Below are 144,179 nucleotides of genomic sequence, written 5' to 3'. Positions count from 1 at the left end.
AGGCGGGGTGGGGGGAGTTGGGGACACGGAGGGGTCCAAACCACATCAGAGTTGGACCGGAGGGAATGCTGGTGGAGGAGCAGGGGGAAACAAAATGCAACAGATGCCAAACAGCCAGCCGGGCTCAATCAAAGGCCCGCAGGCACCACTGCAACAGCAACAATCACAGCCCCGCAATCAGCAGCAAATGCCAGACCAAGGGGCTATGCAAGGGAGCTGGGGACGGCAGCAGCCTGTCTCCCAAGCCCAGAATCAGAACCAAAGCTCAGGCTGGACTTCGGGGCCTGTCCCCGGAGGAGGAGGGGGAGGTGGTGGTGGTTGTAGCGGATCAGAGGCGAGTGGTTGGGAAGAACCCTCACCGCAGTCCATAAGCAGAAAGAACGAGATTGATGATGGAACGTCGGCGTGGGGAGACCCGACTAATTACAACAACAAGCAGGTGAACCTGTGGGATAAGAACAGCGCACCCGCCGGCCAACAGACGCCAGCACACAGCCAGCAAGGACAGGTACCACCACCACCACCGCAGCAACAGCAGCAGCAGCAGCATCAACAGCAGCAGCAGCATCAACAGCAGCAGCATCAACAGCAGCAGCAGCAGCACCAACAACAGCAGCAGCACCACCAACAGCAGCAGCAGCACCAACAACAGCAGCAGCAGCAGCAGCACCACCAACAGCAGGGGCCTCCAGTTCAACAACAGCCCAGTAGACAGTCCTCAGTTCTTGTGGGTAACAGGGACATCAACACTGCGAAAGCATCAGCTATGGGTAAGAGAAAAGAAGAGTTTTTGTGTGTACAAATAATTTTATCTTCAAACTTCATATTTTAGAGCAGCTAAAGGCGAGTAGTCATATGAGTATGTAAATGTAGTTAAATTGAGAAATAACCTTTTGTGTTCTTAAAGGGAGCAATTTTCACCTAGAAGAAAGTATTCCTTTGCTCTTTTACCATGTACAACGCAACATGCCATCCGTCCTTTCTTTTCTATGGCCATTTGAACTGCCGTGGTCATATGCCACAAAGCTGTAAATATGATTCTGGAACATGCAAGTAACACAAAAAAAGAAGGCAGTGGCAAACGCATGGTTCCTTGTGGAAACGCAACCCAGTCTACATTCTCCATGTTTACCTGCAGGTCCATCTGGCTGGGGCGAGACCTCTCCCACCAGTCCCACCAACACTATGGTGGACAACGGCACAGCAGCCTGGGGAAAGTCCACCGAGACGTCTACCGGCTGGAGCGCAGGAGACCCTGATGAAGCTGCAGGGAAGCAGCCCTCAGGTTGGGGGAACCCTTCTCCCAATCCCATAAAATCTGGTGAGAATTTGTAGGTTGAGTATTTCCTTTGTAGGACCCACTTTTGTTTTATCGCTGAGAGCTGAAGATTCTGTGAAAATAACCGATCTGCAAGGTCACAATTCGTCGCATCATGCTGTGAGTGGGCCGTGTGGGCCTAGTATAGAGCCCGGGGGGACTGGGCAACTAAGTATAGGGTTTTAGGGTTTACGTTGTTAAACATATTAATTAATTCTAAAAGAAAACTAAACTAAAACACATGAATCAGAACTGAATTACATATTGCTTGTCCCCAGCAAGATTGGTGTATTAACCAGTGTTTTCCTCCTATAGGTACAAAGTCTATGCAAGATGGCTGGGGTGAGAATGACTCCTCCATGGCTGCCTCCCGCCACTCGAGCTGGGAGGAGGAGGAGGAAGGAGGTGGGATGTGGAACAGTGCTGGGTCCCAGGGAAGCAGCTCGTCTTGGGGTCAGGGCAGCAACGGAGGCTGGGGACCGGGCCATGTTGGGAAGAAGACCAGCAACAAGGTGGGTGACATCTGGGAGATGACATGGAACGTTTTACATGGTCACTAAATACTCTGATTACTGGATGAAATCACTTTATAGCTATAATTCGATTGAAGAATCTACATGCATAGCTTAAAGCTTTAGTAGTGAAATGATGGCAGTAACAAGGGTTTACAGTTTTAAAAGTAGGGTTTCACGTGTGTCTACTTCTTATATTATAAGTTAGTACATCACGGTTTTGCGGCTATATTCAGACGTGAACATTGAGCTCTAAATAAGTCGTACAAAGCATGTACATCACCAAATAAAGATAACATTTAAATCTTAACTTTAGGCAGTAATTCAGACCCTTCTTCTTAGGTCATGGCGATATCTATCACAATGTTGGCATTTTAAATAGTATTTTATCAACCTGGAGTTAGCTTAGCATTAGTTAATTCCCACACATCAGGATTTGGGATGTATGCTGATTATCGTCAAAGGTGGATCATTACATCGGCCTATCAAACAGGCGTTTTTCCTATTCTTGCTTACCTTACCTGTTTTAGCCATTGGCTGTTACTATTCTTTATGTTATTCTATGATTTTGTTTGTATCCTTTGAAGGGCAGGTTAAATATATATTAATAATAATAATAATACATTGAAGAAGTGTATAGCCGGAGTATTACTGTGCCAAATTCATACAGGTGAGATTTCTTAAAAATATCTTACCTTGCAACATACCTCACTTTCTGTCAGGGTCTTCCAAAGCCTGGTGGAGGAGACTCTTGGATGAATCCCATCAACAGACAGTTTTCCAACATGGGGCTACTGGTAAGACTTCTCACCAAGGTTGACTTAAAAGTCAAATGTATACTATACCTTTGGCCATGTCGTCCTAATTTTTACTATGAATAGTTGAGGTGATTCTCATTTTAGCCTTTTGCGTTGGACAGGGGGAAGATTCCAGCAGCAGGAACATGGACATGGCCCCGGGTCTCCAGGATAAGAAGATGGAGGGAGATAAGAGAGGGATGGGCATGAATGACTACAACGGAGACATGAGAAAAGGGGGGAGAGGAGGAAGCTTGCCCTATCGGTCGCCTGGTTCCAAAGAGGCGGGGCCTGGGGACGCTGCGTCTTACTATGACAAGGTACTGTCCGGCTACCATATATGGGGACTCCTTCCTGTCTGTTATGTTACTCTCTCTCTTGTCTACTTAACTCTGTTGTCTTCTATCTCCCTTTCCTTTTCATTTCTCCTACTTTTGCCTTTGTTTTCCTTCTTGGTCGACCCCATGTGTCCTCTCCACATCTCCCCTCCCTTCTCCCCCCTTTACATTGGGCAAATGCCATTGCCTGTTGGCGTGGACAGACCTTGTCTTTCACCAATCAGGATGGGTGCTTTGGGGAGGAGGGTCCGTCCTCTCTGTACTCTCCACCCACTCTCTACAAGTCCCACCCCCTCTTCAACCACACTATCCCCTTTAGACAAGTAAGATGTTGCTCGTTTGTCACTCCACCGCTAACCCCACTAGAAAACGCATTGGAGATCTCAATCTTTGTCTCATGATGTCATACATACTGTACGTACTTCCTGTGTCAACATGTCTATATGTTGTAACTGTGTATGTATGCTTTGCATGTCTCTTTGTATTCTGTTACTCTTTCGCTACTTAAAGTGTCGTCTTCCCCCTACCTCTGATTTCAGGGCGGTCACAACTTGTTTGGAAGCGGCAGCGGGATGGCCCAGTCAAGACACCAGCCAACTGTTCCACCCATAAACCCTTCCCCAGGGATACGAGCGCAAGTGCCTCATCAGTTCCTGTCACCACAGGTGAGGTGCCAAAACTATCGCGTTCTTTCTTCCGATTGTCCTACTGCGTTCCTCCAATTAAGGTCATGGGTATGGTCAGAATCACCTACTATTATTATTATACTATAATTCACAGAATCTGTGTGTATGTGTCACTCACTCTGGGTGTGATTTTATTAGTTTTTTGCCACCTTGTTCAAAATAAAGATTATCAAATCAAATGAAAGGAATAACTTGCATCGTTCCTGACATAAGCCGTCCTAGTTATGAGGGTAGCACCCACTGCACTGCCAAACACTGTTATACTCTATTTTTTGTTTATCACATTACCCTTCCTAAAGTAAGACAGTTCTGTGAAACACATGTTGTTTTCAGGGATGGGATCCATTTCACTCACTCACCCCACTACAACAGCCGGACAGCCAGTTGTTAATGTCAGCTAACACAGTTGATTGAAATAAGCACCCTCCACTATGGAGAGGAAATCAAAGGGAATCAATAAAGCGCTTTGTGAGACAGATTCATGCTGTCGCGTTCCCTGCGGTTACAGCAGAGGTATTCTGTGTTCCCATAGTGGTGGGCGTGTGCCACCATTTGTTGTACAGAATATTGCTGTCAAAATCGCAATATTAACTAGTGTAGTGTATATTTAGCAGGAGGCTGAATGTTTTTTGAATGAGAATATTCGCCACTGCACCTAATTTCAGGCCTGAGGAAATCGTGCATTGTATGCAGACTGAGCCAGTTACAACTGGTACCATCACCCCTTCCCCAGAGTTTTTGGGCAATAGGATTATTTTGTGTGTGTGTGTTCAGGTGCCAGGGTCCATGCTGAAGCAGATGCCCCCTCCCAGCGGGAGCGTGGGGAGCGTCGGGGGAGTGGGCGGGGTGGCGGGGGTGGGAGGAGGTGTGTTCCCCCCGCAGCTGTCCCCCCAGCACATTGCTATGCTCAGCAGCATCTATCCGCCGCACATCCAGTTCCAGCTGGTGAGTCGCTGCCTGGGAATTTCACCAGCACTCGCTATCTGTTAGCCGCTCGCTTTATTTATTTCTTTTCCCACGCCTGCCCTGGAAAAAATGAGGGAAAGTCAAGTTCACCCCTGGAGATAAATATTTTAGTTGGTTAGAATCTATCCTTATACCGTTTATACTTTGTTTTTCCTCCCTTTTATTAACATCACATAATCCTATGGACTATTATTCAAAGCGTGTCTGCTTCTGGTGAGCATAAAAGTCATTGTCCTCTGTCACTGTCTCCCTTTCTTTCCTTTTTCCTCCTTCCTTCTCTCTTCTTCGTTCCTTCTTTCCTTCCTTCCCTCTCTCCTTCTCTTTAGGCATGTCAGCTCCTACTCCAGCAGCAGCAGCAGCAGCAGCCTCAAACGCAGCAGCAGCAGCTGCTGCAGAACCAGAGGAAGTTCACCCCCAATGTACGCCAGCAGGCTGACCCACAGCAGGTACACATGCGTACCCCTCACTCACACACACACACTAGGGATGGGACGATACGCGATATTATCGTTTATCGTGATAAAAAACACTCACGATAATTGTATTGTGGAAATTGTATTTATCGCGATATCGTCCTCCGCCATGCACTGGGATCTTTTATTTGCCGAGCTGCATATCTCGTAACGCTTAAACCCTCTAGAATTGGTAAAAGGTCTTATAATATATACGTACTTGATTCAGTCTTTTTTTCACTCTATCAAATGTCTTTGCCAAAAACAAAGCCGATCTACAAGCTCACAACACATCGTGTTGCGGCGTGTTATGAGCTTGTAGATCTGCTATTTTTTGGCAAATGTTCCGCCCCAGGAAAAAGGATTTTAAATAGCGCGGTATCGTAAATCATGATTTCTTTTATCAGAATAATCGTTATATGAAATGAAATCGTCCCATCCCTAACACACACACACACACACCATACTGTACTGCACACGCATGCAGTAAGGGAACGCAATTACAATTTACCAAGCACTTCTCTTAAAATTGTTGCAGCAGCTGCACTAGTCCAGTATTACAATTTAGGCACTTGGCAGACGATCTTAATCCAGAGCGATTTACAATAAGCAAGTTAATACAACTAGGGATGGTCCGATCAGGTTTTTTGGAACCGATCAGCGAGCACCGCTCACAAAAGTTTGATCACCCGATACCGATCAATCCCCGATCCGATCAAGTTATTATTTATATTTTCTAAATGTTAATGTTTTAACTTTAATTAATTCATTCACTCATGAATTCATTTATATATTTGCCATATAGTTATTTACCAGCATTACTATGTATTTATTATCATAGCAGTAACTAATTATTCCTTCAGCACTGTGGAAATCAATACCCCAAAATGGCCTCAAGTGGGCATACTGAACGGTGGTTGATCGGATGCACCGATCCGATCGGTGAATTTACCTTTTGATCTAAACCACCGATTATCGCCGATCACGCTTTGATCGGCCCGATCCGATCCATTGCCGATTGATCGGTAACATCACTAACAACAATACATCAACAAGAATACATTGAATGCATACATCAAATGCATAGATCTAGTAATCTAAGAAAAATGTAGGTATACCAAGCACCTATTCAGTAAAAACAAAAACTAAATTCTATCTAAATTACATGTATGGTCATTGAGGGTAGGCAAGTACTATGAGTCAATATCAGTATCAAGTATAAAAAAAATCTCTGCGTGTGTATTATTGCAAAAAAACAACGCTGTGAAGTGTGAATGATCCTATGACTTGATAGTTTGTGATTGTCATTGTGGTCTTTTCATGTCCTTAGCTGGCCAGGATCATGGCAGTACTCCAGCAGCAGAGGCAGCAGCAGCAGTTGGGAGGTGTCGGAGGAGGAGCGGGGGGTATCGGAGGAGGCTCTAAACTCTCCCCGTCCCACCTGGGTGGAGGAGTCGGGGTACCAAAACTGCCCGGGGCCGACTCCCTGCCCCACCCCGGCCTGGGGAGCTCCGTGGCTGACCTGCACCAGAAAACACAGTTGGGCTACTCTGGTGAGTCTTAAGAACACCAGGTCCAGTTGGGTTCCATGACTAAATACAAGATTTCCTTAGTTTCTCAGTATGCCAGTATAAGCTTCACAAAGTGCTTGAAAGTAGACTATTCAATTGGGATTTTAATTTTAGCCAGGTTCTAAAGTACAATACTACTTTTCGTTCCATCTGCCCAGGTTTTAATACTGGAGGCAGCCTGTCAGGTCTGGACCTCGGGGGCCTGAAGGACCTGGGAGGCCAGCAGTCTCGCTTCAAATGGATGATGGAGGCACACTCGCCACCTGACCCTCCCACGCCGGACAATGTTATCCACAAAAATGGTGAGTGAAAGCAGTTGTTTTATAACAACTTGTTTCCTACAATAGGTTCACACTCTCCCTCCCTCTTTCTCCCCCTCTCTTTCCCTCCCTCTCTGGCCAAATTGTCATACTCATTTTTCTGCCTCCTCAGTCCTCCACTATGGCAGTTTTTGGGTGAAATTCACATCTTGTGGAATTCACTTGATGTCAATGTCCGAATGTTAATCACTTGTTTATTAAAAGAGTTAAACCTAGTGCCATTTAGGTCACATGAGTACTAGTAGCAGTGACTTAAATGCAGACCCTGATGTTTTGTGAAGTTCACAAGATAGTCGAGGTGTTCCTCTCTCCTTCCCACTCTCTCCCTCCCTGCGCTTGCATTTGCTGCATTAGCATCGTTGGCCAGGTGATTGGGCAACCAGCTGTTGCCTACAAACACAGATTTACTTTGTCGGGCATGTCCAGTCCAGATACCGTATGGCCGGGGTCTTCAACCTTTTCATAGATTCCATATAGTTTCATCGTTTGACAGCACAATCACCAGTGTATTTTGGATTCATGTCGATTTGTTTCAGATATTTAACCACTTGAGCTGTCATTACCTAATGAACTTGACCTTTTACTCTGTACTTAGTCGGCTCTATTTCCCCTCTACACCAAACCTCTTTGCCGAAAATAGCCAATCTACAAGCTCACAACGCCTCGCAGTGTGAGGCGTTGTGAGCTTGTAGATCTGCTATTTTTGGCTACAGTTCTCAGAATATGGACACTATGGTTCAAGTTATATAATATTTAAAATATATAATATATAAAAGAATTGGAAGATTTGGAGGACCCCCTGTAGTAACTCTGAGGACCCCCTATGGGTCCCGGACCCCCCTGCTGTATGGGCATATTATATGGCAATTTACATTGACATCGATCATGTCCAGTCAATGTGTGCATATTTGCGTGCATATTGACAGAAAAGTACTTTGGAGACTGAATAGTATGTCATGTACAGTAACACGTGTATCTTTCTCAGGTCCCATCACCCCTATGAAGATGCCCGGGGGCTCTCCGTACTCCCAGTATGACATGGTGGGAGCAGAGGGCCTGGGAGACAACTGGCACCGCACCCCTGGCAACAAGATGGCTTCCAAGACCACTGTTGCTGCTCCCAGCTGGCCCCCTGGTAAGCGTGACGTTCAGGATAACGTTTCGGACATCTTATGTCGACCTGAGCCCAGCACCAGCACTTGGAAAGGATGTGTGCATCACCTTGTTCTTTTAACTAGTTCAGGATAACTCACTCACAAGAAAGGGACAGTTCAATTTGAATTTGAGTCTTACAGTATCTAACTATACAAGCGGGAAAGAAGTTCTTTTCACTATGTTGCCATTAAACTACTATGTTGCCATTAAACTACAAGAGTTGGGATTAAAGTGTGTGTGTGTGTGTGTGTGTGTGTGTGTGTGTGTGTGTGTGTGTGTGTGTGTGTGTGTGTGTGTGTGTGTGTGTGTGTGTGTGTGTGTGTGTGTGTGTGTGTGTGTGTGTGTGTGTGTGTGTGTGTGTGTGTGTCATAAATACAAACAAACCATGATGAGTGAATATAATTGAATATGTACAGTATGCAAAGCTTTTATTTACCATCTGTTTCTCTCCGCCGGCAGAGTTCCAGCCTGGCGTGCCCTGGAAGGGAATCGATCGTGTTGACCCAGAGTCCGACCCCTACATGACCCCGGGCAGTATGATGGGAAACTCTGGCTCGCCCAGCCTCAATGACACTGAGCACCAGTTGCTAAGAGATAACACTGGTAAGCCTCGCAGAGACAAACACACACTGGCTGTGTTGGTGCACAGGTGCAGTGCCTTGTCTCTCATTTCTTGTGAACGGAACACCCTGCATTGGTAACCGAATATACTGAGACACCTGCACCCAGAAATAGCGTAGCGGTTAAGTCCCCTGTATCTGGAACCACACGTAGCCCTGCTGGTCTAGAATATCATCCAACTAAAACCATTACCCCCATGCTGTCTTCTACTCACATTTTATCCCATATGTTGAGGGCTGTTTATTTATTTTATGTATTGTCTGTAGTATATAGTGTATAATTCTCCAAATTCTGTATCAGTAAAAATAGGATCACACTTCATAGCACTGGATATGGAATTTGACCTAATTCGCTTTTTGGACGCTTGATGGCGCTGATCGCTAACCTGTGAGTCAACACCTGAATGTTTTCTTTTGTGCCTCCTACTTGCACTTTCTTTTAGAAGAGAGTATTTCCTTAGCCAGGGTTGTATAAAGGCTGTAGTGCTTGTACCAAATATCCGTGTTGTGTTTTGGTATGTGTGTTGCAGATTCCACCCCTCCCCTGAACACCTTGCTGCCTTCACCTGGTGCCTGGCCTTACAGTGCCTCAGACAGCCCCCTCAGCAATGCACACAACTCAGGTAAGACAGACACTCACACACGTGCATTACTGGCCTCAGACTTGGCAATGATTTCCACTGACTACTTTCCTCCTTCCAACACCTTAACCAGTTACATGCCTAACCTCAAACTAACCCAAATTCTAATGCTAAGCCTAAGGCTAAAAAATGTCTGTAGGAGAAGTCACTCGCTGAATCGTATACGTCTGAATGTGCCGCCCACCTCTGCAGCAATAAGCCAGGTGTAATGCTGCATTGGGGGGGGGGGGGCTGGGAACTGGAAGATGCTGCGATATTCTCCTTGAATATTTTCTCACAACTGCTTCTGGCATATTGCAGGCTAGACAGCAGGGAACTATTGTATGCTTTGGGACGTGGGGAAAGAGCTGCAGGTACTAAACATTTATGTGGGGCTATCATGGTTACAGCGTTGTTCCAATATTTTAGAATGTTTGATATTTCTAGAATGTTTGTCTTCCCGTCCGTCTTAGCGTTCATCCCTCCACCCATCCATTCATGGCTAATCTCGCAAACCACTATACCAAGCAAACCACTACACCAATTAGCAATCAGTGTCACATTTCCTGCCAGTAGGCAGTCAATCCCTGGGTGAAATATTTTCACATTTCTGAAATAAAATAGTAATAGTGAATATTTTTCCCATTTTGTGAAGTCATAAGCTCAGATCCGTCCCGCCGTCCCTCTAAATTTATGCAATACTGCACTCACAACATGACATCAGAGATCCACAGGGAAGCCACACCGTTATAAGATCCCATCTTGTTGTTTTGTGTGCGGAACTCCGGATATCCCTCCATTTTCTTAATGCTGCTTTATGCTGCTCCTGAACCCAATTTTGTATCTTGTGTATCAGCAAAGTACACAGAGTACAAGAACAGCTGGCCTCCCGAGCCCATCGGACACAACAAGCCCTGGAAAGCCAGCCGTGGCATTAGCCAAAACCAACTGACCCGCCCGCCTCCGGGACTAGCCAGTCACAAACAGCCGTCTCCTTCCCCTTGGAACAGCGGAGCCCCGCGAATGTCTTCTCGGGGCTGGGGAGGAGGGGGAGGAGGAGGGGGCAGCAGCTCCTCGGGAGCGACCGGTAATGTACCATCATATTACTTGTTCACCGTTGAAGAGAGCTTGTTTCCTTTTACTAGTGCATCTGTACTGTGTGATGATGTGATGAAATATTTAGGTGAAATGTTCAAGGAGATGGAAGTGTTGTGATTGCTGGGATGGAATGTTGGGTGATGTTTAGAGCTATCAGTCCAGTTCTCTTTAGCAACCATCCAAATGGAGGTTATTCATCTTTCATTAGGTTTTGAGAGGCTGTAGGCAGAGATGAGGGGAGAAGAAATATCAGAAAGCAATCCTTGTGTTTGCTGTCTCTCTACAGGCACTACATGGAGTGACGGCAGCTCCCGTGGAAGCTGCTGGTTGGTGCTCAGCAATCTCACGCCACAGGTAACACACACTACAAGATTACATCATCCAGATTTGGGGTCGGCATTCTTTCCAGTGCTCCAATTGATACCACACAGCAGTGGTTCTTAACTCCCAAGACCTCTTCCCCACACTAGTTAACACTATTTAACTAGTATTTAACCAGCAAGTTAATTGTATTCACCTGATGTTGCTGCTCTAAACACAGATTAAAATGAAAATAGTCTGTAATAAAGGTCTGAGGACGACCTAGAGAGATTAACTAATTGTAAAATATCATCAGTAGATAAAAGCTGGGATTTTTTTTTTTTTTTGCCTTACTGTTTCTGATTCCAGCGGGCATGCATATATTTCTGGACCCTTTTGTCCCTCTAACCCCACTGTCATCCATCTTGTGCATCCCACAGATTGATGGCTCCACCCTGAGGACCATCTGCATGCAACACGGCCCTCTACTGACCTTTCACCTCGGCCTGACCCATGGCAGTGCTCTGATTCGCTACAGCACCAAACAGGAAGCAGCCAAGGCCCAGAGTGCCCTGCACATGTAAGACACAATCATGTCTATCAATCTCTTGTCTCTGTCTCCTGTTTCTCTCCCCCTCCTATCTTTTTTTCCTATATTCTATTCATTTGACTGGTGATTCACCCAGTGACTGACCGTGTTCTCTGTACCAGGTGCGTTCTGGGAAACACTACCATCTTGGCTGAGTTTGTGAGTGAGGAGGAGGTGGCTCGCTACATCGCACATTCCCAGAGCGGAGCCGGAGGAGGAGGGGGGAACGCCGGGACGGCTGCCGGCTCGCCAGGCTCCGCACCCCCTGGCGCCGCCCCGGTGGGGGCCAACGGCAGCGGAGGGAGCGAGAGGGTGGTGGGCGGAGAGGGAGGATCCAATGCCGCAGTAGGCACGGGAAACGGAGCGGTGGGGAGCTCCGGTGGCGGCTGGCAGAGCCTCGACGGTACGGGCAGCTCCTCGGACCCGTCCGCCGGCCAAGGGCACGGCCTGGGGGTCTTCAACCAGTGGAGCAACAACGGGGCCGGGGTCGGCGGTGGGATGGGAGGCGGGATGGGCGGAGGAGGCGTGGAGGTCAGTAGGCAGGGATTGTGGGGAGGGATGGGCGGGATGGGGGGCATGGGGTACCACAGTAGCAGCCTCTGGGGGTCCCCAGTGATGGAGGACCGCCACCAGATGGGAAGTCCTGCCGCGCTGCTGCCAGGGGACCTGCTAGGGGGAGGGGCAGACTCCATCTGACAAGCCTTACTGGCTGGCTTACTGACTCTGTCACTCACACACACACACACACACACACACACACACAAATACAGGTCAAACCTATATTGTAATACTTATTTTCAGTCTGTATTTATTGACAAAAAATTACAGAAGTTGTGACTACAGTGGTCACTATTGTATACAACGGTCCATTACTGTATCACTAACTCTCTCTCTCTCACACACACACACACACACACACACACACACTTTCACCAACATACAGTATACACACATATTTCAGTATATGCTCCACTTTATTTACACACACACACACACACACACACACACTTTAACTTGTTTTACCTTTAAATGAAGACATCAACAGCAAAACTTGAACCTGTTAGAAAAAAAAAGGTGAAGTCCATCGGACTCTTAGGACTCAACTGGACTGCTCTTATATCTTTTTACTCCGAAATCACACCATTTCCCATTCTGACCCCCCCACACCCTTCTCACTCAGGCATGCACTGGACACAGACCCAGCCAGGGTCGTGACACAAAGATCGTCGTACAAGTTTAGCTATTGCCCTTTTAAGTTCCCCACAGATATTATTTTTACCCCCCTCTGTTTTTTTTTGTATCACTTATGTAATTTTTGTTATCTTAGTTAAACTTGCAGACTGAGCCCCTCACAGACCTGGCTGACATACTTTAGAGTTCTCAAGTTTTGTAAACGCAAAGAGCAGTTGGGAGGAGGGCCGAGTTGCGGAAAACACATCAGCGAGTGAGAAACCATGAGATGTACAAAGGGCGAGCATTTTATTTTATTTTTTTCCTAGGTACCAACATGTCTGCTGTGGTAGAAATAAAGGCACCAAAATGGCATCCAGGGTAAAAAAAAACATAAAAAACAAGCAACATTAGCCAAACTTGCACTATATATGGCTCTGGGTTTTGGTGACGCAACCAACGAATCCTGCCCAATTTCCTTGACAGAAGTCCATCATGTGACGCTACAACACAAAACCCCTCGCAGGATGATGTCGATGTCAACAGCAGCCGTGGCCTTAGTTTGGTTTACACTTTCACTGGCTGCCCCGCTACACACACGTCACAGCCATACCATTTTACACAGTTAAACCATTTTACAGTTAACACACGGCTCTTGTATTTGACATGCGGAAATTGTATCCTCGCCTATACGTACAGTACATCGGCTGTGTATTCTTTTTACATAAAAATCAAAAACAAAAGGCATACACCGAAAAGTGCGGAATATTGTGAAAATCTAGATGTCTTTTTTTATTTTTTATTTTTTTCTTCCCTTAAAACACTGACCTCGTTATTGTATTATTTTTCGTACTTACTCAAGAAATCAAGTTGGTTATTATTGTTGTTATATATTGTCAAGGCAGTAAATAATGAGACTATGATCACCTGTTGACAAGCTGTTCAAGATGCCCTCCTGGCTGTGGGAGTGTGAAAAGAGTGTGACCGTATGATGGCGGATGAATATGTGACAAAGATGACGGTGATGATGATATTAGAAGTGTCTGTTATTGCTACAATGGTGAATGTTTTTTTTTTTTTTTCTTGTGTGTTTTTGTTTGTTTTTGTCTTTTCCATGAGAGATTCATGAGTAACAAGTGTTGCCTGCGTGTGTGCATACATGTATGCTTGCTTTTTGAACACTTATCTGTCCCAATCAGGGAAGTGAATAAATGTTAGGCTGTCAGCTTGCATTAAAGTGTGATTGACTGTGAGAGTGCGAGAGTGCGTGCTCATTTGTGTGGGTGTGTGTCCACTTTTGTGTCTGGACTAGATGGAGAAAAAAAAAGTTCAACATTGGCACTAATGCATTACGTCTCATATGTTGGTTTTTTTAGCAGCATATTGTTCCTGTTTTATATATATATTTTTTGTCCAAATGCAATAAGTGAATGATTCGTTTTTTTCCTTGTTTTGTTTTAAGAAGCAAACAACTGAAGGCATTTTGTACTGAGATGCCAAATCAACCCAAACCAAGCTGAGCTGGAAACGATGTATTTTTTTCTTTTCTTTTTGCAGATACGTTAAGACGTTACCTGTTGTATTTGTTTTCTTTTGTTTGACAACATTTTTTTTCCTCATTTGTTTCAGTTGATATGTATTCATTTAAATTAAGTCGGTCTTTATTATCACTCCTGTTCAGGATCTTTTGTTTTATTTCAATATTTCAAATGTTACAAAAAGGAGAGGAAATTAATTTAAAGCAGAAGAGAACAACTTAATAAAGGTTGAATTGAAGTCCATTGCTGTGGGATTTTCATTATTTCAGATTACATGCATGGTGGTTTTGTTTTGTTTATAAATGTATTTCTTAATGCATGCTCTATTTGATAGTCGAGAAGAAAAGTTCTAAACAGCCTAATTGTTGTTTAATGATGAGGGGCCCCAAGATCGTAAACTGAGGATCCATCATTTCTAAGCAGCTCTTGCCTGCAGGTTAGTTTGTGGATTTTGTTGGTATACTGCACCTTTTCTATTGCTGATTATTCTTGGTTAGCCTTAAATACCTCTCTTGTAGCATATTTCAGGGAGGCTTTCAACCTCAACTAGAAGGCGATGTTGGACATGAACACCATTTTGTGACAAGAGTGTCAATTATTTAGTTCCCTGCATCACACTCGATACATGATGCTTCTCACATCTGGGAACTGCCACTCCAGCAATTGAGGGTAAAATGCCTTGCTCAAAAGGCACATCAACTGATGATGACAATCTGATATTTCTATGTATTGTGCCAGGAATTCAAATTAACAAAACCAACATGCACATTTATATTAATTTTAGTCTGCCAAATATTAAACCATTAACATCTGAGAGATTTTCAATATAAAGAATTCAACAGTTTAAATGTCCACTATACATCAAATGGCCAGGGGGCTTATGAAATACATCAGTGTGTGTGTGTATTCTGGTGATGTTTTTGTCCTTTGGACCGTGTGAGTGAGGGCCGCCCGTCCCGTATCCATTCATGTCAGTGAAAGTAACCTGTGACATAAGGACGTTACTGAACGGTTAAATGGGTAGACACAATTAACACCATCACGCCCGGGGCAAAAGACTACATGTGCTACACTGGACTGTTGTACGTCATTCATAGCGCGGTGCCTTTAAGGTTATTCTACAGTCTCTCGCTCCCATAATCGGTAGGGACGGTTTGTCACGCTGTGATTGGCTTGTTGGTTGTCAGGCGACCGCTTGGCCAACGTCATAGCATAGCATAGCCCAGAGCGATATATAAGAGAGTGGCGTCACGCTTTGAACTCGCCGCAGACCGGAAGTGGCTTCGCATGGAGCCGTTCTCATTCCTAGCGAGCCAATGCCCCGTCCGCCCCCCATTCTAGCCGAGTCATTTAAACTCGCTGGAAGTAGACCAAATCACGTCTTTTTCACCATTGTAACGCATTCACGGGCCTCTCTAAGGTAGATACCATTTTTAAAAGAGTGAAAAAGACGTGATTTAGTCTACTTACCAGCGAGTGAAAAATGAATGGGGGCGGACGGGGCAGAGGCTCGCTAGGAATGAGAACAGGCTCCAGTAAGCTAGGCTAAGTTAGCTTCCCACCATAGAGTAAATAGGCTTTTCACGCTTACTATGGGAGTCGACGTAAGTGACGTAACTCTCTCTTCTACAACTCTGAGCATAGCATAGCACGCGCACGCACGCACTCACACACGCACGCAAATAGCTATTAAACTAGAGTATACAAGCTATAAAATGAACCATGTTGGAGATATACTTCATCTAATAAGTGTCTAAGATCTCCTATAAGCTGGCTTGTTTTATACTACCTAGATTAGGGTGACCAGACGTCCCAGTTTACCCGGGACAGTCCCGTTTTCAAGCTGCGTGTCCCAGTGTCCCGACAAATATCTCTAAAACACTAATATGTCCCGGTTTTCAACATTCACTGCAAAATTGTCCCGGTTTTCGGCAGAATTTAAATAATAGTAGCCGTTTTCAGTGGTTGCATAGACATTTATCATGTTCTTTTCATGAAAACATGCTCACTTAACCAATCAGAAAAAATGAACAAATTCATTTGTGTGTCTGAATTCAACGCTGAGTCTGTTTGTCAATTACTCACTGCCTGTTTGCAACCCTGCGGTGCATGTGTGCGCGTGCACGAACGTTAGAGAATGGGCACACGCGTGCGCGTTAACGTGCAAATTGCTTTTAGGGTCCCGGTTTTAGGCAACAGTGTTGCGCGTCCCGGTTTGAGTGGCTGAAAATATGGTCACCCTAACCTAGATATCCTGAAAATCTGCCTCCTCGAGATGTTTGATAGTAGCCTAGTAGCCCACAACATTTATCATTAATTTAAACGATTAAATTATCAGCGGTTGCCATGCAACCAGCTAGCCAACCACAACACGAAGGTTCATTCGGAATATGGGATCTAGATCTAGCTACGGTGATCCGGGCATCTGTGGGAGTCTGCGGATGACATCATTGATATTGTCAATGGTGTAAACGGAGAAGGAGGGGGAGAGAGAGAGGGACACCGAATATAGAACAGAACGGACTGGATGTCACAGTTTCTTCTTCCTAAAATTGTGTCGTTTGGACAACGGATCCTCCTTCCTGAGTCGCTTTCCAGGCTGTATATTTGGGTGTAAAAAAAAAGACACGCCAAGGCATGAGCCGTCAAAAGCCGTGTGCGTCGGTCGCTGTCCATGGTCCTGCGTGAGCGGAGTCTTCTTCCACCGAGGCCAGCGGCCCCCGAGGAGCCTGACATACCCGGGTGAGGAGGAGACAGAAGGGGATGCTGGTCCTGGTCCCCCCCACCCCCACCCCCCTGGGACTGATGGGGGTCGTATGGGGTAGTGTGGTAGTCAGTGGGCTGCAGGCAGGCAGACAGACAACAAGCTCGCATGATAAGAGTCAGGGGTCGTGGAATGAAAATGGGTGCTTTGCATATTATAAGAGAGATGTCCTACAGAGGGTGCGGTTATGGAAATATTAAGGACTATTTACAAGCGAGGGCTGCTGGCACATGATGTGGTGGATGCCGCACTTTTCCTTTTACAGCAGGCTGCTCCTCGTCTTTCAGCAGCAGTCCGAATTGATGCAAATGTAGCGATTGCAGTTGTGGATCTGCATGGTCTCTGAGAATATGATGGCTTGCCTGTCGTTGCTTTTGCAGCCCTGACAAGTGACAATAGTGTGAGTCAGTTTTGTAACAGTAGACAGACTACTGTCCAGTGTCCACTATAGTGTCCAGCTGCCAGTCAGCCACCCGTGATGTTGGTGGGCCCCGTTTGGCCCTGTTTGGCTTTTATGTCACATGATCATCTGTGTAGGGACCAGGGTGCAGTCCGTGATGGGACGATGTAGGCTACTTGTGAAGTGTATGGTACAATATCAAATAAACATAGCCTACTTTAAAGTAAGCGTTTAATACCTCCTCAACTTGTGTTTTCAAGGCCCAAAGCCTCAACCATTTCCCTTATTACTATTACCCTTATTATTATTATTACCCTTATTATTAATGTGAATATGGATAGCAGTATATGGATAGCAAGTGACTACAAACATTCTTAGGAAGGAGGATTTGGTCAAATTGCGTAACGGGACAGAAATTAGTTGAAAGGCTCCAGCATCTTTTGAAGTGGGTTATTGAAGCAGTGCTTGAAATGCTGAACCAATCCCCTTTGCAGCCCTAAATAAATCATATCCTGCATCCACGCTGTGCCTTTATCTTGCAGTCACCCTTCTCCCTATAAACACTTTATTAATTTAGCCTGCCCTGTGTTATTTATTACCCTCTGGGACATTATGAGTTACTTTTAGCATTCAAGGTCTGACAACAATTCAACATTTGTGGTGTGAGAATGTTGCAAAGTTAAATCAGATTTGAGTAGGTTATAAAGAATACAATGATAATAAATACACTTAATTTATTTTAAGGTTTAAATTCTGTATACAAATACATTTATTGTTCCAACAGTTAAGAAAAAAGGAAATGATTGTTATACATTTAAAACAATTAAAAACATAAGGCAAGAATTGGTAAATGTCACACTAGCCTTAATTGTGGTCAATAACTCACTTCCTGTATGGGAAATAAAGAGCCTTTATCTCCCCCAGCACTCATGGACTACAGTAGCCTACAGTAGCAGGTTATAGCTCTTAGCTAGTTAGCTGAACAAACTAGCTGTTAGTCACTAGCCACTAAGTTTGTAGTGACTAACAGTCACTTCAAACATATTTGACGCCCTCTCTAAATGCCCTGTGCCATGTGTGCAAAGCATCACTCCAGTTTGTGTTTTGTTGTCCCTTCTCAGCTCAGATGTCTGCTTTGGGTTGTGAATAGGACAGCACTGCAGCACAGTGTCCTTCTCTTCCCTATTGATTTTTTCCGCGATTGATGACAGCTTGTGTGTGCACATGAATCTGTGTGTGTGTGTGTGTGTGTGTGTGTGTGTGTGTGTGTGCGTGCTTTCAGCTGCAGATGCTGACATGGCTGTACGTGTGTGTGTGTGTGTGTGTGTGTGTGTGTGTGTGTGTGTGTGTGTGTGTGTGTGTGTGTGTGTGTGTGTGTGTGTGTGTGTGTGTTTATTATGTTTGTGCATTTCTGTAAATAAATGTGTTAATGTGCATATAATCTGTTTATAATTTGTGCATGTATGTATGCGTGTGTGCGTGTGTGCGTGCGTGCGTGCGTGCGTGCGTTTGTGCGTGCGTGCGTGCGTGCGTGCGTGCGTGCGTGTGTGTGTGTGTGTGTGTGTGTGTGTGTGTTTTCCCCTTCAGTGCGTTGAAACGGCCACAACCATGGAGCTAAGGGTGGGAAACAAGTACCGCCTCGGGAGGAAGATAGGAAGTGGATCCTTTGGAGATATTTACCTTGGTGAGTCTGGGGTCTGTTTGGAGATATTTACCTTGGTGAGTCTGGGGTCTGTTTCGCTGCTTGTCAGTGGTGTAGTAGAGGTTAAGGACCCTCACCTCTTGAACCACATTGACCCTTGCTGGCTTAGGATGCAGCCAGGGAGAGACGTCCTCTAGTGCCTCCACCCCTATGCTGTCTCTCCCTCTCAGAAGTCCTGCACTGCAAAGCCCTGAAGCCTAATTTAAATTCCGTAGTACAACTTTGTCCCCTGCTGAAAAGAACAGTTATTTTAGGCAAGCGTTCGTGCACTGGAGTATAAATTAAGCTTGAATGTCAGTCGATTCAACTCCAAAAGTGTAATCGACACTCAGGATTTAGTTGTGTACAGAGGGGAGTCGACTGCGCACTCGCTTTTTAAAAACAACTACGAATTTGATTCTGATGTGTGTCCTGAAATCATTGAACAGTGGACCAAATGCAACTCTGAAACTTAAAATAGCCCAGCTTGAATTTCAGAACATTATATTCCAGTCCATTATATTCCATATTAGTTTGATTTGATAATTCTTCAGCTTTGCTTTGATAAATGTGCATAGTGTATTTTGAAACATGTATACATATTATTATACACGCACGCACGCACGCACGCACGCACGCACGCACGCACGCACACACACACACACACACACACACACATACGGTACACACTGTATACTATACACCAGTAAGACTTAAGGGAAACAAGCGACCTCGCCCTAAATGGTCCCACCATGTCTTGGCCATCTGGCCAGTGATGTACAGTATATCGGACCAGTTACCCATATATGGAGACCCCTGGTACCCATATATGGAGATATGCTGTGAGACCCCAAACACGCTTACTCAGTTATTTGCTATGTGAAAGTCCTATGACGACATCTGACATAATACATACGATCCCTTATATGCCCATATATGGAGATCCCTGTCTGTAGAACCAGCCACACAGATAGGCTGTCTTGGCCATCTGTCTTGGCCATATATGGATTCTGTTAGTGTGGTATGTGGCCGATGTGGCCTCCATATATGGGCATTCCCATATGAAGTCCTGTTAGATATGGGCTTAGTATTGATGACATCAGGGATCTCCAAATATGGGCATAAAAGGGATTCTGTTAATGTAGTTCCCCTGACATGCCAGTGATGTCAGAGCGTGATGTCAGAGCGGCAAACCCATAGACCGTAAGAAAATGTACACGCACGGACGGAGACATGAACAACAGAAGAAGCAATCCTGATGTACAGTATATCTTTCTCTTTGGGCTTCAGGTGCTAATATTGCTACAGGAGAGGAAGTGGCTATCAAACTGGAATGTGTGAAGACCAAACACCCGCAGCTCCACATCGAGAGCAAGTTCTACAAGATGATGCAGGGTGGAGGTGAGAGGGGGGAGCTACATGCACATACAACTATACCTGTACATGCAGGTGTACAGTAAATGCATTGTTATCAGCGGTGGACAAGTAAAAGTATCAATACTGCACTAGAAATAGTCTGTTACAAGTAAAAGTCCGGAATTCAACATTCACTTAAATGTACTTAAAGTACCAAAAGTAGAAAGCAATCATTATGCAGAATGTTCCATTTCACAAGTTTTCAAATGTATAAAATGTCTAAAAATATTTTGAAAATAGCAGATCTACGAGCTCACAATGCCTCGCATTGAGACGCATTGTGAGCCTGTAGATCGGCTTTTTACAAATGGCTGAAAGGTATGGGGCTGTTAAGTATGACATCATTTTGTAGGCAGAGGAGAATTTCTGCCCCCAGTTTCCGTGAATCTTTTTACTATTTTTACTATTTACACATTTTTCTTCTCTTTGTTGTTGAAAGGAAAGTGTTAGAATTATACTTTAGTCGTTATTTTTGTCTCGGATCTGTTGAAATAGCGGGGGACAGAAAATGCTCTGGGGGCAGAGTTCTCCTCTGCCTACAAAATGATGTCACGGCTTAAAAGCCCCAGTATACGTAGGACTGAAGTGGTTAATACTGTATATGTTTTGTAATAATATTCTAAATCTACAAAGTAACTTGTAACTAAAGTTTTCAAATAATTGTATTGGAGTTAAAGTATTATTTGCCTCTGAGATGTAGTGGAGTAGAAGTAAAAGTGCTGAAAATTGTACATAAGTACAGCACTTAAACACGTAAATGTACTTAGTCAGGGGTCTTCAACGTTTTCAGGCCAAGGACCCCTTAGCTGAGAGAGAGATGAAGCACATATTGTATAAATGTGAAAAAACATAGAAACATAGACTTGTTTGACAGCACTATCATCAGTCTATGTTGGATTTGTGTTTTTAGTTAACTAGACCTTTCACTCTGTACTTGGTCTGCTCTTTTTACCGCTACACCAAACCTATTTGACAAAACTAGCCTACAAGCCCTCAGCGCCTTGCAGCGCGAGCCGTTGAGAGCTTGTAGATCTGCTATTTTTGGCTAAACCCCATAGGGGTCCCGGACCCTCTGTTGAAGACCCCTGTGCTTAATTACTTTCCTGGAGTGTCATGTCACGTTTGTGCCGCTTAGCCAGTGTCCCTGATTGTCCAAACCCGACCCGCGACTTAACTGCTTGGCCGAGCTCGTGTAACGTTTCTGCTGCATAGCCAATATAAGTGAGAGCGTTTGCAATGGATAGAAAAGGAGGCCATAAAATGGAAGCATGTTGGGATGGAGGAGGAGAAGGAAGGCATATTTATCAAATTCAAAGAAAAGTGGGTGAGAACAAAAGGTAAGAGAGAGGGGTTAATTCAAGTTAAAAGGACAACTTTAGTTTTTTACAACAAAGGTTCATATTTTAGATTGTAATTAAAGAATATATAAGATGAGTGTTAAAATGATTTCATTTACTTCTTTCTATTGTTTTAGAGATTCCTATTTCAGTGGTTGGGGGCATGCGTACAAGTGGCTAAATATGTCATTTTACACAGAATAAGCCCATTCCCCCTTTCATGGTTGGATGTGACTTATGGGGGCTAGAAGTGTTACTGTAAATAGCAATAAAGAAACTGCTGGCTTATTGTGTCTAAAAAGACATATTTAGCCACTTGTACGCATGCCCCACATTTTAGCACAGTAAACGCGATAAAATAATAGAACGAAGCAAATGAAAACATTTTTACACTCACCTTTTCTTTTCTGTAATTACAATCTAAAATATGAACCCTTGTTGTAAAAAAACAAAGTTGTCCTTTAAAGTCAATAATAGATTTCACAAAGCAGTTAAAATATATGGTCAATAAGGCAAGCGATATTCTTATAGAGATGTGGTCTGAGTGCTGTTATCAGGATATATTGGCACTCATTTAATACTTCTCAGCCAATCACAATACAAGATTGGCATTAAGTGTGGTATAGTGAAGAACCGGTCAGGAAAGATAATGTGGAACTTGTTATTGATCCAAACCTTGACCCACATCAGCTGCACATGGTTACTGAAGTTGCTCTCTTTTCCCCACGCATCCCTAATGAGCCACATGCACAAGACGTCTTCTACACGTAGACGTACATTTCATCAGAGGCCGTTTGGTAACAATGAGCGATTCATTGAAAATGTTAACACACTGATCAGTTCACAAAGTAGTGTGCCTTTGAAGTAGTTAACTGGATTAAGAACACACACGAGCACACAGACACACACACAGTCACACACACGCGCGCATGTATGCACACAAACAAGCACGCACACACAGTCACACACACACGCACGCGCACACACACTCAAACACGGCCTCGCGTGCACACACACACACACACACACACACACACACACACACACACACACACACACACACTCTGTTTTTCACTACAGGTCTGACCCCGTTTCTCTCCCGTTCTCTTTCTCTCTGTCTGTTTTTGTGTCTTGCTCTGCAGTGGGCATCCCATCTATAAAGTGGTGTGGAGCAGAGGGAGACTACAATGTGATGGTGATGGAGCTGTTGGGACCCAGTCTGGAGGACTTGTTCAACTTCTGCTCCCGCAAATTCAGCCTTAAGACTGTCCTGCTTCTAGCTGACCAGATGGTAAGACTGGCTGATAGATTTTTGAGCGGTAGTACACCATCTACTTAGGGTGGCTTCGTGTGTAGGTTAGTTTGTATCATGAGAGTGTGTGTGTTTGTAGGTAGCATGGCAATACCCCTGGTGACCAGGTGACCAATTGGCGCTATTGCACAGGCCAGGCAGGCAGGCAGGCAGGCAAACACACACACACACGCACGCACGCACGCACGCACGCACGCACGCACGCACGCACGCACGCACGCGCACGCACACACACACACACACACACACACACACACACACACACACACTCACACACACACACACACACGCACCACCGCTCACTTCAAACTTGGTTTGATTTGTATAACTCACACAACTGCAAAAACCAAATCAAGCCATTCAAGGGATTCTGTTATGCTTTGGTTCCCCATGAGAAAACAATCACATTAAAGACTTCCTTGAGAATAGAGAAAAGACGCTGGCAATGACCCAACCGTTGTGTACTTGATAATTGCACAGTAAACATTTTATTGGAGCTATGGCTCTGTGCGGACGTCTCTCCCCATCCTCTACCACAGTGGTTCTCAACCTGTGGGTCAGGACCCCCAGGGTCCTCAAATTATTTTGTGGGGGTCCCCAGATGATTAACTTAATGTGCAACATTGTTTTCTCACTCAACAGTAAACAAACCAACATAAAGTTTAAGCGTACAGAGGGTATCTGCACATTTACAGTATGGTACCTCTAAAATGACAAATTAAACATTGGCCAAAATGTCAAATATTAGAGGCAGAAATTGTGAAAATAGCAGAGCTACATGCTCACAACGCCTCGCATGAACCTTGCACGAAAATGTAATGCCTCAACTCTTAGTGTTCGTCAGGGAGGGGGGTCCCCAGTTAAAATATGATTATTTTGGTGGTCGCGGCCTGAAAAGGTTGAGAACCACTGCTCTACCACAACGTTACTTTAGCCAGCAGACAGATGAAATGAACTACTCGCCTATGCTGCGGGGGTTCCAAGAGTTTCAATTACATACCGCCAAAGTGTGTACATTGTTTAAGTCACAGATGAATGTTTTTCATGAACTTTGGCTAAAATCCTGTGTTTAATCCACGTGCATCATTTGCGTTAGACTAGAGTTTCAACTCGGCAACTTGTCATGGCAGCTTGCTTACGACAGAAACAGAATCAAAATCAAAAATCTAAATAATAGTCACATAGTAATGATTAGTCACACCAGTTTTATGTCTAAGTCTATTTACAGGAAGTACATACAGTACTTGACACCAGAGTCTGAGAAAAAGTTGGTACCAGGTGACAGTGCACAAGAGCGCACTTGTGTACCAGCTTTGTGCACCCCTCCGGTAGAGGGAGCCAGCTTTCGGCTTCACACACACAAGCGAAATTTGTAAAAAAAATCCTTTTTTGCTGATTGCTTCTGCAATCTTGCTGTAAAAGCAAGCATGACAGCCAAGTCACCACATCATTTACAGTACATACCCACATAGTTAATTAATCATTGCCAGCCAAATTTAAATATGAATGTGCGCTTATAACGCCAGGAAATAGCTATATTTAATCATCATAATCACATCAATTTACCAAGCCACGTTGAAATACCATACCACAAAATGACCACTAGAGTGAGCCATAGACCATAGACTGTGGAAGCCCCCATGTTAACCCATGTTAAAACCAAGGTTCACAACATTCAAGGATGGGACGATGACGTCGATCCCCATTGACATGAATGGGAGACCCTCGGGCCGCCATCTGAGCTCAATACTGTTCAATTTGTGCTTGATCGTCTAAAACCACCATCAGTATGGGCACCGGAACGTATACAGATGCCACACAGAAAGTTTCCGAATCAAAATCCGACCTAGTGAAGCTGCGTGAGGGTCGGATGGTTTGCATTGAGCCTAGCGGCTAGCAGAGGCCTACGTAAACAGGAAGCTATGGCTTAAAGGTGACGTCATAATCGTATCCTTTTTTTTCACGGTTTACGTCTGTATACTAGCCGAAGGTAAGCTAACCGTTCCACTCCGTCTATTAACCCAAATTAAAAGCTTAAACAATGCTTTTATATAAAAGTCGATTTAAGTCGCTTGGCAGGGAACTCCATAATGAGATAGTCGATCTAAAAGTCGACCGGCCCTGACTGAGTTAATGCATCGATACTGTACATTCACCTCATGAATTAAAATAATTTGAGAAATAATAGCAAAGCATACAGATGATGCACAGTCGGTCTGCCAGCTACTGAGCTACAGCACTACAGCAGCCACACATATCATCAAATCAAATCACAACAACACCAGTCAACGTGCTTCTGAACCCATATAACAGCAACCAATGGTGGCCATATCTCAACTTAAATGATAATAACATTAATTGGCACAGTGGCCAGGCAGGTATACTGTATATAGAAGATTAGGCTGGCTCATAATTTATCATCAGTCACCACAACAGTCACGTCGCCACAATGTCCAAACAATATCATAATCCACTTTATTCATTGTCCCGAGTTTTTAATTAGTTGTAATTAGAGCCATGCAAACTTTAAATTATGTGTAAATTACAAATTGTGTCCTAAAGTTGGTCTGTCCCCCTTTATACCAGTAAGACGCGACAAGCAATCGAGGTTGCGCCATGTCTTGACCATCTGGCCAGTGATGTATATCGGACCAGTTACCCATACTAGTCCTTACCCGTTCAAAGATATGAGCTCCGAAATGATGTGCAGTGTGTGGGTTATGGGGTGTGCACTGTGCACACAGTATATGAGGGATGGAAAGTAACTTTCTGGTGCTTGCATGATAATATGTAGGAGCATCAATGTAAGAAATACCCGTTTCGTTTAAAGGCTACAGAGATACTGTGTACCGATCTACATGACAACATCTGAAAGAGGGCCAGCCAACACCCCCCCCCCCCCCCCCCCCCCGCCCACCCACACCCACACACACACACGCACACGCACACGCACACACACACAGAGCTGGTTAAACATGTTGCCCCATGCTAGATGCAGAATAGATATGCCTCATGCTAGATGCAGAATAGATAGTAGTTACACCATAAAAATGCTAATATACAGCATATGATTTGTGAAAGTGACAAACGGGCTTCACAGTTATGTCAGGTGTGTTCATATGCTAATGGTGATGCGATTTCAGATCAATTGCTCAGGCCACTGAGGAGAAACGCTGGGACAGACAGACAGACATTCGCAAAATTATATGTTAGATATGGAGACCCCTGGTACCCATATATGGAGGTCCGATTGTCAGAGGTTGGATTGTGTGTTTTGTCTGTGTTGTGTGTGGGGGGGGGGCTATAATAGTCAATTTGATTTACTCCCATTGTTAAAACACGCATGCATGCACAACAATCACTCCTGCTGCAAACAGCCAGCAATGTGCCAGTATCCTATTTCTTCATTCTGCTTTCCTGGCAAATTCAACACCAAATGTTTGCATCTCCATTATCCCTCAATGAGCGATGTGCAGACATTTCATATTTTACAGGGCGAGTTCATTCAAATCAAATGGCCTATCAAGTAACTGGACACACAGTTGCCAAGCTTTTATAACAGACAACAGAGACAGTGGCCAGGGCTTTCAAATGTGCTCATTTAATTTGATGTCATCATTTGTTTGATGTCATCAAACAAATGTTTGATCAGTATCCTATCCGATTACGTCCAAAAAGCAGCATTATTTAACTAATAATGTTCAAGCTTCACTCACACTCTCTCACTGTATTTTAGTATATCTGGGTAGTAAAAGAAACCTCAACTTCCAGTTCAAAACAGAGATTTAAGAGGGATGTACAAAGAATCTTGGCCTTTGGCTATTGTCTAGAACAGGTTGTATTCATGTACATATATGCAGGCAGGGCTTTAGCCCCTGCCCTTTTATCCGTCTGTAGAAAAGTGCCCTCTCCAGACCATGAATGCAGTTTTTACTATGGTGAAGGAAATGCAAATTCCCCTCTTTCCATGCCATACCTGCAGGCAGCATCCAAGAGAATTGCCTTGTCCAAACTCTCCTGAACTTGAAAGCAGCATCTTATGTTGAAAGAATTGTCCTCTCTGCGTAGAAGCCAAGCATCGAAAATAGCCAACCTTCAAACTCACAACGCGTCGCACTGCAACGCGTTGTGAGCTTGGAGGTCTGCTATTTTCAATATTTTCACCGAAAGGGCCCTTTTAGAAATGTCAGCCCCTGCCTCTCTAACATTCCCTGCACGTCCCTGCGTATATTATATGTATTATATAAGTCCCCTCAAAAGTGGACCAATCAGCTCATATCACATGCATGATGCAGTATGAACAGTGCACAATTAGTGCACTCCCCCTGCCCTCTTTTCCACTTCCTCCACTGGCTCCCGTTTGTGGCAACCCCGAGTACAAAACACTGATGTTAGCCTACAAGGCAACCAAAGGCATGTCACCCCATATCTTCAAAGCCTGATCCAACCCTACAACCCCTCTCACTCACTGGAGCAGTTGGGCACATAGTGCCTTGCTCAAGGGATCTTCAGCTGTGTGTAAGTGGTGGCCCTTCACTTCGCATTTTTTTTGTCTGTCCGGGGGATCGAATCGGGAACCTGCCGGATACATCTAACCCAGTGGTTCTCAAACTTAGGGTCGGGACGCCAAGTGGGGTGCCCCAGATGATTGTGTGAGGTCCCCAGATGTGTGAGGTCCCCAGATGATGCTTAGTGTGTACAGGGTACCTGCACATTTATAAAGTGACAATTTAAGGACTTTCAAGACCTTTTTAATACCAAACTGGCAAATATTAAGTAAGAAAGAACATTGTGAAAATAGCTGATCCACAAGCTCACAACGCCTCGCAGTGCTTGTAGTTCGGCTATTTTCACGATATTTATCTATGGAACCGAGTAACGCTAAATGTAATACCTCCAATTCCAAGTGCTAGTCAGGGTGGGGGTCCCCAGTTCAATTATGTTTATTTTGGGGGTCACAGCCTAAGAATTTTGAGAACCACTGATCTAACCTTTACGCCACCGCTGCCCCGCTGCCCCGCTGCCCCCAACTTCATGTCTTGTTTGGACTATCGCACTATTATTGTCATGTTCCATCTTGATGCTGTAATGCTCCCTGGTGTCATAGTGACCCTAATCTTTGGACCCACATGAGCTTTAAGATCAAATCCTACAGTACATTAGCCCTTTTCCCTTTACCCTGTCCCAGCTTTTCTCCTATTTTTGCAAAAAAATTGTTAAAAAAAGATTCTTAGATTACACTTATTTGATGACGCTGACTCACATGTGCGTTGATGTTTCTATTCTACTCTGCTTGATCAATACCCGATTGAATAAAATTACGTTATCCTCACAATCATATACTATTGACCAAGCAGTGTTCTGTTGGAGACAGCTTTGTAGGTGATATGCTGATAATTCATAATTTTCTGTTCTCAACACAGTGATTGAATAGAAGTCGGTTTTGCTCTACATACAGTAGATGAGTGCACTTCCATTTTAACACAGTCTGTAAGGTGATACCTTATACTGCAGCCGTCCAGTACAGCTAAACCTCAGCCTAAGTAGACGGATGCAGATCTTTTTATGTTGTACCTTTGCTCGCTCTGAAATCAAATGATGCCACCTTGGGAATTTGTACTGACTTCAATGAATGGCCGACAGCTATTTTTAGAGCAGAACTAAGCATATTATCATTTGAAAAACGGAGGCTCAATCTTCCCCTTACCCTCTGAAGTCTTTTTGTTTCCTGAAAGCAGACAACCCTCCCACCCTGGTACCCTGGTATTCAGTCAATCATAAAATCTCAACTCCATAAAGTCATAATTTGTAATCTAGGACATGGCTCTGCAAGACAACCCAATGCCTGTCGGAGAGACCATGAGACACAGTGTTTTTTCGTGAGTCTCTGTAATCCCTTGTGTCATATTCCGCTGTCTTGTCTCTAGGGATGGGACGATACGTGATATTATCGTTTATCGTGATAATCGTATCATGGAGATTTAATGTATCGTGATATTGTCCTCCGTCATGCACTGGGATCAATTGCATATCCGGTACCATTGAAACCCGCTATATTGGTAAAAGGTACTGATAATATACTTGATATTCTTTTTTTCACTCTCTATCAAATGTGTTTGCCAAAAAGGATAATGGATTTTGATTATCGCGATAATATCGTAAATCGTCACAATAATCGTTATATGACATTTTCATATCGTCCCATCCCTACTCGTCTCCTCTCCTCTCCTCTCTTCTCCCCTCCTCATTTTCTCCTCATCTAATCCCTCTCCATGTCTCTTTCTCCCTCTTGCAGATCAGCCGTATTGAGTACATCCACTCTAAGAACTTCATCCACAGAGACGTGAAGCCAGACAACTTCCTGATGGGCCTGGGCAAGAAGGGAAACCTGGTGTACATCATTGACTTTGGCCTGGCCAAGAAGTACCGTGACGCACGCACACACCAGCACATCCCCTACCGCGAGAACAAGAACCTCACGGGCACCGCCCGCTACGCCTCCATCAACACACACCTGGGCATAGGTAGGTGGGGCATGTGCCACGTGCACATGTGGACAAGCCTCAGCATACTTATGTGTGTAGTGCAGGGGTCTTCAACAGGGGGTCCGGGAACCTTAGGGGATCCTCAGAGTTACTACATGGGGTCCTCCAAATCTTTGTGTGATAGAAACTTTTTTTCTCCCTTTTTTATATTAACCACTTGATCCCTAGTGTTCATATTCGGAGAATTTTTGCCAAAACATATCAGATCTACAAGCTCACAACGCCTCGCAGATCGCCTATTTTCGGCAAAGAGCTTTGGTGTAGAGGGGAAAAAGAGCAGACTAAGTACAGAGTAAAAGGTCAAGTTTTACAAGTATTGACAGTTCAAGTGGTTAAATATCTGAAAACAAATTGACATGAATCCAAAATACGCTGATGATTGTGCTGTCAAACAATGAAACTACTGTATATGGAATCTGTGAACAGGTTGTGGGGGTCCCTGCTTCATCTCTCTATTAACTAAGGGGTCCTTGGCCTGAAAACATTGGAAGACCCCTGGTGTAGTGCATTGTCGGGGAGCCACAGGTCCAAAAGCTCAAAGAATAGGGTGTTACCTGTGACGTCTTGACATACTTTTTATTTTTGTTTTTTCTATTCATTTGGTCATTAATGTATACAGAATGAGAGGCCTGCTCTGCCGGAAACATTGCGAAAAAAAAGTTATGGCCATTTGTATATTCTGTCCCGTCAACTTCACTATACAGGAAAAGAATACAAAAAATAAATCTGCTTTAAGTGGCGTGTGAGATGTCAAACTAGGGGTTCTTCATGATTCTGAATCCATCGCAAACATTTGTTTTGCATGAAAAACAGATTTATTTTTGTATTCTTTTCCTGTATAGTGAGGTCGATGGGACTTTTTTTTTGCAATGTTTCCGGCAGAGCAGGCCTCTCATTCTGTGTACCTTATTGACCAAATTAATAGAAAAAAACTAAAATAAAAAGTATGTTATGACATCACAGGTCCTCTCAAATTTTGGGCCTGTGGCTCCCCGGCTGTATGTTTATGCACCCAGCCACCCACTCTCACACAGACACACACACACGCACGCGTGCGCATAGCCTTAGCTTTTACCAAGATATCTTGAGACACAACATTTTCAAATGCTTCTGCCAAAAGGCTGCATCATACTCTGCCCAATGCCGTTATGAAGGAAAAAAACATTTCATCCTAATGTCAATTCTGAGTTCTGAACGCTAGACCCAGCCCATTCAGTAATCTGACTAGCAACACCGTGGCTCACTCTGTCGCTCAAGACACCGAAGCATTGTGTACAGCACTGGAACCGGTGGTTTTACCAGGATCTTCTTCCGATGCAGTGTGGCAAAATCACAGAGGTTTGGCAATTCTTTGCAACATGTTGTGTTTGTGTGGTCACTCAGAGAGGGTTTACCAAGGTGTTTGTACCCCCTAAAGGTTGACTCACAAGACAAGTACCTCCTAACCTCCGCAGCCAACGTCTCTTAAAAATGAATCAAGCTATAGACAAAATGCGTAAACAAAACAAAATTACACCCGCCTTCAACTTCTGACCAATCACACGTGATCTTTGGCTCGTTGGAAAATGTTGGAGGTGCAAGAACTACTGAAAAGGCACTGCTGAAGTTCTTTGTAGTCGTGTAAATAAGTCCTATCGGAAACCAGGTTAGTCAAAGCGTATATAGCTAGCAGCTTAGAAGAATTGGAAATTCAAAAAGATTTCTCAAAGATATTTTAAAATACATTTTTGTGAACATAAATGATAAACATACTGTACATGATGTATGTTTTATGTACACACTACACACTGTGTGCGTGCGTGCGTGCGTGCGTGCGTGCGTGCGTGCGTGCGTGCGTGCGTGCGTGTGAAATAGATCTTTGTGTCTGCATTGATTAGGACTGGCTTCTCAGAATTACTGCAGCAGTGCAGCAGGACAGTATTGACTCACCTCTCCTATCTCCAAGAAAAGCTAAGTTTAATTAGCTTTGAGTTGTGTGATAACAGTTGCCCATTTTATCCCCTCCCACAGAACAGTCTCGGCGTGATGACCTGGAGTCTCTGGGCTACGTCCTCATGTACTTCAACCTGGGCTCTCTGCCCTGGCAGGGCCTCAAGGCTGCCACCAAGAGGCAGAAGTATGAACGCATCAGTGAGAAGAAAATGTCCACCCCCATCGAGGTGCTCTGCAAGGGATACCCCTGTGAGTGAAATTTGACTTATGCAAACTTGTTGTTTGTTGTCTCAAACCTTTTAATGTCAAGGACCCCTATATGTATTTGGCCGCCGACCCCCATCTCAAAATATTATGTATCAGGGACCCCCCAGAAGCAAATATTTCAGTTACAAATGTTTCCAAAAAGAAATAGCAGATCTACAAGCTCGCAGCGCAGCACTCGGTGCCGCGCTGTGAGCTTGTATATCTGCTATCTTTTTTATAGTTAAAGGTTAAATTAATAATGCATATGGCTTAACAGCAGACATTATGATGGCTAAACACAGCTTAAAGTAAACATATTCACTTTGTTCGATTAGATAATTCCTGCACAGTTATAAAACACATCTGCGATTAACAGCACCTTCGGATGTGTGTCAGAATGTCAGCAGTGAAAATGCTCTGTTGTGGGCATCAACGATTGTCACCCTTACTCATTTCAAAGACGCCCGGTTTACTATGCAATACTATGCATTAGTATTGCTAACTACTTAAGCTTTGAATTGCAGCTTTTTGAAGTTAATTTGTCTAGTACTCCCTTACTTTGTGCTTTGATTTATCGGCCACCCAAAACCAAGAACTTCATTTCTGATTTTGGTGATTTTTTATCAAGTATCATGATTAAATACGAAAACATATTGCTCTGTGGCGATCTAAATATTCATATCTGCTGTAAAACACGCCCCATGGTTAAGGATTTCCTAAGCCTTTTGGAATCCTTTAACCTTTCCCTGTCCTCAACCGGCCCAACCCATAACAAGGGTCATATACTTGACCTTGTTATGACCTCGGTTTCAACAGTATCCGTTCTTGATGTCTTTGCCATTCCCCATATCTCTGACCACTTCCCTATTGTTTTTAATACTACAACTCCCGGTGCCTTGTCACAGGCCGCCCCCCCAACTCGTCTCTCACGTGCCATAACCCCATTAACTGCTTCTCAGTTCTCCATGTCATTTATTCAATCCCCTCCTGCCCTGGACACACCTAGTGCTCTCAGTACAGAGGCTCTTTTATCTACATTTAATACAAGATGTACTAATATTCTGGACTTAGTTGCCCCTCTTAGATTGAAACGCACAAAGAAACTCTATGAGCCGTGGCTGAATGACGCGACTCGGGCCCTAAGATGCACGTGTAGACGCGCTGAGAGAAGATGGCGCAAAGATAAACTCCATGTTTCTTTGGATATTCTACGCTCCTCGCTTACTGCATATCACAGAGGAGTAAAAGCCGCTAAAACAGAATACATCTCCAATCTGGTCACGCAAAATAGTAATAAACCCCAGGTCCTTTTCAACATTTTTAATTCACTCACTAATCCTCGTGAAGCCCCCCCTGTTACCCCATCACTCTCACTCTGCACTAAGTTTCAAACATTTTTTATTAATAAAATCTCTGATCTCAGGACAGGGCACCCCATTAGAACTACCCTCCCAGTCTCAGACGCTCCTCTGCCCCTGCCCACCACCACTTTCTCTCACTTCAAACCGGTCACTCTGCCCGCTCTTACTGAAGTGGCTATGCACCTGCGGCCCACAAATTGCCAGTTAGATTCCATTCCCTCCCAGCTCTTTAAAGACGTTTTTGATATAATAGGCCCTAGTGTCCTCCAAATAATCAATTCATCCCTTCTCTCCGGCTCAGTCCCAGTCACTCTCAAGCATGCCATTGTTCATCCTCTCCTTAAAAAGAAAAACCTAGATGCTGCCACCCTATCTAACTTCAGACCCATATCACTACTTCCGTTTCTGTCCAAAATTCTGGAGAAAGTTATTTACACACAATTACAATCATTTTTAGTCAAATACGACCTTCATGAAAAGTTTCAGTCAGGATTTAAACCAGGGCATAGTACAGAATCAGCCCTCCTGCGTGTTTTTAATGATTTACTTTTAGCAGCTGACATTGGCAAATCCTCCGTACTGGTTCTTCTTGACCTATCGGCCGCTTTTGATACTGTCCACCATGAAACTCTCCTGTCCCGTTTGGAACATCATGTAGGAATCACAGGCCTCGCATTAGCCTGGCTCCAGTCCTACCTCGCTGATAGATCTTTTTCCGTCCAGCTAGGTGTTTTCACATCAGCCCCAGCCCCTCTCACGTCTGGAGTTCCCCAAGGTTCTATCTTGGGTCCGATCCTCTTTCTGCTGTATATGCTTCCCCTGGGTGCCATTTTTGCCAAGTACAATATTTCATTCCATTGCTATGCAGATGATGTCCAAATCTACCTTCCCCTCACAACCAACGCAAATGACTCTCTTCTCCCACTACTCAACTGTCTTAGTGAAGTTAAAACCTGGATGGCTACCAACTTCTTAAATCTCAATGACAGTAAAACAGAAATAATATTTTTTGGTCAAAACGCAGTCCCAAACACTAACGTCCTCGGTTCCCTCAATGCCAACATCTGTCCGTCAGTCAAAAATCTAGGTGTTTTTCTGGATAGCAATTTCTCACTTAATAAACAAATCAGCTCTGTAGTTAAAACCAGTTTTTTCCAGCTCAGACTACTAGCCAAAGTTAAACCATACCTCCCCCCCAAACAACTGGAAATGGCCATACACGCATTCATATCATCAAGACTCGATTACTGCAATTCATTATACATAGGTATTGATCAATCAGCTCTCAGACGCCTGCAGTTAGTGCAAAATGCGGCTGCCCGCCTCCTCACAGGCACAAAAAAGAGGGAGCACATTACGCCGGTCCTGGCTGCTCTCCACTGGCTCCCTGTTCAGTTCAGAATTCATTTTAAAATTCTTTTATTTGCTTTTAAATCTGTACACGGATTGGCCCCTCCCTACATAGCCGAATTGATTAGTCGCTACTCCCCAGCGAGGGCTCTGAGGTCTGCAGACCAATCGCTCCTGGAGGTTCGCCCAGCAAACCTTAGGTCCAGGGGTGACCGGGCTTTCGCTGCGGCTGCCCCTACTCTTTGGAATAACCTCCCTTTAAATATTCGATGTGCCCAGTCAATTGGTGTTTTTAAATCTCTTTTAAAGACACATCTTTTCTCTGTTGCTTTTAATGTTGTTTAATTTTTTATTTGCTGCTCCTATGTTCTGCCCTGTGAGTGTGACACAGGTTTGTTTTTCTTTTGTTGTGCATTGATGCATACTTGTTCAGCACTTTGGGCAATTTTATTGTTGTAAATGTGCTCTATAAATAAAATTTGATTTGATTTGATTTGATTAGGCCTTGGACTCCCATGACTCTTACGGTTGCCAGTCATTTAGCTGGAGGTTCACCAAAGGTAGAAGGTAGTATTGGGCAGCTCTTTGGCTCTGTAGGAAAATCTATTTGTTTCTCAAATCTGATCTTTAGGACTGACTGTCCAGTGTCCACACTGTTATTTGCAAGTGATCCGATTTTTGTATGTGGACATTTTTGACCTCTCTGCATTGGTTGCTGTGATAACGACAGAACAACATAGACGCAAGTAACTTATGCTCTGTTGTTTGCGTTTCAAACCACCTAGGAATGTGGTTGGGAACATCTGTTTCCATATGTTGTTGTTTTTTTTTGTTTTTTTTGCTCTTCAGACTTGATAAAAGAAAATATCTTCAGACTTGATAAAAACCAATCTGATTCCAAACTGGATTGGCAAAAAAAATCGAATGAATCCGATTTGGGCTGCGAGTCTGATCATTGTCTTAGGTGTGACTGAGGCTGTGTAGTGCTGTCAAAGAGCATCCATTCTCAGTCAGTGTTTTACTCTTAAGCATGTAGTTTACAATTACTGTTACTGTAAGAGCCATTTGAGCTGCTGCTGAACTATATTGGAGGATTGGACATCAGTTTCTTCACATCACACGTCAGGACTTAAAGCCCTTTAGTCGGCAACCATAGGTAGTGCTCCAGGTATTGGACTTGGGCACTACAGTTATTGGGGAATATAAGGAGCCCGTTTCTACTACCGCAACGTGAGGCGGGACTACGGCTGCTATGACGCAATCGCAATTAAATAGCCCACTATCTGTAAGCAAGGAAGTCGGGCTTGTATCAAATACAATTGATGAAAATGGATGCCAGGCAAAATCTGGAAGTAACCTATAGTACTTAAAAAGACTGAAATCTCACTGGGTCAATCCTCGCAAATGGCAAATAATATGTCCATTGTTTTTTTTGTATTTCTTTTATATATAACCCTATTATTATTGGTACAGGATTATAGTATCACCGATATATTGTAGGCCTGAAATGACAAATTCAGAATGCCTGCATTATATGTGTCTCTCAGCGGAATTCTCCACCTACCTGAACTTCTGCCGCTCCCTGAGGTTTGACGATAAGCCCGACTACTCCTACCTGAGACAGCTGTTCAGGAACCTGTTTCACCGTCAGGGATTCTCCTATGACTATGTCTTTGACTGGAACATGCTCAAGTTTGTAAGTTCCTCCCATGTCTGTACTGTTTTTGGCAACGCAACACATGCTTTAGAAGACTATTACAAGCATGTGTGTCTCAGAACGACTGGTATAGAAATCATTCAACCCTATGTGTATGAACATATATTATCATATATCTTATTTATGTATAAAGTGACACTTGTGCCCGGACCGCTATTTAGATGTAGATTTGTATTTTTGCATGACACCATTGTAAAACAAATTATAAAATAGGGCTCAAGTGGTTAATCAGACCAAGTGATTTTGTCCATTTATGAAAAATCAATTTTGCATTGTTTCGTTGATATAATATTTATTTTATTCTAATATTCGATAAATCTGAAAAGTAATTGATAGAATACTCACTGAGAAAAGGATTAATAGTGGTGGCCCTATGAAGTACATAGAAATACATGCAATACATGCAATACACTTATGTGCTGCTATTGAACTTACCTTATAATGACTTAAATAGTTGCCAGGCTTAAGAACCTTTATAGCCTATAAATTATAAACCAAAACACTGCATCGTCCTCTGGGCTTCTTCTTGTTTCAGGGGGCCAGTAGGACAACAGAGGAAGCAGAGAGAGAAAGACGGGAGGTGAAAGAGGGGGAAGAGAGAACAGGAGGAGTACAAAGAGGGGGCGGGGGCGGAGGAGGTGGTGGTGGAGGAGGAGGTGGAGGAGGAGGAGGAGGAGGAGGAGGCCGCGCCTTGCCGCCCGGCCCAATCCCTTCGGCGGCCAACCGTGTTCGGAACGGACCCGACGCGACGCCCCCTAACCAGCCCTCGCGTGGGGTCCAGCCGGCAGGTAAGAGCGCTGTCCAGGCAGTCACACGGTGACAGCTAAGTGGATACTAGTGCACTCACCAGTGCATTTTCCTAGCTTTATATGCTTGAATAATACAATATATATTCCAATACGTACTAGGGGTGTAACGATATAGTAACTATATCGATATGCAAAAGCAAATATCATACCGTTCGGCTCTGTATATCGTATCATATCGTTTTACAATGCAAATAATCAGTATTGAATCGTTTTGCAATCTAAATAATCGATTGTATGGAAACTAAGTATGTGTGCCTCACTGCCTTGTATTTAACAATTTTACGAGGGAAAATGAAAAAGAGTGTGTGTAATCTCTGTGTTCATGTCAAGGTATGCTTTGTCCATATGTGTTGTAATATAATGTCCATATATTTGCTAAAGAATCACAGTGTTTACTTATTAATATCCATAATAATATATTTTTACTTTTTTTACTATTTTTACTTACTAAACGTGCTCTATTTACACGTTTCACACAGATTTAATGGCTTTGCTAAATAGTTACTATATCAATTTTAAATCATTGAATCGAATCGTATCATATCGCCATGAATGAACCAATATCGTCCATGTATTGTATCGTCAACCATGTATCGTGATGCATATCGTATCATTGTTCAAATGTATCGTTGATTCGTTACACAACTAATACGTACCATTACTCCAGACTAGAGTGATTGTTCAGTAACAGGGGTCTGAAAATACATTTTCAGGCCGTACTACAAATTGTATCCGATCAGGAACGTGAACCTCACAAAGACCATTTATCACCTTCAATTTGATTGTGTTCCAGTTCCAATTTTATCTGCTGAGTTTTGAGCACCTTTTGGTCATTTGGGCCCTTCCAACCTGAAAGCCCCCCCATACCCCTCAACCCCCAATCTAGCAAGCATTTCCTACCCCCAAATTCGACTATTAGGACGGTAGCAAGCAATGTTTGTTTATCGTGTGGGGGTGTGCGTGTTTGTGTGTGTATACTGTTTGTGTACAGGTAATCGGTCTCCCCAGGCAGTTTCTCGTGCTGAGAGAGAGAGGAAAGTTGCTATGAGGCTCCACCGCGGGGCCCCTGCTAATGTCTCCTCCTCTGACATCACCGCACGACTTGACCAGTCACGCATCACCGCATCACAGGTAGGCCACCTAGGTCGTCCTCACTACAAACAAGTGCGATTTCTTTTACTTATCCAAAACGTTTTCTTATCTGTTTTAGGGTTTTTCGATTAATCGATTTTTAATCGAAACCCGGGTTTTTTCCTTTGGACGATTTAAAAAAAGGAGAAATCGTAAAATCGATTTTCACTTTAATTAGGGTAATTCTTACTCATTGGAGCCTTGCACGGGGCAAAAAGTACACAGCCCGGTCCTCCTAAAGCAGGACGACAAGGTCTGACACCAAATTAATACCTACTTTCTCTCTGATGTGTCATTTCTTTGATGCGCGTGCAGCGCAAGTCAAACGGGGCAGAGCTCACCACAGCACTGCATGCACTCACTCGCGCTGGTACAGTAGCCTACATGCAGGCAGCAAACAGAACAAAAAGCTGCTGAGCTGGTACACTTAATAGGTCTACTTGTTGTTGTAGTTTGAAAGAAGCTTATTAATTCTGTGTTACCCATCCACTGTCTGTCTGTAGTCTACTCCTACTGTCCCTGTCACTGTGTTAATTTTGTGTCGGGAAGCGAAGCGCTTCGCCTCCGTGCATGAGCAGTGCAGGGGCGGCCTTAGCTATTTTTTCACCCGTTTCACCAGCCTCCAAGAGCTGGCTTGTTTTGGCTGTTTTGTCACTCACTATTGATAATGAAACACTAAGGACGCTAAGTGATTGTTGCGCAACTAAAGTTATTATTATTAATACCCTTATTGTTTTATTGCATTTTGCTATTTGGCTATATAAAAAAAAAATTAAACAATAATGAAAAGAAAATCATTTCCTTGCATTTTTTAAATGAAAACAAAATAGTTGAAACAATGTATTATTCTTTTAACAAAAAATCGAATCGAAAATCGAGATTTCAGAGAAAATAATCGAGATTTTATTTTTTGGCCATATCGAACAACCCTAATCTGTTTACAGGGGGGGGTGGCAGCGTAGGGTGCGTGACTGCGTGTTATACAGAATTTTTATTATTATCTTATTTCTTTCGGGAAACAGCAGTATACTTTTCCTTGAAGAATGTTTCCTTCACACACTTAATCGCCTCCTCTTTTCTTCATTTGTATCCTCTCGCTTTTGTTTCACTCGCTCCTATTCAGGTGAGTGTGCCATTTGAACATCTGGCAAAGTGAGCGTCCTTCAGACTGACCTGCTGGTCACTGGCAGGTATGGACATGTCTGACAGTCACACAACACACACCAGGCACGTGCACACATAGACATCAAAGGGGGCTTGCCTTGAGCCCCTGCCCTTTTATCCATCTGTAAAAAGTGCCCTCTTTCCATGCCTTACCTGAAGGCAGCATTAAAGAGACTTGCCTTGTCCAAACTCTCCTAAACTTGAATGCAGCATCTTATGTTGAAATCAAGAAATGTGTAGAAATCAAGCATCGAAAATAGCCGACCTCCAAGCTCTCAACGCGTCACGCTGCGACGCCTTGTGAGCTTGGAGGTCTGCTATTTTTTATTGCCACCAAAAGGCCCTTTTAGAAATGTCAGCCCCTGCCTCTCTAACATTCTCTGCACGTCCCTGACACACACAAACACTTTACCCTCTGACCTTACAGAGCACTATTCTCCTTCTTTGAGTTATTTAACCACTTTCAACCCGACGTCCCTGTTTTGAAGTTATAGGCATTTTAAAGTCATTTGTGAAAAGAGCAGATCTACAATGCATTGCGAGCTTGTACTGTAGATATTTTTGAAACTTTGTTGAAAAAACGACATCCTATTTTTTTATTTAAGATAATTTCTGTTTATTTTGTATTTATTTTTCTAGTATTGTGGTAGAATAGGTTAATGATCTGAGATATTTACTTGCTATGCATAAAAACTGACCCGCAACCAAAAGATTAGTCCTGACCCTATGTCTGGGAAATACTGACCCAATCTATAGTATACTTTACCATCTGAATGTGTGTTTATTTAATGTCTTATGCTGGCGACCTAACGGTCGCTTATCTCCCAATTAGGGAGTCTTACTGGTTTAAAGGAGTAGTTCACCCCCAAAATGACTTTTTTTTCTATTGATTAGTCACGCCATGGAGAGTAGAGTTCAATAATATCTTTTGGTTTTTGTCACATTCCTAAGACAAAAATTTGATTCGAGTAAATTTACCCCCATTGATTCCGGATGGGGACCCGTTTCGAAACGGGTCCCCATCCGGAATGAATGGGGGTAAATTTATTGTTATCACATTTTTGTCTTAACTAAAAATATTATTGAACTCTAGTCTCCATGGCGTGACTAATCAATAGAAAAAAAGTCATTTTGGGGGTGAACTACTCCTTTAATGTCTTATGCTGTTTTGTCACAACTGTGACAAAGAAAATGATTTGTATGAACCTCATTCTGTGCAATATTCTGATATCTGTCTCTGAAAGGTTTTGTTTAGTTTTGTTTTATTTTGTGAGAAGTAATATGTTCTCTCCCTTCTTCCCAATGGGTTTGCCAGCAGCTGCAGGGTATCAAATACCCCCTAACCTTTCAAATCGTTGGATGAAAACATGAAGGAATGAATGGAGCAACAGAAAGTGGAACAGGAAAATAACGAAAGCTGGAGACCTTGTGAAAAGGAGTGAACATTGTACGCGTGCCTGTCAGTACACCGTGTGGACATTTCACCGACCAGACGAAGGCAAAGGAAAGATTAAAGATGAAGAGATGGGATGGATACCAGAGGGGAATAAATGAGAAATTCTTGCCTGTGACTTGTTGATAATGCTTTTTCAGACAATTGAGGGGTGTTTAGTGGCGGAGATAAGACTTTAGATCCTGCCCTCTTTCACTCATTCACGTGGCCATCTTCTCAGAGGCTCAACTTGCAAAAAAGAAAAAGAAAATAGAAAAAAAAGATAAAAGCACTTTAAAGTGCAAAAAACTAAAGGACTTACTGGTTATTCTATCGCTGGTTAATAAGGCTAAGGTGACTCTAGTCTGGATTCACGTGTTTTGACAACTGCTATGTTTTTAAAAAAATACAAGTTTCATCTGTCCACCTGCTACGGTTCAAGAGTTCCATCCGCTGCTTACAGTGTCCTTGATTTATCAATGAATACGTAAAACAACTACGGAATATTACACTGAGGTGTTCATAGGAGATAGTGAAAATAATAGAAGAAGCTTTCATTGTGTTCAGGTCTAAAGAGATGAGTTGTGGACAAAACGGAGGGGGTGGGATGGAGTGTATCCATGCTGGGAAATGCGTTAAGGGAGGAGAAGGAGAGACTGAATGTGAGAAAGAAACCTCTCGCTGGAGAGGTGAGGCTGCTGCATTTTTGTCAATATTCGTTGATGTTCGTCGATGTCTTGTTGTCACTAACATTAGTTTGCCCTTGCCCGTTGTTTTACCGATAGAAAGTGGGGAGGATGTGTAGACATTATGCCTGATTTATACTTTGTTGCGCATCTTGTCATACACTGAAAATAGCCCATCTACTAAAAGCTCACAACCTGCAGCGCACCTCAGTATAAATCATCCTTTAGGACAGGGGTCTTCGACAGGGGGTCCAGGACCCCTAGGGGGTCCTCAGAGTCACCACAGAAGGGCCACCAAATCCTTGTGTGAATGGGATAATTATTTTAAATTAACAACTTGAACCCTCGCATCCCTGTTCCAAGGAGAACTTTAGCCAAAAATAGCAGATCTACATGCTCTCAGCGCGTTGAGAGCTTGTAGATCGGCTATTTTCGGCAAATAGGTTTGGTGTAGAGGTAAAAAAAAGAGCAGACCAAGTACAGAGTGAAAGATCAAGTTTACAAAATATCGACGATTTAAGTGGTTAAATGTCTGACACGAATCCAACATAGACTGATGACAGTGCTGTCATGAAAATCTGCGTCGCACATTTATACAATATGTAGAGGGGGTCCCTGCTTCATCTCTCTCTCAGCTAAGGGGTCCTTGGCCTGAAAACGTTGAAGACCCCTGCTTTAGGAGAGTGTGAGTGATGGAGATGGAGGGATGGAGCTGGGAGCAGATTGCTGGGGGGATTACAGAGATGGGCTGTCAACATTCTTTTTAGCTGTCCAGACAGATTTGTCCCTGACAAAATATCAATGGCCATTCAATTAAGGTTACATTTTATTATTATTGTTCTCAGTTAACTCTTCAGCTTTATGAATCTGTCATCATCAATGTTACTTAACCATGGAACATATTCATATTTTTAACGATGCTATCATATCATTTGAGCACATCAGGTATTTTATCAATGTTAACTGGATAAGACATTCCCTATACGGATGACCAATGAGAATGGTATAAATAACTATAAGCTGTAAGCTGTTTACTACTTTACTAGCTGACCATTGTTTTGATGAACTCCATACAACACAAGGTTTGTTTGATTTAATCAAACTCGAAATAAATTATAAATAAACGTGTAACTTCAGCCATGTGAAGGAGGATTTAGAGACATTGTCATAATGTCTCAGAGAGCTAAACAAGTCTTATTCAGTTTGTTAAACGGTTTGTAACTTTATTTCTGTCTTTTTTTAGTTTGTTTGCTTATTTTTATATGTAATATCTGTAAATACCTTTTTCCGTGCAAAGCCAAAATGTAATAGATTGTTTGAAGATGTCAGTGTGGTAGGACATGTACTACTTAAGCCTGATTTATATTTCGCTGTACACCAAACATAGCCGATCTACAAGCTCACAGCTTGTCACATCCGCAACGCATTATGAGCTTGTAGATCAGCTATTTTGTTGTGTAATGATGGAGCATAAATGTGGCATTACCTCTTGAGGGCAAGGGCTTTGTGGGTGGGGGCCAAAGGTGTTCATCATTATCAGGCCTGGGTCAAAGTAATGTAAAACAAACTTAACTACTTTGTTTTTTCTATTCTCTTACAAAATCATCAATAGCATGGAAAACAGATTATGAGATACTGCAAAAGCCAGGAGCTGTTTCAAGATATTTGCTGATAACATGGTTATGCTTATTTGTGGTGGAATCATGTCGACTGTATGTTCTTGAAGAAATATTGACTGTTGGAATGCTGACAATATTGTTGAAAAGATATGCACAAAATTGGTATTAAAGTAGCAGCATATTTGGATGAAACCTTTCATATGGAGCATGTACACTAATCATACTAAATAAAACAATCCGGTCATTTTAATACATAGGTGCTGACAACAACAAGTATAAATACAATGTAAGAACAAACACTTGTGGTTCACACCATTTTCAGTTGAATGCATAGGGCCTACTAGTCTACATAATAGATATAAGATAAGCAAAAAGAGGGAAATGTTTTAAAAAGAAAATATGTTTTACCCCATTGCTGACTAGTATTACTGACCTTCCTCTGCGGTGGAAAGTCTGGTGATGCGAGGTTTTTACTGACCCAGGCCTGTTTAGTGCATAGAGTTATTAGTGGATGGATCATGGAATAGGGCTGTCTGTGACTCTGTGGACAATGATGACTTGTACATTTCTTTACCATGCTTACACTTTATTACTATGACATTTGTGTATATTTTATGAATCAATAAAGATATGCACAACTTACCTACTCTGTCAGTGTGTGTGTGTGTGTGTGTGTGTGTGTGTGTGTGTGTGTGTGTGTGTTACCACCAGCAAGGACTCATGTGTCATGTCATGTGTGAATCATGTTTTGTTATTGTGTGGGTGCGAGTCTTGTGTTGTCAAATCATTGATTGATTGATTGACTGATTGATTAATTGATTGATCTATCTGGTTGGTTGGTTCAGTTCAGGTCGGTTGGTTGATTTGATTGATTTATACATGAGAAAGGGTCGGCGTGAAACCTATATTATAAACCTTGGTCCAGGTATTATAAAACAAACAAACAATTCAAATAGCCTACTTTAGCCATAGCAGGCTACTTAATCACATACATGGCCGTGTGAGCGAGCGTTTTTCTGACCTCAGCTCAGAGTCAGACCACAGTGAGCAGTAGAGTGGACCCGAAATAGATCAGCGCATGCTTGGTTGTGCGCACCTTTCCGGAGCCCCGCCCACTTCCTGGTGTTTAATTGTGCTCAGCGGTGATTGGCTGAGCCTCTCAAGCCCTCCCACAACGCTCGCACAGTCACCACTCCCCCCGAAAATAGCAGACCTACAAGCCCACAATGCGTCCTGGACGCAACGCGTTGTGGGCTTGTAGGTCTGCTATTTTCCACGCTCGACACCGTCGCGCGGAGAAGCACAACAACGGGGCCACGGGAGTGTCGAGTGGCAGCTGATCCACTGTAGTGTGTTCTGTTCTAATCCGGAGGGGATTGAGTGCGTTGTTGGTGCGAAAGAAAGAAAGCAAGCAAGCAGACTGAGGGCATATAATGACGGACCGCGGGCTCATTCGTTTCTGTGCAACTTTCACCTCAAAGTAACATCGCCAAAGAGTTTCTTCTCAGCGCAGCGGCAGATCTAGATGTACAGTTCATTTTCAAACCGAGAGAGACAAAGTTTAGGAGGACAGTTTCTCCCTTGGAGCAAAAAAAAGACACTGAGATGTTGTGTTGCAGTCAGAGCGTCGGTGCTAAACATGGATGTGAGTGTTAACGCTGGTCATTAAAGGCCGGTTGCTGCCTGGTATTTGTGGATGTGGCGGTGCAGATCTCTGCTCTGACTGAAGAGACACGGCATCCACACTAGTCTGCACAGTCTGCACGCAGGTGACGAGGTGAGGCTTTTTTTCAGGGGTGGTGGTGGGAAATGTACACACACACATACATGTAGGCTATACTGCAATATAGTATTAGAAATACTCGTTTCAAAATGTGCTTGAGTTACTCAAGCACAACATTGAGTAAAAGTATAAAAGTATTGGCATCAAAATGTAGACCTACTTAAAGTACCCAAAGTGGAAAGTACTCATTGTGCAGAAATGTCCTGTTTTACAAGTGTTCAAATGTATACAAATATTTTGACTTCAAATTCAAATGGCTATGACTATTTTTGGCTGAAGTGGTAAATGTATGTTTTGTAAGTAAAATAAAAATGTACAAAGTAACTAGTAATGAAAGTTTTAAAATAATTGTAGTGGAGTGTCCATTGTATTTGTTTGTGTGTGTTTGTTGTGTTTAAAACCTGGAAAATGTATAAAGTACAAATCATAAAATAGTAGAAGTAAACGTATTGGAAATTGGAAATACAATTCAGTTACTTTCCAGCACAAAAACGTCAATCAACAATGCATCGTTGTAGTTAAACGTTGTGTGTGTGTGTGTGTGTGTGTGTGTGTGTGTGTGTGTGTGTGTGTGTGTGTGTGTGTGTGTGTGTGTGTGTGTGTGTGTGTGTGTGTGTGTGTGTGTGTGTGTGTGTGTGTGTGTTTTGCAGGGTCGAATTTAATCTTCATTTTCAAGTGGGATCAGTTTAAGGTGAGTCTATACAAACAACAACAAATAACAGTCTCCTATATAGGCCTAATAACATCTATTGAAACACCCTTATCTCTTAGTAGATGTTTTGCCACGTTCAAATGTTATTTTATTAACCAAGGTTTAATGTAGCATTCTGACAGACAGTTGAGTTTCACTTCCATATTAGTAACTAGACAAAACGACACCACACCAATACAACTCTGTTTTATATGGACCGTTGCAGTGGTCTGGGTTGACCAGTTGCAGACCGGTGTCATTTGGAGATAATGGAATTGAATGAAATGAAATGAATAGCAAGGAGTTGCATTGATTGTTGCGGATTGGCATTTAAACACAGAATTAGTAGTAGTAATACTATTACTACTAGTTGTAATACTAGTTGTACTAGAAGTAGTAATACTGCTACTGCTACTACTATTACTACAACAAGTGCTAATATTGTATTGGATACACCAACCACTATCCAATAGAATAATCCAGTCTGGTTGTTACTTATTAGAAGATCATTTATCATGAGCTACGCACTGTGTCTGCCCCACCCCCCTTTCTACCCCTTAACATCTGTTGCTTTATCCCCCCCAATTATACCATTACATCCAGACCGGCCTTTATACACACACGTCTCTCTCCCTGGGCACAACTAAATGTTTCTTTTGTCATACTTGTCTCCACCAGGCCTGCAGACCTGGGGCCGTAGTATAATCTTGTAAACTACTACACCGATCATCAGCGCTAGATTAGGCCATGGAACTCGATTCCCCAAATATTTTTAAAAAACATCGAGTTAGCCATTTTCGCTCCTTCCTTTGACTGAAACTGTGCAGCTAATTGCCCCCATAGTTGATCATCTGTGCATGTAAATTGAAAAAAAAAAGAAAATAAATCTCTTCAGTTACAACATCATTTTGGTGAAGTAGTGTTGGTCCCATTGGTCAAGTTTGTAAAAATCACTAAAATTTCTAAAAGGTGCATTGATATGGCACCTTTCTCCAAATTGCTTTACATTCATGTTCACACTCTCGGCAAAAGCAACCGTGCACGGTACCAACCTGCACATCAGGAGCAGTTAGGGGTTCAGTGTCTTGCTCAATGTCTTGCTCAAGGACACAAAGCCAGGAGAAGCTGGGGGTCAGACTGGGAATCTTCTGATTTCCAAGCGGCCGCTCTAGCCACCTACACCACTCTGTCTCTTACACACAGTGCAGCACACACCTGTGATGTATGTGCATGTGCAACGCACACAGACCGAGACACACACAGAAATACCACTGCGCAGTGTGCACGTGCATGTGATTGCAAACGGGAGAGAGACGCAGTTCAGTTAAAGCCAGTTAATGTGATTAACACCAACATATTATACATTACAAAATACTATGTGCATCTATGATGTGTGCGCATCATAGGCTGAGATTTTTGTGCTCCACTGATGTGCCTGTTCTAATTTTCTTTGTTTTCGTGTCCGTCCACGTGTGTGCATTCGTGTGTGTGTGTGTGTGTGTGTGTGTGTGTGTGTGTGTGTGTGTGTGTGTGTGTGTGTGTGTGTGTGTGTGTGTGTGTGTGTGTGTGTGTGTGTGTGTGTGTGTGTGTGTGTGTGTGTGTGTGTGTGTGTGTGTGTGTGTGTGTGTGTGTGTGTGTTTTAGTATCTGCATTGCTGATGCATTCATTTCAGCTACATTCCTGTGTTGAATTGCTGATCCTATGCAAACCAATACAAATGACCTACCAAGAACGCACAAAAGAAAGCATGTCACTCAGCCTCTTGGTCAATGTAAATATAGTCAACCTAAAATCATAGAGGCAGCCTCACACACTTGATCAAAGCACCTATTAAATCACTCAAGTTTAATTTCATTTATCTCATAAAAGGTTTATACACCAACATGAGTTGCATGTATCCATATCATGTATGGGGGAATTACTTCAGTCATTCATTACCACACAGTAAAATATTCCTTTGTAATTCTGAGTGTAGGCCGACATAACATAACATTTGTACACTCTGAGTATAATGATTTTACTTTGTGTCTTCGGTGTCACTATGCATAATAATGGTTTGTTGTCTATGCTTCTCTGGCAGGCCAGACATGATGAAACATGTCCCTCATCGCTCTCTGTCTCACATGCTTCTTTTCATCCTTTTGTCTCTGTCTGTTTCTGTCCGTCTTTCTCACTCTCTTTCACCCCTTCCCTCCTATCTCCCCTTATCACCCTTTCTCTCATTGTCTCCGTCTCTATCTTTTTGGCCTCTCTCCCGTGGCACTCTCTCTCCATCTCTGCCCTATTTTAGTCTGTCTTTCGATCTCGTGATTTTGCTTCTGAATGAAAGAACTGGTCATTGTGTACACCTATCCATCACATATGTCTTTATTTGTGTGTGAGGATTGTGTGTTGGTTTTGTTATCTCCCATGCCGCCTATCCTACCCACCCAGTAATGTCAAATACTCCCCAGAGCTTCATCATACATGACCCGTGTCATTTGGCACTCGAGAACAAGCACGCCCTGACAATGTGATTCTGTGAGATTGGGGACTGTAGTGAAGAGAATGTCAAGCTGGTATTTACATAAGGTTTCTCTCTGGCACCTCTAGTCCAGTTCATCATCTTCTACAGATGGAATAATTTAAAAGTCTCTTGGAGTTATGTCTCCATGTCCTTCATTTGTCTCGGCTCATGCTAGAAGCTGGTGAGGGGTTTATTTGTTCAATTATTTAGTCAAAGTTATTCACTTAACGACAAGGACTTTAGAAATACTGAGGTTATGTGTTCTGGCACACTCCCACCATAAGAACATTTACCTGACTACTGTAAATCTATGCATTTTGATGCACCAATAATCACTGTGTCCAGTCAGGGTGTGGTCTAGAAAAGAAAAGAAACAAACAAGAGGCTGACCCTCCTCGCTACTCCTACCCACCTATGAGCACTCGGTTCATAGTGGAATAACTAATAACTAATGTTATTCCACTTTGTTAAGTCAAAGTGACTTCACCATTAGTTAATGGTGAGGACCAGCAATGAATGAGTTAATTAATGTATAGCCATAGTCATTCATTAAGTATTAATTATGCATATGAATAGCATGCTCAAATAAAGTGTGACCCATTAACCACTTAGACCAATTATTCATTTAGTTGACTGGAGTCCCCAGGACTATTCTAGATCCACTACATAACCTAGTTTGGGTCCTGCATGAATTGTACTAACCAGAATCTACAAGCTCACGTGTTGTAATTTCTCTTATTTTGCAAGTGTTAGTTGCTTGTAATAATGGATACGCAATCCATCTTAATGCCTAAATTGTTACTGCAATAATTAGAACCAGCACCATTTGATAAAGCCTTTTAAAAATATGTATCTCGCATCTGAGAGTGTTAGTGTTAGTGATGTGATCCAGACAAGATGGCGTAATGATGACTCTTTGACTGTTTACCCATCTGGTGATGTAATTGTGACGCTTTTACATTCATTCATAACCTGCACCAATACATGCCTAACCCTAACCTAACACTGAACCTAAACCTAAACCAGCAGCTCATTCTCAATTTGAGGGATTTCCTAATCTCTCTATGGAAAGGACATTTAGAACTCACAAGGATAGAAGAACAGGAACACACAAACACACACACACCTTTTTGACTCATCCTCATCTGTTTATTCACAGCATTCCTCTGTCTCTCTATAATCTCTCTTATCGACATAGATCACGCGATCAATATCCTGGTTGATGATTTCTGGGTGGACTATGAACCAGTGAAGTCATTGTCATGAGATCTGTGAGGCAACAGTCTCAGTTGGTTCCACACAGTACTGATTGAACGACAGACTTGACCTCGTACTGTAACATTAAAATGTGCAGTCTCTGTGGCTACTCACAAAAGAAAAGTGGAATTTGACAACCCAGTATTTTTTTTTGTCACACTTCTAGTGTTGTTCTTCGGGCTGAATATGTAATCCAACAAGCTATTTAGATTTTCCTCTTGATCATAGGCTTTTCTTAGTCTCTCCACCCATCAGGTAGAGAAATGTTTTTCTCAGACATCCACCGCACACAATTATCAAAGTTAAATTGTACAATAGTTGATAATCTGTATGTAAAGAATGTATCATGTTTCAGCTAATTTCTTAGTTACACACCAAATATTGTTCTTGTGAAGCAGTTTGTAATTATTGGTGAATATCATAAAGGTCACTATGCATTACTGGTATTTCCCAGCCAGTTTAGCCAGTTGCCTTGAATTACCTCACACCTCAATTCCACTGGTCATGGAAGCACAGCGGAATGTAAACGGTGCAGTAGCCGCTTCGGTCTACTTCTGTACCGTGTCCACTCTAGACAATGCTTGTGATTCCACCAGGAGTGCTTTTTACGGGTCCCAGAAGCTAGAAATATACCACATAGTTCCATCTTTTTTCTGCTTGCTATTTGGCACACAGAACGCAGCCAAATAAACAGTGAAAGTGTGTCATATAATATTGACATCATATTATCATTAATTACATAATCGTTTACTTTTCACGATTGTTTCAATACCTCTGTATCAACAGAATATAGTGGCATTTTAGTTTTTTACCCCCATTCCTATTTCCTAATTCGAACTATATATTATTTTTTAATGTTGTTCTGGTTGCTTTCAGCCTCATATGAGCCAAGTAGGAGCTGCTTAAAATAAGGGAAAATATGGAGCTGGACAACGCTATGCCGATCTGACATTCCAAATCGCATCATTTACGTGACTTGCTTGTTAGAGGCCTGGTGGAATTGAGGTGTCACAGGCAAATAGCAGTCTTGTTCTCAACTTCCTAATGATGCTCAGTGTATGAGTTGGACCTGTTACTCAAGACACAGGTGCTAAAAGTGTTTAACTTTCCTTGTCATCTGTGATTCTCTATGCTACAGTCGTACAAGGGAATGAGACTACTTCAAGCACTCGATTGTCTAACTAAGAGAACGGAACCCCATGTATGCATGACTACCGTGGACAAACTCATTGCCTTTTTACGTACTAATCTCTTCTAGCTTGCCATTCCTTAACTGACACATTGTATTCATTTAAAAGATGCCAGTTAATTTATCTATGCTAAGAATTGTTTTGTCGCATGTCTTCCAGATGTCAAGGCTGTGGAGGCGAGACATGTCTCTGTCAGAGCGACTAGGGGATGGCTCTCCTCTGGGCATGGCACCCGGCCCTCCGCCCACCATTGCCCCAACCGGTCCTAACCACTCCTGGCTCCCTGGGGCCCCCCTGCTGACGCCCGACCAGCCTACTTTCCTGATGACCACCACCGCGCAGGCTGTTTCTGGGTTCTTTGTCTGGACTGCACTCATCCTCACCTGCCACCAGGTAACTGCCTAAAGGTTATTGACACACACAGTTCATGTCAACACAGTTGCTAATGGGAAAACTTGCCTTGCACAGTACTACAGGATCACAACAAATAAAACAGTCAAAATAGCTATTGACTCTAATGGTTGCGCCCTATTGCCCAGGGCAAGTAAAAATATTCAGGTAATTGGAGTGGAGTCTTTCTCGTTGCCTGAACAGACAAGTGGGTTTTTGTTTGGGGTGAGGAGGGGGTCTTTCTTTCTTTTTTATGTTTTCAGTGACAGGGAAGCAACCTTCATTTGTTTGCTATTCACACAACATGAGATATATCTGTCTCTCTCTGTCTCTCTCACTCTCAGTCTCTCCCTTTTTCCCTCTCACTCTCTCTCTCTCTCTCTCTTTGAGACACGCAAACATGCACCAGCTGCCCAAACATCCACTGTCAGAAGAGATGGCAAAATCGGTGTAATGTTAAGTGTTAAGTCACTTCAGCTGATTAAGTACAACCTGTCTTTCATATGATCATTTATAACATTCAAGTACAATGACATTTCCTCTTTCTTTTTCGGGTCTTACAGAAAAGAAGTCCAGTATGAGTGAAGAGTTGCTATGGAGATTAGAGAAACATATTTAACTATATCTAAAATGTTAGTTGTTGTATGGGAAATGTCTCCCAGCATGGTGAAAGTAGACAAGTGACAATTGTGTAGTGGAGGGTATATTCCACTTCCACGTATGTCCAATTGTCCGTGTGTGTGCAGTGTGTATTCATGTGTGCATCTGTTTTTCTATCTGCATTGCTGATGCATTCACTTGAGCTCCATTTCCGAGGATTTGCTGATCCTACGCAAACCAATACAAATGACCTACGAAGACAATCAATCATGTCACTCAGGCTCTAGTAAATCTAAATCTAGTTTATCTAAAAGCATAGAGGCCTCATGCACTTGATCAAAACACAGAATTAAAATGCTTTGAGTTTGAATCTTATAAAGGGCCTATCTAATCAAAGGTGGACATTGATTGCGTACTTTCACACTTCTGTTCAGCACATATTCATTCTGAATATTTGAAACTGTTTCAGTACTAATTTTCTGGCCTATCAATACCCGGTGGAAAAGTCAATTAAACAACCTGCATTTTTCTGTCTCCACAGTGACACACACAAACGCACACACTGTTGCCTACATGACACTCCCCCACCTCAGTCACAGTGCTGCACTAAGCTCTCTCATTAGACTCACCTTGTTTGTTTCACTTTCCGCCACAGTCATTTGGTGTTTAAGTGTTTTTCCGATGAATGGATGTTTTAAACGTCCAAACCATCCATGTCACCTTTGTGTGTGTGCGTAGTTCAGACAGCAAGCTTCTGATTGGTCTTCTCATTTGTCTCGCCGTAAACCTCAATGTAAAAAGTTGAACTGTGCTTTTTTTGGACCACTTTTTGCTGTCTCTGGCTCCTATCTTAATTAATCGCTCGTTGCCATGCATGGAACAGTGCTGCACGTGGAAGCGGTATGGTGTGAGCTACTAGGCATTACAGTTGACGGTGTTAGCTTGCTAAATATGACATGTGCAGCACAAAGCCTCTGTAAATGGTTTTCAGTTAGAAATATGAGGCGCTCTGGACAAAAGTCAGATATTTCTTTATACTCTTCCGTTCTCTCCCGAGCATGATTTGGCTTAACATTTGTTCATAACAGCTAGAGAACATTACAGTGATAACCAAGTACACATTTAAAAGAAACATGCAAGACACTTTAGCAAATATTATGGAAGTGGTTGCAGTGTAAGAGGTTTTACATCCTGATGGATGTGAAGGCGAGGAGCTCATTCGGCTTGATTTTCTTGCAGGTGGGATTTATGGCTCTTTGAAGTGAGCCGAGCGGGATCTCTGCGATCCGTTCCTTTTCAAAGAGCCGTTCAAAATACTGTCTCATTTTAGTTACTTTTAGTTATTTTGTTACTTTCTAGATTTTGATTATAATTACAAATCACTTCAACCCTATATAGGCCTACATTTTGGCCATATACATTTCCGCCATTTGAAAATATTTGCCGATCTACAAGCTCACAATGTGTCACGTTGCGACACATTGTGAGCTTGTAGATCTGCTATTTTCAAATGATTTTTCCAAATGTTATTAATTGGAAAACCTGTGAAATGTGACGTTCTGCATATTGAGTACTCATATGGGGCTAAATGTACTATAATCATATTTTTGTCTTAGGAATGCGACAAATAGTCTACAACACATTATTGAACTCAAGTCTCCATGGCACGAGTAATCAATAGAAAAAAATCACACCCGTGTGAAGTGGAGCTGTGTGTGTGTGTGTGTGTGTGTGTGTGTGTGTGTGTGTGTGTGTGTGTGTGTGTGTGTGTGTGTGTGTGTGTGTGTGTGTGTGTGTGTGTGTGTGTGTGTGTGTGTGTGTGTGTGTGTGTGTGTGTGTGTGTGGATCATGTGTACCGATTTTTGTGACATTTGAAGAAAATATGTAGGAGAAGGAGCAAAAAGTGTGTTTTGGAGAAAATTCAAGATGGCGGAAAATCTATCATGGCGCAAATGGGCGTGGCCTATATGGGGAGATGCGTCATGACCCAAGGAATCCAGGGAAAAAATATTTTTAATTTTCCGACCTACGGTTCAAGAGTTACAGGCCAAAACGTAAAGTGGGGTGTTATGGCGCCACCATGCGGCCAAATGACACAATTATTTTTTATTTAATCCTTGAAATCATTATGAACCTCCTCTCCAAGTCTTGAAACTCTAGCCCCTATGGTTTGCGAGAGACAAATAATTGAATGTGAGTTTTTGCGATTCCCATTATAAGTCAATGGGGAAAATTAATTCACTAATAAATTAATATCAATTAAACTATTGAACCTTTCTCTTAGCAAGTTACTAGCCCACGATTCCCGAGTAAGCCGGTCGATTTGACATATGGCGCGAGTGTGTGGTGGCTAAACTGTGGGACTAGTAGCGTGCCGAAGTTTAGGAAGTTCAGACTACATACACACAGACACACACACAGACACACAGACACACAGACCCACACGGCCACGTAAAGGGAGCCTGTGCTTCACACAGCTCCAAAAAGTCATTTTGGGGTGTGAACTACTCAGTGCATTTTGATACCAATACTTTAGTGCTTTTACTCAAGTACATTTTAATTACACTTCTACTTGTGTATTTTGTACATTGTAGTAAAGAATGTTTGTACTTTTTACATGTAGTATTTTGAACGGCTCTTTGAAAAGGAACGGATCGCAGAGATCCGGCTCGGCTCACTTCAAAGAGCCATAAATCCCACCTGCAAGAAAATCAAGCCGAATGAACTCCTCGCGATGTGAAGCTCTATGCACACTCGAGAGGTTGACTTCCTGTGTGTGTGTGTGTGTGTGTGTGTGTGTGTGTGTGTGTGTGTGTGTGTGTGTGTGTGTGTGTGTGTGTGTGTGTGTGTGTGTGTGTGTGTGTGTGTGTGTGTGTGTGTGTGTGTGTGTGTGTGTGTGTGTGTGTGTGTGTGTGTGTGTGTGTGTGTGTGTGTACTGACATCTGCTCAATCTGTGAGGAGAGCAGGGGTTGCTTGGCAACATCACTCAGGTGTTTGTGTTACAGGACATGAGCACACACACACACACACACACACACACACACACACACACACACACACACACAGAGAATGTGAAAGGTGAAATGTAATCTCAGGTGATGAAGGGTGTGTTTAATGCAGGCTGGGACAACAATAATGGAAGGCGTCCCTGAAAAGTTTGCAGGGCTGCCAGGGGACTGATGGGGGCCAGGATGGTGCATGGTTCTCTCTCATGGTGGTTGCACTTTCATTCATTCCTATGAGATCATCTTGGGCAATGACATATTGATTACTGTTATCTGGTAAAGATACAGGAATACGCATTGTCTCATACTGGCCATTTTGTAGATGATTTCCAGTATATCCTGGAATCGCTATTGATCGTCTCTTAACCATTGAATGACTGATAAGCCACATGGCCTGAAGTTCATTTTGGGAGAATTCCCTATATATGCTTCACATAGGGGGGATTTATACACTTTGTCACTCAGTATTTTAATATTACATATTAAAGCCATACTGTGTAAGATGCCCAACTAGTGGTCATTAGCCCTATAGCAAACCGCGGTCGCGTCCGCGTCTTTCGGACGTTTTTCGTACCTTCAGACCCCCGCGTCTGCCTCCACCTCGCTGAGATCTATCTTTTAAGGGGTCCCTTGTTCCTGTGCGTTCAGTAATTCCAGAGATACGGACTCCTTCACCCTGCCTGGTAGGCGAAATTACCTAGAGAAGGGATGGTACAAACGGGCGACAACAAATATGGCTGCCATAGCGACCCCACTTCAAGATGCGCTGTGATTGGCCGGCAGTTGTATAACCCTCGCTGTGATTGGCCGGTAGTGTGATGACGCAATTTTGGCGCGAGATCCGGTCCACGGCAAGGATCTCAGTTTACATACAGAGAAGGCTTTACAGGCTGAAATTCACGGCGCGGATCTTCTAAAACTTTTGTGATTTAATAGTTAGGAGAATTTTAAGATTTGTTTTATAAAAAAAGTTACATAGTACAACTTTAAGCTTAACCTAACTATTAGGTCTGACCTTTTTCAGATTGCACTTTGTTGTTCTCCAAGAGTGTGTGTGTGTGTGTGTGTGTGTGTGTGTGTGTGTGTGTGTGTGTGTGTGTGTGTGTGTGTGTGTGTGTGTGTGTGTGTGTGTGTGTGTGTGTGTGTGTGTGTGTGTGTGTGTGTGTGTGTGTGTGAGCAAGAGTGTGAGGTGGACTGAACTGTAGTAGCCAACAGTTTAAATATTGATTTTAACTCATAAGAATTAGTTAGGTATGTCTTCTGTATGAATGTCTGTGCCTACTGTACATGTCTCCAACTGTAACTGTTTTATGACCTAGCACTACTTTTTGCAAAGTCAGAATACACAAAAAAATATAATATACATTTAACAGAAACCTTGACAGATGGGAACTAGGCAGACATAACCATGTGGAAGGGGAAAGAATGAAAGAGACAGAACAGAGAGATTTGTATCAGTATTTATTGATCTGGAGTTTATTACAGCGCAGGATTCCCTTCAGATGGTGTATTTACGTTTTAAGCCTGATTTATAATTCATCGTACAATGATGTCACACCAAAAACGCCGATCTACAAGCTCATAACGCCTCACTATAGAGCACCAAGGTTGGTGGACGACACTGCCCTACGACAAAAAAACATTGCCAGCTGAGAGGGAAATGGGAGGGAGAGGCGATGGAGAGATGCATGGGGTCCGTCGATACAGTGGCAGCCAGTACTGAATCCCACACTCACGTTCTCTCATTATAGAGATCTTAATAGCATCACTGTAAATTTGTGCGAGAATGTCTGCATTATAAGTGTTATTATATAGTGTGTGGGAATCAATTAAAGTATGCACAATTCTTGCAAGTTAACGCTGAAATTCAGGCCTTTCTTCATTCTTTCCCACCATCCATACCTAGGACCACAATGGAAACAAGACCGCAATAATTATTTTGGTGTATCCTTTTAGACTAAGTGTTTTGACTGTACTCGTGCTGTTTTACATTTCTGTCTAATAAAATATTCAATCAATCATTCCTTATTTTCTTCTTGAATTCCTTTGCTTCTTTACTTGATTCCTCCTTCCCTGGTGTTTCCTACCCTCCTTCCTGACTCTCTCTCTCTCCTGTCAGATCTACATGCACCTGAGGTTCTACAACTCTCCCAAGGAGCAGCGTCACATCGTGAGGATCCTCTTCATCGTACCCATCTACGCCTTTGACTCCTGGCTCAGCCTGCTGTTCTTCACCAATGACCAGTACTATGTGTACTTTGACACCGTGCGGGACTGCTACGAAGGTGAGACAAGAGTCTGCCAGTTGATTGGTCTGTTCTACTTGGTTCTGTCCTCTTTTCAGCACCAATGAAACTAACTAAACTCAACGGTTTTTCAGCCCAATTTATACTTCATACAATGGTGTTGTGTGCCAAAAATGTTGTACGGTCGGTACAACGGAGCATACAGTAAGGGTATGCTTTAGAACATAGTGGTTTTCTCTCTTTCCCTGTGTTTTCTGGTCGTCTCTTCTCTGTGTGCATAGTGTCTGTTTTCTAAGTACTTTAGCTATACGAATAAATGAAAATATAAAAATAAATTAACACAAGTAAAAAGTAAGATTGACTCATTGGCACCCAGTCCTAAAGCAGACACGAGGAGAGTATTCTGTCCTTTAAAATAGGGATCAGATTGGGACTGTGATTGTGTCACATGACTATTGGCTACAATAATCTACTTAATCTACTTAAATTCAGACCTCCCAGAGTCCTTGATTTCCACCTAAACAATTACTTTTGGTTTCCAGATGGATATAAATAGGTTTGGCACAGTGTGCAGCCCATGACATCATTGACATCACTTCCTTTTTAAGTGTGTCACTTGCCTCCCAACTCGGTTGGTTGCTGATGTCAGGCTCTTACCAGGCTGTTTTTAGTATGAGAGATACATGGATGGCTTTGTTTTGTGTAAGTGTGTGTGTGTGTGGGGGGGGGGGAGGGGTGTTGTCACAGATGTCTCTTGTCCACCACGTTGCATCCGGCTTTGTCGAGTGTCTATACAAACACATTTCGCCCGTGTTCGGGGGAGGGAATCCGGGCGGAGAGGATGATATTTGTCATTGCACGTACTCCTATGTGCCGGGGCGGCACCTGTCAGCCGCCCCCAGAGTTGTTGGGCGGGAGGAATAGGACGAACGCTCCCCATGTCCTCATGGTGGGGGCTCCTCACTGGCAGGTCAGTCGTTAGGGTACAACAGCAGTGACAAAACACACAGAAATGTGTGTGGGAAAGAATTAATTGGTATAACGACTATTATACCAATTGGAGAGAAACAAAGGGATAAAAAAGAAAAGATGTCTCTTGTCTCCCTCCCCTCTTGACCTCTGATGTTCTATACTAATTGTCCACTCCCCCCAACTCTTTATTATTAGTCCTTTACCGCTTCCAGTCTGCTCCTCCCACTTCCTCTATAAGCTTCTCCTCCTAATGTTTCACCTCCTTGTTTTTCTTCTGTCTTGCTCCCACTCCTCCTCCTCTACCTCTCTCGTCATTGTCTTGTCACTTCCTCCCACTTTCTCATCTCTCTCCTCCTGTCTTCTTACTTGTTTCTCTCCTCTCCCCTGCCCTTTCTCTCATCCTCTGTCTCACCCCATCTCTCTCTGACTTTTTGGCTCTCTGCCACCTCCTCGCCCACCTCGCCACTGCTCTCTCCTCCTCAGCTTCTGTCCCTCCCACCTTTCCAAATTCATGGCTTTCATTTGTAGTCCTACACGGCCATGTTGAGAGATTGGCATAGAACTAATGTTCCACGCCAGTGTTTCTCAATCTTTTTTGGCTTGAGTATCCCCTTTCCCTGATGTTTGAATCCAAGTACCCCCTTTACCCGACAACATTTTCCTTATAAAACTGCAAATAAATAAGTGGTATATGATGCTATTATAACCACCCCTTTTCAAGAATTTAACATCACAAAAAATAAGAAAGGGTGTGAGTATCAAACGGTGCCTCCTGAAACAGATTTATTTTCAACACTGTGGCCGTAACATTTCAATCCAGTTTTTTGGCCAATAACTTACATTCAAACAAAATTCAAACACATCCCAGTTGACTGGTACCATGTATTTTAGGTTAGCAACTATCAGGCTCCCAACAAGCTTCTCCAAGTGTTATCATTAAACATATTTTTTCTCCTTATAATTCAATTGTAGTTAATTCAATTGTAGTTATTTATTTAACTAAGAATAATATTATCATGATGTATACTTTACTTTTTAGGAGGCATTTTCTCGAGTACCCCCTGCAGTACCCCATTTGAGAAACACTGTTCTACGCCAATCAGAACACCTGTGTTGGTCCTCAACATGGCCGGTGTAGGACTACAAATGAAATCCCATGAATATCCTTGGCTGGAAGGACCTGTTGCATAGCAACCACACTTAATCACTGTCCTCCCAGTGTCCTCCCACCCAGGCAACCAAACATGCTGGTGGATGTAAAAGAATGACTCCTGTCTCTCAACCAAACTTGTATGTACTGTATGCAGCCAGCAGTGTAGATGTACTGTATCTACTGTCACCATAGCAACGGCTGCTGAGTGAGATCTCAGGAGGAAGTGAGCATAAGCTGATACACACACACATACACACAAAATATACTGCATATACTGTACATGTGTATGTGTATATATATATATTACAATACATACATAGTCATACAAACTAAAGTTTGTACACACAAAAGTAAATTGCGCGCACACCCACTCACATGCAGATAACCTCAGACCAGGACAACCAGTATTCCACATGGGTCTGTATGTTTGTTTGTATATAGGCAGACAGACAGTGGACTGGTATGAATAGCATGGAGCTCTGAGGGTATGAAAGACGGAATCATTATGCAAGGGTAACTAAAAAGGTCACTCGAGGGAGGGATGGAGGGGTGGGACAGGGTGCATTGTAAAACTCTTTGACTCTTGAGTGTTAGAATGAAACCCACTTATCAGCGTGGGTAGTGTCTCAAGCAGCACTGGAATGTCATCTTTTTAGGGGCAAGGCCACTTGGCCTTTGGTCTTGTAAATGATTTTAGGGCACAAAAGCCAAATGCCAGGACAGCAAGGACATCAAATAAAACAATGCTATGAAGTCCACTGAATGAATTAACTGGATGTAAGGGTTAAGAATGAATTTGTATTTCTAGGTGGGGTTGGCAAAAGGGCCTTTCTGTGTGGAGTTTGCATGTTCTCCCCGTGTCTCCTAGGGTTGATACCCTCACAAAAACATGCAGTAATCCTGGTCTCTATAATCATAATGCCTCCCCCAAAACCAAATTGACAGTGAAATAGATTTAACTGTCTCTGTCTGATGACCTTATGTGCTGTAACTGTTGGCCCAACAGCGTGTGCACGATTAGTGCATGTTCTGTTTGTCACGTACACTCACTGTGTCTCAGAAGTCGCATAGACTAAGCTTTAACATAACTGTTTTTGATCATCCTTTTTGTCTCCCCTTCTGTCACCTTTTCAGCAGTCTACGCTCTTGTAAGTGCCTATTTCAGTCTATGTGTCCTTCTCTGACCACAAACGGGTCACATCCTGTTCTGCAGAAGCAGGGTGTGAGGATGCAACACTTGATGAACTTGTTTTAGGTCTGCTGTTCTCAGCGCACGACACCATCGCGCGACAAAGTATGAATCTGCTTTAAGCTGAAGCGTTTGACAATTGTGTGAGCCAACAGTCTACAGTGTGTGGACAACACAAGGAGAAACACAGTAAGAAGTGGGAAGGAAGATGGACTTGTCTTACAGACATCAAGCAGAGACATGGATGACACACACACACACACACACACACACACACACACACACACACACACACACACACACACACTCACTCACTCACTCACTCACTCACTCACTCACTCACTCACTCACTCACTCACTCACTCTCTCTGCTGGGAATGTATTGGTGACAGAGAGCTAACATAACAGGTGCTGCTGCCAGTGGTTCAGCCGACACATGGGAACTCTTGCGCTCTCTCACAGAACCCCCACAGGCGTGGGTGTGTACTGTACTGTATACATTACAAACAAACAGATACGTAGCCTTTGAATGAATGCACTGATGCATTGAAAGGCTCATGTAACAGATCTGTTACTTTCACACTCACCTGGTTTAACTCTCTCTTTCTATCTCTCTCTCTCTCTCTCTCTCTCTCCCTCCCTCCCTCCCTCCCTCCCCCACACATACACACAGAAAGTGTGAATTAGTCCCCAGGGACAGTGTATAGTGTATCTAGGTTGAGTCCTCTTATTGAAAATGGCATTGAGCGGTGAGATGATTGGCTTGTCCCAGGAGGGACTCTTGTGACAGGAAGACATGTGAACGTCATGTGGATGGCTGTCACACAGCAAGGAGCAGATAAACACGTGTGTGCTTGCGCGCGCACATGCTCGCTGGGTTTCTTTCCCAGTGAGATTATGGCTTTGAGCCCCTCTAGGTAGATGGACTCCCTGGTGTACTGAGCTGACACTGCTGCAGCTCATCACAATCACTGAAGGGCACACGCACTCTGCAACTCAATTGCTTCTCGTTAAAGGTAGGGTACCGTACCCGTACTACCTTTAGAAGAAATTGAGTTGCACTTGTAAATCACTCTGTCAGCTTAGTGCTTAAAGGGGCCCCACAATGAATTTAAAATGTTTCATTTTTTTCTTGGTCTTCCCAGTGTCTCTTCCAGACCCCCAAAAAAACATTCATTAACTCTAAGCCTTGCCTTTCATTTCAGTGATTTTCTGAATGGGCGTGTCTGAACGGTACTCTTTTTGAAATCTTCCCACAGCCTAGGTAGGCAGTGGGATAATTTCCTATTGGATACAGAGAAGATTACGATGGACTCTATATGGTTCTCATCGTGGTTCTCTAATAATCTCTGTATCGTTCCAATTTTAGCCCAAAGACAGCGCCCCGTTGCCAACAAAGGGCATTTTGGTATTGCATCTGAAACGGCTTGGAATTAGAGACTGACAGAACATGAAATTTAAATATTCGAGTGGTTGTTTAGGCTAAAACCTGTATAAAACCGTATTATATATAAAATATATATTTTGAAAAGCATGATGGGACCACACCGCTGGAGGACTAGGTTGAAACGTTCCTGGTTCAATTCCGGCCAGAGACCTGTGTTGTATGTCTTTGCTCTCTCTACCTTCGCCGTCTTTTTACGGTCTCCTATCCACCTGTTTCCGCAAACATTTACTGGAGCATTATGTGTAGGACACTTCCGGTAAACAGCAGACATACAAGCTCACGTCGCGTTGCAGATGCAACCGTTGTGAGCTTGTAGATCACACTCGGCTGCGGCGCCGGAAGCTGCGTGCAACTTCTGCGCAATGCACGATGGGATGTTGGAAAGTTGTGGATACATAAAATTAAAAATGACCACAGAAAATTGTTGACCATATCGACATCAATAGATCTGCTCATTTTGTAGGACCACATTAGAAACTATACATTTTTCAAATACATACAACTATATCTATTCATAGCTCGTACATAAACAATGACCATTTCACTATTGATGGATTTATTCACATTTGTTTACAATTTGTCCAAAGTCTTTGAAATGTTACCAAACTTAAAATTTATAATGTCTTATCTCCACGGAATATTTCCAGCTAGACTTGACTGAGTAAAAGTGCATTAAGACACAATGAAATTGAAAACACTGTTTTGATTTAAGAAAAAAAAAAGAATCCAATCCAATGAAGTTCAAACAAACTACTGCTATGCAGTAGTAGAGCACCACACCAGCCCACTGTAGTTACACACACACACTGCCACCTGCTGCACCCTAACCTCTATAAAGTCATGACATTTAGTAGTGTCATAACTGTACTGTAGCTCCTCTTTTCAGGAGATTAACTGTCCCTTCTGTTCCAATATGCGATCCTCTGAGCTTACGCAAGTTCTACATTAATGTGGGGTTTTATAATTATAATTAGTTTTTTGTGTGTTTTTGTGTTATTCATAGATTATAAGCTTGTTAAAGTTATAATGCGTATTTGTCTGGAATTTGTAACATAATGTCAAATGGCCACCATTCCAAATCCAAGCATGACAAATCTAAGGAAGGAAAATGATGGGTAGAGGCAAATCTATGCGAGGCCAGGCGTTGCAGAGCGAGAGTGAACTCAGAGCTGAGTTACCGGTAGTACTCCTTCTGGAGTTGTGTTTCTGGGCTGCTGTGAGCAAATGAATGATTGTAGAAGCACAAAGAATAAGAATTGCAAAGAGCTAGTTTAATGACACATGCACTTTTTTTTTTAGACCTGAGGTCATTCATACTCCCAGTCCCCACCTACAATCAGGCTACTCCTACAAATATGTGAGTGGGTGTGGATGATTGTTACACCTGGATGTCTGACATAGCTGTGCTGTGTGCTCGGTATGAAATCAGTGTGATGCACGGTATGTGTGGTCCACTGTTATGTGTTTTTATTTGAGCTATGTTTCTAACTAGGCCTGTTACAATTTATTATATAATCACAACGCATCGCAACACAACACATTGTGAGCTTGCTGATCAATTTTTCCCTTTATTTTGAACTTATAAAGTTATTAGATACAGTAAGTCTGTAATTTCTTTGGAAAAAGTAGTGTTCTGAACACCTTTTTGGACAATTTCACAAAAGGCAGATTCTTCTATATTTAGGAACAATGTTATTGGGTGATTTTATGCTGTGTTTTCAACCTCATCTGTTTCAACTTGGAACATACTCTTAAAGCTCCCAGTCCAGTTACAGTATCATAGGAAGAATGGCTTTTACTGTCATTGTTTGGGTATAAAGACTGCATTGTTGCAAGGATATTATGCCCACCCACACATAACCACCAGCCTTGTCACTCGACCAACAGGCCAACTCTCAACAAATATTCTTTTGCTGTTTTTATGTCCCCAGCGTTTGTCATCTACAACTTCCTGAGTCTGTGTTACGAATACCTCGGAGGAGAGAGCGCGATTATGGCTGAGATCAGAGGGAAGCCCATTGAGTAAGCACCTGATGTATTTCTTTGTTTATACAATAATTCAAATTGTTATGATGCATCTGGTATGCATTTCCTGCAAAGTTGCCATACAATTCAAATTAGACATTTTTGTGTTCTCTTTTGTGTTCTCTTTTATATTACGTTTACTATTATTATGTTTTCGTGTCAAGGACCCCCCAATTAAGTATTTGGCCGCAGACCCCCATCTGAAAATATTTTGTGCCAGGGACCCCCAAACAAGATTTATGTTGTTAAAATGTTTTTAAAATGAATCTTTCAATTTCTTTCAAGAGTTTTGTAAAAACGAATTGCTGATGGCCCGGGCAGCTGTGGTAGCGGTCCGGGCACCGTGTCGTGGGTTCAACTCCCGATACCAACTACCTTTGCGGGAAAATCTCGATAGTCCGATGTCCCATTAGTCCGACTAAGGTTTAAGGTTAGATTTAAGGTTAGGTTTAGGGTTAAGGTTTGAGAATCACTGAAACAGAACACACAAAGCAACCCTGTTTTCCCCTGCTCCATGCAGGTCCAGCTGCTTGTACGGTACATGCTGTCTGTGGGGGAGATCCTACTCCATTGGCTTCCTTCGCTTCTGCAAGCAGGCAACGCTGCAGTTCTGTGTGGTCAAACCGCTCATGGCCGCCATCACCGTGATCCTGCAGGCCTACGGCAAATACAAAGATGGAGACTTCAAGTAAGTGCTGCACCGTGTACAAGTTTAAAGTACTGTACATTGTATTCACTGCACCAACCACTGCAGTCAAACTCCAAAAAGATATACAGTACATGTAAGTTACTTGGTGAGGGATAAAACCATGACTGTCGTCAGAATTCTGAAATATTCCAATATCATATTGGAATATTTCAGTATTCTGACGACACCTTGAACAGTCATGGTTTTGTCATGGATCCTCCTTGACCCTGTTTGTTTTTTGATTAGATTAGTGCAGTGGTTCTCAACCTGTGGGTTGTTATTTTGATGGGTCCCCAGATGATTAGCTTAATGTGCAACATTGTTTTCTCACTCAACAGTATAGAGGGTATCTGCACATTTCTAAAGTGACAATTTAAGGACTTTTTAATACCTCTAAAATGACAAATTAAACTTTGGCCAAATATTAGAGGCGTAAATTGTGAGAATAGCCGATCTACATGCTCACAACGCCTCGCAACGCGGGGCGTTGTGAGCATGTAGAACCGTCTTATAAAAAATGTCAACTGTTAGTGCTCGTCAGAGGGGTCCCCAGTTAAAATATGATTATTTGGGGGGGTTGCGGCCTGAAAAGGTTGAGAACCACTGGAGTAATACAGGTCACACACATAAAAAGTAGTAATTGGAATGACAATTCTCTCTCTCTCTCTCTCTCCAGTGTTGCCCGCGGTTACCTGTATGTGACCATCATCAACAACGTGTCGGTCAGCCTGGCCCTGTATGCACTCTTCCTCTTCTACTTTGCCACCAGGACGCTACTCAGCCCCTACAGCCCCATGCTCAAGTTCCTTATGGTCAAGTCCATCATCTTCCTCTCTTTCTGGCAGGGTGAGGAGGAACACACATACACGCACACACACGCACACGCACGCACACACGCGCGCACACAGCTTAAAGTATCTATTACGTTTTCAAATCTGGCGATTTAATGTTCCATCAGGCATGTTGCTGGCCATCCTTGAGAAGTGCGGGGCCATCCCACAGATTAACTCTGAGGAAGTGACGGTTGGGGAAGGGACGGTCGCCGCTGGCTACCAGAACTTCATCATCTGCATAGAGATGTTCTTCGCCGCCCTGGGCCTGCACCTCGCCTTCACATACAATGTCTACATGGACAAGCAGCTGGACTCCCAGGGTAAGTAATGGGGAAAGGGGGGGAAAATACAGAAATAATACAGGGTAGCCTTTAAGTTGGATGCACAAGGTATGAATGAGTGTTTTACGCAGCACCAAATATCCAGTATCAAATAGATTCCCTGCTTTTATTCAGACAGTGATATGTGTGCAGACTGCAAAGTGCTCCTCTTTGTTGTGGCCATACATTAGAATAAGAAAGAAAGCTTTCAGTCTACCTTCCCCGTTATCGCAAAAGGTACTGAATTACTGTAAGTACAATTCCCCCATAAAAGGCCCTGATACAACGAAAGCACCACTGTTTCTTGACCATTGTTTTTGGAGCGGTGCAAGTGCTCCCAATGCTTGACTGAGTGTGTATGTTGTACTGTATGTATGTATGTATGTATGTCTCTTTGTATGAGTATACTCATACGCTGCAATACTGCTGGGTAACCATTGGCAGGCCTGGGTGACCCAAGTAATTGTGGTGCAATTATGGTGAATACGTGGCCTCCCATTGACACTTTCTATCTCTTAGGCCCAAGATACTAGTATGTGTACAGAATGATTTATTTAGCTGAAAATATGTATTTGATCAGAGTACTCTAATAAAACTACCATATAAATTGATTGGTGACTCTGCCGTGTTGTAAAAAGTGTCTGACCAGCTGTTTATCCTTTTGAAAGAATTTATTGCGTAGCATCGTTATGGGAGCATTAGTTTCCATGGATTTTTTACATTTTGTCCTTCCTTCTTCACTTTCCATCTCGCAAAAAGCCTTGGCAGCTAATCTACATTAGTTACACTATGGCAGTCTAGTAAAGGGCCGTTTATAGTTACGTATGCTTGATTTTGTGTACGTTTTGGGTGAAAACGTACAGTAAATCCGTCGACATGCATAGTTCCTCTACGGTATACATCACGTTACATCGTGGTAAATGTAACTCCACGAGGGTACAGATTTAACCACATGGATCCGGACCCAGTATCCTCTCGCTCCCGGAGTAATTATAACAAAACACACCCGCTCATATTGAACATAATTCCCAAGTATGAGCCGCTGAGCTATGTGTGTGTGTGTGCGTGTGTGCGTGTGTGCATGTGTGCGTGCGTGCGTGCGTGCGTGCGTGCGGACAAATCATGTATGTTCAGTTGGGAGCTGTACGTAATGGTCTGTGTATGGACCTAAATCATACGGACAATAAAGGACTGGGAGAAAGACGTACATGAAACGGATCAAACGGACCAAATCTCTCTCACCCTCCATTTCTTGTGTATTCCTGCGGTCCTTATTACTATGCATGGTACTTTAGTGTCAATGTCCCAAATTTCTCACATCCTCCCTTTCAGTTTCTTTTTTTTTTTATCATGGAAGCAAATCCTCCTACACTTGGAATTCACAATGTCACCCATGACTCATCACTTGTCCTTTCTTTTGTTTCTGGGACTTTTACACACACTGTTCAATTTTCCCCCTTTCTCGACTGGGTCACTTTTTCTTTTCCAGTTTCTACTTATTCACTTCCTCCCTCTTTCTCTCTCTTGGTATTTTTCTCTCTGCTGCAATACAAAGGAACCCTTCCTACATATGGAGAGTTTGGTAGGTCAAACACCAGTTCTCTTTCCACCAAAGTACCCTCTTCTTCCCAGTTCCTTTTTTATGTGTTTGTCTTTATTTCTACTTGCTGTTCCTGGCTGTGTTTGGCTGATCCGCATCTGTGTTTTGTCAACCTGCTGCGTTTGTTTCTTTGCTTGTGAATCAGATTTGAGTTCGGTGAATTTAGCTGTAAATGCTGGGTGTTTGTTTATTTCCTTGTTTGTTGTGCTGCTGTAATTAGCCAGTAGCTATGCCCCTCCCAAAAAGCTTTTGTCCAATGCTAGCTTAGAATAACTTCCTGCTTGCCTTGGCAACAGCCTTGGCAAGCTGCCGGTTGCTAAGCTAGCATTGGACAAAAGCTTTTAGGGGAGGGGCATAGCTACAGGCTAATTATCACATTCTACACACGTTTTAGAACTTCTTTTTCTTCTTCCCACCCTCCCCCTCTCTCCAGGACGCAGTGCTCCCATGAAGAGCATCTCCAGCAGCTTGAAGGAGACCATGAACCCCGGGGACATGGTCCAAGACGCCATCATTAACTTCTCCCCGGCCTACCAGCAGTACACCCAGCAGTCCACGCGCGAGCAGGGCACCAAGCGGCCCTCGCCCGTTGCCCGCACCAACAGCACCGTGGGCTCCAGAGCAGGCGTGGGGGCCTGCACTGGAGCAGACACAGAGAAAACCTTTCTCCTCAGCTCTGATGACGAGTTTTAGAGAGAGAGAAGACTCAACTTGAACTTCTGCAACTTCATCTTCACTCGGCATAGAGTAATTATGGCAGACCTACAGTACTATGGTGGTTTGGATGACTTCCTTAGAGACATTGAAGGTGGGGGTATGGTAGCCTATTGGCTGATCTGATGCCTGCTTTACTGAACTTAAATTAGAGGATCTTGACAAGAAAATGCTGGACAAGCATGCATAAACATACAGAAACACACACACGCACTATATTACACATTAGGAACTCTTGTGTCAGATTTAGCAGGGACATTTTAAGTAACATTTTTAAATCGCTGAAGCCAGTGTCTTCAAAATGCTGTGGTCATAGAAAGGTTATTTTATCTGTCTGAATTGTAAAGTTTTTATACAGTACTTGACTTTTGAGTTGAAAGCCCTCCATTTCATTATTTGATGGATGCTTCATTTTACATTATGTCTATTTTTTTACCTCCATATTCACACATTGCTCTACTGTCCTTCAGACAATTAGCCCTGCTTGTTTTTATGGCCTAATATATAATGGGCTTTCAGATTGGTCACAAAGACATTAGGAGTCTGAAGATAATGAGCAATGTACATTGCTTTCAGGTAATATAATTGAGAGCAGTTATCCCCCCAGACAATGCATATATATGACAATATATATGGATGTATATAATATATCCACATCTGTGTGCTTCTCTATTTTAACAGACACGTGTCTGGTGATTTCAGTGAGATGGGCTTTAAATTTCTCCCTTAAACTGGGTCAGCTTTACAGACACTGCATCATCTCCTGGGTCTTGGAGATGGAGAGCATGCACTGCATATCTTCTGGTCTGGACTTTCGGTGACATAAATCGCCTTGAGATCTGCGATGTGTTTTACAGAAAAGTCCTCTTTCTTCACAGAGATCCAGCAGGTCGTTTGATCTGTGTTGAGTCCAGGGATTGTTGCTGTCCGAATGTCAATCCAAAGCTGTTGTAATGAGCAATTTGTGGAGTTATCCATAATTTGTAAAAGATAGCCTATATTTTACTCCAATAACGTATTTAAAAACAGTTCTCTAATCTGCTAAATTATGAGGTAACCAGAGGTTCCAAACACACGTAAGACAAACAATTGACCATATTATTTTGCTGTCCGGATTCTCTTTTTTTGACTTTTGCCTTCCATTGTGTATTTTCAGATCTCCCAACATGACAAGTGTTTATAATTGGACTTGTAAAAGGGACGCTGTTTGTAGCAGGGTGGAATATAAAGTTGCTACTGTGGCCAGTGAATTGTATGCTGTAGGATTGTCTTACTTTTATATCTGGAGGCTTTGGGGAGAAATGGGAACAGTGGTGGGAGAGGCCATCTGACCATACTGGATCAGATTACTCTGAAAGACTAAGTGCTAGCATAGTGGCATAGTAGTAGCCAGTGTGCTGGAGACACCAGCGCTACTGGAGATTACGCCGATGTAATTGGGGCATTATTCGTATATGCTGGGGGATTAAGGCACATGTTGGTTCACTCAGGGCACCCTGCCAATGTAGGTTAACAGGATCTTGGGGAAAATAACAACATAGTCTAAACGTTACTCTATTTACAGGCCAGTTGAGGAATATGGGTTAAAGCTGCATTTTGATACATTTTATGTTGTAGCCTACCTACGCTTGTTCTCAAAATACTGTACTTATACCAAATACATTTACAACGCAACAGATTTTCAAGATGGCTGTTTAAAGAAATGAACAGCTGAACTAATGACACACGGCTAACCATTTTGCTCTTGCATCATTGGTGGGGCTTCCGTGAGAATAGAGTCAATGTAGCTGTTGTGCAGAAGATATTTTCATTAGTCAGAGCTGGTTATTTCATTACATATAATTTGGGTTCTTAGGTCATCTGCGTGACTCATACTTACAGAGAACCTGACATTAACTTTTACTGTAACACGCCAAGCACTGAGTCACCACTCTGTGATTGCTGTGTTCGAACAGTAGAGGGCACAATTCACACACACACACACACACACACACACACACACACACACACACACACACACACACACACACACACACACTTACCTATAAAACTCTGGCAGGCAAGGCCCTTATCACACTTTATGCTCTGTACACACGTAACAGAAGAAGAATGCTTTGTCTTCAGCACCAGTATGCAGCCTCTGCCCTACAAAGCTCTCCTCTTCGCTGTGTTTGTGTTAGCGTGCGTGTGCACATGCATGTGTGTTTGTAAGAGAACAGAAGCATGCCCTCCTCCCTGTAGGGTTTCTCACACAATGGTCTCAGCTCTTTTTCACATTTCCTGGCTAGTATTTTTGTGTTCAGAACAGGAGCATTTGCAGAATAGATGCAACATTAGCACCCCAAGAGCATTAAGCGGCTTCGCTTGTGACTTTTGTCTGTTTTAAGTGGGTCATTGTGTTTTGACAAAAAGCATCTTGTGTTTTATAATTATGGACAGTTTATGGCGCATCCTCAATCTTTTAGTTTTAAAAAGGCAACTCGTGTTACATTTGCTTTTATTTTCTTCTTTTCATTTTATCTTGCAATCTTGGGACACATGTCCTTGCACATCATTTCTTTTCCTTTTTTGTAAGCCAATCAAAGTATTTTATTGCTTATACATATGAAGAACTCAACTGATCAAACTCTAAACCGGATAGAAGCACTGTGTATGGATCAGAGCCCCCCCCCACACACACACAGTCTAGCCATTAGCCACTTAAACCCTATATTCTGAGTTGGCTGGGGTTCCCAGATTTGGTCCCTTCCTTTTCGTCCCTTTACACCAATGTCTTTGCTGAAAAGGGTGCATCTACAAGCTCACAATAAGTTGTGACACGCTTGTAGATATGCCAGATGTTCCAGAATAGGGACGCCCGGGTGCATGTGGTTAAATAGTTAGTAAATAAAATAAGGATTACTCATAAAATGACCAAACATCGAATTTCTAAGTAGAAATTGACATATTACAAAAAAAAAGTATAATAGAAACAATTTCTGTAGGATTTTGAAGTAACTTTTTTACAGTTTTGTTTTTTGGTTATTTCGTTTTTAATGGATTTCCATTGGATTATCCAAGCTTGAAAGCAGTGTTTGTTTTTTGCCCAAGATGAAAGACACCTGCATCACTGCATCACAATTAAAACACCTGTGAAGTGTGATCTTAAAACTTATGGTTGTTTCCAGAACATTACATTTCAATTCAGGCAATAACAGTTGATGTCCCACTCTTGATCCTGGCCTGCTACTTGAGAAAGACTGTTCTACATGAACTTGCAAGCAGTGAGTCAATTAATTTTCCCAAACTGACTCCATCCAATGTGTTAGCCACAGGGAAGCCTCCCATGTTTTTGTAGTTTCCCCCCCCCCCCCCCCCTTTTTTTTTGTAAGGGGCAACATAACTCACATTCATGTTGATTACATTATAAACAATTAGACAATATTTTGATGTAAGTCTCGAGAGAATGAGAGCAACCGCATATTTCTGTCATCTCTTGCTATTGTTTCGCATGTACTTTCAACCTGTTCCAAACATCAACATCACCAAATATGTATTTGGTGATGTCTACAAACTTTGCTGGCAGAACATAGGATTTATGTTGTAAATAAGGTTTTGAGAGTTTAGTCATGTATGCTGTAATATTAATGTATGCCATAAGCTTGAGTGAATGGATAAAAAAAACTTAGTTTTGTACCATTACTATAAAACCTTTTTATCATTTCAATGATGTATTCATTGTTTCCACTTTTGTTATTATACTTACATTATTGTTACAAAGCTGCTCTTATGAATATGATGCTTGTATTTTATGTCAAAATGTTGAACTCAAATAGAAACTATCTGCTGAAAGAATAAAGATATTTAGTTTTGTTGTAAAGATTAAATGACTAACTTTCTCTGTTTTAATTCATTTCAATTAGGTCTTGGGCACACATTCATGTGGAGGAAAAACAAGTGCAATTCTGTTTTAGTTTTCTTCAGTGAGTCAGATTTGGACATTTCCATGCAATGAATCAGACCACAGTCAACAGTTAACGAAACACAATGTAAGGTTGGGTGCTGCCTTTTTCTCAAACACTGCACCATGCATGTACAGTATACAGTATACAGTTTGACCATGGGTATTCACACAGATCAGGCCAACTACTGTATCTTGATCACTCAGCATTGGTGCGAACATCCTACCCATGTGCTTCTCTCTCTTTCACCGTTTCATAGTTCTTCTTTCTGGTTCCTCATATGAAACCCACTAGCGGGAAAACAGTTTACCATAACCGTATGAATTTCTGACATAGCTTGCTTTTGTATTAAGACAATGGCCACTTCCTCTTTTTAAGTTTGCAAAGCAATTAAAGTTACATTGTAGATCAAAGGATGAATAAACAATAGTGGCTCTTGTATAAGAATATACTATGTATATTTTGACATTTTAGTTATTTTTAGCTGAAGCTGTAATAGATGCAGTGACTAAAGCCTGATTTTTACTTTGTCATGAAATGGTGTTGCACAGCAGGAATTGCTCATCTACAGGCTCAAAATGCATTAGATCACAATGCAGATTTTGACATTTTGGAAAGTTTTGGTCTATAATGACATGCCCAATATAGGGACACCAGATTGACAGTGGTTAAAGGGCAGTCACAAGGCCACCACCGAAAGTTGTGGGAGGCCAGCTCATGTCATATGAGTCAGTCAACGGAAACCAAATCTAGCCCACAAGAGAAAGTGGAAACTGAATTTATATTTTTGTCATACAACAAAGTAGAGGCTAAATGAGCTAAACAGCATATCATATGAAGATGCTGAGGATGTTGGATTATTAACTTCACATTCACGTTGTAGGAAGAAGTCATTTTTCGTGTGAACTTGTAGCAATAGCGGCTATGTCTTGTGTAAAACATGGGGGAAGTTTGCGACATATTTCAGGGTTATCTTAGATATAGAGATATTTCCTAAGTAAAAAAATAAGTCTTAAGCTTTTTCCCCAATTGTTAGCTTAAAACTCAACCGACATCCCAGTACACTTAACATGATTCAGCACATCTAATGACAAGCACACCATTTTATGTACAATATATACAACATTTATTTTAATCATTAATATATATAAAATAGACAATGTACTTAAATTTTCACCATAGAAAAAATACAATAAATACAAAGACCATTTGTTTTGTAGTAGTACAAAACATCCAGCACAAAGTCGACAGATCTGAGACGTTAAAATATTACTGAATAAATGCTATGCAACATTGAATTGATACTGATATAGCTAAATATAGTAACCCTATGATATCTCAAGGAGTATTTATCAACACAATATAATGTGTTATAATGCCTGCTTAAAAAAATCATATTGCTATTTGAGGTCTGGTTCCCCCCACTGAAACCCAGCATACTGAAGTCTAGTTAGCATAGTTTGCATGAAATTACAGTTTTAAGGTTTTTAAGTTAATCACACGCCGCATCAACTCGTCCCACCCTCTTCACTCACAGAACCCTCAAATGCACTTCCTTTAACCATCGTTCACCAACAACTACCTGTACTTTCTTCCATTCTTATTCCATCTTTTCTCTTCCTGTTCCAGTCAATTCTTGTGACCTCTCTTATGCCAATTCTGAAATAACCTTGATTTTTTTTTATTACCATAAATAAACTCACACCATCACCTTGGTACTTCATAGAAAAATAAGAATATCCCTACAAGCCACTAAGAAATTAGTACAAACAAGGCAAAACACGCATACGGAAAATCATCATACAGCAATATGGCCATTGAATTTAGCATATTTCTAAAACAGCTCATAACGACAGTTAACATTTTTTCAAAATAATAATCGTCACTCAAGTACAATAATTAGACGTGGGAATAACCCCAAAACTAGTCATATACACAAGTACTTTTTGGAAAAAGAAAACCAAACCAAAAAACATAACATAACATCACAGCACTCGTTAGCTTTCTTTTCGTAATATCTATCTTTAAATACAAATAAAATATAGAATATAGCTCTGATAAATGTCACTCAACATTTTCGTCTTTCATCGTACGTACAAACATTACAAAAGACAACAGATAAAAAGGAATGTATGAATAGAATTTGCATTGACGGAGCATAATTCCTACCAGATGTAGTCCTGTGGTTTTTTTTTAACGTTCCAGCAAAATGACCAACATCTGTCGTTGGGGAGTCTAGTAGATATACAAAGCTTTGCTCTTTTTTAATACAAAATCACAACAGACTAACACATTAAAGCACAGTAATATCTACGGACAATGAAAATAGCTTGGCGAATTATTGATCCGACGAGGATTTCGTAATTAATTGTGTAATTGCATACAGCAATTGAGCATCTACAATTAATCGTGGTATATTTGGTTCACCGCAACATAGACACCAATAATCAGATCACGTCTCCGAAAATAATTTAGAATTACAACTTAGCTATAGTTGTGCAGCCCTACATTCAGACAATGCTATCCTCTTGTAATATAAAACTAACAAAAGAATGTGTGCCCATAAATTCTAAGGAGCTGTAGCATTCCACTGTTTAACCTTTCCCCACCAAAGTAAGTATTCTTTCACTCCCCTCATACACTTAAAAGGCATTGAGTTAATGTAAGAGAGTCTTACGCCAGCCCTACACCTCTAAAATCCATTCACAAGGAGCGAACAAAGATACTCTAGGTGGAAAGATAGAAAACATAGGCCTGTGTTTTCTAAAAGAAAAACACTAGTTGCTAACACAGTACATGGTTGGTTGGTTTCAATTTACAGTTTCCTTAAGACGAGACACGACTGATTAACCAAAACATATTGCTTGAAATTGAAAATCCTATTAAACCAAACGGGTGAAGAAAACAAAACCAACACACGGAGACGCGTTGCTCCTTCAAAGCAGAGCCAAACGAGAAAATGATCTTCAGACTACCGTTGTGTACTGCGAGAGGAATGCAGACATTGTTGAGTTGGAGGAAGCCGAACATACTGTATATGACTGGTCCAACTTTGGAATTTTGCAGTTGGTCAGGTGCCATGTTACTGGAGCAGAGTCATTAGCAGAGTCAGAGAGCGCCAGCTGTACAGCTGGCTTTGTCAATGGTCGGCCTTGAGGATCGCCGGTCACTTTGCGCTTCAGTCAGATTCTTCAGTCAGCCACTGTCCATGTCCTCTGTGTTTGTGTGTGTGAAGAGTATGAATGTGTGAGTTTGGTGCGTACGTCTGTTGTGGTCAGGTGTGTCGAGCAGGCCTGAAAAGTATTGTGACCAACTCTGAACTCATCAGTCTTGTGTGCGTTCATGCGCGCGCGTGTGTGTGTGTGTGTGTGTGTAACACAGATGAGCATTTAGTAAGTGCCTATGCCTATAGAGCTCAACAGTGACTGCTCACGTTTTCTAACAGCTCCATTTCCTGGAGTCAATCTCATAAATTTACTCAATGGACGTTTCAGGAAATCCTCACGATCATGACCATAAAACATTTAATTTGGTGCAACAACAAAAAAAGGTTAATGGTCAACGGTACTAAACTAAATACATTTTAGAGTGAAGGAACTACTTATCCCATAAATCACTGTGAATAATACATTTCCAACAATATTTCATTGACACGGTACAGTGCTTTGTTTACTAATCTATAAATCCTCCACTCCACATTGGATTTTCACTTCCGGAACGTCACTGTTGAGCTCTGCATATTATGTTCCTTGTCCTACTCTCCTGTGCGTGCATGTGGCATGTGTATGTATGTTTGCATTGCAGGTCATGTGTCCCACCCCAGTCCAGATATCCCCTCTGTTCTCCTAGGAGTTGGATCCCTGGTCTCTCTGTGGCTGCGGCTGTGAGGGAGTCTTGACAATGGTGATGACCGAGGCGGTGTTGAGACGGGGGGCCGTGGCCAGGAGGCTGCCTCCTCCGGACTCGAGGCCCCGGGCGAACCTCTGCAGGGCGGCCAGGCGGGCCCCGAGGCCCTCCAGCTCCCTCCGCATGCCGGCGTTCTCCACGCCCAGCCTCTCCACCTCGCGCTGGAGCTCCTTCTTCTGCTGTTCGAGGGCCTCGCGCTGCGACACTCGCTTGACGCGGCAGCTGGCGGCGTAGCCCCGGTTCTTCAGCGTGCGCCGGCGTTGCTTCAGCTTCTGCACCTCCTCGCGGGAGAGGCCCCGCAGGTGCAGGTTGAGCTCGCGCACCGACAGCGACATGAGCTCGCTGTCCGACAGGATGGGCACGTTCTCGCCGCACTCCCTCTTCACCTGACAGGACGTAAAAAGGATCTGTTTAGCTTTGCTCACTTGCACGTCGGTTGTTAATGCAAAAATAAGATACAGTAATTCAAAGGGAGAAATAAAAATAGAAACAAGGCTCATTAAAAAACAATATTGGAGAGTTGGGGAAAAGGAAGGGAGGTAATGGAATAGAAGGAAATGAAAGAAGAAAGGGAAGAGAGGGCAAGCATGGTAGAAGCCAACATCAGACTGGATACGAAAAAAGAATAGTCAACAATGGGAGCCTGGGAGGACATTAAAAATTTGTATCGATGCTGACGTCTTTCCTTCTACAGAAATAGTTGAGGCTGCTAACATAAGTCATTGTTGTGGAAATAATAAACGTGTCTTACCTTCAGGGCTTTGCTGTTTCTTTCTGATGTCATGGTCCGACTTTATTGTTCGTTCTTCTTCCCCAGGCACCAGGCAACACAGATTTAGACACTCTGGAAGAATAGACCAAAGAACATACAGTAAATTGGGGATGAAAAGTAAACTATTCTGCAAAACACTCTTTTAAAGATGCCATCTGGGACCACTGGGGGGGAAAAAAAGCCTTTTGTCATTTGAAAATTTAAGTAATCCATTTTTGTTATGATTAATACTCTGTGTCCCCACCCCAAAAAAAAGCATTATCACATGTGATTCAGAACATCATGCTGTTTTGTTCTCCATTTAGTCTGACATTCACAATGTGCTCACAAGATGGCAGGTCATGTGCGAGTCAAAGAAAAAGGAGAAGCCACAGTCTTCCAAGCTTTTCCAAATGTTGCCTTTCATTTTAATCAGTGGTTTGATATGAAAAGAGAAGGGATTCAAAGTGGTGTGCGTTCTCTGTTGACTGGAACAGTGTAGGGGGGGTCATGTGTCCACCCCCTCCTTGCTCAAAGCAGGTGTCTCCGAGTCTAACCAAATCCCACAACACTTCCCCTTACCAACCGTCACAGGGGCCGGACAGAAGTTTCAATGTAAAAAAAAAAAAAAAAAAAAACGGTTTTGCTTGTTGCCTAAATGTTCTCGCTCCCATTAAGGCAGTAATAGTGACTCGGATTAGTATTATACTGCAGTACTACTTTTTTAAATCTATACATACACATGTATGTGTATATACATACACGTGTGTGTGTGTGTGTGTGTGTGTGTGTGTGTGTGTGTGTATATATATAGAGCCTATATATATACATTATTTAAAATAACAACACAACTTAAACAGAAATCACCAACAAGTATTGACTACCCTGACGTGACAAGACAGTGTCAATGAAAGCAATTTAGCCTACATTTCAGCTTGTGCTAATCCTGCTTTCACGTTCACATAGATACATCATTCCAATGCTCCTCATACATGTGTGGAAATGAAACCTATCCTTAAATACCAGGCCTGGTTTGATTGCATTTCCCGTACAGCGTGGGAAGGTTTGGTTGTGTGTGTGTGTTGAACCACCAGACGTGACCGTTTCATAAAGTCAGGGTGATTCAGCAAGAAACTGCCTTGCCTGGCTAGTCCACTGTCCACAGCTCCACCAACACACACACACACACACACACACACACACACACACACACACACACACACACACACACACACACACACACACACACACACACACACACACACACACACACACACACACTAAACAACACCAGCATATATGGTCACATGGGTAGATCTCCACACACACATCAAGGCATAGTGCTGGGAGTATTTCCGAATATAATGTTACATAGGTCAGTGGTCCTCAAAGTGGATTTCAAGGACTCTATGTGCCTTTATGGTGGTCTAACCTGACCCTTACAAGTCTAACTTTGACAGTGTACAAATGGAACGCTAACGGGTCCATTTGTACACTGTCAAAGTTAAGGGGAGACCTTCACATTTCAAAGTGAGAACCACTGACATAGATTATGGTATTTTCAATGACGACTATCCCAAATCTTGCGTGTCTTGCAAACCACAACACGTTAACCCTTTAAGTGGCCGTTATTAAACAGGCAAAGGGATGATGACATAGTCATAAGATGAGTTAAATTCCACATTCCACTCATGAAACGGGGTCGTATCCCCCCACCCCACAACAATCCTCCCATATCATATGCATGCAGACGTTGCTGCTGGCATGGTGCTAAAACGCAGCCTGCTCTAGTAAACAGCCATCACAAGTGCGCACGCCATCCATCTTAGCAAGGCTTTAAATGCTACACAAAAGGCTTTAAACGTTGAAGGTGCTTGAATACGTGTCCAAAACACTGTCCCCGGCGACGTCGTGCGTGTCCACCGCCACACATCGAGACCGATCAGGCCTCAACGATCCGTTAGAAATCGAAGCGTTTTGCGCTTCGGGGTGGCTCGAAAACATGGCTAGCAGCACGTTAGCATGGAGGGCTAAACGAAGCACATTAAAAGCAAACAGCTGCCTACTCACTTGTCCTTGGTGTGTCTGTCAGATCGCGGTGGAAAACCAGTCCTCGTCGGTCGGCGCGATCGGCGATAGCAGTGAACGGAACGTCCTCGCGGGTGAAGAAACGGCGGATTCTTATGTGATCTGCTCTCTCGGTCGGTCGAGGGAGAGGCGAGGAGAGTGTGTCTGGCGACAAAATGTCAGTCCGCCTTTTCCCGGAATTACTCTCTGCTGTTTGAGGTTGGATTCTTTCATTCATAAAAAACACACCAACAATGACGTCAGGCCAGAGGAATGAGGGCGGAGCCTCCCCCCGCCCCCACAGCGTACTCTGAAAGATGTAAACAACAAGGGAAAAGGAAAGCCTGCATCCCCAACTTTTCCATCGCCCTGTGTTCCCTGGATTTCTCCTGGCATTTTCTTTATTGTCTTTCAATAAACAGACTAAAATAAATGATACATTACACACGCGCGCACGCGCACGCACACACACACACACACACACACACACACACACACACACACACACACACACACACACACACACACACACACACACACACACACACAAACACACACCAAGGTTTTTTTAACCCCCAAAAACATTCGATATCTTCAACTAACTATGGATTAAAACGTCCATATTCATGCGTGAGGCAGGTTAGGCCTTTATGCTGTGCAAAATACCATTTACGGTAACTCAGAGTGGAACTGGGGTCCATTAGTTTCAAATGGATAAATTAACACAATGATTGATTGATTGATTGATTGATTGATTGATTGGTTGATTGATTGATTGATTGATTGATTAATTGATTGATTCTAGACTTTATTAGAGGTTTGCAGAGGAAAAGGTACAGTTTCATGACAGTACAGTTCACTGGTATACAAGGTCAACTAAAGGATACACCCAAAAAGCCTATGGCTTGTTTCAATTGAGATTCTTTTTTTTTTAAACTCATATAAAATTGAATGACAGACTGGATGGAATGGATTTGAATGTATTATAAGATTGCATCACATCCCCCTTAATTACAACACATTTCTTGGCAGTATTATTCTGTAGGTCGCAGTTTAGTATGTGAACGGTCACAGCTTGTCCGTATCTTAGTCCATGGGCCATACGAGATGCATTTTTTCCTGTAAAGTTAATGCGACACCAACTCTAGCGGCTGATAACACCAATTTAGCTGTGTCTCAGAAAGGTTAAATCATACCAAAATATAATCTAGATATAGAGCTTTTCAAAAATGCAAAAAATGCATAGGCCTAGTAACCTTTGCCACCTTTCGAAGAGTGACATCTCGTACGGCCCATGGAATATCTCTGTCTATAACGCCTGACACTGTGGTTCCCCTGACACATCAGGTGACAAAAAAAAAAAAAAAAAAAAAAGTTATATGGGAATGCACATATATGAAGGAAGACAGCCCATATCTGTGGATATGTAGGCCTATCTAACAGGATGTCATCATGGGAACCACTCTAACAGAATCCCTTTTATGCCCATATATGGAGATCCCTGATGTCATCAATATTAAGCCCATATCTAACGGGAGTTCATATGGGAATGCCCATATCTGTGTGGCTGTTTCAGACAGGATCTCCATGTATAGACCTATATTCCACCTATCATTCATCATTTGATTGATTTATTGAAATAATGACCCTTGATCAGTAGTTTGTAGGACAGGTGACACACTGATTGACCGGTTTGAAGTTCTCTCTTTAATTTAGTTGTCAATGTCATTGTCATCACCACCATCCAGCTGTATTTTTACACACGCTCGTGGTGTTGACAACACAAAACCTGCCGTTAGACCGTCCGGACGACAGGGGGAGACCGTTCATTCGAGCGAGCCAGCTAATCCAGGAAGTGACCCCCTTTTCCCGTCATCCAACGCGCACATGCACGCTTTGCTGAATGACCTCAGACTGTCGCAGGACCGGTGCTGCACTCTCATCGTCTGCCTAAAAACATCCACGCAAGCCACTGGGAGAGAGAAATATAACATTCTCCCCCCTTCTCTGTAAATAGCGACCAAGACGCTGTTTGCGTTGCTGATTCGATCAGACTGTCAACAAGACGGGCTTGTAAATAGAACACCATGTCCGGAATTGAAGAGCTGCCCCCCGCTGCGGGCCCTGTCTCTGTCCGGCCCCCTGAAGACGAGATTGAAGATGATGACGATGATGATGATGAAGAGGTATGGTTTAATCGCATTAAGTCATTTACAATCACACTGCAGCCTTGTCTAGTGTTAAACTCCAGCTAGCTTCTGAACATACAGATCCTAGCTTGCTACGTAAGATCATTCGAGTTCGCTCTGGTCTGGATCAATGCTGGCAGTCGTTAGGTAATTTGACATTTAGAGAGTTGTTATTTAGTGTTTTCTTACTCTTAATCGCACTATAGCACAATCATCATGGACATGGAAGGTGAACTTTGGACCATCATTTCCAACTCTAGTATTTACTGTAGTTACTGACGACTTTAACACTAGTCGTTTTTAGTGACTGTTCGGTCCTACAGTGAAGAAACACTAGCTAGTTGAGCCATCTTTTGTAACTGAAGCACTTGATCCACAAGATCAAGTAGACCTGCTCAGAATTGTTATACATGCCACAGAGCATGGTAGGATATCATGCAGTACACCTGTATGCAATATATGTTTATGGAAGATTTGTTATGTTTATCCATTCCTTTATTTAGGGGTTTCCTTTAATTGTCACATGTGTTTGTGTATTATGCACTGTTGATATTGTGTGAATAGTCCAGTGCAGTCAGTCGTCAGTGCACACCATAGAACAATTTTTATTTGAAGACTTGAAGCTGTGAACAATGTGTTTTTTGTTTTGATTTCTGTCTGTCAGTTGGATGAGACATTGATGGAAAGGCTCTGGGGTTTGACAGAGATGTTCCCTGACACGGTTCGCAGCGCTGCAGAGGTGTCCGCACAATGTTCTGTCTCTCTTGCCAAGAACTTCTACAGGTACATTACTTCCATTATGTCTCTTCCACATTGGGAGATCCACAGTCCACACTGCCCTGAAAGATTGCAAGGAGTTGTTGCTGAAAAGATGTATAGTTGTTCTTATGTATCGTGATGGTGTAGGTGAGTGAGGTGTACTGTTAAATGATACAATTCAAGCCCTGTTCATAACCTTTTCTGGCTTGTAAAATGTTGCTAGCTAGTTACTGTGTTTGCTTTGCAGGGCAGTGGACTTCTGACACTTTTGATGTTTTGTGACCACACATCACATAGTCATAAATTAATGAATGTATGCAACAAGGTATACAATATATATTTTATAGCAGTAATGTCCCTCTAGTTTTAAAAGGACTTGCCCATGCCCACATGCTTGTATTGTTTACCCCTTAAAGCTATCTATTAATTGTCGTTGCTGTTTATCTTAGACATTTCATTCCTCTAATCTTTTCCTTGCTATTTTTGTGTGTGTTTTTATGTATGTGCAATGCAGTTTCTCTCGTGCCGCACTCTGGGTGGGCACCACTTCCTTCATGATCCTGGTGCTTCCTGTAGTGTTTGAGACAGAAAGACTACAACTGGAGCAGCAGCAGTTAATACAGCAGAGACAGGTGTGTGTGTGTGTGTGTGTGTGTGTGTGTGTGTGTGTGTGTGTGTGTGTGTGTGTGTGTGTGTGTGTGTGTGTCTGTGTGTGTCTGTCAGTGTGTGTTTGTGTGTCAGTCACGTTAGTATAAGTATAGTATTATTTCTGCACAGACTACAGCTTTAAGTAAAATCTTATAGCTTGTTTCACATTTTGTCTTTGTTCTTTAAAACTTTTGTCATACTTTACTTAACACTTGTGACTGGCAATCCTGTTCATTTCAGTGAACAAATCATTTTGTTCATGTTCACGGTAATGATCCGTTCAAATGATTCGTTCACGTTCACCGTTTATAGCACGATTGTCCCGTGAAAAACAGTTTTCGCAGGAGCGTTTTTATAACGTCGCGCGTACAGCCCGCCCTCCCATCCTGTCTGCTGGGGGCTATTAGGGGGAGCCCACCAGCCCGTATCTAAGCAACGGACAGCCACTGTAACAATATTTCCTTTTCCGCGTGAAAGAAAACGTCTTGATCGATATGACAACATAATTTCCGCAACATGGACACGATCGTGGCTTCCGTGGGTCTTCAAAATAAATGTCTATGGCGGCACACGGTATCTAAATAATTATTAATTATATACAAAGCATAGAAAGTGTTACAGTTAATGCATCAATACATACATTAATGCATGTTTTAGGGCTATGGGGATACCCAGCACAGGTGAAGACTGATCATATCCTCCCCTCCCTTTAGATCCTTCTTGGTCCCAACACTGGCATGTCTGGAGGGATGCCTGGCATGATGCCACCCGCACCTGGCAAAATGTGACGAAAATGTCCCTGCACAAATGTGAGACCTGCCGCTAGTAGCGGAGAGGGACAGCCCAGAAAAGAGGCGGTGAAGAAGATGATGACCAGAAGAAATGATGGAACTGTGAAAGCTTTATCCAGACGATGCTTATTTCAACATCCAGGACTGGCCAATCGGCCATTGAAGAGGAGGAGGTTTTCATGATTGCCATTTCCTGGGTGTTGCAGTCTAATGCGTCCCCCTCTCTCACTGTCTCTCTTTTCTCAAACACCTCACAGAGACTGACTTCATGGGGCAATGTCTGTCTATTTTGTTTTTATACATACAGTATATATATAATGTACTTCTAGTGATTTAAGTGAGGTATGTTCCCTACGGACAACAGGTGAAGGTGGTTAATTACAAAAAACAAAGGGTGTGTGTGAAAGATCCAAAGTACTTCTAGAGCTGTGTTAACTGGTGGGTTTTGTTCAAACTAACTGAAACATGAAACACTGGCATAATGTGATGGACCAAGAACAGAGACAAGAGAACATTCTGTTATTGATTATATTTGGTCGTGGAGGGGTCATAGAGAAGGTAATATTTGGCTCCTCCTGAGTAAAGCCAGCTGAGAGCCATTGTTCTACAGGACACCAATTGTACGTCTGTGTGTTTTCAGTCTGAGCATTGTCCATGTGGGCGTGATACTTGTAATGACATTCTGCCCTTTGAAGCGATTGAAAACGTCTGTATGGTATTTGATATATTTATTGGTTCCATCTGTATGTGGAGAATCAATGGTAGTACATGCTGACTAAAACCAATGCTGCACAACGAGTGCATTCCAAGATGTGGAGCATGCATAGCATACTATGTAGCTGATAAATATGATTCATAGCTCTGGTGCAGTGGTTCTCAACCTCAGTTCTGGAGGCCCATGTCTGTCTACTAGCTAGTTGTAAACCTGGTATGACAGGATTAAATTAGTGTGTGATTACAGGAAAGCCAGTTAGTGCTCTTTATCCCCCAACACTGGATTTATGAGCTGTTAGGGCCGATGCATACTCTGCTTTTAGACCCGAATTTATTTAGGTAAAAATGAATGACGGTACCCGCCCCCGAACCTCTGATTGACGCCATATTGTAGTTTACACAGAGCCGAACCGAAATACATTTCTCTCTAAAAGTGGAGTATGCATTGGCCCTTAATCTAAGTCGGTAGTTCCCATCTCCAGTCTTGTGGATCCGGCTAGAACACATGCAACCATTTAATAACTAGGAGAAGCGGCAACATTCTGGATTGAAGGCGAGAGTTGCTCTGCTAAACCACACTTTTATCCACTCTACGCTGTGCATTTCTTTGTATTTCATCTGTATTGTTTGTGAGGTTTCATTCTGGTATCAGTGTTTCTTATGGTGTCCCATTACATAGAGTTGACATCATCTCTACCATTTTTGTTTGCACCTTACAATAGCATTGGACAAAATTGGACATAAAAGTAAAGTAGCATCAATATGTATGGGCCAAACTGTACTGGAATTGTCGAAACTAAACTTGGAAATTGGTTATTAAAATATATATTTGAGAGCATAGCACCTACCTACCTTATAATTGATCATTACCTGTGAAGACAGGTAGTCATTGATCATGTAAAAGATTGATTATTTTAAGAATATGCCACAAAAGCCATAATTCCTTTATTCTCCAAAGTCAAAGCCATAACCTGTTATACGTTTAGACTTTGTGTCACATTTCCCAGTGAGGATCTGCTCTGTTAAAATAATGTATATTAGTATTATAAACGTTACCCTGACAATTCCAGTCCAGTGTAATTGAACATAATTAGTTTTACTTTCTAATGATGGCCATTTGGAATTTAGTCTCTTACCTCTGCTCATGGAGCATATCTCTGTTTTCAACATGAATGCTAATAAAAACACCAGTGAGATGGAATGCTTTGTAAGCCTAAGTGTTTACCCTAGGGGTGCAACAAAGCTCATGGAACTTATTGATGTAATAGATTATAAAAATAATACATTTTGCTAGTCAAGTTAGAAGTGCATATGGTGTGTGATATGAAATCAATGCTAAACCTACAGATTACTCTGTTTAGTTGATTCAAATGTGCTTGTCAATTATTAGATTTGGAAAAGTAATCAATAGAATAATTGCTGAGGAAATAATTGATAGCTGTAGCCCCAGTCTACCCACAGCATGTCACAGAATGTTTGATAAGAAAAATAGTTTCATTCAATTAGGATCAATTAGGAAAACAACAGGCCGACTGGACAGTCGTAGCTAATGTCCAGAGTGAAGTATTACCAGTGGTGTAATGTAACAAAGTACTGTACTTGAGTAAAATCTTGAGGTAATTGTAGGCTACTTTACTGGAGTATTTCCAATACCTTTACTTCTACTCCACTACATCTCAGAGGCAAATATTGTACTTTTACTCCACTACAATCAATGTTTTGAAAACTTAGGAAACAAGTTACTTTTCAGATATAATATAAATTATACTATTATAAAACATACATTAACCACTTTAACCATATTTTATACCTAGGCTATTTGAAAAAAGCCAATCTACAAGCTTGTGAGCTTGTAGATCTGCTATTTTCAAACATGTTGTACTTTGTACTTTATGACAATACTTTCGTACGCTACTTACCTTTACACAAGTACATTTTGAATTCCGGACTTTTACTTGTAACATAGTATTTCTACATTGCATTATTGCCACTTTTACTTCCACCACAGACTAATACCATAATAGATAGGCCTAAAACTGTATAATCATTACTTCAAATTTGGACTCGGATCTTCCAGAGCTGGGATCTTCAGTTGCCGGACAACTAGCTAGCCAATCACAGCCCGCTGTCCCTCCGTGCTATGGGATCTAGAGGCAGAACAATCCATAATTTCTTCCCGCCTACCAATCTGTGTCAGTCAAGTGTCAAAACTGGTTCTCGTCGATTTAATTTCAACCTTTTGATACTGTGTGGGTAACTAATTATTGAATTGTGCAGTGTAATGCTGTTTCTGTTTAATTATTAGTAGTTTGGACTTTTTCTTGTGAATTTACCTGGTTAGTTCGCAGCTAGGCCCACCTTGGGCGCTGTTTAAAAAGCCAGAAAAAGCGGAAAATACACATTAGCTAGCTTAAAGCTATATTGTCAGGCACAAGTTGACAGGCTAACGTTAAGATACAGACCTACCACTTAGCATCAAACTAGCTGCCCTCTTGACACTTGACAGCCAGTGAGAGAGTTCAAAACTATCATCCCAACTTTTAGCTTCTAAGTTCTACCTGCAATCAATATGAAATCTGCAGAGGACCAAGTCGTGGAAGATGATGCTGTGTACCATGAGGACGAGGTGAGAATACGAAAACATAGAATATCAGATGTGGTTACTGTAAAACAAGGCTCCCATTTATTTTAAAACCAATACTTATTGCTATTATATTTTGTTTTCCCTTGTTTCACCTACCAGGAGAGCTTCTTCCAAGACATTGACTTATTGCAGAAACATGGGATTGTGAGTTACCTCTAAATAATGAATTGATGTTACAAAACACACACACGCACGCACGCACGCACACACACACACACACACACACACACACGCACGCACGCACACACACACACACACACACACACACACACACACACACACAGTGACGTCATTACGTGCGCATCCCGCGTCTCTGACGCATCCACGTTGCCTAGAGACGCATTCACGTCAGTGTTCTGGGGTCCCACGGACGCATCGCCTCCATTGGAGTCCACGTGAAAATAATTTACCACGTCGCGAAAAAATATATATTTTAAAAAGTCCACAGACGCCACCATTGTTCATGGGTGAAGGCATGCTACTGTACCCTACGTTAACACAAATGAAATCCGCGTAGAAAGTCTTAAAACAGACGATAGAACGACAGTGTGTGTTTGGAATCCACCGACGCTGCATGGTCACAGAATTCAATGGGTGCCTTAGTTTTAGCGTAGCACCGGGCCGCTCTCTGACCATAGTGGCACAGCGTGTTAGGTGATACACCAAGAAGGGTTCCCCCACCGAACGTGGGTTTGGCTTGTCGAGCCTGTTATCGGGTAAGCGTCACGTCATGGGCTGCTATAGCGGCCGGGGGCCGGGAGGTACAATGTGTCATCGATAGTTGTGTGCTTTGGAAGTGCATGCGTGCCGCGGAACAACGGTGGAACGTGTGAAACACTAAAAAGTTTGGTTACCTTTTGGAAAAGACAAGGGGAGAGCTAATTTACAATGGGCTATATGCAGCACGGTTGTTACATCATGCTCGGGAGGGAACACTGTCTTCGACAATGCAGACCGAGCCAGGCACTTGTCCATAATGCATCACATAAGACCCAAGTGCAATCAATAACTTTGCACGTCTGCGACTAGCTCTGGTCCATAGCGTTTGAGTTCTCCTCCACTAACGCTATGGACCAGAGCTAGTCTGAGACGAGTTGAAACAACTCCAACGCGGGCTGTTGAAGCAGCGCGACACCCGTTCTCTTCCACCCACAGTATGTGGTGCTTGAAAATATGAATGATTCCATCGATAATAATCCGTTTGGGACACTCAAAATCACTGCCATAGAGTTATAATGTATCGCTCCGTGCATCAGAAGCGGGTGATCCGTAGCGTTGCCAGCGCGACTTCTGAGTCTACCGAAAATAGCAGATGTACAAGATCACAACGCGGTGCGAGCAGACACGGTTTGAGCTTGTTGATTGGGTATCTTTTTGTTGCGTGACACCGTCGTACTATGCATTATAAATTACACTGTTAAAGAGACGGTACACATTTAGTTTCTTCAAATATTTTCCAAAAATAAAAAGGTTGACTTGCCTTCTGTCTGTTAAAGTACTGTATTTGAAGGCCCTGGTCAAATGTATTTAATGGATAAAATAGATATGCATTTACTGTAAAAAAAAGAAAAAAAAAGAAAAGGAGAGACATGGAAATGTTAGCCTATAGTTTATAGTATAGTTTTACAGTAGGGTATTATTATTAATTCATGAATAGTACTGTAATTATATATATATATATATATATATATTAGTGTCTCATCATGTCTTTCCACAAAACAGAAAAAAGCTCAATAGTGGGCTCGATAAAAGCCCGGCTCGATAAGCAACATCGATAAGGTGCTCATTATCAATAAAAATTTACGAGCTCCATCCCTAGTGCTTCTTCATCTCAAGGTACTATTATAGTTTAATTGTTTCATTCGTTTTTGTATGTATTTTGTAAGATAAACAATGTAAATAACCATATAATAACCAATTCAAGTTAAATGCTGCACTTTGTAAAAAATGACATGACGCGTTGAATTTTTGTGGGACCCATAAAATATCCCTGGGACTCATCCGAAAGACCCTCCTTGGGTCCCGGGACTCATTACATTAAAAACCTATTAACATCACTGCACACACACACACACACACACACACACACACACACACACACCCACACCCACACACACACACACTTTCATGAAGACATTTACAGAGCATCCATTGTACTAAATCCAAATACCACACATCCACATGTGCACCTCATAAATGTCTCTCATTTACTTCTACAGAACATGGCGGACATTAAAAAGCTGAAGGCAGTGGGTATCTGTACAGTAAAGGGCATCCAAATGACCACTCGCAGGTCCCTGTGCAACATCAAGGGCCTTTCAGAGGCCAAGGTGGAGAAAATCAAAGAGGCTGCTGGGAAGATGCTGGTGAGAACGACATGCACTCGCTCATGGCACATCCAGACTTTCTTTAAAATGTTTCATCCACAGGATTACATAACCTATTACAAATAATAGTGCATAAAATAATACTTGCTCCGTGAGTGGAACATTGGAACGTTTGTCCTTTTATTTTGTTCTTTTCACATTGTAGACCAATGGTTTCCAGACTGCCTTTGAGTACAGTGCCAAGAGGAAGCAAGTGTTCCATATCACAACTGGGAGTCAGGAGTTTGAGTTAAGAGCCTAGTTTATGATTCCTTGTGCTTCTCTTTACAAATCAACATATTGATTATGTTATAGATTTCATTAATTCATTATGAATGTACTGGAAAGTTACAATGCTATTGGCTACCAGCTACCAGATATGTTGGCAAGTAATAAAAGATCTGTTTCATTCTAAAAGTTCAGTTGTCAAAATAGTGCAAATGTTACTAGTTCCCTGCACTGATGTTACAGCTACTGATATTCTGTGGATGTTATCTGTCTGCAGCAAACTGCTGGGTGGAGGTATGGAGAGCATGGCAATCACAGAGGCCTTTGGAGGTGAGGAGTTGTTCTGCTACCCTTGTATATTGCTGTACTCTGCTATGGGCTTTTCCCATTTGTTATTACATCTTGCATACATCTTGTATGTGACATTCAGGGTATGCAACACAATTCAGGGCAGTCATATTTTATATGGATATGTGCGTGTGTGTTTGTGTACATTTAATCATTGATCAATACATCAACGATTAAATGCACACATAGAAACTGAGTGTTACATGTATTTTTCCACATATAAATATATTTCAACAGAGTTCCGGACAGGGAAAACCCAGCTCTCACACACACTTTGTGGTAAGTTATTTAATCAAGACATAATGAAGACATTGGGTGAACTAAATGAATGACTCAAACTGAGTGTGTTGTTCAGTCACAGCTCAGCTACCTGGAGAATGTGGCTACACTGGAGGCAAAGTCATCTTCATCGACACAGAGCACACCTTGTATCCTTCATTCATTTTCTCAGACTCTGAACTTGTGGAAGTCCTATTATTTTGCTATATATATATATTGCTACACTTTTACGTGGCAGCTCATCTGTGTAAAAATGATGCTTACCGGTATAACACTTTTATGTGTTTCCTACAAACATTTCACATAGGCCTACACAAGCAAACATGTGAAAAGAAACAATCAATAACTTTACTGCCAGATAAAGTTGTGTTATTTACCCTTGACTTGTATGGTGTTGGTTCTAGTCGTCCAGATAGGTTGAAGGACATCGCTGAGCGGTTTAATGTGGACCACGATGCTGTCCTTGACAACGTGCTCTATGCTCGAGCCTACACCAGTATGTTCACAGTAGAGTAGACACTCACCTAATAAAGCGACTATTTTAAATTAAATTAATCCAATTCACTTGAAACTATTAATTATTACAGAAAAATATTAAAACAAGAAAATATGTTCATATCTGTGTCACTAGGATAGAATCATTTCATTGCCTAATGAAAATACATTTGGGGGTTTGGACAAAGACATTCATTTTTCAAATTAGCGCAATACACTTTTCTGAGCTTTATTTAGGCACTTTGTGCTCTGTCTGTAGGTGAACATCAGATGGAGCTGTTGGACTTTGTAGCAGCCAAGTTCCACGAGGAAGGAGGAGTTTTCAAACTTCTGGTATCTGAAAGGAACATTTTGCTGGGATTAAATATCATCAGGGTTGTTTTTATTCAGTGAATTTTAGGTTGTAATCTTCTCCTCTGTGAAGGTTTATAGGTGGAATATATTGCATTATTTTTTACTCTCATATGTGATTTACAATGAATGCAAGTGTAGAATTAATTTAAATTCACAGATCACCAGAATTACAAAGTTAAGAGCCATGGTTCTCATACAACAAACACACCTGTGATCCTCACATGATCATGTTTGTCAGGGCAAGCAAAGCATAATGTCGCTGTCGGGCAGGAACCAAAAACCATTACTTTTCCGTAAATGGATAGAAGGAAAAAAGGTTTCAAAAATAGTGTAAATTGGAATTGCCTATCCATAACAAGAGAATGTATATCGGCTATTTTTGCAACTTTTGCATTATACAATGACAAGGTATAAAAAAGGCATTAATTTATGAAAAAAACATATAAAGATGAAATATACCGACAAGGTTTACTGCTGCTATACCTGCAATGTTAGATTAATAGTGTCTGTCAACCCTGCATCTCATCTCTCGGCCATCAGATCATTGACTCCATCATGGCTCTGTTCCGGGTGGACTTCTCTGGCCGAGGGGAGCTGGCTGAGCGTCAGCAGAAACTGGCCCAAATGCTCTCCAGACTGCAGAAGATCTCTGAAGGTCGGGACCACACACACCACAGTCAGCCTCTCCTTATCTCTCTTCCCTTCCTTCTCATGCCTTCTCATTTTCTCTTGGGTGAACGTCTCTAACCTGAGGTTATCGAAGGTAGTTACTCTGCCAGTGGGTTTTAATAAACCTGTTAACGAGTAGGTACAATCTGCCTCCGTCACAGCCAGGGTTTCCTTTTGAGTTATTTATAGGACAATATACGTTTTCATTCAGCGTAAATAATGAAAATAGTCTACAAGCTATGTCACACTGCAATGCATTGTGAGCTTAATTGACTATTTGCTATACTTGTGACAGTGTTGTACAGTGACATAAATAGTAAACAGAAACTGATACCAGCACCCTCTAATTTACTTTTTATGTTTTTATCAATCTTAGTTGGTTCTGCTGTGTCACACATAAATAAATAATTCTAAGGGATGGCATTAGGCTTTGAGAGGCTACCATGTACTGTATAATATACCATGTACTTTATCTTTCTCATTGCCTATAAACGTGTTTCTTCTAGAGTACAATGTAGCCGTGTTCGTCACCAACCAGATGACCGCTGATCCTGGTGCAGGAATGACGTAAGAAACAACATTCATTTTCTGTCCGAAGATTTGGAAATTCTCAATAAATAGTAGTGAATACTGTAAAACACACATTTGTAAATCCAGTGATAATCTCTCAAATAAAATTAAATAACTTCAGACAACAACACATTCACTGCAATGTGTGTGTGATCGAGGCAGAACAGGAGAGCATTTTGTTTGGTTTTTAATTGGTTGTTTATTAATTTGTCTCGTTCCAGCTTTCAAGCTGATCCCAAAAAGCCGATTGGAGGGCACATCCTGGCCCACGCCTCCACCACAAGGATCAGCCTGAGGAAGGGGCGCGGGGAACTGAGAATTGCCAAGATATTTGACAGGTACTTACCGCAGCCTTTGTGTAAGTTGAGAAGAACATGCCGTATTCAAGGGAGACATACTGTAGCACTGCCTGCCACCTAATCCTGGTTTAACTTAGACCTAGGACAATCCAACTCACTACTTGGATTTGTCAGAACAGCTGATAAACCTTGGAGTCATTTTACCCCAGTTTCTCTACGGCTCTTAGTAGGACAGTACACTCACTCAGTCTGATAAAATGTATAGGAATAAAAGCAGGGTTTGCACTAGCTCTGGTCCATCGCGTCACCTCCCGGTGAAGCTCTGACAGACCCGTCGGGAAATGGCTAGACCCCAGTATCTGAGCCCCTCCGAGCGCTCAACATCAGTCAAAATAAACAAAACTATTTCACTACTCACCAAACCAAAGGTAGTTTTGCGTTGTTGAAACTCTATTCTCCGCGTTGGTGAACCCCTCAGCACCCCACCTACTCTGTAAAATACATTATTTTTGTCATGAAATAAAACGCACCCACCTCGAGCCACCTAGCGGCCACCGCAGATACAATGGTTCACAACCCGGAAATAAGCGGTGGGCGAGTTGGATGCACTTTATTTCATGCCAAAAATAGTGTATCTTGCAGAGTGGGTGGGGTGCTGAGGGGTTCACCACCGCGGAGAATAGAGTTTCAACAACGCAAAACTACCTTTGGTTTGGTGAGTAGTGAAATAGTTTTGTTTATTTTGACTGATGTTGAGCGCTCGGAGGGGCTGAGATACTGGGGTCTAGCCATTTCCCGACGGGTCTGTCAGAGCGTCACCGGGAGGTGACGCGATGGACCAGAGCTAGGTTTGCACACACCTGTCTGACCTGTGAAGTGCTGGGGTGGGGGCCTGGGGGGAACTGTATGAAACCTTGTATAACCTCTGTAATAGTACTAGTGAGCTGATGTGGCAGTGATGTGTCTTCTCTTTTCCATTATGTCCTCTAGCCCTGATATGCCAGAGAATGAGGCCACTTTTGCCATTACAGCTGGGGGCATTGCAGATGCCAAAGAATGAAGAGACCATCTGCAATGACTGTTCCTATCCTCTGTAACTCATTTAAAGTTGATTTAGGTTATACGGTTCGTGTTCATGTTGTGCTACAGTACCAGTTATATTGCGTTTTGCAATTGCATTGAGGAATTTAAGGCTAAACAGCTATTGAAGCCTGAAGACATTGTATTTTTGGTTAATTTAAGGCTGTTATTTATTTATTTATATATTTATTATTGCCATATTTGTTATTTCAATGATGATTGATTGGTCTTCATGGTGGAATTAAATTAATCATCATTTTGAGTTTGTTGTCAAGTGTTTATTGATTGGGTGGCCTCATTTGTCTGCATGTGATCATAGATGTGATCAGAAGGGTCAGGCTGGTAAGTACTGTAGAGGTCGGGTGCCCCCTAGCGGGCACGCCGGGCAGTTGATAGTAGAGAGGTGAGAGACGGTCAGACTGTCAGCCTACCGGCTCCATATGCTTCCAAAACAACAAGGCGCAACAACAAAGCAATGGGAACTTAGCTCAACGAGGCATTAAGAGCGTTGTCAGACACGCCAGAAAACGGGTTCGAGTGCAACGACCGAACCCTTTATTTCACTCAGTGGTGCTTTGGAAGCGTGTCATCTCCCTGGAGCAGCAGCAGCAGCGATGGACCCAACAGACACAGCCCCAGATTCGTGGGATCTGGAGGTGGACGCCGAGGCCCCGGCCGCCGTCGCGGGACTCGACAACGCCTTCGCTGCCCTCAACGTCAACGCGAAGCCGTTTGTCCCCAATGTTAACGCCGCGGTGTTCGTGCCGAGCTTCCTCCAGAGCAGTGCCGTGGAGAGCCCGCTGTCAGACGGTAGGTTTCATTGCTCAGCCGCCCGGAATAACAAGCACATTTAGCCAAGACAGCTGGAACTGTAGCTGAAGTCGCTAGCCTGCTAATCCAGCTAGCCTTGCTGGTCCAATCAGTGCCAACAATCATTGCTTGCCACGCAGTGGGAAGTCATCAACAAGTCAAATCATGTGTTTGTTTTTGAGGAAATAAAAATAAATAATACAAAAATACACACGTTATTTCTATTTACAAGGCAGTAATCACATTTCCATAATGAACATTTTTTAAGGATTTCTAATTTTCTCTTAAATTGTGCGAGTTTGAAATGTTATCTTTTTTCCTCTTTGAAAGGTGATCCAGTTGCTAACATGGAGGTGTCAGAAACAGTCGGTATGCATTTATTATTTTTAACATTCAATCGTCTTATTTATTAACGGGATGATTATGCTTATTACTCATTCAGGCATAGGCATCAACCCACCCACACTCACCAGTCACCTGGCTGCTGCCAAGAGTGTTGAAACTTGAAGCACCTTTAAATGACAGCAATGCTCTTCACGTTTGATTGAGCTTTACTTATATATTTCTGTGCCATTCTTTCCTTGTATGCAAGCTTGGGCCCACTGGAAGCTACAGAGCCAAATTTGGAGTCCTTGGCAAGCCCATGTGTATTACTGAACCCTATGGTGTGTGTGATGCAACATCACTTGCCTAAAATAGACGCCCTCATGTGCGCAGATGGTGAAAGATATCAATGGCCACAGGTCCTCAGCTCCACCACCCCCAGGCTTGGGCCTACTCACACTTGTCAGAGCATTTTGTACGTGTCTGCAGCATATTGTTAAAGGGAAATACTGCCATGTCACCGACTCACCACTGGCTGGTCTGGTCCTATATATATGCTTATGTCAGGTGTTTACATTTGGTCAAGAGACAGGTCACAGTGCACTGTAGGCTTTTACTCAGGTTACACAGGTCTGCAACTGTAGCCAGAAAGACAGACACAGAAAAGTGACATGGTGAGATGTCATAGGAAGAGAGAGACGGCGGTAAAAGAAAAAGGTGAGATCTGAATATGAAAAAAGAGAGTTGGACTAGAGATGGGATGATAAACGTTATTATCGTTTATCGTGATAAAAAACACTTATGATAATAGTATTTTAGAGATTCTAATTCATCGTGAAATTATCCTCTGTCATGACTCATGCACTGCACTGGGATCAATTCACCTTTTATTTGCCGAGCTGCATATCCGGTACCATTTATTTAAACCCTCTATAACTGATCAAACACAATGGATGTTGAGATATTCTGATTATCGCAATATCGTAAATCGCAAATTCTTTGGTCACAATAATCGTGACATGAAATTTTAATATTGTCCCATCCCTAAGTTGGACATTGGAGAAACAATGTGAAACAATGAAGTCAACCTCTTTACTGCCATCCGACCAGGGGCCAGTGGTAATAGCTTTTGTTACAGTGTCATGTAGAATAACTGTGTTACAGGCATAGACAATAGTGTTGCATACTACACAGAGTCACAGACATAAAGCAATAATGAGATATCAATACATATTTGGTTCAAAACTAAACAGACAATTCATGTTGATAGATTGCCAAAGGAGAAAATGTTGTAAATGAAGCCTCGATTAATGAGTTGCTAACATTAGAATATCAGCATGGTCGAGTTTGTTTATATCTGTAAGTCAATAATTTGCCATGTGATTCTCGGGTATTGTGGCCAAGGTTTGTCTTTGTGATAGTCAGCGTGAATGTGTCTGACTTGTAAGTTATATATATTGTATCCAGGTTGAGAAGGGTTTGTATGTGACCACTGTGTCATTACGTAAGCGTAGCAGATATGGAAGGCTTATTTGTGGTTTTATTTCCATGGGGGGCACTTTACTCATTCACAGCAGATTTCATCGTCTGATGTTTAAAGTTGCCAATATTAGTGTTCTGTTATACTGTTGATGTTGAACTGCAGACCATTGTGAATTGAGTACAAAAGGACCTCAATGTAAACAAGCCATTGTGCTTTCTGGGGTTTAAATCCTATTAGTAGACCTAGTATCATTCTGAACTTTACTGTCCTGCGCTATGCTTTTCCTATGCGAACTTCTAATAAAGTATTCAATCAATCAATCAATCAATCGACCCAACACTAAAGGAAACATAATTCTGTAGACATTATTTACAATGGCACATAAAATAGTACATACGTTCTAATGAACGTTTTGAAGATCTGGGGTAAAGCCATCTCCACCAACTTTAACTATATAATTCATCATGTTGTCTATACCAGACAGTATTTAATTGATGGCTGTGTTTAAATCAATCAGCCAAGTCAGAGCAAAGGGGTTGAGCACAGGCCAAACAAACACATGCATGCACACACACACACACACACACACACACACACACAAACACACTCAGTATATTATCCGGTAACGGCCATCGTTAACACCGCTGCCGAATAATTTCAGCCCCAGTGGAGAACGGAGGAACGGAGGCAGACATGATGACCACAGAGGAGGAGACGTGGGAGCAGAAGGAGGAGCCAGGAGGAGGAGGTGGAGGTGGAGGAGTAGGGGAGGACACCCCAGAGGCAGGGAGCCCCTCCAGGGAGGTCGGCCAGAGGGAGGCAGATGAGCAGATGTTGGAAGACGAAGAGGAGGACTTGCCCGTGCTGAAAGTGGTCCTGCCCCCACCAGATGCCCCCAGGAAGGAGCACGTCAACGTTGTGTTCATCGGTCACGTTGGTATGTTTCTGGGATCCCTCTTAGGCGCGCTACAAACAGTTGCGACAGCTATCGTGTCTGTGTAGTCTGAGAATGAGTGGGGGCGGGGAAAGTCCAATGCATTGTCAATGATAGGTTGTTTGTTTTTTTGTCGTTGCTGTGTCTCTTGGCCAAAAGACAACCTTCGGTTGAGAAAGAGACACGGCAACGACAAAAAACCAAACAACCTTCCATTGACAATGCATTGGACCTCCCCCTCATTCTCAGGCGATACGGAGAAGATGTTTCACGCATGTGTGTGAATGCGGCCTTAGGGAGATTGTATCAAGTTGTTGTTCAGTTCATAATTGCTTGTTAATAATGTAACCTGTAAGTACTGTCTACTATCTTAATATTTAGGTCATAGTCTGACTGCATGCACTATATGCATGTACAGTACATCCATGTCCGGTACATCCAAATGGTTATGTGTCTTATTGTGTAATGTTAGTTTTTTACAAAACGTATGTACCGCATGTCAAAGCAGATGTCTTCATAATATAAACTTCATACTTGGTCAACAAAGAGTGCTTGATTGCAATTCAAACTTTCAGATGCTGGCAAGTCGACCATTGGAGGACAGATCATGTGAGTGTTATTGATATGCTGATATTTATTTTATTTCAGAACCAGACAATCTAGCTACCCAGCCAGTATGTTTTGTGGTTACCTTGTGTATAATGTGATAGAGGTTCACAGACTGTAGATTAATAGTAGATTATGTAAACTGAAATCTACGTCAGTGATGATTTCAGTATGCATTTAATTGTGAAATGGATTTATACCAGGGTAGTTGCCAGAAAGAAGTACGCAGACTGGTGTCCCAAGGGTCTGACCCTGAGTAGACGTCCCACGACCCAGGAGGTCCACACTGCAGTCATTGTTTGTGTCTGCACAAACCTGTTTCTGTTTCATCCTGACCAAGATGCCCATATGATATACAGTATACATTATATATGGCACTGTTTCTCAAACTTTCAAATTTCAAGGTCTCCCCTTAACGTACAAATGGAACCAAATTAACACATCGGGTGCCCACGTGGTGTCTACGCGTCAATCTCTTTGATCTTTACGAGTGCCCAACGACGCGTTTGACGCGTTGTACAGTAAACTATACTGTACTGTAGCTACTGCACTTGGCTACCGCGGTGATGAAACAACTCCATTTCCCAACATGCAGCGCGCAATTACGTCACCCGGACGTGCTGTGTGGCTCGTTGACTTCCTGTTTACCGGCTGCACAAAAGTGCTGTTTTCTCCGGATTCCCTTCCTTTTTTCCTTTTTTTCTCAAAACGGCAGCCTCTTCTACATGCCGTAACACAAACACTGTGGCTTAGAAATGATAAAAAACGATCCTGACTGAAAGAAAAGATTTTCGCAAAATAAACAGGACATACTCGGATTACATTTACTCGGATTACTTTTCTCGACAGTACTCTCGCCGGTAGGTAAAATGACGCGTTGCCATGGGCACCAGCAAATTAGACATCAGAGATCACGTGGGCATCCGATGTGTTAACCTGTTAGGGTTCGTTTGGTTCCATTTGTACACTGTCAGAATTACAGACTTGTCTTGTATGGGTCAATTTAGGCCCCCCCAAAGGAACCCACAGAGTCCCTGGAATCCACTTTCAGAACCACTGATACATGGGATATTGCAACCACATGTATAAATAATATATCATCACATCATAGCATCCAAATGTAAATAATGCCAATATGTGGTGATGTTTTTTCTATGAATTGTGTCGGTGTTGCAGGTGTGTGGATATTGTACGCTTGTTAATTATGGCAAATGGGTATGTGACAAAATTGAAAAGCGATTAATCCTACTGCCCCTCCTCAACAAAAAGTAACACCACCCCCATATGATAGGCCCTCAATACAACCCCTTCTCAAACATCTGTTTTTGTCATTTCATGTGTTGTTTTGGCTTTGATTTTTAGGTACTTGACTGGCATGGTGGAGAAAAGAACCCTAGAGAAATATGAAAGAGAAGCAAAAGAGAAGAACAGAGAGACATGGTGAGCAAGGGTTGTGTTGTCACCAGGATTTTTGACTGTGGAATTGCTTATGAGTGATCTTTACTGTATTTCTGTAGTACCACCTGTTATGGATGTTTGTTTGTTGAACATTTGTTCAAAGAATCTTTTATCAATCACTCGAGAGACTATGCATCTACATATAGTAACAGTAGACTGATGTTAGCAAGGAATATCACTTCAACCACTACCCATATTTGGAATGGGGAATACAAGTTGCTACCTTCAAAAGCCAAGTTCCAAAATCCAATAAGGTCAGACAACAGAAGTCCTTTGTTCATCAGTCAATTTTGAGGCTAAATTTGGAATCTGCACAGGGGTAAGCAGGACAGTGGACATCATTGCTCTTGTCTGTTTTTATGTATATAATTCATTTGTTTTTGTTTGTGTTAGGTCAAATGTCTGTATTATGTGTTGCTGCTGTGTCGCAAGACACATTTCAGTGAAAGATGACGATAAAGTAGTATCGTAATAGGTTGGGTACAGCATACCAGAGTTGAGAACCGAGTAGGAATTACAGTAGAAGCCAACTATTTAGGAGCAAGAAATGACTATGGATGTTCAGTAAACCAACATGGCTGACATGTGACTACTCTACAGGTACCTGTCATGGGCCCTGGACACCAACCAGGAGGAGAGAGACAAGGGGAAGACGGTGGAGGTCGGCAGAGCCTACTTTGAGACGGAGAAAAAGCATTTCACCATCCTGGATGCCCCAGGGCACAAGAGCTTTGTCCCCAACATGATTGGTGGAGCATCTCAAGCAGACTTGGCTGTCCTGGTGAGATACAGACACTCAATTGTAGGGATCAAATTTCTGCCATCAGTTTGACCATAAATAAACATGATTTAAGCCAGGTAAAACGGGTACATTTAACCTAAGAAAAAATATGGAAAAGTATGTGTTACTAGTCCTTACCCGTTCAAAGATATGAGCTCTGAAATGATGTGCAGTGTGTGGGTTATGGGGTATGCACTGTGCACACAGTATATGAGGGATGGAAAGTAACTTTAACTGGTGCTTACATAAATAATATGTAGGAGGATCAATGTAAGAAATACCCGTTTCGTTTAATGGCTATTGGCTACAGAGATACTGTGTACCGATCTGCATGATTTTTGGACAACATCTGCAACAGGGCCAGACACTCCACCCGCACACACACACACACACACACACACACACACACACACACACACACACACACACACACACACACACACCTGGTTAAACATGTTGCCTCATGCTAGATGCAGAATAGATAAGCCTCATGCTAGATGCAGAATAGATAGTAGATACACCATAAAAATGCTAATATACAGCATACGATTTGTGAAAGTGACAAACGGGCTTCACAGTTATGTTAGGTGTGTCCATATGCTAATGGTGATGCGATTTCAGATCAATTGCTCCAGCCACTGAGCAGAAACGCTGTGACAGACACTCCGACAGACAGACAGACATTTGGAAAATTATATGTTTGATATTTTTTATCTAGTTACTTACCGGTACTCAATTATATAAAGATAATTGGATGAAAACAATAAAGTGCAAACATTTTACTTTAATTTGGCCAATACATTTTACCACCATAGCTAAAATCCAGTTTCAGTCATAGCAGTCATAAAAAGCACACCTTAAGCATACCTCAAAGCACATTTCACATTGTTTGTATTTGACAAATGAATGGATTTGTGGGGCTAATGAATGGATCGAACGAATCTGCACTGCTATTATGTTTTAAATTCATTCCTATTATTTCCTGTTAATTCCCGTAAATTCACATTTAAAGTTTCTACCTTTAATATTCCAGGAACCCTTGTGACAGTCAGCCATTCAACACTCTTTGCTGAATGTCCTGACAGTTGCAGGTTCAATGCAAGCGGCGCCCCCTGAAATGTTGGCAGTGACTGCTTTTGTGTAGGAAACGACACAAAAGAGAATCACTGTAACAGCAGCTTACAGCTGACATGTACTGCTGTCTGTTTTAATACTTGAGTTAGCCTGCTTCACCCAAAACTGCACCAAACTACGTACACACACGTAATTAAAAACGGCAACACTAAATGGCATTATAAAATCATACTACAGAAAATTATAAATGCACATTAAAACTGAAGATAAAACTCGAATCATATAATCAAATTTTCTCTCCATAAAAGCGAATATATTATATTTGCAGGCGGCAACCTAAGCTGTGTAAATTGGTTTCACCATGCATTGACCTTGGGGGTCCACACTTTCGCTGCTAAAACCCCAACCAGCAACATGGCTCTCAAGACCATGTCCGAGTAGGGTGAAAGGTAGAACGACATTTCTAGCAAAAATAATCCCTTTTTCCTCGTAGACATCATCTATTAGCCAGTAACATTTTCTTTGTTGCTTTAACTATGCATTTATGCAAGCTGTTCTTGGTATGGTGGTCTGACTAAAGTTTTAAAGGAGAAACTGCAGGTCCCCCAAAACAAACACATACTGTATGACTTACACTTGGCAGTGTGTGTGGGTAAAGAACACTTTGGCTCCCCCTGAAAGCTAGGTTTGTCCAACTCCACCTCACTATGGTCCATAACATAATACATTCACAGACAGGGCTCCTAAGTATCTTCTCGATTTCTTTTGTAGAAGTGGTGATGTGTATGCCCTAATACCAGAGCCAGCATTGTAGCTCTGTGCCTGCCCAAGTGCAGGACGAATTTGGTTAAATGCTTTTAGATACAGTTGAACAGTTTATTAGAACATGCTACCAGCCTACCACTGCTCATTAAGTGCATCAGTAGTCATAACTAGTTTTTGGAAAAAGGTCAAAACATGGCTTATAGATAGTGTTGCAGATTAGCACAGTTGTCTATTTAATTTATTTATCTATTCTGTTAATAAGATCTTTGTTTCATAGGTGGAAACGTACCGCAGCCTGTCATGAATGATCACATATGTATATATATATATATATATATGACCTGTCTTTTCTTGGTTCATTGTCAGGTGATCTCAGCCAGAAAGGGGGAATTTGAGACAGGCTTTGAGAAAGGCGGCCAGACCCGGGAGCACGCCATGCTGGCCAAGACGGCTGGAGTCAAACATCTCATTGTCCTGGTCAACAAGATGGATGACCCCACTGTCAACTGGAGCCTGGAAAGGTGAACACCTCACACACACAACACTTGACTGGTAGCTTTTATTTCTTTTTTTAAATATGTTTTTTTCCCATTACATTTTCTTTTTCTCACCATGTTGGAAAGAGGGGTTCCTGACACATCTCTCAAAAAGTCTGCATATACTGCACAAGAAATACATACCTTATGTGTACTGTACAAAACATGATCAAAAATAGTAGAAATGTTCATATATAAAAAATAAACGTACAAAGACATGGATTGGGGACAAAGGGCTCAGGTAAGCGATGCTATTAAAAATGAAAGATTAAAACATCTTTTCATCTCCACCCGCAGATATGAGGAGTGTAAAGAGAAACTGGTACCGTTTCTTAAAAAAGTGGGTTTCAACCCCAAAAAGGACATCTACTTCATGCCTTGTTCTGGACTCACAGGGGCCAACCTCAAAGACCCTGTGGCAGAATGCACCTGGTACACGTAAGTAGCGCGCTGTGGAAAATGATGTTGCTGTTCCAACTTAAAAGGCTTGTCCCAGTGTGGGCCTGTATTACTCACTAGTAGTAATATCCATGCATGGAGCTTCATGGAGAGTCCCATGTTTGGTGATATGCCCGTTTTGGCAGCTTATCAGACAGAAAGGTTCAGCGGAAAACGTGGGTCAGTTAATAAAACCAGTTTAACAACAACACAATTGTTTGACATGCAACAATGGACCAAAGAGTACCTCAATTACCTACTGTATATTACTACTCTTTCTTGTTATCTACTTTCTTGTTGAAGAATGCCAGTTAATAAACAAAATAGTTTAAAGTATTGGTCTGTAAGATTTTTTTTAATCTGTAACAGTTATGTTGTATTGTGGTTAAGACGTCGGTGTGTTTTCATTTAATTTGTTAAAGCTACACTATGTACATTCTTTTGTAGAATAAAATGCAATGTTTACCAATCTAATCTTCTATTGAGATGTTTAAATCCTGTTGTAAAATAGGACCACTACTGTTTACCAAGTGCTACTGTCTGAAGGCAAAAATAAGATTTCTCCCCTGAATTAAGCAGCTGTGCTCTATGGCTGTAGCTCAATGGTAAAAATGTAGCTATTTACAGAAAGTTGAACTCTCTCTCTCTCTGCCTCTATACTTGGGGTGGGACTTCAACAGTTCAACCAATTGTAAAGCACTTTTCACACTGCCAGTGTTAACTGGACTTTGATCAAATTATGTTTATAATTTGTTTCTCTTCCAGGGGCTTGCCCTTCATCCCCCACCTGGACAGTTTGCCAAACCTCTGCAGATCCAATGATGGCCCAATCCGACTAGCTATTGTAGACAAATACAAGGTAAGCAGCTTTTCTTTCCCTGTGAAAGGCAGGGGGACACTGGAACGTATGGAGGAAGGAAAGTATTTTGACCCATTAAAACCCGGAAAGCATCTGTGTAACCACTTGAACATAATATAAAAGCTTGCTGCGAGCTATGCTATTTTTTAACATTTTTGAAAATCTTCTGATTTAGAAGGCATCTGTAGACTGCTTCAGGTCTTAATTGGTTAAATGAGCTGAGGCAGGGTTTGATACCTTTTCATGTAGTAGGCATGAAACTTCATCTTTTCAGTTTTGCTTTGCGCCATCTAAAGATAACACACACAAACTGGAAACAATTTCCTCTCTAGGATCATTAAATTTTTGGGCACAGATGTGGGCAGTACGTAGGCATTGATTTGGAAGGAACACAACAGAGGATTTCTAGAGCTTTTTCATTTATCGCCACATTATTACTCTGACCATCTCTCATTTCTATACACCATTTCCCCTCCCTTGCTCTCCCCTCCTCCTCCTCTTTTCTCATTTCTCCTACAGTGACATATTTATGATATTTATAGTGTGGTTTTGCTTTTTGAAGACGGCTACCTACAGTATACAACAATAAATATTGTTCTGCAGAATCCCTGACATTATAGAATGCATTAAAATTACAGACAAAAGTTTCTATTTCAACCTTTTTTTCTGCCAAGCATGAGGTTCATTCAAGGACATTGCTTTGGCTCGTGGAGCTACTGAAGAACATTTGGCTTGATGCAGTACATGCACCTATAGGACGCACCTTAGAGCAGCAGGACATTGCAGAGAGTGCATTAAGACAGACTGTCACCTTATGCGAGAAAACAGACATAGGTTGTCGACACTTAATAATCAGGAGGTAGATGACTTCATGTCTGTGTGATGTGTAAAATGAATTGATGTTTTAGGTAAGGTAGCAAGTTCTAACTATATGTAAAAGTTCTATGTTCCAATTCGTTTTTTTGCGCTTTGTAGAGAAAAAGTATAACCTCAAGTTATAGCGAGTTTTTCATTTTATTTTTCTCTCTCCTCCTCTGATTACACAAGAGGTTCTGGTGAAATGGTCTTGATGAGACTACTAAATGAGTCGGTATACTCAGAAAGAAATATAACTTTTGAGGAAAAGGTCACGTTCAGAACAACAGAAGAACAATAACATGCAGTATTGTGTTTTTGTGGTGTAGTGAATGTGTGTAAGCCACTAGGCAGGACTCTGTGTGTGTTGTGCCATTTATTATCCTCCAACCGTACAGTTTGCAGTTGTAGCTGGTGGTTCATTCATTCAGCAGTTCATTCATTGCTCTGCCTGCAACAACAGCATTCTGACTGAGTTAAAGTATATAAAGATCTCTATGGTTGGGATTAGCAATGATCCCATGGTATCTTGACTTGATATTAATTCTCCTGTGACTATGCTTAAGTTAACAGGCTGCCATGGTCAATCATTCAGTACACTGTTAAACTGCCGTCCACAGTGCAGCAGTTTGTCATGGTGATGTAGGAATGTTATGTTGATCTACTGGGCTTCTTGTTGCTTATTACCACAGAAGTGGCATAACTATTTTAGTCTAATTTACTATGCTTCTTTATCACACTGTAAGAGGCTTCAAAGTCATTGAATAGGGAATGTGTAAGGTACTTTGACACACTGCATTGGTTCATTCAAAGTTGATTATCTGAAATGTATATCCAGTGTATATAGACGTAAATATGAGAGCGTGTGTGTGTGTGTGTGTGTGTGTGTGTGTGTGTGTGTGTGCGCGCGTGCGCGTGCGTGCAGGACATGGGTACAGTTGTGTTGGGGAAACTGGAGTCGGGATGCATCGCCAAAGCCCAGACGCTGATGATGATGCCAAACAGGGTAAGCGTTCCTGTAAACCAGTAGCACTATGGCTCAACTGGACTGTAAATGAATGGTTAAAATGATACATAGTAAGTCTTAACAAAATTACTTTCTTTCACGTTTTGCACCTGGTATGTTGATTTCTTTCCAGCTATTGCGAAGTAGTGTACACTGTCCACATGTCCAGTAACAGATCCTCTCCATTTGGAGCCAAATAATCATTTGCAGGAAGTAACGCACAGGCCTTATTATTTATTAATTATTACTTATAATTAATATTATTTTGTCCCATTGTGACCTGTCTTTATTAGAGAGCATCAAATAATCCCTAAAATATAATAATTAAATGTTCTCAGCTGACAGCAGAGTTTGTCTATATAAGGAACACCTTGGAGCATATGAACAAACTCTGCTGAGCACAGTGCTGCTTTGGGCCTGTACAACTTAATGATGCATTAGCCTACACATGGCGTTCCCACACTCTGCGGCCTCTGGATGATAACAACGAAACGGGTGTGTCCAGTTAATCAATTTTTCCTGAGCCCATGATAAACCTTTTCTCAAACTTCTAAGTATCGGGCGGTGTTGATCTGTCAGAGATTGTCTTTCACACCCCTGGCTGTTTGATACTAGTCAAGAGGACACCTACAGATTAGGGCATTCACCAAATATTCAAATATTCGAATATCAAAGTCACTATTCGACATTCACCGAAGTCGAATATTCTTTTTTTTTTCTTTTTTTTGTCAATGCCCCTGGTGGATGAATTTTTTAATGCTCTATACCAGGGGTTCTCAAACCTTTTTAGGCTGTGACACCCAAAATAAACATATTTGAACTGGGGACCCCCACCCTGACAAGCACTTGGAATTGTAGGTATTACATTTAATGTGACTCTGTTCCACAGATAAATATTGTGAAAATAGCAGATCTACATGCTCAGCTAGATCGGCTATTTTCACAATGTTCGCCTCTTGCTTACTTAATATTTGACAGTTTGGACAGTCCTGTCGAATATTCGACTATTCGAATACTTTGAGGTTGAATAATTTCAATACTAAAAATCACTATTCGTGAATGCCCTACTACAGATAGATGCTGTTGTTGTCTCTCTTCTCGTGGTTTCTAGCACACGGTGGAGGTGCTGAGCATCCTGAGTGACGACGTGGAGACGGACGACGCTACTCCCGGGGAGAACCTGAAGCTGAGGCTGAAGGGCATCGAGGAGGAGGAGATCCTGCCCGGCTTCCTGCTCTGTAGCATTGAGGACCTCTGTCACATTGGACGCACCTTTGACGCACAGGTGCTCCATGTTTGCAATATTTAAATAGGAATATAACATGTACAAGCTAAGGAGTTTTGGGGAAAATGAGAGACAACTTTTAAGTCGTATCACTCAAACGTCATGGCTAAAGTTTAGATTGCTGTACACCAGCGTTGCTGTACATCAGCTTATTTACCCGCTTTTAGCAACAATACTTTTGGGAGGACAGAAGATTAGCTTCTGAGTTGTTTTTGTCTCTTTCAGTGCTGCTCAGGCCAATCAGTCAGCGCTGTTGTCGATCATGTGGCTTAGTTTTGAAACCAAAGCCTAACACAAACGATAACTTTGAAGGCCTCCTCCTGAAACAATTTAGGCATCTAAAGCATGAACCCTTGTCAACAAACTGGAGAATTAATCTTCTATCTATTACAATGGTGTTCTATAATTTACCATGGGGGAGGAGGGGGGGGGGGGGGGGAGGGAGTTTTGATGGAATCAAAAGCTGATCACATGATAAGACACCACTGTACTGTATATTGTATGACCTGCACTGTTCATACAATTCAGACAATATCACTGCCACAGGCATTTTTTCCTTTCCAATGGCAGATTTGTCTGGCTGCTCGAGGCTAATTCACTTCTTTCAGTAACATTCTCCTTTTATTTCAGATTGTTATCATTGAACACAAATCGATCATTTGCCCCGGTTACCATGCAGTCCTACACATTCACACTTGCATTGAAGAAGTACAAATCACCGTAAGTAATTTGAGCTTTTGCTAATATTTGTCTTCTGCAACTTTCTAATTGTTATGTCATGTATGATTTGGTTATGTCATGGCTATGGAAAAGAAACATCCAATTATTATTCTCTTGCCCTCCTTACATAAACTGTGGATTGTACTGCTTAAAATGTATTAAATAAAGTCAAATGTACGGCTATCATATTGTTGTTGACCACAATAAGTGGAGCAAATGGAGATAATTCGCCGCCAGGCAGTCGAAGGTCGGAGTTATCTTTTGCCTCTGTCCATCTGTTTGCGCTAGAAAAGCACACCTTTTGTAAGGTCATTTATTGGCAAAGAAATCCATGTTGTTCATCCCTACTAAAAAATACTTTGCACTCCTCCTCAACCCTCTTCCATTTCCCACTCCCAGGCCTTAATATGTCTTGTGGATAAGAAGACCGGGGAGAAGAGTAAGACACGGCCCAGGTTTGTGAAGCAGGACCAGGTGTGTATCGCCAGGCTGCAAGCAGCAGGAACCATCTGTATGGAGACCTTTAAAGACTTCCCACAGATGGGACGCTTCACACTCAGAGATGAAGGTGAGAGTGTGGGTGTGTGTGTGCGGGTGGGAATGAGAATGTGTGCATGAAAGTTCATTAGGGCAGTGTGTATGAGAGAGGGAGTGTGCATGTTTAAAGAGCAATATACACCCAATTTTAGATCACGCCAAGAAAAATGTGTTTGAGCAAGTCTTTTCTCTCCTACCAATCACGTTAGGTACGTTGTTTTAAGGACGTAAAGGAACTCTCCTCGTCACGTTACGAGCTATATGAGTGAATGAGAAATCTGTATGAGTGAATGAATGTGTATGGACAGTGTTTGATTCAATGGGTTTGTATCTATCTACATATTGTGTTGAATTTTTGAGTTTTCGTATTTGTCAAATTACAGTCGCAGTTCTATATTAATTTCCTCCTTCTCATCCCTTCCAGGCAAAACCATCGCTATTGGCAAAGTGCTGAAGCTGGTGCCAGAGAAGGACTAAATGCACTAGCAGTAGTATGCATGGAGATCTTCCACTGGTTATTAAGAGGGAGGCATGTTGCTAGAACCTACGTGAAACGGCCACTATGCTAATGGGGAAACAATGAGATGGAGACTGAGTGTAATGTTGAAGTTAAAAGACTGAATCAGTTTTTGTGAACGACTTCATGAAGAGACACAATCCAGTGAATCAGCTTTCTCATATTGAGAGCTTAGCTATGCCACTAATGTAGCTATATTATAACCCCCCTCCCAACCTGGCTGATGTCACTGTTGCCTCGCAGCACCATCTTTTGGAATGGACATGGATGCATTGAAATGCATTGGGGAATGTAACAACACTGCTCTCATGTCATGTTGTTATAAAGACTAGACTTAGCCTGTGATTATCAGTTGCTAAAAGAAAAACAACAACAACTCCATATCAAGAATTAAATGGATGTTTTGTTTTGTTTTTGGGATTTAAGGAATGTTGTACCAAGTTTTTTAATTTGGTCTCTGTTCAATGCGATTTCAGTGGTTTATTTGATTGATCACATCCCCTGTTACAAAAAAAAAAGGTGTGAACACAAATGCACAGACACATCTGTTACATTATTAAAGATGAAATAAACTATATTACCGAAAAGTGTGTTATTTTTTAAATATATTTCCAACTTTATTAGGCTACGATGATTTATTGGACAATTGATTAAACAAGCAATCGATCACTAGACTACACTAATAAGGTTTTGAAGGTTGAACTGTGATGTGGTACACAGACTTGAGGGAATTATGGGTGCAGGAATGTAGCACACATACTGAGCATAGGTTAGTATTGTTAGATTTATTTTCTTTTCTGCCTTTTTATTTGTAGTGGAAAGTGGAGATGGACAGGAAACGGGGAGATATGCAGTAAAGATCGTTGGGAATGGGACTCAAACCCGCTATGTATTTTCTGGCTACTTTAGAGCCTAGGTGCCCGGAGTCCCCGGACCGCTAGGCCACAGTCCATTCACACCCAGCCCCAGGGGTCATCAACATGTCTTTACACAGACAGAATGTGTCTGTGGAAAATTTAGTTTTTCTGTTTTACACACTATTATAATATTATTTTGATCATAATCCCCAATACTGAATGTCAAGTCTCCAGGTCTTAATATGTATGACACTGATTTACTTTAACAGTGGCACATTATGAGTCCACTAGTACAGTGGTTCTTAAATGGTTTATTTGCAAGGACCCCCATAACTCTGAGAGTACAAATGGATAGTGATGGATGGATGGATTGATTGAGTTAGTGATTGATTACTCCAGGCCAGGGGCAGCCGCAGGCTGTGTATGTTTTTTTTTTTTTTTTGGCTACACATTCCGGAGCAGAAGGTGGCGGTGGTGATGCTGCACCAAACCGCTGTAAAACCAGAAGAAGACGTCCTCGGGTAGTGCGCATGCGTTCCTCCATTCTTCCCTACACGTGAAACGGACAGTATGGCGGATAAAACAGCGGATCTCGTGTTGGACAGAGCTCAGGTAATAATAAACGATCACTTTCAAGATCATAGCAGAAAGAGTACCCGTTTAATAGTACACGATTTCATGACGTTAGTCGTTAATAGATTGCGACAGCTGTCACTATCTACAGTCTGCAGTGTCTAAACATAGATAATGTTAGCCTTAGTAGCCGGTTAGCTTGGCCACTGCTGTTGCCACGAGCTCACGAAGGAGCAGTGGTGGAAAAAGTGCTCAAATGTCTTACTAAGTATCGATACACTGCAATGTAGAAATAGGCCTACTCTGACACAAGTATACATTTGGAATAAAGAATGTACTTGAGTAAAAGTGCAAAAGTATTGTCATCAAAATGTAGTGAAAGTAGGCCTACCAAAAGTAGAATGTACTCATTTGGCACAAGGTCCCATTTCACAAGTTTTAAATAATTGTATAAAAATCGTAAATCTTTCAAATGGCCAAATGTATTTAGGGCTGAAGTGGGTAATGTATGTTTTTCATAATCAAAATCTACAAAATAACTTCTGTTTATTTGTATTTTTCCTTTATTCTTATCTTTCTGCTTTTTTTTAATTGATGGTATCCTATGCAAAGTACTGTGTTCTATCCATCTGTCTTTCAATGTTATATAAGATGCATAAAGTGGTTCCTGTGTAAATAAGCCAAAAGCTTACTAGGATGGATCTCCTTTTAGTTGACCTTGTATCAGTGATTTGTACTGTCATGAAACTGTACTTTTTTTCTATTGCAAACTTCTTACATTCTTCTTCAATCAATCAATCAAAGTTGCCAAATAATTGTAGTGGAGTAAAAGTACAATATTTGCCTCTGAGATGTAGTGGTGTCGATTGTGTTGAAGTAAAAGTACTGAAATTTAGAAATACTCCAGTAAAGTAAAAGTACCTCTTGAGTAAATGTACTTAGTTACTTTACACCACTGCGGAACAGCTGTGTACTAACGGATGTTCGCAGTTGTTGAATTGTGTGTAAATTAGTTGTTGGATGGATGGTGTTTGTGTGTCTTTCATAACTATTCGACTGTTGTGTTTTTTTTCCAGGTCAAAAAGGCCGTCCAGGCTCTGCTGGCTTTCTTGAAATCCAAGGCCACCCCAGACAGTCTGCTTCTGGACGACACTCATCATGTGTGTCTTCTCTTCACGCTGTGGAAGATCCCCAAACAGCCGCAGAGCATCCGCATGTGAGTCTCACAACACAATAAACTCTTTAACATTTACACTGACGAAGCACTCAAAGTTGTATTGATACTCAGGCTGAGGCTGATGTGACATGATGCATGGTGGTGCATCATGCACAAGTTGGGTACCATAAATGTAAGTGGTTCTCAGCCTTTTCAGGCCGTGACCCCACCCCAAAATTATTGAATTTGAAGTGGGGAACCCCTCCACAAGCTCTTGGAATCGTAGCAGTTGAGGCATTACATTTAAGTTTCTTTCGGTTCCACAAATAAATATTTTTCCTTTGAAAGTGAGTTGTTCTATACAGTAGCACCTCAGCAAACCCATGTCTTTACTGTGAAGTGTTGGATATGGGTAATACACAGGTGCCACAGAAACTCAAAGTATATCCAGACGGACCTCCTTTCTCAATGGAGCCTGTCTCTAGAACTTTGAGACATTAGATAAGTGTCGACCTCAAACACACTCCACTGTATCCGTGGAGAGTTTTATTTGTAAAAAACTCAAAAACTAATGCAAAGTATTTCTCTTGTGAAACTCTTCTTGACCTCAGCCCCCTGCTCCATGGCCAGCGGACAGACACAGATGATATATGCCTCTTCACCAGAGATGAACCAAACATGACCTCGGATCAGACCCAGCGTTTCTACAAGAAGCTGCTGGAAGAGAGAGGAGTCAAAAATGTCACAGAGGTACCACTCGGCATCCTTGCATTGTTCCCGTTGCATTGCTGTAAACATGTCCTTGAAAGTGAGTTGTTATATGCAGTAGCACCTCAGCAAACCCATGTCTTTACTGTGAAGTGTTGGATATGGGTAATACATAGGTGCCACAGAAACTCAAAGTATATCCAGACGGACCTCCTTTCTCAATGGAGCCTGTCTCTAGAACTTTGAGACATTACACAATAGGGATGGGACGATATGAACATGTCATGTCACGATTATTGTGACAAAAGAAATCGCGATTTACGATATTATCGCAATAATCAAAATCCATTATCCTGGGGCGGAACATTTGCCAAAAAATAGCAGATCTACAAGCTCACAATGCGACGCTATGCGACGCGTTGTGAGCTTGTAGATCGGCTATTTTTTGGCAAAGACGTTTGAAAGAGAGTGAAAAAAAGACTGTATCAAGCATGTATATATTATAAGTACCTGTTACCAATTATAGAGGGTTTAAGTGGTACCGGATATGCAGCTCGGCAAATAAAAGGTGAATTGATCCTAGTGCATGACAGAGGACGATATCACGATAAATGAAATCTCCACGATACGATTATCGTGAGTGTTTTTTTATCGCAATAAACGATAATATCGCTTACCGTCCCATCCCTATTACACAAGTGTCCTCCACCTCAAACACTCTCCACTGTATCAGTCAAGTTTATTAACTGATAATCCCCAGAACAAGATGTCACAATCATGATTATCATTATTGACCTATATAACTGTTTATTCTGCCATTTCCCTCCACTCTGGAAGTGGATTTAGTCATTTCCTGTCTTTGAAAATTGATTTTTACTCAAAACAAAGCACACACAAAAAAAAGTGAATTATCTTTAATGTTCCTTGTCTGCCTTGTGCCAGATCATCCCGTTCAAGGTACTTAAGACAGAATACAAGCCACATGAGGCCAAGCGTCGCCTGCTGGGCAACTATGACCTGTTCTTGTCCGATGAACGCATCCGTCGCCTGCTGCCCAGCCACCTGGGAAAGCACTTCTACGAGAGGAAGAAGTAAGATAACAGTCTGATTCACTTACCCACTTAAACCCTCCATTCTTTCTTTGTTAATTGGACCTGACCTTTCTCAGTGTACAATATCTCATCAAAGAATTGGCTTATATACAAGCTCACAACGTGCCACGCTGCAATGCTTTTGTCGTGAGCTTGTCGATCTTCTTTATTGTTCTCCCCAGAATAGGCATGTTGGGGTTCAAGTGGTTTGATTACTGAAAGTACGTAGGAGAAATGTCGGTTGTTGACGATAACAAACACATTTGAATTACGGCAGTAATTTAATGTTAAAGACGGTAATAAATGGTACATCTGCTCTCTCTTCCCCAGGGAGCCTCTGTGTGTTGACCTGCAGAGTAAGGAACTGTCCAGACACATGCAGAGTGTCATCCAGGGTTCCTACATGAAGGTCACCAACAAAGGCAGCTGCTGGTATTAGTCATTATGTTACCTATACTTTATTAAACGTTGTAAAAACACTTGTCTTGTGGCCTGACAATCAGATCTTCTACTGATAAACTTCATTGGATGGTGGAGAAAAACGATGCTAACAAACCTACGCCCACTGACTTTTTTTGAAAACCAATCCTAATGCCATCACAAACTGAAAGGCCTACCCTAAAATCTTTACATTTGTTCTGTGGTGTGCTGTTACTTTTACACATTTTGAGCTGTTTCATTACAGTTTTAGCTGAGCTAGATGTCACCAGACGGATCTACCGTATTCTGTATGGGGAGATCTCTGATCGTCTGGCTACACAAGACAGTGACTGCTGCATGGACCCTATGCTATCAATCTTCTGTGATTCTGTGAATTGAATCTGTAAATTATTTAGTGTAAATGGGTAAAAGCTTAATTAATGACAAAATGTTAATAATTATCTAAAATAAAATGGCCCCATAGCAAACCCATTCCTGCTTGTTGAGTGTGGGATCTGGGCAACACTGGAGCCTAAAGAGACTCCAAAGTAAATCCAGATGGACCTCCTCTTTCTGTGGAGCCTGTCTCTAGAACTTTGGTACAGGAATTTCAAGTGATGTGTTTATTTTGGTTTTGAGAAGGGTATTATGGTGACAATGATATATTGTTACCATCTTGAAATTGATCTTTGCATGCTTTCTGAATTCAATGAAACAACCAGAAGGGATGGGATTGAGCTGTTTTCAAATTACCCAAATGATGCTTGAATATATAAAACTTGAACAACTCTTACTCAGACATGTGCACTTCATATCCAGGCCTAATCATAATTTCATAGTAACAATGATCTCTGTTTTCAGTATGGCCCGTGTTGCCCACTCTGGCATGACGGCAGACGAAATAACAGACAACATTGAAGCTGCTGTCAAAACGGTGGTGACCAAACTACACACGGTGAGTCCCCAGCCAGTCTTGCACCTTTTGGGATCATTAATTGTGAAAAATAAATACATTTGGAACTGTACCATTACAGCTAAAATGGTTCTTTTGCAAGATACTGCAATAATAAACTCTTGTAGATCGCATGTAGACTATTCCTGAATGGGAATTCCTGTATTCAACACTGTGTACAGTATATAGAATTATGTGTTGAACTGTAAAACTGCCTAACATTGCATTAGGTTTATTCATCTCCTACTTTGTTATACTGAAACACTTGGAGCTTGGGGTCTGTGTTAATGGGCTCATGTTGCCATTTGTCAGAAAGGACCAGTGATGAAGATCATCCACATAAAGAGTGAAGCGTCAGTAGCCCTACCCATCTACACCTCCAACCTCAGCCACCTCCCCCTGCTGGACGACGCACAGAGACAGGCCAAGGCCGAGAGCGGCACGGTATGAAAACGCCACTCAAATGTATTGTTCAGTATTGCTGCTGCACAATTAAATTAAACGTTAGTTACATGGAAATATCGGGTGTACAGTAACTTTCGTGTTTTGATGCATGCATGCATGCTTGTAATGTGACTTACGCGGGTGGCTGTTTAACAGTGTATGTCTTGTGAATTACAGCGAGCTGCCAAGAAGTCGACAGAAACTGCTCCCATGAACACAGAGGACGAAGAGGAGGTTCCACAACTAGTTCCCATTGGAACACCCAGCAAAAAGCCTAGAATAGAGGTCAGTATAATACAGAGCCTTCAAATGAAGATGCTTTTTAAGATTTGTATTTATATAGGTTTTTAAATGAATGTCTTTGACATACGTGTATATACTGCTCAAAGAAATGAAGGAAACAAACTGGTACCTTCATTTCTTTGAGCAGTGCATATATATAATTATATAATATATATTTTCTTTTCTTAATCAAAATGTCGGGTCACACAGCTAAGCACATCATGAGAGATTTCGTGTCTCGACTGAGGTTCATTGCCCAAATTGATTGTGTTTTCCCTTTTCATGGTGAAAGGCTAAAAGGAAGTTTCTGAGACGCCAGTCGAATGGACGAAAGACCCAGAAGTCCAAGAAGACTCAAGGCAAAAACGCTGGGAAGCCCCTCGCTCAAAACCGAAAAAGAAAGCTGCCTAAAGCTAAATGAGTGTCAGTAAGGTTTCTTAACTCAGCCCCTTCCCCCTTCACGTACCATGTCAAACTGAACTATAAATAATACAAATATACAGGAATAACATGCCATGGAAGTCTTTTTGTCTGTCACAAACTGTATCTTTCTTGTACTAAGCAGTTTATATAAAACTTGATTGATCCAAATTAGTCTTAGGGTATTTTCTTAAATGTTTTATTCTGTTTTGTCTGAATATTCTTTTGCACTTATTAAATAAGTTAGTGATTGGTGATGATAGTGATGTTTTCTCAAATTTGTATGAGAACATAATAAACATACCATGTTCTATATGGTCTCACGTAGCAAGATGATCAGAAATCTCCACCTACTGCATCTGAGGGAATCTAAATTCAATGAATTGGTAAGCCTGGCTATGAGAGGTTAATGAATGGGTGGCAACAAACCTATGCCAACTTCTACAAAAAATAATGCTGTTACCATCTCACGAAGGACTGCCCTAAAGTCTTAGTTTGGGTAAGTTCTGAAATGTGTGTGCCCAGTTTCAGCCCATTCATTGAATTTAGATAAGAGTACAGGGTAAACAAGAATTTAACGGCCCCAACATGTTTTGTGGTTTGGTGCAGTGCAGTTCAAATTGCAATCCTATCTTACTATAAACCCTGTTCTAGTCTAAAAAGTGGACACCTCTGTCTATCAGTCTTGTCTTATCCATTTTTCTCCTTGTACCTGGGCTCACACGCAGACAGGTATGCATTATTCATTCCCCTTAGTGGGTTATCATTAGAGTTTATTGAAGCTGATTTGTTTCCAATTTTAAGCTTTTTATAAGATGATTGATTCTCAGACAAATGTCACAATGGGTAAAGATCAGTGGATATTTAGTTTGTGTGATCAGTCTTTTGTGTACTTAAATATGTGCGACGTATGTACTTTAAAGTGCTTTAACCTTGAGGGCTGTATACCTAGTACACAACCATCTGAACTGTGCCTACAAGTATATAACTGCTAGCTACTGTATTGATGACACGTCTGTTGTTAATGGGATTATATTCATTGTTGGTACAGCTGCTGCGCTGCATGCTACTGTCATGCAATAATGCTGTTTGATTAAAAGCATGCATGAGGCTTTTTATATTGGATGGCTGAGTGTTCACAGTACAACTACTTTATAGCATAGTGAACACTGAACATTTTGTAATGAAAATATTAATTACCAAATACATTTTATTTTTTACAAACTGCTGTTATATTTTCGAAAGCCTTCTTTCGTGGCTTGATTAATGAATATTTTTTTTAACATACAGTCTAAATGAGGGTTATATTCACATTTTATTTATAGATGAACTATATGCTTTATGGAATTGTCATCATCCATAAATCAAGATGTAGGCCACTTTTACTCCAGTGCTTACAAACATTAAATACACATTTAATAAATTACAGCCCCAAAGTATTGTAGTCCTCTCAAGAGCTGTGTCAGTCACAGATAATAAAAACCAAAGGTATAATCCACCTCTGCAACACTTAACAGGTTTAGCTGTTCACAGAGATAAGATTATTTGGGCTCTTCAGTTTGATTATTTTTAATTTCAAGGAGCTGCAGTTTGATATGCATTGATTAAGCCACTGACTCCCATTTGATAAATGTCCCATTATATCTACACTATAAAATAAATAGTTAATTTAAAACAGAGTGTAAAATTGGGATAACATTTACACACTTGTTCACTTGGCTATAAAGACCTGTAAGGGTCCACTTGGTTCCAAACTATCAATCATTTGTCTGGGGCCACAGGACCCAATGGTAAGAGCCACCGGAGTAGTAGTCGGGGACCCAGTCCCCAAAATGGGAGGGGACATGTGATTTTCTGCCGTACTTTTTATTTCTGTTTTATCTATTAGTTTGGTCACTAAGGTCCACAGAATGAGAGGCCTGCTCTGCCGGAAACATCGCGAAAAAAAGTTATGGCCATTTTTATATTCACTGTCCCATTGACTCCACTAGAAATATTAAAAAAATAAAAAACATCTGCTTTAATTGGCATGTGAGGGGTCAAATTAGGGGTTCTTCATGATTCTGGATCCATTGCAAGCATTTGTTTTGCATAAAAAACATTGCTTGGGTTAATTTTCGGCAGCCCAAAACTGTGAAAAGTGGAAAAAAAGTGATGACTCATCACTTTTGACTGTTTTGGGGGGTTGATATCTTGCCCAAGGAATGTTTTTCATGCAAAACAAATGCTTGCAATGGATTCAGAATCACGAAGAATCCCTAATTTGACCCCTCACATGCTAATTAAAGCAGACTTTTTTTCTTTTTTTAATATTTCTAGTGGAGTCAATGGGACAGTGAATATACAAATGGCCATAACTTTTTTTCGCGATGTTTCCGGCAGAGCAGGCCTCTCATTCTGTGGACCTTAATGACCAACCTAATAGATAAAACTGAAATAAAAAGTACGGCAGAAAATCACAGGTACCCCTCTTTTCTTTGAGCTTTTGGCCATGTGGGTCCTCGACTATAGATTATTCAGTGCTTTGAAAGCACAGTTACAGTGCACTGGTGCTAGATGATGATACGGATGGTGGGTGGCTGGTGCTGTCCAATCAACAGTGACGATGGGAGATGTCAGCAGGTGGATCATGTCTGTCTATTCATCTCAAACCCTTTGCCATGAAGGCGTGGTGGCCATCTCAAATTACAGGGGCAGGGAACTATTTTTGCCTAGGTTGATGTAAACAGTGGTCATACACATACAGCCTGGGCAGTGAGATGTGGTTGCATCTATGGTGATGTCAAATGTGCCTTGTGTTCTTTTTGCTGTAGCTTAAGAGCTACAACAACTGATGGGAATTCTTCTAAACATTTGTAAGATGTCCAAATACATTCATATTCAATAAACATTTAAGCTGGAAAAAGACGTACTGCAAGAGAAGAGGAACCAGGTCTGGAAGCTGCATCATCCTTTAGAACAGTACGAGCATGGAAGTGTCAGGAGAAACCTCCTTTCCACGTCACTCTGATTCAGAGACTTCTGTGAGGCAGAGCCTGCAAACAGAGCCCCCTCCCAGAATGCTGCAGCCCCCAAGCTGGACCTACTTCCACAAACCCGTCATCGCCATAGTGATGGGAGCATTGATGTCTGCAGTGGGGGCGGTCCTTTTTCTGCTCCACTCCGCAGGAGTTCCTGGCACACCCCACGGCATTGCCCCAGCCTGCCTATCCATAGGGCTGATGTTTGTGGTGGTTGGCCTGGTGTGGATACCCATACTGAAGGAGAAGCTAAGACGAAAAGGGCCATGGCAAGAGACTTTTAGGCATGCATGGAAGCTGTGAATAGTATAAGGAAGGAAATGTCAACATTGGGGAGATAATTGTTAACCGCTTTCAACTAGGCTTCCCCATTTTGGGCATGTTTTCAAATATAGGCTATTCAAACATCAAAAATTTAAAATAGCAGCTCTACAATCTCACAACACATTGCATCATGACGTGAGCTTGTAGATTGGCTATTCTTGTCCCTTTACTCTGTTGTATGATGAGGTAGGCCTACAAAATAGGGCTTTAGTGGTTAATATTACTTTAAGGCAGGGGTAGGCAACCTTAGGCATGGGTGCCAACATTGGCACAGGGGAGGATCACTGGCACACTGGCAGAAGTGTGTGTGAGTGATCTATATTTTAAAATCATATATTGTTTTAAACGTGGTCAATTAAACAAAGTCCCCTAATTTGCTTCAAATTACATCCTGCACATCATTAAAATTCTGAACTTTGACTGGGGAGGGAGTCGGGATATTGATCTGTATATGATATGATAGGGTGTCATTACATTTTATGTTGACATGGCACACTGACTATCTAGAAAATAAAAACATGGCACTTCAGGCTTCATTTCAAAAAGGTTGCTGACCCCTGCTTTAAGGCATTTCTAATTCATGTTGATGGGTGAGTGATGTGTTGGGAAAACTTTAAATGTTTAGTAGAGGATGATTCCATTGCCAATTCAGGTGAAAAGCAATGATAGCTGCTCTGCAGGGCTTACAAATGTCATTCTGTGCAGTGGACCTTGAAGAACCTTACATTATCTTGCGGAGTAAAAAACCCTCGACTTGACTGCCTGCAATGACAACATAATTTCCCTATAAACTTCAATCACCAATCAGCTGTAGTTTCCAGCTGATAAGCACTGAGGGTCAATGTACTTTGAACATGTGGGCTGATATACTGTATGTGTCTCAGACAGTTCTGGACAACAGTGCACTTTACTTCCTGCAGGATTGCCAGCAGACCAAATCCTCACCACACCGCCTGCCTGCCTCTCTATCCACCTGGAATTTTGGATAGGAATCACCCACTGAGGGCACAGCATCCTGTCTTTGTGGACTGATACATTCTGGTCTTTGGGTTTGGAGTAGCCTAACTCCACTGCAACCATGTCAACGGCCGTACAGATGGTGCCGGTCGTGGAGGAGAGGAGGTACGGAGGCGTGGGCCGGTGCAAGTGCTCCTTCTGGTTTGCGGTGGCGCACGACATCCTTGGCGTGTTCATCATGATGGTGGGGGTGTTTGGTGGCCTGGTGATCCATGATCTTTTCATCTATGCTGGAGCAATTATGATCTTCCTCAGCCTCATCTGGTGGGTGTTCTGGTACAGTGGGAACATCGATGTCCCCCCTGAGGAGCTGGAGGATGATGTGGGCATGGTGAAGCTGAAGAACCAGAAAGGAATCAGCAAGGTGGTGAGGCGCATGTCTGACCGGCTCTCCAACGGGATCAGGAACTCATTCAGGAGGAATGGCAGGGCCAACAAAGACAGCCCCATGGAGCCACAGTCTTTGGACACAGTGGGAGACGACAAGGCTTCGACTGTTGCCCAGCAGCAAACTCCTGACATGGCACTTTCTGTTATATGTCAAAACACCCCTCAACAGGCTTCATCGAAAGAATATGTGAGGGAGACTCTGTCAATATGATCTGGGCAGTTAATATTCAAAGGAATTGTCAAATTGTTTGCTTCATGACAGCAGTACATTTGGTGTACTTGCTGCGTTTGTAATGATTAAGCAGCACCAAGGTCTTTTCTGGACATGTCCTTATCTAGTAGATAGTGCAAAAACTTTGCACACAAACTCGTATATGCTTATGCACACACACATGCACGCACGCACGCGCACACACACACACACACACACACACACACACACACACACACACACACACACACACACACACACCACAAACAAATTCGTTATGAACCCAGATGTGTATTCATCTGTCAATTTCTGTCTGTTGTTTTTTGTAAGCCATTTTTTTCACCCATTGTCATCCTGGGCGCTACACTCCCCCTGCCAACCTGGAGAGAGCAACAGACTGACCTCATGCTTCCTTCTATGCTTCTATGGGGGAGTTTCCCCAGCTGGACGTAGCACGTAGAAGGAACACGTTATTCCAACCAGTTCCTTTCCCCTCCATCAGGCGCCCTGGCTGGCCAGGGGGAGACAGTATAGAGACCAGGATTACTACATGGTATGGGCACTGATGCCATGGAGGAGAGAACACGCCCCCAGCGTCCCCAGCAGGAATCAAACCCAGGACCTTCTAGCTGCGAGGCGACAGCACTCCCGACTGCGTCGCCGTGCACCCTCAGGCTGTTGTTATTGATGATATTCAGTTGTGAATATCCAAGACTTTATTTTATGTGAATAGGAAAGCAAAGGTCTAAGTCTCTATGACAGACATGGGCCTATGCATGTTTGTTTTATAGTAAAATAAACTTTGTATGTACACTGAACTAACCTCTGGATCTCAAAATTAAGAATACATTTCTTCCCATATTCTAATTGTTAATATATTTGTTTTAAACTTACTCTACCACAATATAGTTTACAAATTGATTGTGCATGTTCATGTTGGAATTGTATATATACAACTATTTATTGTTCAATTAAATGTTTACAGATATTTCCATCAAAATAAAATGTCTGCATTTCAGGGAGATGCTTGATTTTTTAACGGGAGTGGATAATCCAGTGTCTAACTGCTAAAACTATTAAATATGGAGATGCAAGGTTTCATGTCCGACATGCAAGGTTTCATGTCTGACAGTGACAAAATAATGGGGGAAAAGTACAAAATCGAAACACTTGATGAACTGCTCTGATAGAGGTGAATGGATGGATGCCAGTAAAACCGTCTTAGATTAGATATGATACGAATCCTATCATATCTTTTGCTGATAAGTGATATTCATCCTAAAGATGAATATCACTTATCAGCAAAAGACATTTACAGACTGTATAGTTTATTTGTTTGTCTTGTATTTTTCTCTCCAGTGTTATCTGACTCAAGGGCAGTTGTATTTTAGTCAAAACAATTCTCAGCCTGTATATTTGTTAGTAGGCAATAAATACCTTTTTTACCAATTTACCTTTTCTTTTTTCTTCTTTCTTTATTTACAGTATATTTATTTTGACTAGAAATGTTGCAGCCTTGTAGGTATTATGTATCATGTCTGCCTGCAAAGCAAATGTGCTGTTTTGCCCTGGTAGATTTGTCTTGTTTACAGGCTAACGTTACATTAGGCTAACATATTTTGCCATGGTAATTATTAGCTACACTTTACATGCCCACATTTACGGTACATGAACTGGGGACAAAGAACAAAAAATAGAATGCTCTGCAGTCAAACAAGTGCAATTATAATGGGACAGTTTTACATTTAACAGCAGGCAGAGCTGTTTTGCCATGCAGGCAACAAGTGGTGGTAAAGCCAAGTAGGCCTATACCAAATGAACTACTCTGAAATAGTGCTGGTTAGTGAGCTAAGAAAGTTAATCTGAATCGATGAAAATCAAAATTGCTTGGATACTGCTTGAGTTCAGATGAAATATATGGATGCAAGGTTTCTGCCTGACAGAGCCTAAATAAAGTGAAAAAGCACCTGATGAATTGATCTGATAGGGGTGAATATATGCCAGTAAAATTGTATTAAGATCAGATGATAGGATGTACTGTATATCACTATCAGAAAAATGTATTTACTGGCTGACTGTAGGCCTATAGCTTGTCTTGAGACTGCAATTTTTTTCCTCTGCTAGTTTGACCCAGTCAAACTGATCATGCAATAGTTTCATTTTGTCATGTTGTATATTTAACAGCAGGTGGAGCTGTTTTGCCAGGCAACAAGTGGTGATAAAGCTAAGTATACCAAATGGTGCCAATTTGAATAGGGCTTGTTATTGAGCTGGTTATTATGACATGTGAAAAGGTGACCAATAGGTTATTCAATAATCGGTTTCTGGGATACTGCTTCATTTTTATATAAAGACATTTATATAAAAAAGCAGAAAATTACTGTATAAAAAGCACATCGAATTTATTATTAAAGCCTAACTATAATAAACCCTTTTCCAACCAAAGACAGGAAAACTAAACAGCTGATCCTTCTAAGGCTTAGCAGAGTGCATACAGTGTGCTGTGGATTGCTTTGGAGTTGTAACACACTCTGAGTTCACATGGCACACTAAGGGAAAAAGATAACAGATTAATTACAGACTAATCAGTAATCACAGTGGATAATTGAAGATTAAACATTGTGGACAGGAGACCGGATACTTGATGAGGCACAGTGAAAGCCATATACTACTAGTAAGACACCTCAGGGTGACATGCGACCTCGCCCTGAAGGGCGAGGTCGCGCCAATTCTTGACAATCTGGGACCAGTTACTCATATATGGAGGCCCCTGCATGATAGTCAACAATGTTATGTCAAAACATGCCCATATATGGACATTACGAAATACGGGCATTCCCAGATATGTCCTTAATATTGATAACATAATATCCTTAATAATGTCCTTAATATTGACAATAAAAGGATACAGGATGGGCATAAAAGGGATTCTATTTTCCATAGGTGATACCTGTGATATCACCTGTGATGTCACAGTGACAGTGTGGATATCCAGGGTTTGATCTTTGATGAGGTGATGTCACGTGACATCACTTCCTGTATAGATATGGACTTAATATTAACATTTTCAGCCTGGGATTGATGACATCAGAAATCTCCATATATGGGCATAAAAGGGATTTTGTTTCTGGGAATGACCATATGGACTTTTTATTTTATTTTATCCTTTATTAATAATAATATGTTTATATATACAGTATATAATATGTATGCCCATACATGGAGATCCGTATCTGAACCAGCCACACAGATATGGGCCATGCTTTTGCCATCTGGCCAGTGATATATATCAATGACATCAGGGATACCCATATTATGGACTGTCACTGTGATATCACCTGTGATGTCACAGTGACAGTATGAATATCCAGGGTTTGATCTTCGATGAGGTGATGTCACGTGACATCACTTCCTGTACGAAAAGACATGTGACATCACTTCCTGTACTGAAAGACGGACGGACAAGCTACGACATTTCTCATGGTATACTGCGACCTTCGGTCGCAATTATAGAAATACCTCTGACACGTTTAATACTAGAAGATGTGAGGACCATGGCTGCTGGTGAGAAGACAGCAAACATTGCAGAGATGAGGTTGGGCTGAAACTTGCTGGCTTCAGAATGGGCAAGTAGGTGAATTAAGTGATATTTTCTGTTAAAAGAAATGAAAAATAGCTCTATAATCTGGTAATCATTTTGGTGCCAGGCTGCCAGCATACAGTACCTTTAGCTTGCCTCTGCAGAAGCATACTGTGATGACAGCCATGTTCACCTTGTTCCAGGTCCTTGTCCTCAGCAAACTCTTTCATCTTTACCAGGCAGTAACCATGGAGGATCTCCTTTCCTCTTGAAGGATTTCCCCCTTGCATTCCACCTGGACCTTGGGCTTCCCTCCAGCTTGACATCAAACAGTGCTCGGATTTATTGTGGGCTCGCTGAAAGCAAGCACACATATTTTATCTTCATTATTTCTTTATATATCAGTCAAGTTCTCCTCAAAACTTTGTACCGACAGTACAAAGGCAGGGCCCTTAGCCAATGAGGTGCAGTGCAGCCAAAGGGTAGATCTTTGTGCCCAAACATGGTGTTACATGCGAGCCCACACTGTTTCATAGGAACAGTATTTCTAGTTTTTTTATGACTTTCTATGACTTTGCCATGCTGATAAAGCCTGGTGACGCGAGGTTACATGCTGATAAACCCCCACAGAGGAGTTGTGGTTCCCATTAATGCCCCAAATATGTTGAGTAGGCTAATCAAATAAAAGTATAGGCCTATATAAAAATGCATAGCCTACCTAACACATTATTATGCTATATAATTTGACCCTAAACTTCAATGAACTCCAGCCAGCCTGTAGCCTACAGGTTTTTGGTGGTGAAGTGAAAGTGAGCTCCAACCTCGTATTGTGATTGGCGGAGAGGCGTCGTCTGTTCCAATAGTTCCTAACGAGTCGCCTTTAGTACAAATCACAATCACATTGAAAATATAATTCAGCTGTGAACCTGGATTGTTAATGTACAATAATAACACCCGACCGCAGGCCGCTACACACCTTGTACACCCCGGGTAGCAATATAATAAAATAATATAATAAACTACAAATCCCATGCGCTCGTGTGTATCATATGACAGCAGTGTATCTGTCATGTGACCATGCTACGGCTTTCCACTCTTGTTTCCCTTTTCGCAGTGTCACAGACAGGGGGGTTTAGCACACTAGGACACACACCATAATATTGCTATTTCTTCTAAACGACCTATGATAATTTAGAGACAACCTGGTCCATGTGTTCGGGATTCACCACTCAGTTAGTTGGTCACAGCACCTCGCTGTTTATGTGTCTGTCTGTCTGTCTGTCTGTCTGTCTGTCTGGCTGTCTGGCTGTCTGGCTGTCTGTCTGCACACAACTCCAGCTGCAGCGACAGACCCGGGGCAGGCCTCTGGGGTTCACCGTACGAGCATCAGTCCTCAACCCGCGGGACGGGGCGTCTGGTCCGGCTGAGAGAGGCACCATGGGTGGGTCCCGGACGTTCTGCTGGTTCTTCTAGGAATGGACTGCTGTGCTTGATAACTGAGCTGTTTAGTTTGAATGTCACCGTCGCGGTTGGACCGTCAGAATGAACGGTGGGTTTTTATTGGTTAAAGTTTCTAATTGGCCATTCACTCTTTAACACAAAAATGCGTTGGCTTTTGAAGTAACACCATAGACTTTAGGTCAATGTTAAATTCATTGCACCTGCTGCATGACGAATGTTGATAGCTCTGCTCGATGTCTCCCTGGTCAGTTTCTCAATGACAATTAATATCTTGGCTCTATATTTTTGTATTTACTTATTCTCTCAATGTTGACTTGTAGAATAAAGTCTCATTACTATTTGACGCCTTACACCTGTAAGATTGTTAAATGATGCAAGTTATAGGCATATGAAACTAGACTACTTGAAAATGTCAAGGGGGGGTTAATAATTATGTTATAACAATGTTATGCAGCAACCTTAGGACCGTATGTGCTCTTGTACTTGTGTGTTCCAGGCACTCAACAGAGTGACACCAAAAGGCAACATCTCCTAGAGAGACTACTGGATGCTGTCAAACAGGTCAGCAGGCACAGAGGGAACTAAATGTTTACACAAACCACATGCTGGAATTTGGCAGTTGTGCTTCCTTTTTAAATTGCTGCTAGACTTTAAGGGACTCATACAAAGGCTGCCACTAGCTTACCAGTTCAGTATATATAATGCTTAAAATAGGATTCAATTCTAAATGGGCACCACCTGTGGTTTAAGGAGAGCACTGTTATCTCAATATTGGTACTATTAGTGTAGTTTAACTTAGTGGTTCTTTACCACAAAAACCCTAGATTCCCTATTCCCTATTCTGGATATGTCATAATAATAGGTGAACATTTGAAAATCACCGTTTTGTTGTATTAGGAAAAACATGAGGTAAAGTGTGTAGTATACCTTGCATGGGTTTGTCATTCCTGGGAACCCCTAGTTCCCTACCAGTTTGTTACACTGACCTATCAATTAGTTTCTGATTGAACAGCTACACTGAATTAAGTATTCTGTTTAGAATATTCTGTTTATTACAGTATACTAACAGTACAGTTCCAGGGGTAGACTAGACTGTGACTATATCTGTGATTAGTCTGATTACCCTAGCAGGTTAAGCTGCTTCCTGCTACAGGTGTTATGTGGAGGGAGTTTCCAACTGAACAACCTAACAAATACATGTATTATAGTTATCAAGCCTATTGGCTATGCTCATATCTTTACAGTGCCAAATTCGTTTTGGAGGAAGAAAAGAGATAGCTTCTGACTCAGACAGCAGGTAAGAAAATGTGCATTCCGTTCTGTCTTCCTATGGGTTGATTTGTAAATATGCCAAGTTTGAGGACATTGTGATAGGATGTCTGGGTGTTTGTGGGGATTTTATGTGTGTGTGCATGTGCATTATGTTAATGTCCATGTCTGTCTACATTGATTGGTCTTCGTCAGTATGAAGTTGAGTGATGGTTATTGGTCCTGTGTGCTGCATATACCAGGGTGGCAGTTACTAACAAATGCATACTAAAGGCCCATACTGCCATCAATACTTGTTATCGTATATCATCTATCATAGCTTCGGTATATAAACATAGACCATTTCCCCCTTTTATGTTAAGCTTTTGTTTGCTTTTTGTTTACATTTTGTACAAAATCATTAAAACGTTAACAAACCTTAAAAAAAAAAAATCTTTTTTTGCACATTTAATAATTCATAGACAAAGTACATTACATTCTTAAATCAATCATTTCTCCACTCCAGGGAGTTGGACTTTTCAAAGACTTTTCAAACCGTACTGAAATGAATGAAAACAACCATGGTATGCTTTGGAAAATGATCAGTAGCAGTGGTGTGTTCTAGACCTTTTTTGAGGGCATACTATAATCTATGATCTGCGGCTATTCGTGTGGCCAGCGCATACGCCAGTGCATAATGCCTATCAGATACGCTACTTTGAAAGGTTCACGAGGGCACACTCTTTTTCAAAGAAATGTATTCACAGCATACTGCGTATACCCTTGTGACAGGTAGAACACAGCACTGATCAGTAGTAATGTAAAGTATACCATAGAGTTAACCATGTCTTCTATGGTCCTTAAACTTGTGGACTTTTAACAGGGAATTCTTCATTTGTTTAAAATGATTCACTAAACATTAGTCACTGGTACTTTGTCTGGACTAATCGTTATTCTTCTTGGATAGATACTAGTCAATATCATTTTGCTAGTTGCTAATAGGTGCTAGTCACTACTTTGGTTTTCAAATCAATAGTCACTTTTCAGTTTTCAGTAGTATTAGTACTTCATTTTCAGTTACTAGTAGTAACTCACATCAGTTTAACTAGAAGCGGTGTGTCCTCTCCATAGGGTGACCTGTCTGTGTGCCCAGTTTGAAGCAGTGCTCCAGCATGGCCTGAGGAAAAGCAGGGGCCTGGCCCTTACCGCTGCTGCTCTCAAACAGGCTGCAGGCCTCAGCAGCAAGAATGATGGAGGTACCTCAGTCACTGACCACATGATTGATTGATCAGTTGTACACAAGATTCAATGAAATGACAAACAAGCTAGATGTCTCTTGATAGCAAATGGAAAATGGTGGTGTCCAATGTGCCATGGAGTCCTTTAGTATTCAGGTTTTCATTCCAACTCTAAACCGGTACACTGCACTTTGTTGTTATCTGGTTGAAGGAGTGCCAAATAATTGCCAATGATTGCTCTCAGTTGTTGGTAGTTTGGTTTGAATGATAACACTGTATACTCTGGGTTCTCCCTGGCACAATGCCATTAAACAATGCCTCAGATACACTTTCTTCAAGACATGTTCTGTTTTATTTTATTATCACCGTTTTCAATATTATGAGCTCTACATTTTTAACATGTCAAAATGTAAAGATTGTTGCGACCCGCTGCAGGCAACACAAAGTCTATGTGGTATGCGCCTGGACCAGTAGGCCAGCGGCCGCGGCCGCGGGCGCCCAACAAAATATATTTTTTGATTGAGGGTGATATGTTGCTAGCTCAGTTTCTCAAATCTTTTTTGGCAACGATAAGTTTGGAAGGCTACTTTTGTAGCCGGGTGGCCTAGTTTCTTCTCAAAATAATTCCCACATTGAAATAGGGGGGACAGTCAAAGTCATAGAGGACCTGAGCAAACTCACGTAACATGAGGAGTCTTGGAGGTCGTTATAATCACAAAATGCAACAAAAGCAGGATATTTGCCTCGCATCCCACATGAACAGCACAATATTCTGATTGTCCCGCATTTCAATGATCTTGGTTAAAAGAAAATAAGTTCCTTTAATGCCTCACTCCAATTACCCTCCTTAACACATGGGATGCTCAGGTTTATATAACATTTCTAGCTGTTGCTGCTGCCGCCGTTCACTCACGCTTTATTTTGAAGAGCCTCGGATGCACGTGGGTGTCCACTGACGATTGAGGAAGAAAATCCATTTGTTTACAAACGCTCGCGAAACTAAAATCCAAACCGGGGCCGACCATCGCAGTAAAGTGTCGCCGTGAAAACAATCAGATCTCTGCTTCCCTGGCGTTCTTTTCACCTCATTCATAGATAAAGCCCTTTTTATGTTTGAGCCTAGAATGGAAATCAATGCAACCAGCTCGTGCCATTTTCTCTCTCTCTCTCTGAGCTACGGGGTGACATATGGACTAGGGTCATTCAGAGGGCAGGCAGCTGCACATAGAGCTGTACCAGTTAACCCCTTGTTGTCTCGTTCATGAACGAGACAACTCCTTTTGGCAGGGTGACCCCTAGTGGCCTTAACTCGTTACTGAACGAGTTTGGCACCCAAGTTGTTAAAGAGATAACGTCCGCTACGTCTGTGTCATAAATCAATATGCAGGTCAGGTTCGGCAAGGTGTGCTGAAAGTTTGAAGCTCTTAGCATGATGATGAGCAGCAAAGTGGACATGGACCGTTGTAGTGTTTTGTTGCCAAGGTTGAGAGAGATCTCAGTGACAAGAAACCCTGACACAATAAAGTGGACAGCACTGCTCAGTGCTCAAGCAAGCAACCAAACGTGAATAGGTTAAATACTTTGGTATCCTTTGTCTTAAACATCCTGGTCAACAACACGTTTTAATTGATGGACCGCCAAGGAAACGCTGCAGCATTGATTTACACAAAAGTGAAATACAACTGAATGTAAACTGCTAAATAAAGTCAGGAGTTTTACGCATTTCATAGCCTATCTAAAAGAGAATACTCTGCTGTAGACACTGCCCATTCCAACAAGAACACAAGTGAATGTAGGCCATAAAATGTTTTTAATCCATTTAGGCCTGACCTAAGTTTTCTGAAAATGTCAAATATTATTCAAAAATTACAAAAACAAATATGTTGCTACCTAGTACATGTACTGTATTGCACAAAAATGTGTTTCCGGCCTGAATGGGTTTTAAGCATGTTGACATGAGAAATACTCTGTATGTATTATATTACCGTTGATTATGAAATCATGGCATTTAATAATAATTAAATATTCATAATATTAGCACATTAATAGCACAGGAATATACACACATCATCATGTGTATTTGCATTAAATGAGGTAATGTTGGTATTCTCGAAAGATATTCTTTTTATTCTGGCTTTGAAAAATGTCACATTGAGATACTTTATACATTCATCTCAAAACTATTTTATCGTTGTCATTAAAATCTGAAAAGTCATCCCACCATAGGTTTTTGGAGACAATTTAATTCTGAAGTTTTCGTATATTTTACAATCAAAGATATGCAAAAGAGGATTTTGGACAGACAAGCTTACGGTGTTCCTAACGAACTAGCATGCTTCACCACCTCCGGAAATAGCCAGCGTGATTTTTAAACGCACCATTAAGAGATCATACACTATGCTAATTACATGCAAAGCAGGAGACGTTCATTCTCACTAATTACCACACTTCAGAAAACTATACAGGAGAAGCAAGACTTTACAGAGGTGAAAGTTTTGCTTTATTTTAGTTTTTTGTCAGTTTGAGTTTTTGCAACAGCTGAATATGGAGGATTTGCTGACGTTACTGGCGGTGAAGTCATGTGCCTCAGGGTGTGAACAATCTGTAAATCTGTCGCAGACTATTTGAAGCACTGCTGAGTCTTGAGAAATACTGTTTTTTGGTCTCCAGTGATTGACTGGTTCACAGACAGACCTTTTATATGAACGTGTGCTCTTTGTAAAGATTAGAAGGCAGTCCAATTCACACTGCATCTTTTGACAGTGTATCTCTGTAAAAGAGCTGTCTCTATAAAGAGCGTCTGCAAAATTTGGGCACGGGTGACATCATTAGCTAGACTCTTTCAGGGCCAGGCTTTTCTAAGAGGACATTGAAGGTGGTCGTATGTCGTATATACGCAATAGTCAACTGGCGTCAGAGCCTGGCCACATGATGTCCCAGATCCCCATGAAGCCATGTCGTTTGCACCAGCGGCAGGTCTAAGATATAGCTGTCAGTGGTGTTCTACCAATATACTCTACATGTAGTATACTCAAACTGTTAAAAAAAGGGGGGGAAAGTGCAATTAAATCTGCTTTTTCAGATGATAATGTAGTGTCTGAGCACTTAGATGTGAAGGTTGGTGTGTGGTACTGAGGTGACATTGACCGCTGGCCATGAAAGTGTTTCCATCTTCCTTCCCTCCTCACTTCTCTCCTCATGTTTTCCATCCCTCTCTCAGACCTGACCTTCTGGTCCTATGTGAAGGAGCATCTGAACCGCCACGAGTTGCAGCGGTTCTACTCGCTCCGTCACATCTGGTCGGAGCTGGGCCGCGGCCGGGCCTGGCTGCGCTGCTCCCTCAACGAACACTCCCTGGAGCGCTACCTGCACGCCCTGCTGGCCGACCGCTCACGCCTCGGGTCAGTGTGGGAGAGAGTAGGGATGGGGGACCCATACAGTATGAACATTTCATGTCACGATTATTGTGACCAAAATAATTGCGATTTGCGATATTATCGCGATAATCAAAATATCCCCAACATCCATTATCCTGGGGCGGAACATTTGCCAAAGAGATTTGGTAGAGAGTGAAAAAAGACTGTATCAAGTACATTATTTCCAGTTTAACAGTAGGGCTGCAACTATCGATTGCTTTCTTAGCGATTATTCTATTGATAACTTTCTCAATCGAATGATCGAGAAGCAGTTTTTTAAACAAATTTCCTTTTTTGATATATCAATGAATTGATTAGTCATTTAGGCCCTATTTTATACTTCATGGGACAATGGTGTTGTCCAAAAACTAGACGTTCTAACAGCTCATCACAACGAGCCGAGATGCTGAGTGTTGTGGACTAGCTATTTTGACAGTTTCTGAATAATAAACAAAAGAAAAGGGGTTTCCCCTACGACATTTCCACGATAGGGATAGATTATTTACTGATTATCTTAATTAATTAATTATCGATAATGTTTTATAATGGATTACATTGATTAGTTGTTGCACCCCTATTGTGTGTGTGCTTGAGCGTGTGTCTCTGATCATCTGATGTAAGCAGTGTGAAACATCACAGCTTCATTGCAGCTGTAATGCCTCTGCAATTCTAAAAGGAGAGGCAGGCTCTTTCACCTTTTATCTGTGTTGGAGCCCACGCGTCTCGCAGGTTTGCACTTTTAGTGACATTTAAAAAAATTGGTTATTCATCTAATATAGCACTATTCACATACTCCTGCTGTCTCTCAGCTTCTCTATAGCACAGTGGTTACCAAAACTTTTAGTTTGAGACCCAAAAGATACATTTGGTGTCTCCACCAAATGTATTATCACTCTTTTTAACACTTATGTTGCTATGATTTCTTCTCTTCAATGTCCCACGTTGCCATGGTTACCATAGACTTCCATGTAATTGCGCAATTGTGTAAAAAGTGCACGCCCATGACTAGATGATGCACCACGTGTGTGCACACTGTTCACAGCTTTCAAACAAAAAAATCCGCTTGGAAATCCGTTCAGGCATTTATGATTTATCAGCCATTATGTTTTCTTCAGATGTAAACAAACATGGCTGCCATGTTTGAAAGAATGGGTTGGTATGGGGGTTAAACATGCAATTTCGCGATCGCGATCATGCCTAATACATTTCTGGAGGTCCAAAAAACATTTTTGAAAAAAAAAAAAAAAAGATTTTTCTTTTTTCTTTTTTTTTTTCAAAAACGGCCCAAACTCGGGAAACTCGGGGTTGGCACAGCGGTAGTACCTTTTCAAACTCGGGAAACTCGGGGTTGGCACCAGATGTGTTAATAGTGCAAATAGCCTGATCAACCGATAGCTGATCTCACCTCATTTTACCTCTCTGTTCTTCAGCGCTTACTATGAAGACTGGGCTTTTACTCTGGATGAGGAGAGAGCAAGTATGCTTCCCACAATGGCTGCAGGTTAGTGTATGTGTGTGGGTGTGTGCTGTAGATACTCTTATGTTCCATTGGATGGAGGAATGGGTAGCTAGATCATTAGATATCCAAGGTGTTTTTTGTGTGTGACTGTCTGTGACTGTCTGTCTGTGTGTGTGTGTGTGTGTGTGTGTGTGTGTGTGTGTGTGTGTGTTTCTGAACTTAATTCAGCATAATTGGGTTTATTTATTTAAGTTCTAAAGGGTGCATACTTTGTAGTTGTCTCCATTAACCCCACAATATTATTACAACAGAACAATGGCAAACCAATAGTTATCATACTGTATGTGGATCCTTTTTTGACGTTTCACACAGATCGTTTCATGACAGAATATTCACGCATTATAGCACAAATAACCATTCCTATCGATAACAAAGACAAAGAAAAAAGAAGGACCTTGAAAGACAGAAATAAGAAATTACTTGATATAAGAAGCAAAGGATGGCCAACTGTTTCTCACACTGATGGTTGTATTGATTTGGCTGTAGACCTCGTTTGTCTGTCTTTCTGAAACGTTCACGAGTGCTTACCCGCAACTGAGAACTTTACCGTGTTCGGCCTCCTCTGCAGGTTTGAACTCCATCCTGTTTGCAATCAACATTGACAACAGCGACCTTAACGGGGGAGGAGGCGTGGAAGGCAGTGGGACAGGAGGTGGTGGTGGTGTGGGTTCGTCAGTGAGCCACCTCCTGAAGGAGTCCACCCAGGGCATCGGGAGCCTGTGGAAGGAGTCGACACAGGGCGTCAGCAGCCTCCTTCGGGAGATCAGCACGGCCACGTCGGCCGTGCCGGGCTTCACACCGGGAGGAGTTGGAGGAGGAGGAGGCACGGGGGGAGGGAGGGGAATCTCAGACCCGCTGCCCGTCATGCCGCGCAGTGTCTCTGCTGGTAAGGAGGACCTAGTGATACCTGACACTAGGGATGGGACGCTAATCGTTATTATCGTTTATCATGATCAAAGACACTCACAATAATCGTATCGCGGAGATTTAAATGTATCGTGAAACTATACTCCGTCACGCACTGGGATCAATTCACCTTTTATTTGCTGAGCTGCATATACAGTAACATTTAAACCCTCTATAATTGGACAAACAGACCTAGAAATAACGTCCCCGTACTTGATAGTCTTTTTTTCACTCTCTACTAAATCTCTTTGCCAAAAAATAGCCGATCTACAAGCTCTCAATTCGCGATGCGTTGTGAGCTTGTAGATCAGCTATTTTTTGGCAAATGTTCCGCCCCAGGATAATGGAAGTTGGGGGTATTTTGTTTATCGTGATAATATCGTAAATCGCAATTTCTTTGGTCACAATAATCATGATGTGACATTTTCATATTGTCCCATCCCTACTTGACACCCAAAAGGCTTCATCTTCTAGACATATGTTGTTGAAACAAAGTCGCCTCTACTCTACCTTTGTTCTTTGCCCCACCTGTCTCCATTCAGACTCTGGGCTGAGGAAGGAGCGGCGTAGGAGGAAGAAGATCACTAACATCATCTCCTTCGACGACGAGCTGGACGGGGGAGGGGCGGAGGACGAGGAGGAGGGGGGCGGTGGCGGGGCGGAGGTGCCGAAGAGCCACGTGGCTCCCTGGGGCAGCGTGGAGGAGGGCATGGACCCCCTGGAGCCCGCTTTCTCCCTCTCCCTCCCTCCCCACAATGGCATGCCCGAGCCAGGCATCGTCGGCCCCCAGTGGCCCCACAACCTCTCTTACGCCCCTCCTCCCGCTACCAGTAGCACTGCTGCTAGTACGTCTGCCGGTACTACAGCAAATGCAGCACCTGCATCCCAGCTGCCGGACAGCAAGAGCATAGACAACGAGGAAGAGGAGGAGAATGAGGAAGACGAAGAGGACGTGTACAAGCCCAGAGCGCCGACCCATACAGAGGACCATGTCGGCTCAGACCAGTGAGTGGACACGTTTGATGTCTGCTGAGTGTCTTTCTGCTCACAGAACATTTGTTAGAAATCACACTACTGTACCACATCATAGTCATTGGCAGTGTCAAATCTGACACAAGTGTATAGGCACGCTTGTCGCTTATACCTGATCTCTACTTAGTTGTGTGCGGGTACCACGCACCAAAAATGGCAGATCTACAAGCTCACAAGCACGTCTCACGCTTGAGTTTCCCTTTCGTATAAATAAACAGATCAACAACTAAACAAACGACTAACCTATTTAGACCTGGAGAACATCTATGTCACTTTAGATTTTAACCACATCAACCATTATTTTATACTTTAGCTATTAAAAATGTGCAGAATATACAAGCTCATCGCGCGTCACAGAGTGGTGCACTATGAGCTTGCAGATCTGCTATTTTTGAAAAACTCAAGTCTTTGCTACTGGGGGTCCCTGGAACAAAATCTTTTCAGATGGGGTTCCGCGGCCAGATGCATATAATTCTGTGTGTCCTTGACATGAAAAGGTTTGAGAACCACTGAGATGGAAACATGCACTTTAAAGCAAACTGTTAGTATTTACTGTAGAAGTCATTTATAGAATCGGCCTCAGGTCTTTTAATTTAAAGGGGCCCCACCATGAATTTCACATTTTTCATTTTTTTCTTGTTTTTTGGTCTTCCCAGTGTCTCTTCCAGCCAAAAAGAACCCCCAATTCATTCATTCATTTCATTTCAGTGATTTTCCGAATCAGCGTGTCTGAGTGGTACTCTTTTGAAATCGGGCCCCATTCTATGTCACAGGGGCCTCATTTCCTATTGGGCCCTCTCAAGAAAGGGGCGGTACTTTTTGGGAGGCTTTATTCTATTGAGACTATATACAGTATATGAGTTGGAACCATGAGGTAAAGTGGTGCTAAAACTGGAACGATACAGAGAAGATTACGATTGACTCTACATGGTTCTCATCGTGGTTCTCTAATATTCTCTGTATCGAATTTTAGCCCAAAGACAGCACCCCGTTGACAAAAAAGGGCATTTTGGTATTGCATCTGAAATGGCATACAGATCAAGACATTTCAATATCTGAGTGGATGTTTAGGCTAAAACCTGTATAAAACCGTATTATGGACCATTGACAATATTTATATAAAATATATATTTTTAAAAGCATGGTGGGGCCCCTTTAAGAAGATATTTGGCGACATTTCAATCCGCCTGTCCTGTCCCGACTCCTGACTCGACCCATCCGCTGTCTTCCTCCAGGGTGGTGGTAGGAAGTCTGTCCAGTGTGTCCACGTGGAGCCCCATTCAGGTGATAATGGACCACAGCAGCTCAGACATCCTCATCCCGGTGACCCCCGCGGACCCCCAGCCAGGTAGGAGTCAGCACTGAACCTGCAAAGCCCTTATTGACTCGAACTTCAGCAGCTCTGTGGTTGTGTTGTTAGCAAAGTTGAACCGTGGCACCTCTTTTTTTGGCGGTCTTGACTTCAACAGAGATGTGTTTAAGTGTGTCGTTTCTCTTTGCTCTTCTCGAGTGGCTCACCAGTCACAGTGCTGAAAGGATGAAACTTTTATGTGTGTGTTCTACTGTTCTGTTCTGTTCTTAAACCCCCAAAATGACCGATTACTCAACCCATGGAGACTTGAAGTGAACTATCTCTTTAATCAAGCAATCAATCAAACCTTTATTTGTTTATTTACTCGGTTATTTTCTTAAGTCTCTTTTCTTTCTTTGGTACTAACTCGTGTGTATGTGTAGGCGTGTTTGTATTGTACATGTATTGGTATGTACTGTATGTACTTATGTGATTGAAATTAACATTTAAAATGAAATAAGCACAAGTCATACATGAGATGAAACTCTCAAGTGAAAAAAGCCAGGCTAAGAAGGTTTTTTTTTAAAGATATGAACAGTTCCTGCCACTTACCACATTCTTTGGACCGTGTATCCAATAAGTTTCAAGCTTATTTTGCCATTTACATTAAAATTTTCATTACAATGCATTGGAATTCCTGTTCACAAGCCACATGGAAGCAACAAAAAACAACATATACACAAGTGCATTCTTTAAAAAAAAAATCTTATTACCACTCCATTATAGAAGATGTCAATGACCACATTGTTTTTCCTGTCAGTTCTCAGCGACTGGCCACATGCACTTTGATCTTTTTGCGTTCATTTTTCTGCATTGTCTGTTATATTGTGTTGGATGTTGCCCTGGTGTCTGGTTTCACCATTCCATTGACTTTCAGGGACTTTTCATGAGTCTGTGTGTAATGATATTCACTTTCACTTCCATTTTGTTTTCAGTGAGATCAGTGGAGGACATGCCTGCATTCCCTGCTCAGTCTGAGCCAGCAGGACCCGTGGGAAACCGCGAGAGCAGCCGTTCGCAGCTACAGTTCAAGTACATGACTATTCATTCAGTATTCAATGTTTCCTCATATTGTATTCTTTGTATTCATATATTTATGGAAATTTCCATTCTTTTTTTGTATGCATATTTCTATACACTGCCAGCAAAACGCAACACAGGCTTATTAAATGGGCTGTAGTACGCTGTACACATATTGTTTGACTGAATTGAAATGCATCCTGTCCTGCAGTGCAACTGATATGGTGTCAATTGTCTTCCCCTTTTTACTGCAGTACCGTGTGTTACTTATATGAAATAGCTCGCCAAGTGTTTTTGCAGATTTCCAGTCAGAATAATATCATGAAAGTATTGCTAGAGTTGTGGGTGGCGGGCACCCCTCACCTTGATCGTTTGATGCTAGGTGGTCATAAAACTCAGTATTAAGTGTCAATATCTTTCTTGTCTTTATGTTCTGATCAAACACATTTAATATTAATTGACGTTTTTATACTCATGGGAAATAATCTTGAAAGGAATGTAGTTGTATTCTTGCAAATAGTTACCGTGACAGATCTGCAGTCTCCAGTCTTTCCAAATCTTATTGCCTTGTCGTGACTTAAAACTCTGACTTTTGGGGGTGCTTACAAATATTTTCAAAACCTTCTAGTGTAGGTTATAGGTAGAGAGGGTGTAGGGTTGTTTGGTAGGCATTATAATAATATGTGAGTGAAGATATAGGCTAGTTATTCATGTCTTTGTGACCGTAGCAGTCATGGGTGAGTATAACTGGGCTTTGTGTTATAGCCTCAACATAAAAACATAAAAACAGATTGTATTAAACAGCGTTGATTTCATTACATTTCAGAAGGAGGATAGTCCCTTTTGACTTTCAGACATTGAGGCACCTCATCTTTTGCTGCCCAAATCTGTCCATTATTTGAAGGTTGGGATGTCATTGTGACCTGTTGTCCCCCTGTTTTCCAGCATGGAGGCCAGTCCGCCTGCCCAGGCTGGTCCTCTCTCCAGTGTCCTGCCAACTCCTGGCCTGCCCGAGTCCATGACCGTGGGTGAGTGTCTCGCTTGTCCTTCACAGTCTCTCGTTTTGTCATTCAGTAGCTGTTCTAGGCTTTTGCAGAGTTTGAGTCCTCATAGTTCTGAGTAGAGATGGGACGATGACAGTTATTATCGTTTATCGTGATAAAAAATCGTGAATCACCATAATCGTATCGTGGAGCTTACATTGTGGAGATTTACATTCATTGTGAAATTATCCTCCGTAATGCACTGGGATCAATTCACCTTTTATTAATTGGTAAAACAGAACTGGAAATACTTACGTACTTGTCTTTTTTCCACTCTCTACCAAATCTCTCACAACGCGTTGCCTTGCAACACGTGAGCTAATAGATCTGCTATTTTTGGCAAATGTTCTGCCCCAGGATAAAGGATGTAGGGGATATTTTGAATATTGCGATAAATATGGTAAATTGCATTATTTTAGGTCACATTAATCGTGACTTGAAATGTTCATATCGTCCCATCCCTAGTTCTGAGTAAGCAAGTTAGCCATTGAGGCAGTTAATCCTTGGCCTGGGGTCGGGGGACTAAACGGTGTATTCAAATACCCAATGACAGTGACCGAGACCTACACGTGCTCACCTGCTTTGCGTTCCACCAGAAATTGGTCTTACCTACTGTATGCCGTGTCACTCTTTGCTTACTTGTTGTCTCACTCTTGAAACAAAATATGTACAACTGAAGGGAGTACAGTTTTCATGTATCGAGTTTACTCAATACAGACAGTTCAGGGATATACACAATGGTTAGTAGTCTTTAAGGTGGTTGTGTTCCATTTGATATCCTTCTCCTATCACAGCAGCTCACGAATCTCGCTGCTGTGTTTGCACATTGTTGTACTTCACCCAACAGATTCCTTCAGCAGACAATCAATATTTAATAGGTCTTACTATTGGCACGTTTTCTCCTCTAAATTCTTAGCCTTTAATTGGTGAGCCAGGTCAGCAATGCAGAGTGAGAAAGTCATCATATGACACACGTTTGTATAGTTTTTGAACACCTATTTCCAGTACAGCTATCAGCCATCTTATCAATTGTGCTTAAGCTGTGCCCGCTTGGATTCTGGTTGTCTAATATTGTAAGAATGAGGTACGGACTGGGGAGAAGGATGAGGACTAGGTTTCGTTATTCTTGATTTATTCTTGCTTGTGTGCATTATGTCACACCTAGCAGATCTCAGAAGTCTACAAATATATGTGCGTGATACAGTCGCACAACTGAGTATAAATCAAGCCTTAGTTGTTGAACAAGACAATGCAGTACCAAATGAGACCACCAGGTGCCAGTCTTGTCTCAGTATCGGTGTATTACTTTAGAAGTACCCTGAACTGTACAAATCAAAGGACTTCTTCACTGAGAGTGAAGTCAGATGGAGCGAACGGCCGCTATTTACATCACATCTGAGATGCCTGATTAGCAAATAGATTTGAGATTCAACGTGCTTGACAAGCACTTGAAGGCAGCGTTGCTGTTTCAAGCAGCCGTGCGGACAGGCAGACTACCAGGTCTCTCTCTCTCTCTCTCTCTCTCCCTCACACACACACACACGCACGCACACACACACACACACACACACACACACACACACACACACACACACACACACACACACACACACACACACACACACACGGACACACACACATGCACGCATGCACACACACACACAGTCTGCTTTCGGAGTAATGTAGAGAGTGGGCATTTGATGTACTCTGTGCCCTAGGGCTAATCAGAGCTTAGACCTTCTGAGCCTCGAGGTGATGTGATGTGAAGTGACTCCTCAACCTCTGTGTTTGTGTGTGTGTGTGAGAGAGAGAGAGAGAGAGAGTCAGAGGCAGAAGAAGTGAGAGGAGCTGCTTCATAGAAAGGGATGGAGTTGTTGTCCAATCTATTACCCCTTACAAACAGGAGGTCACACTGGGGACCTGATGGACTGAGTGGACTGAGGTGTGTGTGTGTGTGTGCGTGTGCGTGTGTGTGTGTGTGTGTGTGTGTGCGTGTGTGCGTGTGCATGTGCATGTGCGTGCATGCGCATGTGTGCGTGCATGTGTTTGTGTCCGCATGTACGTGAGTATGTGAGTGGTGGTTGGGTTGTTTGTACCAGGTTGGAGGTTTGTGTGTATAGAAAAGCGCAAAGTCTTATTTGTTTACAGAACATGTTAGAACCAAAACTTTGACTCGACACCCACCAGGAGAAATCGACAAATCTTGTTCTTTTTTTTTAAAATACTTCTGCTTAGTAATTATTATTGCTGCATGTGGGCATCTACAGAATGCTAACTGTACAGTATGTCGATTCTCCCTCTTTCCAACTAGCAGTGTGCTCCTCATTCAGTTTTTCAACATGACCATCGGCAATTCTAAACATTAACGCGTGCTCACTGTATTTTGATGATATTTTCTGCATAGTACTGTGTTTTATTTATTTGTTTATTTGTCATTTAATGTTGTATGAGTTAAAAAAGGACCCCAATTGAAACAAGCCCAAAATATTTCTTGTGGTGGTGATCCTTTTCTTGTATGAGGTGATCTAGGATTCCCCTACAGGGATCGCCTATAACATACTGTAACATACCCAGTGGGATAGCGCCCTCAGTGATGTCAGACTTCGGTGGTCTACCTAGTACAGTGCTTCCCAAACATACAACTCAACGCATTGCTTCACATTTGTGTTGAAATTTATGGAATTTCTTAGATTTGTCTTTGATTTCTTCATGAAATTACTGAAAAAAGAATTAAATTATTTTAATTAATGAAAAAAAAAAAAAAGCTTTTTTGGAAATGTTTATTGAAAATATTTTAAATAATAATAATTAAAAAACAAAATGTAGGAAACCAAAAACAAAGGGACCCATAAAAATCTGTCTCCGACCCAACAGTGTCCTAGCACACATGAAAAAGTAAGAGTGTGGGAACGGGCCAGGCGACTTGGGGTAAGCCCCCCACCCACGCCACACGCCGCACTAGTAGAGAGGGAAAAGCGTGAGCGCGCACGCTGTTCCTAAATCATTTCCATCAAGGCTTGACAGGCTGTGAGCTTGTGGCATCCATTAATTGAAGTGTATGGGGTCTGTAATTCACTAGGCCTGGCACCACCATTACATGAGCTAGTTCAGGACTAATGCATCTATTAATGGAACCGTTGCACACACGCACGCCCGCACACACTCACACACGCACACAGTTTATGTGAATGCATTGTCATATGACACTTGTCACTCTCACAAATCAAACACCAGTAGGACGGTACAATTTATGCGCACACATACTCGCATGTTTGTAAAAAGGCTGATTGATTTATTTATGAATACTCCATTAGTGAAAAATATAAACAGTATTGAAGGTACAGGAAAACACTTAGGCTAAAAGGATAACGGGAACATGTTTCCATTGTGGTCCTCCAGACACATGTTTGAAGTGTCACAAGTACAGTATGAGTGTAGGGGTGGGACGATAATCGCTATTATCGTTTATCGTGATAAAAAAACACTCACGATAATCGTATTTATTTTGACCATGAAATTGTCCTCCGTCATGCACTGGGATCAATTCACCTTTTTTGGCCGAGCTAGCATGTCCGGTAGCATTTCAACCCTCTATAATCGCTCAAACGGACCTGGAAATAACGTACTTGATACAGTCTTTCATTTTTCACTCTCTACCAAATCTCTTTGCCAAAAAATAGCCGATCTGCAATGTTTTAGATTGCTTGTAGATCTGTTATTTTATTAGAATAATGGATATTTGGGGATATTTTGATTATCGCGATAATATCGCAAATCGCAATTTCTTTGGTCACAAAAATCGTGACCCAAACACAATTGGCTCTATGCACAGCGGCCATATTGCAAAGAAATTTGGCCTTCTTTCTTACTTCCGTCTTTCTGGGACCCAAACTAGTGAAACTCGTGGATAGTCAGAAGAAATCTCAGATAAAAGGCCTTCTATAAGGAGGTTAGAGGCATTTTGGGGTAAAAGTGGGGAACCAGGCCATAAATCAAGGGTGCGGAATCAGAAAAACATGGTTCAGAAGCAACAAAAAACAAAACAGAGCTATTTCTTCAATAGCTCTGTAACAAGGCAAGCTAAAGAGTCTATATCTTTGTTCTGAGTGTCAGACAATGTTTTAATGGAATAAAAGTTCTAAGCCTGCTCCTAAATATGAAAATTGGTGGCGACCATTACAGAAAACTGTTTAGTACTCAAAGGAGTCCACACACAGCACACACCTTATTACTTGTGCCAACAGAGTGCGCTAGTAGGGTGATGAGTGCTGTCTGTATGTGGCACCAATTAGCCAATGAGGGAGCAGGGCCTTTGAACTCAACCTGTCTGTATGTGGCACCAATTAGCCAATGAGGGAGCAGCGTTGTTACCAATTAGCAAATGCAGACAGCACTCATCAACCTACTTGTGCGCTCTGCTGGCACAAAAGTTGGCCAGGTTTGGCTACGAGTGCCCGAGACGCACGTTGGCACCTCCGCAGAGTGCAGTATAGTTTTTTGAGCGGTGCTACCGCTCCTACATCTGGCTTTGTCTTTACGTATGTCCTGCAAAGCTTGGCCAAGCTTCGCTTAATGAAATGAAATCATAAAAAAACACTGTCTGGCTGCACAAAACAGGCAGCCGTGAACAACCTGCATTTAACAGCCTACAGCCATATTTCGGTGTTTTTTCCCCCAATGCATCTATTAATGGAACCGTTGTCCTCACAGACCATATGCGCTCTGGTGGACGCAAGTGTGTACAATCAGAACAGCAGACCTTAGTCTGGGAAGATTGTGACCACACTCCTTCCTGGGGTGGCGGTTCATCAGCAAATCTGCATCATACATGGACTGTGATAGGGACAAGTTTTAGGTTCCTATAGGCCATTTTGTTTTTCATCTTTTTTTCAAAGGTTTTCCGATAGAAATTAAAACAATTTCAAGTAGTATATATATATATATATATATATATATATATACACACAGTATATATATATATATATATATATATATATATATATATATATATATATATATATATATATACATACTTGAAATTGTTTTAATTTCTATGTGTGTGTGTGTGTATATATATATATATATATATATATATATATACACACACATATAGACCTACATACTTGAAATTGTTTTAATTTCTGTTAATTTTATCGGAAAACCTTTGAAAAAAAGATGAAAAACTAAATGGCCTATAGGAAACGGGTCATCTCCTTGCGATGTCGCGACCCATAAAAATTGTCCCGCGACCCACATATGGGTCCTGAGTCCCTGACCCACTGTTTGAGAAACGGTGGTCTCAGGCCAAACGATAGGGGTCAGCAGTGACAAGGAGGACTACGTGGAGGAATTTAACTAATGACTAAAATGGTAGAGGAATGGGGAAAAAGTATAATATATAAGTATAATAAGCAGAACCTCTTACACACATCCCGCGGATCAGCATGAGTGTATGTGTGTGGTAGGAAGGAGGTGTCTGCTCACTCCAGTCCCTAATGGCTCGTTGGCTGCCTCCCGCTGGGAATGTGTGGACGCATCAAAGGTCACGCTTACTTCTGCGTGGTCGCCTCAAAGGTCACGTTTATTCCTGGCCTGCTGATGTGGAAAGTGGCACCGCTAAGATAATGGACTCCTTCCCTCTCTCTGCTGCTTATGCCTCCACCAGGGCAACTCCGCTTCAATCTCCTCTGCTCTTCATCATCCAACTGCTCCTCCTCCTCTTCTTGCTTTTTCTCCGTCCGTTGCCTCCCTCCGAGCAGGCACTTAGAGAGCTCAGTGCTGGAGCAAGCCCTGCTCCAGTCACCCAGATCATGCATTTGTTATGAGTGTTGCACTGCACTGTACTGTGTGTGTGTGTGTGTGTGTGTGTGTGTGTGTGTGTGTGTGTGTGTGTGTGTGTGTGTGTGTGTGTGTGTGTGTGTGTGTGTGTGTGTGTGTGTGTGTGTGTGTGTGTGTGTGTGTGTGTGTGTGTGTGTGTGTGTGTGTGTGTGTGTGTGCGTGCGTGTGTGTGCGTATGCGAGCGAGCGAGGGTGTGCATGTGTGTGTGAATCAAGGTGAGTGTAGGTGAGTGAGCGAATGACTAAGTACTTGAGTCAGGGTTACACTTACATGTTTTTGTTATGAGAGTTGTGCTCCAGGGGTGTGTGTGTGTGTGTGTGTGTGTGTGTGTGTGTGTGTGTGTGTGTGTGTGTGTGTGTGTGTGTGTGTGTGTGTGTGTGTGTGTGTGTGTGTGTGTGTGTGTGTGTGTGTGTGTGTGTGTGTGTGTGTGTGTGTGTGTGTGTGTGTGTGCGTGCGTGCGCATGAGTGACATGAGTCAGAGACTACGTTGACAGCACACCTGTTATAAGGCTGCTACTGACGTGGGTGGGTGACTGCAAGAGATTGTGTGTGTGGGTGTGTGTGTGTGTGTGTGTGTGGGTGAGAGTGAGGGAGCACGACATGCATGCGCGAATGAGTGAGAGTGGATTTGTGTGTTAGTAAGTTAATGTGTAAGAATAGTGGACAGAGGGCCCTGACACCGTACATTTCTTATAAGTATAGAGGCATTACTGCGGCGTATGCATTTTGCATGCGTTTAAGTGAATGTGTGCGAGTGTGCAACTGAATACCTGATTCAGGTGGTACAACTCTTGTGTCTTTTGTGAGGGAGTGTGTGCACTGTTGGGAAAGTTGGATCGCAGCTACTGTATATCTCAAGGTTGTAGTTTTTGGATTCCATGGTAAGAAAAGCCGCTCTGTACTGCCAATCTGAAACGCAGTAACCTCCTACAGTATATGACCAGTTGCCATGGCGATTAGATGAGACATTCACCCATTAAACGCATTATTACGCATTATTACTTGAACCATAAAA

The 144,179-nt window shown here is 42.1% G+C and overlaps 10 protein-coding genes across 14 annotated transcripts in view; 9 read left to right on the top strand and 1 right to left on the bottom strand.

Moving 5' to 3' along the window:
- The window catches only part of tnrc6ba (trinucleotide repeat containing adaptor 6Ba), a 22,979-nt gene extending 8,686 nt beyond the window's left edge, over positions 1–14,293 (top strand). The window contains exons 5-21 of one of the 3 annotated variants that reach the window (XM_080747932.1): positions 1–770; positions 1,139–1,321; positions 1,634–1,830; positions 2,553–2,627; positions 2,750–2,947; positions 3,505–3,630; positions 4,426–4,596; positions 4,953–5,063; positions 6,400–6,622; positions 6,799–6,942; positions 7,946–8,095; positions 8,575–8,718; positions 9,266–9,358; positions 10,212–10,442; positions 10,740–10,807; positions 11,194–11,333; positions 11,465–14,293. The exon at positions 1–770 is cut by the window's left edge and continues 2,497 nt beyond it. In XM_080747932.1, coding sequence (XP_080604058.1) covers positions 1–770; positions 1,139–1,321; positions 1,634–1,830; positions 2,553–2,627; positions 2,750–2,947; positions 3,505–3,630; positions 4,426–4,596; positions 4,953–5,063; positions 6,400–6,622; positions 6,799–6,942; positions 7,946–8,095; positions 8,575–8,718; positions 9,266–9,358; positions 10,212–10,442; positions 10,740–10,807; positions 11,194–11,333; positions 11,465–12,038 — 3,598 coding nt within the window. In that variant the 3' untranslated portion in view covers positions 12,039–14,293. Of the gene's footprint in view, positions 771–1,138; positions 1,322–1,633; positions 1,831–2,552; positions 2,628–2,749; positions 2,948–3,504; positions 3,631–4,425; positions 4,597–4,943; positions 5,064–6,399; positions 6,623–6,798; positions 6,943–7,945; positions 8,096–8,574; positions 8,719–9,265; positions 9,359–10,211; positions 10,443–10,739; positions 10,808–11,193; positions 11,334–11,464 lie in introns of all 3 variants that reach the window. The other 2 variants (XM_080747931.1, XM_080747933.1) reach the window with 2 other exon arrangements.
- Positions 14,294–16,667: 2,374 nt separating this feature from the next.
- csnk1e (casein kinase 1, epsilon) lies at positions 16,668–40,581 on the top strand. Its single transcript, XM_080747433.1, has 12 exons — positions 16,668–16,792; positions 18,802–18,898; positions 20,186–20,296; positions 22,791–22,939; positions 29,256–29,484; positions 31,516–31,686; positions 35,942–36,090; positions 36,647–36,745; positions 36,776–36,899; positions 37,912–38,051; positions 39,175–39,241; positions 40,531–40,581. The coding sequence occupies exons 2-11, from the start codon at positions 18,823–18,825 to the stop codon at positions 39,205–39,207; spliced, it is 1,281 nt and encodes a 426-aa protein (XP_080603559.1). The 5' UTR covers positions 16,668–16,792; positions 18,802–18,822; the 3' UTR covers positions 39,208–39,241; positions 40,531–40,581.
- A 3,759-nt stretch (positions 40,582–44,340) lies between these two features.
- tmem184ba (transmembrane protein 184ba) lies at positions 44,341–71,421 on the top strand (the record flags this gene model as incomplete). Of its 2 annotated transcripts, XM_080748124.1 has the most annotated exons (9): positions 44,341–44,729; positions 45,386–45,426; positions 50,539–50,772; positions 56,494–56,659; positions 63,313–63,403; positions 63,927–64,094; positions 64,771–64,940; positions 65,053–65,247; positions 67,281–71,421. In XM_080748124.1, the coding sequence occupies 7 exons, from the start codon at positions 50,539–50,541 to the stop codon at positions 67,538–67,540; spliced, it is 1,284 nt and encodes a 427-aa protein (XP_080604250.1). In that variant the 3' UTR covers positions 67,541–71,421. The 2 variants fall into 2 exon arrangements, with proteins under 2 accessions (XP_080604250.1, XP_080604249.1); XM_080748123.1 differs by lacking the exons at positions 44,341–44,729; positions 45,386–45,426 and having other exon boundaries at positions 50,506–50,772.
- A 1,202-nt stretch (positions 71,422–72,623) lies between these two features.
- On the bottom strand, positions 72,624–78,371 carry maff (v-maf avian musculoaponeurotic fibrosarcoma oncogene homolog F). The gene is made up of 3 exons (XM_080747072.1): positions 78,230–78,371; positions 76,160–76,252; positions 72,624–75,794 (listed from the first exon to the last, which is right to left on the bottom strand). The coding sequence occupies exons 2-3, from the start codon at positions 76,190–76,192 to the stop codon at positions 75,348–75,350; spliced, it is 480 nt and encodes a 159-aa protein (XP_080603198.1). The 5' UTR covers positions 76,193–76,252; positions 78,230–78,371; the 3' UTR covers positions 72,624–75,347.
- A 1,769-nt stretch (positions 78,372–80,140) lies between these two features.
- Positions 80,141–84,167, top strand: tomm22 (translocase of outer mitochondrial membrane 22 homolog (yeast)). The gene is made up of 4 exons (XM_080747626.1): positions 80,141–80,412; positions 81,080–81,198; positions 81,689–81,806; positions 82,536–84,167. Exons 1-4 carry the CDS (start codon positions 80,314–80,316, stop codon positions 82,608–82,610), a joined length of 411 nt encoding a protein of 136 aa, XP_080603752.1. The 5' UTR covers positions 80,141–80,313; the 3' UTR covers positions 82,611–84,167.
- Positions 84,168–85,896: 1,729 nt separating this feature from the next.
- Positions 85,897–92,639, top strand: dmc1 (DNA meiotic recombinase 1; the record flags this gene model as incomplete). Of its 2 annotated transcripts, none has more annotated exons than XM_080746959.1 (13): positions 85,897–85,953; positions 86,074–86,115; positions 88,191–88,337; positions 88,504–88,586; positions 88,843–88,895; positions 89,151–89,192; positions 89,269–89,341; positions 89,597–89,688; positions 89,947–90,020; positions 90,582–90,696; positions 91,217–91,277; positions 91,502–91,618; positions 92,570–92,639. In XM_080746959.1, 13 exons carry the CDS (start codon positions 85,897–85,899, stop codon positions 92,637–92,639), a joined length of 1,026 nt encoding a protein of 341 aa, XP_080603085.1. The 2 variants fall into 2 exon arrangements, with proteins under 2 accessions (XP_080603085.1, XP_080603084.1); XM_080746958.1 differs by having other exon boundaries at positions 86,071–86,115.
- Positions 92,640–93,072: 433 nt separating this feature from the next.
- On the top strand, positions 93,073–108,224 carry gspt1 (G1 to S phase transition 1). Its single transcript, XM_080746956.1, has 14 exons — positions 93,073–93,469; positions 93,800–93,838; positions 95,938–96,213; positions 96,786–96,819; positions 98,179–98,256; positions 98,875–99,055; positions 101,261–101,415; positions 101,728–101,868; positions 102,634–102,727; positions 104,508–104,588; positions 105,700–105,873; positions 106,504–106,593; positions 106,993–107,161; positions 107,555–108,224. Exons 1-14 carry the CDS (start codon positions 93,274–93,276, stop codon positions 107,605–107,607), a joined length of 1,761 nt encoding a protein of 586 aa, XP_080603082.1. The 5' UTR covers positions 93,073–93,273; the 3' UTR covers positions 107,608–108,224.
- An 841-nt stretch (positions 108,225–109,065) lies between these two features.
- Positions 109,066–114,744, top strand: rsl1d1 (ribosomal L1 domain containing 1). Its single transcript, XM_080747760.1, has 9 exons — positions 109,066–109,116; positions 110,154–110,293; positions 110,845–110,983; positions 111,884–112,032; positions 112,363–112,464; positions 113,314–113,407; positions 113,717–113,848; positions 114,026–114,133; positions 114,423–114,744. Exons 1-9 carry the CDS (start codon positions 109,075–109,077, stop codon positions 114,549–114,551), a joined length of 1,035 nt encoding a protein of 344 aa, XP_080603886.1. The 5' UTR covers positions 109,066–109,074; the 3' UTR covers positions 114,552–114,744.
- Positions 114,745–118,805: 4,061 nt separating this feature from the next.
- On the top strand, positions 118,806–120,965 carry LOC308303512 (transmembrane protein 238-like). The gene has a single exon (XM_080747896.1). It carries the CDS (start codon positions 118,973–118,975, stop codon positions 119,510–119,512), a length of 540 nt encoding a protein of 179 aa, XP_080604022.1. The 5' UTR covers positions 118,806–118,972; the 3' UTR covers positions 119,513–120,965.
- Positions 120,966–124,461: 3,496 nt separating this feature from the next.
- Positions 124,462–144,179, top strand: part of snx29 (sorting nexin 29) — a 196,896-nt gene continuing 177,178 nt past the window's right edge. Inside the window, exons 1-11 of the mRNA XM_080747936.1 lie at positions 124,462–124,641; positions 125,050–125,114; positions 125,798–125,850; positions 126,933–127,057; positions 130,260–130,440; positions 131,886–131,956; positions 132,543–132,860; positions 133,423–133,885; positions 135,148–135,260; positions 136,199–136,295; positions 137,229–137,311. Coding sequence (XP_080604062.1) covers positions 124,635–124,641; positions 125,050–125,114; positions 125,798–125,850; positions 126,933–127,057; positions 130,260–130,440; positions 131,886–131,956; positions 132,543–132,860; positions 133,423–133,885; positions 135,148–135,260; positions 136,199–136,295; positions 137,229–137,311 — 1,576 coding nt within the window. The 5' untranslated portion in view covers positions 124,462–124,634. The remainder of the gene's footprint in view (positions 124,642–125,049; positions 125,115–125,797; positions 125,851–126,932; positions 127,058–130,259; positions 130,441–131,885; positions 131,957–132,542; positions 132,861–133,422; positions 133,886–135,147; positions 135,261–136,198; positions 136,296–137,228; positions 137,312–144,179) is intronic.

The sequence above is a fragment of the Nannobrachium achirus genome (assembly GCF_963921795.1).
Source record: "Nannobrachium achirus genome assembly, chromosome: 18".
Classification (NCBI taxonomy): Eukaryota; Metazoa; Chordata; class Actinopteri; order Myctophiformes; family Myctophidae; genus Nannobrachium; species Nannobrachium achirus.
This window is presented reverse-complemented; position numbering and strand designations above follow the sequence as displayed.

Coding starts and splice junctions, on each gene's coding strand:
- gspt1 (XM_080746956.1), top strand. CDS start 93,274: ATGGACCCAACAGACACAGCCCCAGATTCGTGGGATCTGGAGGTGGAC. Junction 101,869..102,633: donor GCAGAATGCACCTGGTACAC/GTAAGTAGCGCG, acceptor TTTCTCTTCCAG/GGGCTTGCCCTTCATCCCCC. Junction 102,728..104,507: donor CTATTGTAGACAAATACAAG/GTAAGCAGCTTT, acceptor GCGTGCGTGCAG/GACATGGGTACAGTTGTGTT.
- tomm22 (XM_080747626.1), top strand. CDS start 80,314: ATGTCCGGAATTGAAGAGCTGCCCCCCGCTGCGGGCCCTGTCTCTGTC. Junction 80,413..81,079: donor ACGATGATGATGATGAAGAG/GTATGGTTTAAT, acceptor TCTGTCTGTCAG/TTGGATGAGACATTGATGGA. Junction 81,807..82,535: donor AGTTAATACAGCAGAGACAG/GTGTGTGTGTGT, acceptor CCCTCCCTTTAG/ATCCTTCTTGGTCCCAACAC.
- csnk1e (XM_080747433.1), top strand. CDS start 18,823: ATGGAGCTAAGGGTGGGAAACAAGTACCGCCTCGGGAGGAAGATAGGA. Junction 36,091..36,646: donor ACTGGAACATGCTCAAGTTT/GTAAGTTCCTCC, acceptor TTCTTGTTTCAG/GGGGCCAGTAGGACAACAGA. Junction 36,900..37,911: donor GCGTGGGGTCCAGCCGGCAG/GTAAGAGCGCTG, acceptor GTTTGTGTACAG/GTAATCGGTCTCCCCAGGCA.
- LOC308303512 (XM_080747896.1), top strand. CDS start 118,973: ATGTCAACGGCCGTACAGATGGTGCCGGTCGTGGAGGAGAGGAGGTAC.
- rsl1d1 (XM_080747760.1), top strand. CDS start 109,075: ATGGCGGATAAAACAGCGGATCTCGTGTTGGACAGAGCTCAG. Junction 113,408..113,716: donor TGGTGACCAAACTACACACG/GTGAGTCCCCAG, acceptor GCCATTTGTCAG/AAAGGACCAGTGATGAAGAT. Junction 113,849..114,025: donor CCAAGGCCGAGAGCGGCACG/GTATGAAAACGC, acceptor TGTGAATTACAG/CGAGCTGCCAAGAAGTCGAC.
- maff (XM_080747072.1), bottom strand. CDS start 76,192: ATGACATCAGAAAGAAACAGCAAAGCCCTGAAG. Junction 75,795..76,159: donor GAAACAGCAAAGCCCTGAAG/GTAAGACACGTT, acceptor ACGTCCTGTCAG/GTGAAGAGGGAGTGCGGCGA.